Raw genomic sequence first — 144,179 nt, forward strand, 5'->3', positions numbered from 1 at the left:
TAGGACACTATTGCTGAGGTGGTAGCTTTGACAGGGGCTCTGGCTCCCCCCCCCCCCAGCAGTGCTGGGGACAGTCTATTGTTCAAGGACCTCCTTTCCAGATGACGCAATCTCATCTGCAGAGTATCCCTGTGGTTGGAGAGAATAAATTACTTCTACAGGGAAATTAACATTTTAGACTCTATTCCTTGGGCACTTTCCCATCCTTATAATCAGCATCTGGTTTTGGTGTCTAGACTCTGAACTCTGAAGTCAGAATTCTGAAGTTCAAATCCCATGTGCCCCTCTGTAGTACATTCTAGATAGAAAAGTAGAATGTTAGAGATATGAGCCCTTTCCTCCTAAAACACAAGGTGTACTTACTCATGTTGTATCCCACTTTTAAGGAATGTGAGTACGTGTTAAGGACACACCTCCTGGGGGAAACGTTCTCGTCCTGGCACTGTCCATCAGTCTGAGTTCTGGCCGGTGAGCTGACTTGCAGGTGAGCCTGTCCTGACACCTGCCAGGAAAGGAAAGCAGCAGAGGCATCGCACATGATCCCTGACCTAAAGCCTTTGTTCAGCACTTGAAGATACATACTGTATTAGCTCTTCGTCCTTCCAACTGCAATAGTAATGAACACTTATATAAGGTCTTTTATCCTAGGAGCTCTGAGGGATTTACTGACATTACAGTGCTTAGTTCCTTTCTGATTACCATGGGAAAATGTCAGTTCTTGTTCCTCAGGACAATTATTGCTCTTACCCAGACACCACACACTGGCTAAGTCATCATCCCCAGGACAGAGGAGGGGGGGTTTCTATGCCCTGAGGGCAAATCAAGACAGAGACAAGAAGGGACTTCTGCAGGCAGTAGGACACTATTGCTGAGGTGGTAGCTTTGACAGGGGCTCTGGCTCCCTACCCCCCCCAGCAGTGCTGGGGACAGTCTATTGTTCAAGGATCTCCTTTCGGGATGATGCAATCTCATTTGCAGAGTGTCCCTGTGGTTGGAGAGAATAAATTACTTCTACAGGGAAATTAACATTTTAGACTCTATTCCTTGGGCACTTTCCCATCCTTATAATCAGCATCTGGTTTTGGTGTCTAGACTGTGAACTCTAAAGTCAGAATTCTGAAGTTCAAATCCCATGTGCCCCTCTGTAGTACATTCTAGATAGAAAAGTAGAATGTTAGAGATATGAGCCCTTTCCTCCTAAAACACAAGGTGTACTTACTCATGTTGTATCCCACTTTTAAGGAATGTGAGTACGTGTTAAGGACACACCTCCTGGGGGAAACGTTCTCGTCCTGGCACTGTCCATCAGTCTGAGTTCTGGCCGGTGAGCTGACTTGCAGGTGAGCCTGTCCTGACACCTGCCAGGAAAGGAAAGCAGCAGAGGCATCGCACATGATCCCTGACCTAAAGCCTTTGTTCAGCACTTGAAGATACATACTGTATTAGCTCTTCGTCCTTCCAACTGCAATAGTAATGAACACTTATATAAGGTCTTTTATCCTAGGAGCTCTGAGGGATTTACTGACATTACAGTGCTTAGTTCCTTTCTGATTACCATGGGAAAATGTCAGTTCTTGTTCCTCAGGACAATTATTGCTCTTACCCAGACACCACACACTGGCTAAGTCATCATCCCCAGGACAGAGGAGGGGGGGTTTCTATGCCCTGAGGGCAAATCAAGACAGAGACAAGAAGGGACTTCTGCAGGCAGTAGGACACTATTGCTGAGGTGGTAGCTTTGACAGGGGCTCTGGCTCCCCCCCCCCCCAGCAGTGCTGGGGACAGTCTATTGTTCAAGGACCTCCTTTCCAGATGACGCAATCTCATCTGCAGAGTATCCCTGTGGTTGGAGAGAATAAATTACTTCTACAGGGAAATTAACATTTTAGACTCTATTCCTTGGGCACTTTCCCATCCTTATAATCAGCATCTGGTTTTGGTGTCTAGACTCTGAACTCTGAAGTCAGAATTCTGGAGTTCAAATCCCATGTACTCTACGACCTAGCTGTGTGACCTTGGGCAATTTCTTAGCTTCTTTCTGTGAGTCAGTTTTCTCACCTTCACAATGTGTACAATCCCTCTGTTATGAAGATTAAGTGTGATGATGAACATAAAGAGCTCAGCCCTGCATCCAGCACAGAATCACGTGGATGACAGCTTCCCTTCCATCCATACTGGTTGCTGCTGATATACTCACTCACAGAGTTAAGCCAAGTGCCCTTTGCTTCTATGAAAAGGAACAGGAAATTTTTTTTCTCTGTTATGATAATCAGGATTTTAAAAAAAAAAGATTTATGAACTGAGACCCAGCAAAAACAGTATTTACTTTCTCAGGTCCTTTGCTACTAATAGCTCTTGCTCCACATGCTAGCTTTCGGTCTTTTGTCTTTCTTTTTGTTTTCTTTTTATGCTGACATCTTTGAAGTAAGATATTTATATAATTATTGGATTGTTCCTAAAGGATTAAAGGTTAATGGAGAATTTTTATTAGCTTGGTATCAAAACCCAAATCTCCTGATACCCTGTAACATCATTATTCATCTCTTATCATGTACCTGACACATTTCCAGTGCTTTATATCTGCTGACTTATTTGATTCTCACACTAACTCTATGAGTTGCTTAAAACAATGGAAATTTATTATCTCACCATTCTAGAGGCTGGAAGTCTGAAATCAAGGTGTCATCAGAGCCATGCTGCCTTGAAGCCTCCAGGCAAGAATCTTTCCTTGCTTCTGCATCACTTCTGCTAGCTCCTGGCAATCCTTGCCATTCTTTGGCTTGGGATGCATCACTATAGTCTCTGTCTCCTTCTCCATATCACTCTCTTCTCTGTGTCTGTGTGTCCTCTCTTCTTATAGGGACACCAGTCATTGGCCCATGGGCTCACCCTAAATCCAAGATGATTTCATCTTGAGATTCTTAACTAATTACATCTGCAAAGATCTTTATCCCAAATAAGATCAAACTTTGAGGTTTTGGGTGGACAGAAATTTGTGGGGAGACACTATTTAACCCACTTCACCAAGCCTTAGGAAACCATCACTGCTGTTGGTTTGAATGAAATGAACAGAGTAAATATGCACCTGCCTAAGAGAGAACAAGGTCCATTTGGTGCTCTAGAAAGCACAGGGTCAAATGCTTAAAATCAAAATACCTCAGAATATATGGATAATTGGTCTACCAAGCTTACCAGAATAAACTACTTGATAGATGCTAGGAATTTTGAATTAAAGTGCATATTCTTTGGCATGCCCAACTGAAATGAGCTGTATGATCTAGCCACACAGTCACAAAAAAATGGACATCTTAATGTTGATCTAAGTGGGTTATGGACACATACTTATATACATACACAGACAGAGATAGAAAAAAAAGGGTTGATATAACATTACTCTCAGTATTATTATATATATCCAGACAAAAAGATCCAAAACTCTTTGCATTAATGTACAATTGGAGACTTTTCTTTTAGTTGATGCCATTAGTTACTTAGTTTTTACAAAGTATGAAATGGCAGGTTTGTCTCTTCATCCCACGAATTATATTTTATCCTGGATCCAACTCCTTTTGGAATTTGCCACAGGCTGTTCCTTTTATTGTTGATCATTTTCTCTGTAATGTCACTAGCCAGATGGCCACATGATGTTCAGTCTTGCTTCAGTTATTCCTAGAAGCATTTTTGAGGGAAGAGAAGAAATATGACTTGAGAAGGGAGGAGTGAAGAATGCCTTATTTCATTGCCATTGGCCTCTTTCACCTCATCCCTGCAAGAAAATGCTGATTCAGCACCCACATGGATGCAGCAGTCCCTGTGCTGGGCTCAGCACACACAAGCATGTCCCTGCTTTCAGCTGGCTAGTCATCCAGCTCACCAGAGAGCAGCTGCTTGGATATCCCCAGATAATGATAAGTCAGAAAAACCAGAGTTTCTGAGGTACGCCTTGATCTGAATTTGATGTCTTGGGAGACATAGGACAAAAAGAAGTCATCCCTTGCTCTTATAGGTATTTATAGGGTCAAAGGCTGAAAGGGACATTGGGGAGCACTTGATCCAGTCTCCTGATTTCAGTCAACAGACAGCTGATAAATATTTGTTGAATATCAGCAATGTACCAGGCACAGTATTATGCCCTGAAAAAACAACAGTGAGTAAACCCAGGCACAGAACTCACTCTACTGGAGGGTATATTGTCCAATGGGAGATGTCAGATCTTATCCAAAAATTACAAAAATAAATATGAACTTGTGAAGGTGATGAAGGCTGTGAAGAAGGTGCACACCGCATCATGGGAGTGAGATGGGAATCTTCTGAGTCTAGGTGCTCAAGAGATTTTCTCAGGAAGTAGACTCAAGTTGGGGTCTAACAGGAGAAGCTCTGCAGAAGCAAGCAGGAGGGAAGAGCATCCTGGGCAGTGGCAGCCAACAAGCTCACTGTGGACTCGCAGGCCAGTCCCTCTCCAGGCCTGCAGCAGTCAGTGAGAAGCAGCCAAGAATCTTGCAGTCTCTTTCTCTGTGATTCTGATACAATCCTGAGAGAGCCCTCATTTTGGAAGCACAAGCCCTGTCTTCAAACGGACTTGGGTGACCTCAGGCAAGTTCCCCTCTAAAACTGTGGTAAGAAGTCCCTGAAAGAGTATGAAGATGACATCCAGTATAGTAAGTATAAACATTCTGCACAGTCAGACATGCCCCTGTAAGTATGCAGGTCAGCCAGGTGTCATTTTCCTGGGCTCCGGAAGGTCATCAAGGAGAGACTGCCTAATGAGGAAGCCTGACACACACACACATAAGGACAAACCAAAGGAAGGGACAATGTGTTGTCAGGACAAGACTTATCTCTGACTTCCTGAAAGGAACAGGTTGCAAAGGTGGGCATTTGGATAAAGTGTTGTAAGAGTTGAGGATGGAAAGACCATGGGCGGAAGTCAGACTGGCTTCACACTGAAGAAGGAACCATACCAATGTTTCCTGACATCACCTAGCTGGTGAGAACATTCTCCTCCCTGTGAGTAGCTAACAACTACAGCAGCTGGAGACAGATGTCCAGTGCTGGGAACAGTAGTACTCTTGCAGGATTTTCCTTGTATTGAATCCAGCCCATTATCACTTACACCAGTCAGGTCTCAGCAGGAAGCAGCTGCACACTCCAGAGGGATCACTGGAGAGAATTTGTGAAAGGACTGTGTACAAAGATGGGAGAATGGTTCAGGTGGAACATCTTGGGTCCAGCAATGGCTAGAAACTGCTGAACACCACTCCAGGGTGAGGAGATGATGTTACTGGAACCTAGCCTTGGAAGAGGGACCAGCCAGTGGAAGCCAAGGCTTCATGGAGAGAAACCCAGGCATTGCTGACTAGGGCTTGGCAGGCAGGGAGCCAGGAGAGTTAATAATTTGACCTTCTCTCATCCTTTAACATTCCACTGTACCTCCCATTGGCCAAATCCCACCAGGAACCAGAGCACAAGAGGCACATCCATCCTGCACATAAATCTCCCCAAACACAGTGCAGAAAAGAGATCCAGAAAGTGAAATAGAAAATATGTAGCACATCTTGCAAAATGGTAAGTCTCTTTTTTTTTTGAGTACCTGACTCTGTTCAAGCACTTTCCATGTATTGTCTTATTTAATTTTCATGATAGATGAAAAGTAATGTGTGTGCCTTTCTGTATGACTGCATGTATGTACACACACACACACACACACACACACACACACACACACACACACTGCGGGGCTTTTGCAGCAGCAGGAATGCTGCAGCTCTATGTATGCTTCTGCTTAGGTGAAGCCAGCCCATGGTTGAAGAGAGTTGGGTTATTTGGGTAGGTGTTAAAACTGCAGCACTTAAAAAACTGGGATAGAAAATGAATGTCCTTAGCTCAGCTGCAGGCTGTTGCTGGGGATGGGAGGAGGGCGGAGCTGCAGGTCTCAGTTATGCCCTGTCACTGTCTGCCTGGTGCTGAGCAGGACACAGTCTGGGCTGTACAAAATCAGGTGCAGAGCCCTGCACTGATTACAGTGCAGAGTCCTCAACACTGCACATGTGCCCCAGGGCCAGCAGCACACGTGGACCTGGTCCAGTAGCTAGGTACTTGGCAGAGGAGACTTGCCCGGGTCTGCCTCATACTTGGGAAGAAAACAAAATCAGAAGCATTCTCAGGGAATGAAAATGCACCTTAGCCTATGGTTCCAGACTTTGGAATGCATAAAGGTCCCAGAGGAGAGCTCACACAGATTCCAGGGCCCAGCCTGCAGGGATTCTGCTTCAGCAGGGCTGGCTTTAGCACATCCCTCCGTGACTGTGATGCTTCAGGCTGTGGACCTCACTCAAAAATGCTGATTTGGGGTGGGTGTGTGTCCTTAGGCCTGGGAGTGGGCTTCCTCTGTGACCATGTCCAGCACTCAAAGCTAGAGGTGAAGTGCCAAATGGAAGTACAAGTGTCTAGTTGCCGCAATGGAGGCAAGAGCATGGATCTTAGAGGGTAGCCAGGCATGATCAGAGGAAGCCGCAGATGGGAGCAGTGCCTGGGGAAACACCTGGCAAAGAGTGGAAATACTGTCTCCTCTGGAGAGGAAGGGCACTTCAAGGAGGAGGCGACTCCTGCTGCTCAAACGCAGCCCCATAGCCTTCAGAATGGTCAGAGGGAAGGGCTTGGTAAATATGTCTAACTGGATCTTCCAAAGCACTCTAGAATGGGTCACCTTGCTTCCGTACAAGTCAGGTTCACGAGTCCCTGCCTAGTCCTCTAGAGCCCTGAGAAACCTGGCAGGGCTTCCTGGGATGGTCAGAGTGATGTAGGGTACTTCAGGATCCTCAGTTTGGAGCAGGGAGGCACGAGTTTATATCCACATGTTATCACCCAGTATGTCTGTAACTTTGGACATGATACTACCTCTCAAAGCCTCCCTTTCAAAATTGGTAAGAGAAGTAATGAAGCCAGCTTTACCACCTCCATCAATGCAGAGATGAACTGATTCATGTTGGAGCCCTGCAAGTAGAAGAGAATAAATATGTACCAGGTGCCTCCAACTTGCTAGATGGCATGGTTTATATACCCAGGTCTGAGCATTTATAAAGCCAATATGAAACTCGAGACTTTGGCTTGGAATATTACTTAAGATCTCCTTCTCCACCATGAAGGCTCCTCCTTCTGCCTGCCACTCCCAGGCCTCCTGAATTCTCCTTCCTCATGCCCTGCTTTTAGTGCCCAGTCCTGTCCTCCTGACATATGCAGACTCACTGTCTCCGTGACTTCTGCCATCTGCACTCATCTGTGTGGAGTAGTGGAGCCCCTGAGTGGTGAAACAGCACATTCCTAGCTTCACCATTCCCAAACAAATTCCTCCCGGCACTCATGTGCTCAGGAATATTCAGCTGCCTGCTGAGCTAGGTGCTCATTACACCTATTTGCATGATGAGCCCCTCTGCTCGGGTGTCTAGTGTTTCTCCGAGGTGATAATGACAACCTACATTTGCAGCAAGCTTTACAATTCATAAAGGCTTTACAAGTCCATTATTTGGTATGATTCTCACAGCAATCTCATGGCAGTGAGAGGGGCAGGTACTGTGATTTTCCTGCATCTTACAGATGATCAAACAGGTTTTGTCTAACTCAGTGGTTCTCAACCAGAGGTGATTTTGTCCCCCAGGAAATATTTGGCAATGTCTTCAGGCATTCTTGGTTGTCACGTCACAGGGAAGGGAGATGCTGCTGGCACGTAGTGAGTGGATAGAATGCTGTTCAGCATCCTACAGCTTTCAGGACAACAAAGAATTATCTGGCCCAAAGCATCAGGAGTGTCAAAGTCAGGAAACCCTGGTTTAATGTCATTTAGTTTACTTGTAGAACCAGGATTTGGACTCACATATTTGGATGCCAGGCATCTCCACTCATCTACCACTGCTCTGAAGTCCTGCTATAACCATTTGGTACTTGGGATAATAAAATCACCTCACTAAAAGAAACAGACTGATGAAGTCAAGCCCCCTTTGTGTCTTGTGTCAGCTCTAAAAATTGGGATGAGTTACCAATCCTTTCTCAACCTCATTTTCCTAAATCATAAAATGGCTATCCTAGAACTGTGGGAAGACTAACTCATCAATCACAAGTAAAGCACATAGCAGAGTAACTAGCACACAGTAGGTGCACTGTGCTCTACCCCTCCCAATCTTCCCTCTTCATTCCCCTTAACTTTGACTCTTACTCTTTCTCCTGCTGTCTCCAATACCAGCACTTTTTACCTCTCTGGTAGCTCTCAGGACCGACCTCAAATGGCATAATGGTGGGTCCCACAACAGATCTTAGGAAAACAATGGATCATGCAAACAGTGCCAAGCTTGAGGGACAAGAGGACAGCCTGGGTATGCAGAGGCTATTTAAGACCTTCCTCAGCTAAACTCTGAAGCTGAGAAATGTTCTTTTTAGGGGAGAGAACATGGTTGGTTTGGCAGACACATGGCATGGAAATCCTCACAGTATGTGTATGTATGAAGACCCTGTACATAGAGATGCAGTTAAATCCTGATTTTTAAAAAGATTTTATTTATTTATTCATGAGAGAAACAGAGAGAGAGGCAGAGACATAGGCAGAGGGAGAAGCAGGCTCCCTGTAAGGAGCCCAATGTGAGACTGGATCCTGGACCCTGGGATCATGCCCTCAGTCAAAAACAGATGCTCAACCACTAAGCCACCCAGGCATCCCTGCCCTAAATCCTGATTATAGACAGTAGGGAAAGGAGAAAAAAGAAAACGTGCAAAAATGGAATCTTCCTGTAATTTCCAGCCAATATTTCAGGCTAAGCATCTGCTCATCTGGGGCTACCAACTTCATCCAAGCACTGCAGTGAGCCATGCCTTCTGCCTTTCCCATAGCTTATCCATGGAGCCAAGAGGTCATATCCAGGATACTGCAGTGAATTCAGTCTGCTGGAGAGTGACACCATGAGTATAGATCATTTTTCCTGCCAACATGCGACAAGGTCTGTTTCAATTCAGAGAGCATAAAAATAACTCACTCACAGGGTTTAAGTTGATTCTATGGTCATTCTGGGGGCTCCCCATTGAGATCAGGCCAGATTGGAGTCAATCCAGACCCCAAAAGTGTCACCAGAGAGGCTGTGGCTTTCTATAGCTCTCAGAAGAATCTTCACCAATAAGAGTATTGGTGAAGATGTAAAGAAACTGGAACCCTCACACACCGCTGGTAAGGATATAAAATGGTTCAGCTGTTTGGGAAATCAGACTGACAGTTCCTTAAAAAGTTAAACATGAGTTACCACATACCCCCACAATTCCACCCCTGGGTATATATCCAAGAGAGATGAAAACCTATTGTCTCTCAAAAACTTGTATATGAATGTTCATAATAGCCAAAGGTGGGAACAACCCAAATGTCCATCAAGTTATGAATGGATAAATAACATGTGGTATATCCACACAATGGAATATTGTTTGGCAACAAAAAGAAACGAAGTCCTGATACATGTTACAACATGGATGAACATTGAAAACAGTTACACTAAGTGGCAGACCAGTCACAAAAGATCATATGCTTCTATTTATATAAAATGTCCAGATTAGACACATCGATAGAGACAGAATGTAGATTAGTGGTTACCCAGGGAGGGAAGAAATGGGGAGTCATTGCTAATGGGTACAAGATTTCTTGTTGGGTAACAAAAAGGTTCTAAAATTGATTGTGGTAACAGTGGTCCAATGTGAATACACTAAAAGCCATTTAATTAAATGCCTTAACTGATTAATCCTGTGGTATGTGAATTATATCTCAACAAAGCTGTTAGAAGGGGGAAGAAGAGGAAGAGAGGAAAAAGAAAAAGAATCATCCAGGCTTTGGAATGTTTATTGGCCGAGTCTCTCCAAAACATCTCAGGTTCATTACTACTAGGAAATTAGATAGTTCAGTGATTACTGTGTGGGATCTGGAATAAAATGAATGATTTGGAGTCAGATAGACCTTGTATCACTCAATTTCTCCTTACCAAGTGACTCCTAGAATCTGGGTAGAGTTTTCTGAGATATCTTCCATGTGATGGTTCTCATTTCATTGTGCATCAGATTACCCGGAGGGCTTGTTGAAATGGGATTGCCGGTACCCCCACCCTCCCACACATACACACCAGATTCATTAGGTCTGGGGTGGGGCCAGAAAATGCATTTCTAACAAGTTCCCAGGTGATACTGATGGTTCTAGAGGCACACTTTGCTGATTTAATATTTAGTTCTTGAAAGTCTTCAGATTATTGAGCACATGTAGTCAATAACAGCAGAAATCCATAGTGCAAATTAGTTGTGTGTGTGTTCATGTAAATAACCTCATAAATATTTTATGTGGCAATTCATTCCAAGTGTCGATTTATACCTAGTGACAGCAGTCTTTTTGAAATAAGGAAAGAACTCATGGAAGTGAATCAAAAATCCTGAAGGTCATAACCTCCCAGCTCTAGGAATCTAAGCCAAAACACTAGCTGGCCACAGTTTCCTCATCTGTGAAAAAGGAACCCCAATATGGCCTCACTAATATAAGTTATAAGATTGTGAGAAAGATAGCAAGATTCTCTAGTTGAATGAATGGTAAAGTGCACATGTGTTAAACAGGTTCCAAATGTCCACTCAGGAAAGCCATTCTCTGTGAGGCTTCCAGCAACTCTCTCAAACCCCTCAGCAGTTTCTGGAATTCCCTAAGACATTGCATAAGTTGGGATGCTTTTAGCTCTAAGTAACAGGAATCTACATCCAAACTGGCCTAAACTATCAAGATGTTTACTTCTGCACATTACAGAGTCCAGTCATGGCATCTTGAAGCTGTAAGACAAAAGAGGTCTGCCCAGAACAGGTAACAGGCAAGGCCTGGAAGGTTTGGAAAATGAATGTACAATAAAGATAAGTGCTTCAATGACTTGCATTGTCTCTGGAAGTTCTTTAAGGTTTAGGATTACTCATACACCATACCCAGAATACAGGATAGAACTCATGAGCATCATAATGCTATAATTTAAAGCCTACATGGGAAAGGGATGGAGAAAAATCAATCAACCAATCAGTCAATCAACCAATCCTCTATAGTAGTGGCTCTCAACATTGGCTGTATGTGAGAATCATACAAGAAGGTTTCACAACCTGCTCAAAATCTTCTGGTCTGAAAGGTCTGGGATGAGGCTCAGACATTTATGTTTCTCAAAAGCTCCCCAGGTAATCCTTAAATGGTAACTTTTGATGGTGGTGAGAATGATTGCTCCAGCATATTAAAAATCAAAGTTACCTGAAGCTTGAAGGACACTAGTTGCCAGCGGTGGGGAGTTACTTAGGGAAAAAGTGGAAGAAGATGATCCTAAAAGAAAAACTGAGTCTCATTTACCTTTTCAGTCCAGAGCCTCTTTCCCTCCCTTTGGTAACCATAATCTCAGAGCAAAATGCACACCCAAACACACATACACATGCATGCACATACACATTTGCTTTCTTCCCATGTGTGACTTTCTTTCTTCTTCAAGGTTACCTTGATTAATCTAGACTGAATGCCATCTGGTAAACATGCTATAGGTTGGACAAGGCATGAGATTTACAGTATGATTTCTTTTTCTCTAGCTTCACGTTCCTTTCGGAAAGTGGTTCTTAAACTTGGTTTGAATAAGAATCATCTAGAAAAAAATTTTTTCTAACTGTAGGTACATGGGCACCCACTGTGAAGTTATGATTCTGGAATAGAGCCGAAGAATCTGCATTTCAATAAGCTTTGCAGGGGTCTAAGAGATAATTGGTCTATAACCACAATTTAAAGAAACTTCTTTAAGGACAACCCTGATGAAAAATGAGAAATACCATGCACTTAGGAGACACTCAAAGGGCTCAAAAAATATGAACAGCTAAATCACCAAAGAAGACATATGATGGCCAATAAACACATGGAAAAATGCTCAAAATCATTAGTCATTTGGGAACTGCAAATCAAAACCTCACTGATATACCTCTAGAAGCCTAATAACCCATTAAAATGGTTAAAATAAGAAAGAAGAAAGAAAGAAAGAAAGAAAGAAAGAAAGAAAGAAAGAAAGAAAGAAAGAAAGAAAGGGCAATTTTCTGGTAGGGATGCACAGTGGTTTAACCATGTTAGAAATCAGGTAGTTTCTTATAAATTTAAGTGTATACTTAACCTTACGATCCAGCAATCCCATTTGGGTATTTGCCCAAGTGAAATAAAAATATATTCACACACAAAAAACCTGTACATGGGTGTTCGTGTCAGCTTTTTTCACAATTACCAAAAACTGGGGGAAAAATGTCTTTCAACTGGTAAATGTATAAAGAGCCTGTAGTATATAGTCATACCATAAATACCACTCAATAGTATGAGGAAACCAACTACTGACACACACAGCAATGTGGACTAGTCTTGAAAGCATTATTCTAAGGGAAAGGAGTCAGGCTCAATAGACTACTTGCGTATGATTCCATTTACTCGACATTCTGGAAATAGCAAAACTATAGCAATAGAAAATAGAACGGGGATTAGCAGGAACAAGGGATTGGAGAAGATTCGACTACCAAGGGGCATAAAGGGGATTTGAGGGGTTAATGGACCTGTTCTACATCTCAGTTATGTCACTGGTTAAATGACTATATGCTAAATATTTTAAAAGATGAATTGTGTTTTCTGTACATTATACTTAAATAAAAAGAAGACCCCAACATGGAGGGGAAAAACCACAAAGGATAAATTCAACTTATTCAGATTAAGCTCATTATATACGTGAGAGCAGAACACAGTTTGTAGACGTAGCTAGGTCCAATTTCAGCAGCTTAAGAGGATGCTCAAGTGCAGAGATAGTGCCTAACTTCTCTCCCTGTGGGCCAACAGCACTTCCATGTGTGGCAATAATTCACAGAGTAGCCTTGCAAACTGGCATGCCACGTGTACACTCAGAGTCAAAAGACATGAGGCTGAGAACTTAAAAGAAACCAGGCATCTAAACTTGCAGAAAGCTTAATGACTCTGTGCCTTCACCCTTTTATTTTGGTGTTTTGAAATCACTCTGGGCATCTGTGGGGTCCTGCCAGTCTAGTTTGGAGAACAAATGAAGGGGTTTACTGGGGGAAGGGAGCAGAGGGAGGGAAGGTCCTGAGTGATGAGGGGGCAAACACACTGTCCTCTCAGGTGAAGGCTTCTAAGGGGTGTGAAGCCATTTGCTTTAATAATCTATTCACAGGGTTGTTCTTTCTCCAGAGAGTTTCTTTCATTTGTATGTTCCTTACATTTTCCTAGAATTCCACCTTAAAACAAACTGGATGGACTTATGGCCAGGATCTCCACGCCGAAAAGTTTTGCTTAAACGATGACACACTGCAGTTGGAGCCTGCTCACCCACATCTGGAAGCCACATGTCAGCGGCAGCTGTATAAAACGGTCAGCCCAGCAAACCTAGGGTGACACTTTTTGCCAGAAGCCCAGGCAGCATGGACCTCACTCTGCTATGGGTGCTTCTGTCACTGGTCACCGTGGCCTGGGGCCAGTACGGAGACTATGGGTACCCATACCAGCAGTACCATGACTATAGCGATGACGGGTGGGTGAATCTGAACCGGCAGGGTTTCAGCTACCAGTGTCCCCACAGGCAGGTGGTGGTGGCCGTGAGGAGCATCTTCAACAAGAAAGAAGGCTCAGACAGACAGTGGAACTATGCCTGCATGCCCACGCCGCAGAACCTCGGGGAGCCCACGGAGTGCTGGTGGGAAGAAATCAACAGAGCTGGGATGGAGTGGTAAGGGCAGCCTGCACTCTGGGGGGGGGGGGGCAAAGGGGGAGGGGGCATCGCAGCATATCCCTCACCCTGGCGAGGGGTGGGGGCTGCTTGACCCCAGCCTCTAAAGACTAGACCAGGACCTCATTCTCTCGAGGGCAGGGCTGCTGCCCAGTAGCCCACATTACAGGACAGAAACCCAGGATCTGCAGTGCCCATGGCAGATGGGCTCCTCTGTGGTTCTGCTCCTTCCAGAAGCGGCCCTCCTCTCAATTTGGTCCAGGGACTACCATGGGTCTGTGAAATGTTTTCTAGGCTGCAAAATGATAGGTACAGAAATGAAAAGTTTTTAAGACACTTTATAGCAATTTTAAGGTCGTTGTAATGTCCAGAAGGCATTCTTGTTTTGTAGTAATTTATTTTTACTGTTTTACAAAAGTATTGGTCCACAATAGTTTGGGGACAATAAATGACTAGACCTACCTCACTACAGACAGTTTGAGAAGTGTGGTTTTTGAAAACAAGTGAATGGAGGAGAGCGGGCAAAGAAATTCAGGCAAAGAGAAGTGAAATTAAATACCTCTCTGCTGCGCTGGTAAAATGTGCTCTCTCAGTCATAAGCACCAAAGTCCTTCTCTCTGTCTGAATTTAAAGTGGGTTTCACTGCCAGAAAATAGTTTACTAAAGACTTTTAGGGAGAAGCGCTGTTCTCGCTCAACTGGGCTCTGCCGCAGTCAATGGCATGGAAATGATCCAAGCCTGTGCTTTGCTGTGGGGTGTGACAGTCTCAGCCCCAGTAGTTGGTCAGGAGCCCATCCCAGTACTACTGACTGCTAGGTTGGCTATTCATGCATCCTGGATGGGGAGCAGGACCCCCGGGGGTGTGGTGGGGTAAGGTGGACCCTGGGGGTGACAGGCCCTGGGGGAGCCAGGTCCAGGGAGGAAGAAGCCCAGCTAGCAAGGTAGGCCGCTGCAGTGCTATCTGTAGAGTAGGACTCTATGAGGATTCCTGCAGGCATGTGGTAGAAAGAGCTTTGGGGTGGTCAAACTCTGGGGGATCACACAATCAGCAGACAGAACCATGATGAGACACTGAGAGGAAAAGACACTGACACGTGTGTAGAGGAGCCAGGCAAGAGAGGGGACTTCGGAGTAGTCAAAACAGCCGCCATTTATTGAGTGCTTACCCTGAGCTAGCACTATGCTGATGCTTTATATGGATTACCTCATTAATGCTCAAAACAAATCTAAGTCATTTTATTGGTAGACAAACTATGGTCTAGAGACCCAAGTGTTTCCTCAGCCAGAAAGTGATAAAGCCAGGATTTGGATCTAGTGAATTTACTCCAAAGTGTGTGCTCTTGGCCACAGTGATGAGCTACTTGAGAGCCTGCTGCTCCCACCTAATGCGGGCCATCAGCCCATCCAGAGGCCAGGACTGGACCCATGGAAGTTCTTCATCCTGGGGGGATGGGATCTGCAAGGTCACAGTGGAAGCCCAGCCCTGGAGGACTAGGCCTCTGGTGAGCAGATTTAATTATCCAAAACTCCTTCTGATAGGTGGCCAGCTCAGAGTCCAGCCTTGTCTCAAAGATTCCCACTGCCAGACCCATTGCCTGGCATGGAGCACAGGGCCAACCTAGGCATACCGTCTACCCTGTCCTCTCATCTATGGGTCATTATATGGGTGGGGTCCCTTTCTAATGTCCCTTTTTAGAGCCATATAGTAAAGCAGCACTCAGAGTTGATTTCTTAACCGCAAAGGAAGAGCCCTGGGCTCTGAGTCAGAAGGACTGGATTCAGATCCAGTTTCCAAGACTATGTGATCTTGCATCAGGGCAACTCTCTAGGCTCCCATCTCATCTGGAAAATGAGTGATCATACTACATGATCTCAGAAGAATCCATAACTCCAATACCCCATGCTCTGTTTGGCCCTGAAAATGCACTTGGATTTTTCTTGCATTCTGTTGATCTTTGTGTTTATCCCTGCTAGGGAGAGAAGGCAAATGATGTTTAGTTTTAAACTTGCCAACTTGCATCTGGTTTGTCATTAACTCCCAGACTATTTGAAGAAAAGCAAAAAAGGAAGGGAGTGGACATAACATGATTTTGTTTGGCCAATGAGAGTCTAGTGAGAGGCTGACAAGCAAGATCACTCTTCTACCTCTGCCTCCACATTTTGGGCTATGCTGACTCAAACAATTTTCTTTCCCCCTTTCCACACTCTGTTGCCTCCTACTCTGCTAATCACAGAGTAAAAAAATGTACAAACATGAAAAACAGCTCCTTTACAGTAAAACTCAACTGCCCCAGGTCTGATACCAATTACCCCAGAAGCATTTATTTAGATGATTATTACTTTGAGTTTAGACTACAGTCTCAGTGAAAAATCTGGAAGGAAAGAATTTGCTCATAGGCTGAGGGGTAGTTACACTTCCCATGGGCTGCAAGTTTTCAATCTGCCCTGGGAGAAGAGTTGTTGATAGTTTTGTGAATTTGGCTGTTTCATATAAATGAATCAGCTTGCAGGTTTATTTTAAGAGGGAGGAGGAGTCTCAACACAGATTTGACAACAATACATAGGATCTACTAAAGACATTTGCTAACTGAAGCACGGATTTAAAAGGTGCTCCACAGGGCACCTGGGTGAAACTCAGACTCTTGGCTGCAACTCAGGACATGATCTCAGGGTCCTCGGATTGAGCCCCGCCTCAGGCTCTGTGTTCAGCATGGCGTCTGCTTCAGATTCTCCTCCCATTCACTCTCCTCCTCTCTCAAATAAATAAATAAATAAATAAATAAATAAATAATAATATCTTTGAAAATAAAGAAATGAAAGGTGGTGCTCCAAGCATAGCTGAGTGGCTCATAACACTATTGTTTGCTATAATTTCTCTGTAGAAAAGTACCTCTTCAGGTGCCAGATTTGAGTGTGCATGCTGGCTCCCCTACTAATGACCACCAAGAGGCTTTAACTGAGTCCTAAGAGTGGCACTTTGCCATTTCAGAGCATGCCTAGGCTGTTCTCAGGGAATCTCTTCTAACTTGGCATGGCACAGGCTATAGGACATGTAGATACTATGTGGAACAAAATGAAGCTGGAATTTTTTAGTGAGGATGAGCTGTCATGTGGTAGAAGGAACTCTGGTCTTAGAATCAGGAAATCTTGATTCATAGCTCCTGTTTCTATCATCTCTTAGCCCTGTGGTCCTGAGGATTTGATTTGTCATTCTGGAAAAAGGAAGGTGTGGCACCCACCTCACAGTAGGGGATGTCACTGTGTGCTTATGGGAAAAATGTATAAAGGAACTCTAAATCTCAATGTAAACAAATGCACGTCACAGGCAGTCAATACAAGTTTAGTGAATCTGGAATTTGATGAGGCTGGTTTTGAGCAAGGCAGATTTACATGGAGCCTGAATTCAAAGTAACGACATTCTGTTTATTGGTACTTGCTTTCTTACTGCCTCCCTTCTACCCTGGCCCTGGGCTTCAAAAGATCTCAGGAAGGTATTTTTAAATGGTAGCTTCTATTAGAGCTGACCATTTAAATTTATGAACCCTGGGAAATACTCTATGCAGCATCAAATAAGACAAAGTCCCTACATTTGTGAAGCTTGTTTTGAAGAAGACAAATAATATACAAATACAAATCAGCTAATGACAAGTGCGCTACAGCAAATATATATCAGGTTGGGAGTAGAGGGTGGGAAATGTGGGTTTAGACATGGTAAACTGAGAAAGACTCTCTGAGGAGGAGGATGCTGTATGTTCTGAGTGCTCAGAACCACAAATCAGGGTGAGGAGGATTGCTCTGTATTATACAGAGCCCTCGTCTCCAGTAGAGTCAGATTATGGAAAACTGAGCTCCTGCCCACTATTCTCAGTTTCAGATTGACCTTGATGCTAACACAGCTCTGTAGGACAGTTTTCCTTTCTTCTCTTCTCTGTCATGTGGCTTGTCTTTGGTGAGTTCTTTTGCTCACTCATTCACTACCAAATGCTTATTATCACAATTTTGCCAGACCCTAGGAACATGAAGGTGAATGACATATAGTCTATGCCCTTAGTTACTCCTAGTCTAATCTTAGCCTGTGCTTACTGGGACTGTCCTTTAGAGAGGATTCCAGACCAAGTATAGTACCAAGTATAGAGTAGGTTCCAATGAGTATTTGTTGGAAGATTTAATGAACATTCTAAAACCCCGTGGACTATGTCATAAATGCCTTAGAGCAACTCAAAGGATTACTCTGGGGAAAATAGAATTAATAGGAATCAAGCCTTACTCTAAAATAGTGAATCTCTCTTGGTGGAATTTAAGCCCTCATCAAACTGGATTGGGGGAGAAATTTGGGGGAGTAAAGAAGGCTGTGTCATACAGTCTCCCCAACACAGAGAGCTCTTTTCCTATCTCTGCGTGTGGTTGGAAACTGGCTAACAGGACTGGAGCACATTGCATGTCTGTGGAACTGGGAGGAAAGAAACCAGCACAACTCGCCCACCCATTTGATGTGATTATGAAAGCTTGACCAAGATGGCACTGCTTTACACTGTTCTACACTAAACTCATCACTGTACGAGTTTGAACTTTTTTTATAAATTTAGAGCCAAACCAGCAGAGATTGGAGGGAAAGATGAAATCTCCACAAAAGAGTTCACCAACAAAACCATACATGTGCAAACATTCCAGTCCCAGCCTCCATCATTTGGCCTGATGGCTCTTGACCCAATGAAGGATGTAGGAGACAGGAAAAAAGCCTGGCTAGAGGGTGGGCCAGAAGCAAAGGACATTCTTGGAGCAACTCCCTGATAGCTCATGTACAAAGCCTTCGCCTCAGAAAAATGCGTTTGGATCCTGCTCTTCCAGTTTCCACATCGGCCAAGAGTTTGGCGGGTGTTCTCTTTCATTCATTCCTCGCAGTGACTTAGATGAGGTTCCACACAGTGTGGTAAAGATAGGGTGGGGACAGAACTTGGGTCTGATGCTTTCTCAACAACAGCTCTTCCCCTATTCCCTGTTGTTTTCTTGTTTTGTTGCTGCAGACACAGGAAAAGGTTTTCTGTCTTTGCTTTCCAGGTGACGGCCTCGAGATAAGCCACTTGCAGAAGACTACCCTCTCAGAGAAGGTCCTTGAATATTGTCAGGGAAGAGATAACTAACTGCCTTGTAATTTGCCTTCTAGAAAGTTTCTTCTGGCAGGGGGAGCAGGGCCAACAATGATCCAGTTTATAAAACAAAATTGAGCCTTCAGCTTTCAAAAGGATGGATGGTGAGAAAGAAAACACACCTTCTGAAGTGAGGAATAGACAGCCTCTGAAGCAGGGCCCCCAAGAACTCAGACTCCAAGGGGATGTTCTTAGGGAGTCCATGCCCAAGGCTCCACTGGGGTCTGTCACAATCCACCCAGAAGCTGCAGTCTTGGGTCCATACTCTTGTGGGGTGGTTCAGGAGCATTGAGCAGGCGCTGAGAAGTGAAGCAGAGCCTTTGGTGTGTCTTTTCACCACTAACCACTTTTTAAAAATTGAGTTTGAACCACTTCAGCAGTTCCAGCCCTCTCCTTTTCCTCCATCCCCCTCGTGTTCACAGCAGCCCTCACCCCTGCTCCCATGCTTGTTATCCCAAAGCTGCAGCTTGTGGCCAAATGTCTAAGTGAGTCTTGTCAAATAAGGTGCTTTTACAAAAAGGAGATTGAAAAGGACAGGAAGTGAGAGGAGGAAAGCCCATAGCTCTGTTCATGTCTCACCCTTAGCCTAAGCAAGCTTTGCTTCTAAGGGAGAAGGTGGATGTGGGGGGATCATCACTCACTCTTGGGGAAGTCTCAGGGCCCTTTCTGGATCTGAATGATAGGCTTTTCAATGTCAACTCTGCCTCTGGTGATAAAAGACTTCTGACCAGTTATCCATTCATTCGTTCTTCTGTTAAACATCTGCTAGACCTGTCGTGTCAGGCACTGTGTAGAATTCAAACTGAATGATCTTTCCCCCTAAGGAATTTACTATACACTAAAGTATCTATGCTACAAAGTGGGTGTGCATCAGCAACAAAGACAGCCAACCTCCCTGAGCTTTGTTTTAGGGAAACAGTAGCTCAGGGACTGCATTGGAGTCCATTAGATTTCCTCTGACTGAAGGACTGGGGAGCCAAGGTAGCTTTGGCCAAGTATGCACAAAATTGTAGAGTGGATGAAATGAAATACGATGACAATAATAAATAGCTTATTAATCATCAAAAACATCAATAATAAATAATTTATTAAGCACCAGAATGTATATGCATTGTCTTATTTGGTCTTCATAAAAACTTTTAAAAGTATGTGCCCATTCTACAAGTGAGAAAACTGAGGCTAACAGAGGCTATGAAGCCTGCCCGAGGTGACACAGCCAGAAGTGACTAGAGCACCAGTCCTACAGCATAGCCCGTACTCTTAGCCCTTCTGCTTTACTAATCCCCACATGAGTGTACCCTCAACAAAAATCTAATTCTGGAAGAATTAATTTCATTGTGTTGGCCACATGCACTATGAAACTCCAATGCATGCTTACTCTACCAAAATGTGAAGACTGTGGGACAGGAGCTAGGTGAAGAGAGCTCTGCTTGGTTTTCTAACTTTCAGCAGATGTTCTCAGGTCCTGGGCCTGTAGTATCCAAATAATCTTCACAGGGCAGCATTATCTGAGGTGGTGTGTGAGGGAGTGACACACGCTACCCATACAGGATTGTGGGGCCAGCTGCCTGGCTGACAGCTGGCGGAGAATTCACGGAACTTGGATTGCCTTCAAACTGGTACACCATGAAACAGGTCAGCTTAAAATAAAAAACTTATTTTTACTTATGAGAACTTACCATCCTGGGAACACTGTCCCCTGTGGTGATGAGAGTGCACAGGACAGACCAAAACAATGAAACAACAGCCACCAGGAAACCACAGGCTCACTGAGTTTCTGAAAGGGCTATTTTAGAGGAAGCCAGAATTGTAGTGATGGTGAGAAGGAAGATCACAGAAGCATCATTTACAACTTTGAGTGCTTTCTATTGAAAAGCTCTCACACTGCTAGAATTAGGATATAATAGACTATCTTGGACTATCCACTATCCCAGACCCAAGCATTCCATTCCAATCATGTGGCTTCCAAAATATGGCAAATGTTTTCCAGAGTGGCACTACTCCAGATGAGATGTGAGTAATGGTAGAGAAGGAAAGCTAGCACGTCAGGGCCGTAGGTCTCAATGCACACTTTAATCTTAATTTTAATCTGAATTCCTGATCTCCTATATCTGAGGTCTCTGGGGTCCATTAGAACCTCTTCCAAGTCCCAGGGACAGGCAACTCAGGCTAATCTGCAAGGCTGGCCAAGCACCAAACCCATCCCTCAGTTCCTTCAACACAGAAGCACTGTGATTGATACAGAAGAGTAGCCAGGCACAAGTTTGTTGAGTGGATGAACAAATAAATGCATGCATATTTGAATGTAGGTATGCATGAATGAATAAATGAATAATAAATGAGCAAAAAGGACAGATGTTTTCTGATCAGAGTCATGAAATGTATTTAATATCTAGTTTCATCAGATCCACAAGATCATTTCTACCTATTACAAAGAATAACACAAAACCAGTCACCACCAATGGCTTTATAGTTTGTGTGTCAGCAAGGTCCCTCTCACCTACCAGCACAGAGTACTTATTCTTACTTTATATGTTATATTTTCTGGAAACTTATCTGTACTTGGAAAACGGGGTTGTGTTCCAGTAGCTATCAAGCTACACGTAGACAATCTCCTGCTCTGCTCACTTATGAGAGGGAAAATGATCAGTGTCTGGGTGGATAGGAAATGCAGAGAACCTGATGGACTAAAGACTTATTTTGGAAGGATTTGTGAAAGACCCCACCTTATGTAGGAGCCCACTGTGGTAGAGTGGAGAACAGCATCCTCATCATCCAACAGAAAGTGGCAGCCTTCAGGCACCAGTGGGATATGGGGTATGGGTGGGAGAAAGCAATGCTTAGTTAGGAAGGTGCTGTGAAGATAAAAGGGGCCAATTCCTAGAGGCAGCTGCAGCCCAGCTAGAAAGAAAGAATGATAATGCATGTGGTCTCAGGGAGGGTCTGTGGACTAGAGAGGAAGAGTTACCTTCTTGGGAAAATTAGAAAGATCATCTAAGAAAGGTGAAAAACCCCCGGAGGGAGTTTGATAAGGTCAGTTGGCCTCTCACTATCCTGTAAGGAATGCCTCCATACGCAAGGACCCACTGTGGGCACGGGGGATAAATCCAAGTAAAACCTGCCCTAACCACAGAGATCTTACAGTCATGAGAACCTGAGGATGTGGTCCCAGTCTCCCTCTGCATGGCCCTGGACAATGTGTTGCACCCATCTAGGCTTTGTAGCTATGTGGGGCTAGAGTGAACAAGTGCCCTGTGCTAAGTCCCAAGGGTCTATTTGCTCTTTTTTTTTCTTTTAAGATTTTATTTATTTATTCATGAGAGACAGAGAAAGAGAGAGAGAGAGAGGCAGAGACACAGGCAGAGGAAGAAGCAGACTCCATGCAGGGAGCCCGATGTGGGACTCAATCCCAAGACCCCAGGATCACACCCTGGGCCGAAGGCAGGCGCTAAACTGCTGAGCCATCCAGGGATCCCCCCTCTATTTGCTCCTGAGCAAAAGAAATGTTGTTTGAAGTTCATCCATTCATTGTGTGTATCTTTGTCTTCTTTTTATTTTAAATGCAAGTAAAATAAATTGTGTTCTCTTTTAAGTGGCATAAATAATACAATCTTGTATTTGTGCAAATCTAGATGCTTCTATACCCATCCATTTATGCTTTCTTCTATCAATTCATAGAAGTCTATCAGGAGCAGTGCTCCCCAATTTCCTTCAGCTCAAATATTCTGAATCATTTGAATTTTAATGATCAGCATATATTATTTCTACAAATATGACAAAGTCTTTATTATTTGCATTAAAATAGGATAAATTGGGGTGCCTGCCTGGCCCAGTCAGTTAAGCGTCCGACTCTTGATTGCAGCACAGGTCATGATCTCAGGGTCCTGAGATCGAGCCCCGTGTCATGCTGTGCACTAGGAGTAAAACCTGCTTAAGTTCTCTCTCTCTCTCTCCCTCTATCGCTCCCTCCCACCTCTCTCTTTCCCTTCCTCTTGAAAAAAAAAAAGTAATAAATTGTCAAGGATCTAGGTCAGTTGAAGCATGGCCTGGCTCAGTAGCTGTGGGAGCTGGAGTTTTCGGCATCCTTGTCGTTAGTTTACTTGGAATGGTTCTCTTCTCTTCAGGTACCAGACATGCTCCAACAACGGGCTGGTGGCAGGGTTCCAGAGCCGCTACTTCGAATCTGTGCTGGATCGGGAGTGGCAGTTTTACTGCTGTCGCTACAGCAAGAGATGTCCATATTCCTGCTGGTGAGCATGGTAGCCAAATACAACCCCTAAAGACTCCTGGGGCTGAGGGAGAGTTTGGGGGGGTTCTCTGGTCCATGTTTCTGACTTCAGATAAGCCTGGGTTGTCGTGAACAAGCTTGGAAAGCAGCATGCAGCTGATAGAAGGAAATGAGTGTATAAAATTAATGAAAAGGCTAGAATAATAATCATACTGGGATAGACCTCTCAGCTCATCAACCCAATACATCTATATCCCTCTTTTGGCAGGAAAGAAACAAACAGAACAGTAGAACAAGGAAGTCACTTATCCAAAGATATCCAGCTATTTTATGGGGTTTCACCTCTAGAGCTGAGATCTATTGACTCCTATTACAGTGCTCTTTCTCTCATCACATCCAAGGCTGCGGGGGACCTGTTTGGGAATCTATTTTTTTCTTGTCACAGGTCAGAGTGGCAAATGTAGTATATAATTATACACCAAAGAAGCTAGTGTTTTCTAGATCAATTGGTAATTCCAGTTGGTATAATTTTGTTCCTTTCCTGCTCCCTGGGCTGATGCCAAATATTCCCTGATCTAGCTTTCAAACTGACTAGGAGAATATGTGTATATTTATTTACCCTGATAACTTCCACTGGGTGCTGACAACACAACTTATCCAAAGTTCTTCAGTCTAAAAACAAGCCAGGCATTTCTGCCTTGGACAAAGGGATCTAAAAGTGTCAACATTTGAAGCTTGGCTCACTCAAGTGATTTATCTCTCTGCAGTGTGATGCTTGAAAGGGGAGCTTTGCGGGTTATGTTTTCTTCTGCCACCAGACAGTGTTACTCCACAGATACCCACACAGGGCACAAAGGCTCTAGGCATAGGCAACTCCAAAAGCTAACATTTTTCTGTCTAAAGTAATGATGAATAATAAATTCAGAGCTCAAAGCCAGTCAATATCAGTAGCCATATGATGGAGCAGGGGCTTGCTCCAGCTCTCCAAAGCTGCCCCCATAAAGCAGTTCTCATCCTACCATGGCAGGTGAGCAGGAGTGGCTAGGATGTTAGGATAGAACTATGATAGATACTGAAGCAAAGACCTAAAGCCTGCACGTGGTGGGGTGGAGTGGAAGAAGCACCAATGGGACAACAATAAACTTGAGCTCCTGCCTCTGTATTGACAGGTCCCCTCTCCTTAAGTCCACCACTTAAAATGATGGCCAACCTCTTTTGGGTCTCTGAGATTTTTAAGAATCTGATGAATGCTGTAGATCTTGTCTTCAGAAAAAAGAAAATGCACCTCAGCATATTCAAACAAAAGTTTACACAGCATTTCCAGGAGCCTTCAAACTCCCTGAAGGCCACCAAAAGATCTTTGAGGTTCTTTTGAGCCCTAAAAATTCCTTGACTCCAAAGGTGCCTTTGCAAAAGGCAATACAGATGCCCATAACTGTTTTCAAAGAGAAGATGAAGGTCTTAAAGATGACTGGGCCCCACAGAGTGGGAAGAGAAGGTACGAGCCTGCCCCCTGGGACATAAGAGGCATGGCTTTCCCCAATCTTCCCATCCCCACGCTGCTAACAGAAAGTGCCGCCCCCCCCATCTGCCTCCCTTGTTGCAAGGCATTAAAAACCAGTTAAAATGTAAATAAATTATTTGAAAGAGTAAGCAGTTAATCCATTACTACATTAGCAAGACTTCCCCTCGGGCTCCAAAGGAATACATCAGGGTTGCGGTACACTGTGTGATCCAGAGGAGCATGTTCAGGAGAGAAGGGATAAAGAGAAGTCAGCCCCGAGCTACTGTGGTAGGGAGGATGGACAGCCTAAGGACAGTAGGGAATTCAAGTGTGTGTGGGGGGGCCTGTTTTCTGCCCCTCATGGATGCCCACTATCGCACTTAGTAGATTACATTTGAACTGGAAGATACATATATCCCCAGGGCCCAGTGTAATGCTTGGAACATAGAATCTGCTTGATAATTATTGAGTGCATATTTGAATAAATGATTCCGAATGGCATGCAGAATAAGGTGAAGAGGCCCAGAAAATATAATTTACTTACTTAACTCTAAAAGTTTTTTTTTTAAAATCTGGTTTTAAATCCCACTTTCCCATCCTTACCTAAGAATGTAAACTCTTTACAAGCAAAGATCTTTGTATTAATATATTCCAAGCCCTTAACTAATGCCAAGCACTTATTAGGCACTCGACATTTGTTGAATGAATGAATAACTTTGGCCTACTTTCTAATTCTGTGAAGATAAAATGAGATAATATATGTCTGCTTTTGCCACTGGCTTTGATCATACAGAATGGACCTGTGCCCTTCAACCTTCTCAGCTGCAGTGTAGACCCAGCCTCCTCACTAACTGAAGGGTCTTTCAAAGGCTGACTCTACCCAAGGTCATGACAGTCGGGGGTAGGATCACCCATCAGGAAGCAGAACTAGTGACTGGAGTTGGTTGTGTAGAGAAACAAGAGACATCCACTTAGACAGTGTAACCGGGGGTGATGGGCTCTTTGCTCTCCAGGCAAGAGAGAAAGGACCTGGGACACCTGCACGTCACATCACTGTAAGGACCGACTTCTCTGCCAAAATAGGTGGGAGATTCTGCCCCTCTAGTGGTCACACAGTCACTGGCTGGCCACCTAGCTTCTGGCCAAACAGAGCAGCAACAAGAAGTGGACGTAGGACCTGAGGCTTTTGATGATAAGGCAGGCAAGAAACTGAGGCTCACTCATTTTGGAAAAATTGTCAAACAGCAGTGGTGGGGGTGAATGGAGGTAAGGGTGGGATAAAGGAGAAATATCCAATCTTCCCAGGGTCCCCATACTCTATGCAGTCTGTGATCTGCATCACTATCCTGAGCATTGTTGCTTGAAGTTTACCCTGTTTCTTTGAATGCTGAGACCCAAAGACATCCAGGTCTCTATGTCTCAAAATCCCACTAATTTTCTAATGATGCTCCAGATTTCCATTGGTCATTTGGGAGCTGGTTCAAGGCTCCTCCTGCTCCCCACAAGTATTGGATGTCCTTCCTCTCACACACTTTAGAAATGACTTCTCAATTTCTCTTAGATGCAGCTCACCAATTAATTGCTAAGATGTTAAGAATTTCATGAACATAGCGATGCACATGTATGAACAAAGTCCTGAGGTTAAAAATGAAAAAAAAGGAAGATGAGCAACATGTCTTCAGTTGCCCAAGACATTCAGGGCCCTATGGCAAAACTGACCCTTAGCCTTGGTCTACAATAGCCTGCCCCCTCCCTCACCCGACTCTACCACCCAGACATGTCACTGATGGTCAGCAGAATCCATGGGGGAAAAGAGGAGAGAATTACTCCGAAAGATACAGCAAGTCAACTTGGAAGTATGTCCCTCTGAGCAAGGTTTTGTTTAGCTGCATCTATTTCTGACTTCATGGTGTTAGAGCTGAGAGCCACTGCGGTTGTCCAAGGAAATGGTACTTTTTCAAAGGGAAGCTTGGAGAAGCAGCAGAATGAGATTGCAGTATGCACCGTGGTATGCAGTTCATGACTCACTATCCCACTGGGGTATCTAGACATTTTAGTGGCATCCTTAAATTGCCTGAGTCATGACGTTATATTATATGTCCTTCTAAACTACATGAAGCGTCTAGAGCAGAAATTAGGTCTTATTTCTTCAGCATCTCGGCATATTGCCTGGCACAATATAGGCCCTTAATAAATTTCTTGAGTGAATGTTGCAGACCCATAGGAACAGTAACAGTGGTGAAACCTGACGTTGGTACGATGATGTTTTATAGTTGGAAAGGATTCTCTCAGAAGCATTATTTTATTTGGTCTTTCTAACAGCCCGTCAGAGTGAGAAGTGTTTTCCCACACCTTCCCACAGCGAAAACTGCTGATAACTTTCCTATTTGAAGCCTCCCCTCACATCACTTAAACTGGCTAGAATTACCTCCCAGGGAACTGGACGCATGTGGGTGGGAACATTTTTCTCTCCTACTTTGAAAGCCATTTTGCAGCACTGAGCCTGACCCTGTTTTGAACTAGCTAAATGAGCAACTATCATTTTGCATTTGCAAACATTTAAGGATTTAGAAATAGCACCACTCTTGTAGGAAAAGAAAAGAAAACAAATCATCCAACCAACTCCCAAATGAGTGCAAGATTTATTTGTTCCCTGGGGACCAAGGTGCTGCTCTCATTTCAGACTGTGAGGTTTCTCGTTGGATTGTATGGCCTCACTGAACTTTGGCAAAAGAGTGAATTAAGGATAGATTCAGACATGCTGTCATTAAACAGTCCCCACAGGATTGGATACATATATAAATTTTACACATATTTATTTACATATGAGAATTCAAATTCTTAGTCCAGTCTTCTGCAAACCACAAACACATGTCACTGAAGAAGCCACAACCCTTCAGAGCCTGTTTATAATAATTCCCCAGTCTCCAGGCAGCTGCAGCCCCTGCCTGCCACGCACCAGTCTCTCCCCCATCAGCATGCAAGGGAGGCTGGCCAGGCACAGGCTAAGGGTTCCAGGAACCGATGGTTTTGAATTGAGCATCGATTTCCAGTTCATCTCCAGACCTGTGGCCCTTCACTAGATTCGTTGCATATTATGTTTTGACGGAAAAAAATGTCATTCCTCAGAATCAACATAGATGACATTTCAGTTTTCCTCCAACCTTGAGCTCCTGTGACTCTCAAATGTCACTTTCTCCGCTGCTTATCTCCCCAGAAGCTCAGATCCTACACCAGAGAATATTTTTCTTAATTCCTAGGTAGTTCTAGTTAACAACAACAAAACCAGCCAACTGGAACATTCTCCTCCCCTGTCCCCACCCCAAAGCCTCAATCAAAGCTAATCTTTAACTCCTCATCTCGTGGTTCAGATTTTAATACAAGATGGGTGTTGTTTAATACAAGACTGGTCAACAAGACCAGTCCCCATGAAATCATGGCAGGGACAAGAATGATGTCATAGGCACCTCCACTGCTGTTTCTGTAACCTCCCACCCCCATTCAGGTGCCTGCTCAGCACTGTGCCCAGAGGCTGGTAAGAAGGGCAGCTTCTATGCTGGTTCCTCAAGCAAGTTAGAAGCTGTTATGACAGAGATGAAGACACTCACACTCCATTTTAGCTAGTCTAATTGCCTTTCCTGGAGTCTAGAGACAATCATTCATTCCTCCATTTATTAATTTATTTAATTGGCCAGTCAATGTGAATGGATATAAAATAAGTACAATTTATACACTTTGATTCTGTTCCCTATGATAATGATGATGATACTTTTATTTATTGAGCACCTAGCCCGTGCTCATGTGTTAGCTCTTTGCCTTCTCACACACAGAAAATATGATAGTTTCACACAGATGAGCGAACCGAGGGGCAGAAGTTATAACTCTTTCAAATTTCCAAAGTCTGTTCATGCAAGTCTATCTGCCTCCCAACCACATGCCCTCTGCCCCATCCTGGTTCTCTCAATCCAGGGGAGAAAGTAAGACCCACAGGGGTGAAGTATCAGGTAGCAACACAGTTGATATCTGGAAGAAAACAGGAAAGAGAGGGTTATTTTAGCTGGAGTAGAGATGTTGGAGATGGAGTTGTCCCCATCAGTGTTTAGGACCAAGATGACCATGATGTAATGTGGCTGATGAAAGCCAGCAGGAGTGGAGACAAATGTGTTTGCTGAGCAACCCCAGGCATAGACGGTGAGCTAGAAATTCAGTTCCAAGAGAGAAATTTGGAAAATTGTCAGAGGTTTTCCTCCTTCTAATTTAAGTCAGAGATATCTCTGGAACTGGTTTCCCTGTTGTGATACATATTTGAATCATTTGAAATATAAATCTCCAAAAGGCTGAAAAAAGACAGACATGAACATGCAAGGTTCTTTCTCATCCTCCCGGGGTCTAGGATCTTTCCACAGAGGAGGGCACTTTGGTGGCTACAGAGACCTGGTCATTCAATTCCACGGGGCCAGTTCCCCAGCTCTCTGGAGGAGAAGCCAAGTGGCTGCTCCTTTGCACATGCTTTCCTTTGTACATAACTGCATTTGGGCTGTATTTTTTTTTCATCTTTGTAAAAATAATTCAAACAAGTTCTGTTGCAGCTCCTATTCAGGATGCCACACCATTAACAAATTAGTCTAACCTAAAATATGCCCATTCCTGCTAGTTTACCTGGAAAAGCAGTATGCAAGAGCATTGCTCATGAACAGATTCTGTTTATTAAAAAAAAAAAAAATCCTCACTGATTTGCCTGTCAGAGAAGGACATACTCCTTGTAGCTGAATGTAGAGTGTAGGCCAACCTCAAAATATCAATTCTACAAATGCTGAATTTCTCCTCCATGCCACTGTGAACTAGCTCATTAAGGCTTATATGCTGCCAAGTACCACTGACCTTTAAAGGAGCACACCTTACTGGTCATCATCATGAAAAAAATGCTTTTATGGGATCCTGTTTTTTTTTTGTTGTTTTTTTTTTTTTAGATTTTTTTAAAATTTATTCATGAGAGACACAGAGAAAGAGAGGTAGAGACAAAGGCAGAAAGAGAAGCAGGCTCCATACAGGGAGGCTGACGTGGGACTTGATCTCGGGTCTCCAGGATCACACCCTGGGCTGAAGGCAGCGCTAAACTGCTGAGTCACCCAGGCTGCCCGGGATCCTGTTTTTTTTTTTTTTTAAACCAAATGCTAGATATGTAGTGCTGAGAAGTAACAGGATATTAAAACAGGATATTTAAAACAAGGTGCTAATTGGGAAATGGAGAAAATATGGGCAAAAACAGAATTAGAGGTTGGACTGAACAGAAAAAGCTTCTCTCAAATGTTGTTTGAACATTTGTTGGCAGAAAATGTATTATGGGGTAAGGAAGTGTACCCCAGTAGCCACTCATGGAGAAATGAGAGGAGGTGGGATGCCTGGGTGGCTCAGTGGTTAAGCATCTGCCTTTGGCTCAGGGAGTGATCCCAGGACCAGGGATTGAGTCCCACATCAGGTTCCCTGTAAGGAGCCTGCTTCTCCCTCTCCCTACATCTCTGCCTCTCTGTCTGTGTCTCCCATGAATAAATAAATAAAATCTTTTAAAAAAGGAAGTGAGAGAAGGAACACACACACACACACACACACACACACACACAGTTCTTTGTAAAGGGGTAGATACAGATCCTGATAGAAGAGCTTCAGTTATATACCCATCTCAGTCCATTGAATAAAGGCATCTTACTGATTGGCCCTTTCCTTCATCTTGCCAAGCTAAACCCTTGCTTGACTGTTGTAATTGGTCTAGGAATATATGGCGATGCTCTGCACGAAGTATGCTTTGCCAAACAGCTGCCTGGAGTGACCTAGTAATTCACAAGGAAGCTGGAACCTCACAGAACTCTTCCCCACCCGCCCTCAGGAAGCTCAATGCCACTGCTTATGAAACCCTGATCTGTTGTTTCCTTGTAGCGTCTTTTAATTTCCTGACAAGTCTCTATGCCTCTGTTTCAGTGTCTAGCTTTAAAAGTTTAAATTCTGTGTTTTCTCAGAGGAGCTATTACTGGGGCTTTCATTTATTAAGGCATTTTGTGTGTGCGTGATGTCATCAGGAACTAAATGGAGACACACCTATCTGGTTCTAAAACTCATATTGAAACAGCAGTTCCCTCTATGGATGGTTTTTGGGAGGTTCACTTTCTACTAATGATTTGGGCCATTTCTCCCTATTTTCAATTGCATTAAGCAGGCATAATTTACATCAATGTCCAATTTCCTTCCCTGGCCCTCTTAATCCAGGGTTCTATAAAATAGTCTAAACTTATCTCACAGTTTTGTAACAGAACAACAACCACCACCAAAAATCAAGTAAAACAAAACCCTAACTGGGACCAAGATGGAAATTTACCAATGAACATGCACCATGCCTTCTCCAGGGCAATCTAGAAATGTACTGATAGCAGTCTCCCACAGAGAGGCTTCCAGACAGACTGTCCAGTTGATCTGGGGGCCTATCTCTGATCACTATAAAAAATGAAGCAATAGAGAGTGCCAGATAAAATACTGGATAAACTTTTCCCTTCTGAAGTTTAAAACTTCACTATTTTTTATATGCAAGCCTTTCTTTTCCACTTTATTCCAAATTTGTTTAACTAAGCAAGTAATCTGACATCAAATCAGCAAAGACTTAAAAAATAAATATCTAGGGGCAGCCCTGGTGGCTCAGCGGTTTAGCGCTGCCTTCAGCCCAGGGCCTGAGCCTGGAGACCTGGGATCGAGTTCCACATTGGGCTCCCTGCATGGAGCCTGCTTCTTTTTCTGCCTGTGTCTCTGCCTCTCTGTTTCTTGAATAAATAAATAAAATCTTTAAAAATAAATAAATAAATAAATATCTAGACTGATTGTTTCCAAATAATTTTGCCATTGGATTTAGTTTAGTGTAGTATTGCCATATATAGATTTTTGGCTTTGAACATAAAAAATGTTTGGCAATTAGATTTTGTACATTGAATCTCAAGAGTGCCTCAAAGTTCTAGAAAATATTTTATGTTCCCTGAAGTAGGGAAAACACCTCTTACCCCATTTTTTTTAAATTCTAATTTGTATTATGTACAGTCTCAACCAATGCCTCATTTTGGGGTAAACTTTAGCACTTGTCAGCATCCTCATGGATCACAAATCTATGGGATCCAAGTAAGGGCCTATTAAGTCCACTTATGAGTCATTTAGCACTTTCATTAGAAAGAGGAAGTCCTTGTTTGGGTCTCTTTAGAAGCACAAAATAGATTTCTGAATTAGCAGAGCCTTATTTCCCTTCATGAGCACATTAAGTGAAAACACATGTAACGCATTCTGGGTTGGGCTTGGCATCCTAATGAAGCATAATTATGTCTTTTGTTTTTTAGATTTTTATTTTTATTTATTCATGAGAGACATAGAGAGAGGCAGAGACATAGACAGAGGGAGAAGCAGGCTCCCTGAAGAGAGCCTAATGCAGGGCTTGATCCCAGGACCCCAGATCACAACCTGAGCCAAAGGCAGAAGCTCAACCACTGAGCCACCCAGGTGCTCCAGAGCAATTATGTCTTGAGAAAAGTCCCAAAACAAGGATAATTACATCATGTGAAGAAGGAACAATTGTAACGGTAGAGAATGGGCATTCAGGGCTCTAGCTAACTCCACATTATCTTGAGCTAACCATTGATCTTGCTGCATCCAAACACTGAGATTCTCCTTGGAGAGCTTACAGTTTATAAATCGGTCTTTTTAAGATTTCATGATAATCCTTGCAATATTAAGTTTACACAGTGGAACATCTACCATCAACATATATACAACATATATACAATGACACAGTGAACCCAAATCAGATGAAATTACTGCCACTTACAACTGCCTTGGAGAAACAGACAACTTTGGCAGATCCATTTCACAATGAAAGGACTATTTTGGTCCCAAAGATCCCATAATGAAAATCATGAGATTCTAGATTTATTCCAGGTGGGCCATGGCAAACTTACTCATGTAGAGGCCTTGGATTAACTTAATCTTGGAGGGGGAAAGAAGGAAAAGGAGAAGGGGAAGAAGAAACAAAATTGCTCCTATGATCCACACATATCTTTTCTAGATCCAGTGGCAAACCTATAATGTAGCTTTCATTCTTCTATAGACCAGGAAACTGAGATTAAGTGACTCTCCCAAGGCCATTATTTATTAAGCAAATACTTACTATGTAGTAGGAACTGTTTTAGGTGCCACAAAACAATGGTGGACAAGGAAAAGACTACCTTTGTGCGGATTAAATACAACTTCATTTTTCATACACTTTAATCATAACTCACAGTAAAAAAACATGTTAAACTAGCACACCATACATACGTCATAAATACATGTATATAGTATATTTGAAATGAAATTTTTACACAGATACACAAGAACTTATCTTTAGCATATGCCCTGATATTTTCTATTCTACTTTTTCTTTTTTAAAGCTCATTTGGTAATAACCAATTAAATTGATTTCATGATCCACTAATAATCATAATCCACAGTTTGGAAACATGATTCCAGCAGGCTTAAATGGCATGGACTACTATCGACAGTAATTAATATTTCCTCAAGGACTGGGGAGTTATCAACATCTTGTGTAGTTTAACAACAAGAATAAGAAAGATGAGAAGCAGAAGGAAAGCACCCATCTTTTCACAGCCTGGAATGGTTTGGTGGGGGCCATCTAACTCTGGCTTGGGTATCCTGTCATATTCAAATGCCATCTCTTCTTTGTAATAATAGTGTATTTATCTTTTTCCTGTAAACTTTTATTCTTCCTGCATAGGCTGACCACAGAATATCCAGGCCACTATGGGGAGGAAATGGACATGATTTCCTACAATTATGACTACTATATGCGAGGAGCAACCACCACTTTCTCTGCAGTAGAAAGGTGAGCCTTCTTAGGGGCTAGGAGCTAAAGGAGGAGCCAGGGACCAGCTCCCAGCAAGGACCACATTGGCAGGAATTTCCATCCACTTTTTCCCCTAGTTTATTTCCTACTTGGTTTAGAATTAACTGAGAGTTGCCTGGGTGATGGAAGGCCATGGGAATGGAGCTATTTTCATAAACCCATTTCATGGAGCAGCTCACCCTTAGAGAGGAGGATGGGCTCCAGGCCACTCAGAGCACGAAAGCCTCAGCTTGGTCTCCTGCGATGTTCTAGGCTCTGCTCCCTTCACTCGATTTCAAAGAGCACTTTTTCTGATCCAGTGCCAGGAAGAGAGGGCAAAAATAGTCAAAGGAGTACCCACTGTCAAATTGGACCCCCAGGTGCCCATGCTGGTCTCTAGATAACCCCTACCCTGGGTTGCAGGGAGGGAGAAAAGAGAAGGGGAAGGGACTCCGCTTCCTTAGAAAGGAAAGGGGAGGATTTATATAACCTGAAGGCAAAACAAAATTCTTCCTTTCCTAAGCAGCTCCCCAATCCTATTCCAAATGCTCAGAACAATAGGAAGAACATGAGAACTTTCCTCCCTACTCAATAAATTCAGGTACTTTTGGTCAGGTGATAATCACTTTTACACAGTGCATGAAATCCTGAAAAGTCATAGTAAATGTTTTGCAAACAGAACAAAACTTATATTAACTCATTAAATAATGGACTGTGATGAATGTGAGTGTGACTTATTTTTCAGGGATATTTATGTTTTTAAATGAAATGATATCTCCCCTAACAGAAGTTAACATGGCCCAGAATTTAAAAAACAAGAACAAAACAATAGAACAAACATTAAACAGCTCTGAAAGGCACACTGCATGGTGTAGACTCCTTTATGTTTATTCCTAAGACAACCCTTCATTTCTCACACATTAATCATTTTTACTTTAGATCCATTTTTAAGCAGCTTAGTTACCTATTTTCTAGAGGCAGAAAATTTAAAAATAAACAGGATAAATAGTACATGGTATGAAAATTTCTTCACCAGCAGGAATAGTTAAATGATGTGGCACACATGCAAAATATATTTAAGAAAAGTAAAGATTAAAAAGAAAAAAAAAAAGGAAAGGAAAGGAAAGACTTTAGAACTCAAAACCGTGGGGGGCAGCCCAGGTGGCTCAGCGGTTTAGCGCCGCCTTCGGCCCAGTGCATGATCCTGGGGACCCGGGCTCGAGTCCCACATCAGGCTCCCTGCATGGAGCCTGCTTCTCCCTCTGCCTGTGTCTCTGCCTCTGTGTGTGTGTGTGTGTCTCTCATTAATAAATAAATAAAAATCTTTAAAAAAAAAAAAAACATGTGGGAGCCTGGTGACAATTAACAGGTGTGTCACCCCTGAGGACAGACTGTATAACAGTGCAGCAGGGTGCTCAGTATTCTTAATAATGTCTCCAAGTCAATAAGAAAATAAGTTCTGCATTGGCTGGTTAAGAAGGCAGGAAATAGGGCAGCCCGGGTGGCTGTGGCTCAGTGGTTTAGCCCTGCCTTCAGCCCAGGGCGAGATCCTGGAGACCCAGGATTGAGTCCCATGTCAGGCTCCCTGCAGAGAGCCTGCTTCTCCCTCTGCCTGTATCTCTGTCTCTCTCTGTGTCTCTCATGAATAAATAAATAAAATCTTTAGAAAAAAAAAAAGAAGGCAGGAAATAATATAATAAAGACTACTATCCAAAATTACTACTACATATATATAGTTAAAATACTGAATTCCCTTTGGCTTGAAATTTTTCATTTATGTGGATTAACCCCAAATCTTGGAAAACAGGTATCATGCCATGCATTTTTTAAAAAAATGAACATAGCCATGTGAATTTTGTTGCTGTCACTAACAATCAATGGCTTAAAGATCCACAGCATGTGTTCCTTCAGCTCTGCTGAAAGATACTAAGGCCATCAGCTTGGAGAAATATCCTCAGTCCAGGACCTACTGGTCAGGGACCTTCCTTCCATATGCAAATCATAGTGGGTTCCTCCTGGAATGGAGTTGCTCAGCCTGAGTACTATTGACATCTCAGGCCAGATAATTCTGTTGCCAGAGCCTGTCCTTCATTGCAGATGTTTAGTGGCATCCCTGATCCCTATCACTAGATGGCAGTAGAATCTCCCCTCCCCCATAATTGTGACAACTAAAAAATCCCCCAGGGGAGCAAAAATGTCCCTGCTTGAAAGATACTGTTCTGGAAAGAAATCAAAGACTGAGCTTGATTGAGTCCCTTGGTTCTCTTAGGACCAAGTCTAAAATTGGCTCAGCATCAATTAACAGCCTCTTAAAAGAGTAGTGTGAATGCCTGGCTGAAGAGCCTATTTATCTGTCTGTTGGTATACAGATAAATAAGACTCATTACAGTAATGAAATTCATTTGATAAACATGCATGCCACCAATATGCTAATCTCCATCTAAAAGAAGCCATGTCCTCTGTTGACAACTGCAGGAATAAATACTAATAAATAGTTGGGCACCAAGGCTCTCAGGACTCGTACCAGGAGAAGCTCTTCCAAATAATTTTAAATAAATCACTTGGAGCAGCAGACTCAGAACTACAAACCCTGATTTAGGCTGACCAATATGTCCCATAGCTGCTGGCAAGAGGTATCTCCCAGAACTAAATGTGGTCAATCTCATGTTCCAGATCAAAGGCTGGATGGAGACCTCTCAGTATTACCTGTTGGTTAGGATAAACTCAACTGGGAAGAAGCCTCCAGGTTGAAAGGGAGAAGGATAATTCGAAAATTAAATGACCCAGCTGTGCTTTGGAAGGATTTGCATGATCATATCTGGAGTGACTCTTGATTTTTGCCCTTTGTTGGGACTTTGCAGAGGATTTCACAGCCATGTCCTCTGATAGGGTTATGGGCATATAATTATGGAGATATTGTTGTGTAAGAGAAAGAATAAGATTTCAGGTCGACACTTGGAACCTGAAATTGTCACTTCCTTGTCTTAAAGAATGTCACATGTTGCTCTAAGTCTACTTCTCCACCTAAATTATGAATCATGGTGAAGAGTAAATGAGCAAACCTGGACACCAGTGCAATGTTTTTGATATACTGAATGCACTCACAGAATAATGATTACAATTGATATATCACTGTTAAATGATACTACACCAGAATAGCGCCATGCAGAGTAGGCACTCAATAAATTTTTGTTCAATAGGTGAACAAAGAACATAGGCTTGCCCTTAGCAAAGAACATTCATTGAAGTGTATCCACACCACATTTTCCAAAACTGAGCAATTGTATGTACTTTCATACCCATGCCTGACATCTAGAACTAATACGCAATTCAATTTCTGTTATTCATGAATGGCAGGCATTTTCTTTTCGACTTTATGAGGTTTTAGAGTTATTTCCCTTCACTTAGTTTCCCTACAGTAGTGTTTTCTGAAGGGAAACACATTGCATATAATATGGAGCCTAGAATGTAGTAAGTATTCAGTAAAAAAATAAGTGAGCAAATGGGTGGCCTGTTTAAGAGAAGATTCTTTACAATGGAATGGAGACAATGTTAAATAAATGCTTTTATTTCAAGCTGTTAACCTATTTGTCCTTGAGGTACCCGTGGGACAGAGCAGTGCCAGCTGACCCTGAATGACAAATAGGACCTCCACATAGCCAGTAACCTACAATGTGCCACCTGCACAGAGGAGGGAGGTGTCTAGGACTCCAGACCTCACAGATGATTACCTGATGGTTTTCTAGAGACTTCCTACAGTACAAAGTGAGATAAGGTGTTCCTTCAGTTCCTAAATTCTCCAAAGGTTGTTCACTGCTTTTCCCTCAGCAGTGATTTTTCTCACTGGCATTGGTTTTCTGACTCTCTCCCCACAGGGATCGCCAGTGGAAGTTCATAATGTGCCGGATGACTGACTATGACTGTGAATTTGCAAATGTTTAGCTCTGCCACTTACCAAATCTGGGTGAGGGGAAGGGGGCCAGGAGACCTGAGGATGTCCACATACATCAACATCAGCTGGAGCTCCGAAGCGGTTTCTGCTGCTCTTTTCTTCTCCCTGAGTTGGTTAGTGGCTGCAGTGCCAGCTTCCTGGGCCTTTCTGACTAGTATCACACTTACAATTAAATCCACAATTAAATCATGTTCCCACTTTCAACATATTCCATAGCAACCGTTTTATATGACTGACAATGGCTTTCTTGCACACTGCATATACAGTGTGCATGCTCACAGCCAGAAAAAAGCCTGGTTCCTGGGCCACCTCTCACAGCTTCACTACTGCTTTTACTACCAAATGAGCTGCAGGCAGGCCTGGGGCTGAACAGTATCTATTAAGAAGTTCAGTGTAGTGGAGTGAATGGCAGAAATTAAAGAAGGTGGCAATGAAGGTTCTTTGCAGGTCAGTCTATTTGAATGAAACCCAGGGTCCTCATCAAGCCTTAATGGGACATGCTTCTACTCTTCCCCTCCACATAAGCCATGCTTGCTTGGAAGTCCAAAGTGCAGAGTTCTGTGCTCCAGGAGGAAGGGGGCAGGAGGTAAAATGGAAAGATGAAAGAGTCTGGGCAGAGCTGAAAGCCTTAGCATTGGAAGAATTTCCTGAATTGAAGGAAGACTGTAGCCATCCCCAGTTATGCCAGTGATGCAGAAACCAGAGAAACCTATGCAAACCTGGCTCGAGTCAGACAAGAATAAGGAAGAAGACAGAGAGAATGAGACTCCAGTTAGGAACTTGAGGGGAAAGAAAGAATGCCCAGGTTGCTTTGGGAATAGAAAAGGATGTTTGAGTTACTGGCACCAGGAGATGTGTTCAGGACTCCTGGGAATACTGGCATATGCCCTGGTAGCCGTAGAAGTTATCAGCAAACTCACCAGCATAGGTCCCAATTTTCTAGCTGGGAAAGGCTGCCCTGAGACTCTATTTCCCTTCTATGTATAATTTAGGGATATATTTTGCAGAGTTGACACTATCTTTCCTCCACCTGTGATGTCTCTGTCCCCAGCCCTTTGTACTCTCTTCATCATAAAAGGAATAAAAATGGTAATATTCACTGTGCTGCAAATGTTAAGGGTCAATTTTTGGTCTCTACCCCTCCCCTTTCCAATTATTCATCCCATCCATTAGGAAAATGTAGCTTATCATTGTGACTTGTGCCAAGCATGTTGCAAGGCATCAGGACAACAACGATGACAAGAAAAGAGTATAGTTAGCGAATCTAATAATTAAAACATAAAGTGCTAAGTGGTTTCACTAAAGACTGAACGAAGGGTAAAACCACACTTTTTGGCTTTGGATGTAACCTAATTTGCCATCAGCATACTTCGGCCCTCCTCCCACCAACATGTCACATGCATTTTTGACACTGGAAGCCCCAGTTCTCTTTATCCACACAGTTTACCTTTTGTTCCCAAATCTGTGCTGCCCTTCCCACCTCCTCTCCTCCAGTGGATCCAGGACAGCAGGTAGCCAGGCAAGACCACAGGGGCTATCTTCTTTGTCATAAACCTCATCCACATAGCCAAGAGGGTGAATCCAGGCCAGTACAGATGCATTGCCCACAGTGACATCCTTGTACTGTGAAGGAGAAGGCAGAGCTAAGGTGTCCTCTTTTGCCCTATAAGGCCATTTTTCACATTATGGCTTTGCTTTACTTCCTCCATTTCATCGTTTTCCATCTCCTTGGTAATTTTAATTTACAGCAAGCCTTACTGTGTTATTTTTCACAAAATGAGCCATTAATATTTTAGCAGCTACAGCACTGGTGCAGGATGGCAGCCAGGAAATGGCCTTAGCTGGGTGTGTGGAGCACAGTTGGAAGGCAGCCATGAGGAAAACAAAAGGCTGGTGAGAGGGGCAACAGGGAGGGGGGATGCTGGATGGAGGGCTGCAGCTGGGTGGGGCAGTCCGGGGATGGCAAGAGAGCAATGCCAAAAAAAAAAAAACAAAAAACAAAAACAAAAAACAAAACAACAAAAAAAACCTGATAAAGCAATTCAGTAAGTGCACCAAGTAGAATAAATAGTTAAAAATAAAAAACCTATCCTTTGCATATAGGTCAAGGACAATGATTGTAAAGACATTATCGCCTTGGTTCAAATCTGAATCATTTATATCATATATCAATGAGGAAGAACCATAAGCCTGGGACTAAGTGTGTTCTCATGACTCCGATCTTTCTACTCACTTGCTCCATAGCCTTGGGTAAGCCACCTCCCCATTCCATGAGGACATTTATTCAGGTAACTGTTGTGGTTTCTTGCAATTCTAGAATTCTGTGAACTCTATTGGTGAACAGAACTCTATTCTGTGAACTCAAAATTGTTTAGCAGGAGACTGGCTAAGGCATTTTCTTCCAGATCCAAAGCCTGGGATTAGAAATGACAGAGGATGGCTTTGTCAGATTAGACAAATTCCCAGACCACTATTTCCTCATCTGCTTGGTATGGACAGGAACCCCTCTCTTGACAACTTCACAAGATGGTGGCCACACAAAATGGAAAGAAGAGAGACAGGATTCCTGCCTCCCAGGGCCTATAGTCCTAATGGGAAGAGATGAGAAAATGGAAAATGAAGACACAGGTGTAAGAAAATTTTCTGAGGAAGCCAAGTCTCTACCTGGCCCGGAGGGACAAGGAGAACTGCTGAAGTAAGTAGACGAGCATGTGGGATCTCGTTCAGACAGTCCTGGTGAAAATCCTGGCTCTGTCACTTACTAGCTTCATGACCTTGGCCCAGTGACCTCCCTTTCCCAATTGATTTTCTTACCAGTAGAGATAATCATTGGACCTGCAGCATGTTGTAAGGATTACATAAGATTTCATAGTGTCTTGCACGTAATAAGTACCCAGTAAATATATTAAGAGGAATAGAAATAGTATTGTATATATTAGAAATAACATTCCTCAGGCAAGTGGACATTAGTAAGGGTCAACAATAGAAATGGTTTACCAGGGATCCCTGGGTGGTACAGCGGTTTAGCGCCTGCCTTTGGCCCAGGACGCAATCCTGGAGACCCGGGATCGAATTCCACGTCGGGCTCCCGGTGCATGGAGCCTGCTTCTCCCTCTGCCTGTGTCTCTGCCTCTCTCTCTCTCTCTCTGTGTGTGTGACTATCATAAATAAATTAAAAAAAAAAAAAAGAAATGGTTTACCAAAGAGGTAGAGCTTCTGTTTTGCTCTCATTCATTTAGTCACTGAATCTATAAATTATTAAGGGATTATCATATACCAACCACTGTTCCAGGCACTGTTCCTGCATTCCAGGGGATTATACACTAAGGAAGCCAGATAAACAAACAAACCATTCCAGTCCAGTTTGAGAAGTTAAGGATAGGCAGCATTTCAGTAGACAGTGGTGATGGTTTGGAGTAGAGAGGGGATTGTGTCATTTCAGGCCATGGAAACAATATGAAAGTAGGCACAAAAAGTTGGATGGACTTGGGAAATCTTCCCCAGCACACACTGGCATCACCAATGGAGTCTAGGAGGCCCACCATGCAGTCACAATGACCAAAGGAGAGATTGGTAGCTCACATGAGCACCGTAAGGCATTCCACTATTTAGGCATATGAATTGCAATTTATTGTCTCTATCTGGAACTCAGATTTCAGTTGGGGCCTCCCAGAAATCTAGGGAGTGGGAATTCAATCTAGGGAGTGTTCCCTCCTTGCCCCTCATTCCTTCCTCATACAGTGTGCCATGGCCTAGGAAGTCCTTTCTCTAAGTGGGGTCTTCATCAACACATACCGTCTTTATGATCAACTGTTTTGACACAGCCATGAAATTCGACATTTTTTTAGTTGCTTCAGAAGAATGTATTCTTACAAAAACATTAGTTTTTGCACAAACTCAAAAAGATAACCTAAGCATTCCCATCTTCCGTGTTTTTTTCTTACATAATGCAAACCCTTGCTATGCAGGGGTTTTCCTATCTTTAGCTGGTCTTCCATCTAGCCTCCTGCCTGCTAGACTCTCTCCTAAACCTACAATCTTTCCCCCCCTATTAATAAGGGAATATGTTGCTTCATTCAGCCCATGCCCAAACAGGTATGCCAACATAACCAAGGTCATATTGTAGGCAATAGCATCTACTCTCCTTACAAAACCTAATCAATTTCAATTAAACCACTTCTGTTTATTCCTGTTAAATTAAAATGCTCTGTTAAGAAGTGATAGCTGAACCTGGTTACCATTCTGGGATCCAGAGTCAGTGAGGTAAGTGAAACCTTTACAAAGCGGTGCCTAAGTCTACCTGGGTGTATTACCCTTTACTTATTGAATTACCCTTTACTACCGCTGAATTTCTTTTATCAGTTTATTCCTTTTGGTAAAGCAAGAATAAGAAACACACTTACTTCAAAAGTCTTTTAATGGCTAATAATGATACAGTCACACATAGCTCAGATTTCAGGGAACTTACAACTTTTCAACAGAATGGAATGTCCATTGTCTTCTTAAAACTAAAAACCAACCAAAACTCCCCATGTACTTTAAACCGTTGTATTAGATTCTGCTGTGCCTTGCTGATGCTGGATCTACAATTGTGTGACCTTCTTCCCTCGCTGATGCATCCACGAGTTAGTTATCAGCGTAAATGACTGCATGTCTGTATCAGTGAAAAAACTAGACTAGAAATAGTTGAAAATGCAAATTATTACATTGTCTGCACTGTGGCATCACTCTTTTTTTTTTAAAGATTTTATTTATTTATTCATGATAGACATAGAGAGAGAGGCAGAGACACAGGCAGATGGAGAAGCAGGCTCTGTTCAGGGAGCCCAACGTGGGACTCGATCCCAGGTCTCCAGGATCATGCCCTGGGCCGAAGGCAGGTGCTGAACCGCTGAGCCACCCAGGGATCCCCATGTGGCATCATTCTTTATTTCTTTTCTCTTCTTTCTTTTTCTGCCTTTCTCAACTTTAAAAAACATTGCCTTTGACTATGTTCATAATCAGAAAAGAAAAGTAATTTTAATCTCATAGAATAAAAACAGTCACCAACTGCCAAACAACTCAGCCCTAGGACCTCGTTCCAGCCGAAAGGTGAGCATATGGTGACTTCATAGAAAGAGATTATAAAAACCAAACCCTTTCATCTAACCAGCCGCCTGGTGGCTTATAATTTAATATTCAGAAGTACCTACTCTTTCCAATGCTGCTCACCATCCCCAGAGACAATGGAACAGATGTTCACTATGTCAGATGGCCAAAGGGAAACTATCATTTAAAAGTCTTCTACTCACCAAAGTCTTCAGTGTCCTTCAGGGCCAAGCAAACAGCTTCCTCAGAAAATTTACTGCACCTTCTATGATCTGCTCAGGATCCTTTCCTTGCTCTTTCAATACTGTCTTCCTTCTCTCTCCTGTCTCTCTTGTTCACTGGTAGCTTTCTAATGCTAGGTGTTTTATATATAGTGGACATCTAAGACCTATATTTTAAAATTAATCTGGATTTCTGATTCATTTTCAGTTTTTACTGGGAAGACCTCTATCAAAGCTCTAAGTAATCAATAACTGAAAATATGTATAAAAGAACTTCAAAAATTATGAATTTCTGTTAAGAAGCAAAAATGATAATGATGCTGTGGTTTTGATGAAGGTTAATGCCATCTCCTGCTTTCTTTCTCCAGCATCATTAGGTGACCATTAATTTTATCCTTTAAAGAGCTACATGCTAATGATGAGTGAGTTGGAAAACACACCAATCAGTCACAATTGTCACTGACATATTGAGAAAGTATATGACATCAAACTAGGTACCTGAATGCCAATTTTGTTGTTGTTATAACCTCTGAACTGTACTGAAATCAACATCTGAGCAGTCAGCCCCTGACTCGGCATTTGGTGAGTATGACACAGAGCTTTGCTCATACCCATGAGGTGACCGGGGGACTGAGGGGCAAAGGGGTTCAGGCTGGTAAAATAGATGAGCCCTGTATGAATTTAGATGCTATTTTTAAGTCTAATAACAGCCTATGAATCCAGGGGAGGTAGAGTGATGATTTTTGTTTGATGCACCCCCTGCACAACAAATATTTAATGAATAAATAAAAATAGAGCCCTAAGACAAACCCTAACATAGACTATGACTTCACGAATGTAGGCTTTATGCCCCTTGCTTTTAGTTATTTCTCCTACTAAGAGTTGTGGAATTAGCTGTTGATTAGCTGTACTCAAGCAGTAAAACTGGTTTCTCAGAGCTGGGTGGTTTCCTGTTTATATGGTTGCCTGGCAGACATTCATAGACCGTGCTGGCGTCCTGTATCTTCCCTGTCCATGACTGGTGGATTTCCACTGATCTGGATGTCTCTGTAGGCCTCTTTTGTTGGCAGACTCAAAGGTGAGCTCATTAGCCATACCCCCAGGAAAGAAGTTCTTGGAAATCAAACTCACTCTGAGTCACATCTGCCTGTCCCCTACAGAGACTGTACAATATCATGCAGATTGGTTCTGCCCACAGGCTTCCAGGGGTAAGGAACTGAAAGTCTGTCATAGCATAAAATAGCACAGCTCCCATTGGAGAAGGACTTTACAGAAATTCAGAGTGAAGGAATTTTTAGTTTGCTACATGTGTAGGTTAGCCTTGTTAAAATTTGCAGGTCTCTGTGGGGTCAGTGGGGTGGGGGTGGGGGTGTCAGGGGGAGGAGGAAAGAAGTGAACAAGTAGATTATTGGTGCAGAGGGACCAGACTCAGCTCTTCCCAGAATGGTACCACTCCTTGTTCTAAATTCAAAACCTCACACGTCCACTGTTTTGTATACATAATGCTAACTGTTCAACGAGGTGTCATTAATCACCTATGTTGTTCCGGCACACACCGAAAGAGGCCAAGGGTATAAAGCACTCCTTTACTCAGGGAGATTTGTGTTCTAGATAGAACTAAAATCTGGAAAGTTTACTAAATAAAATAAACCTGCTTATAATCAAGTGCACAATGAGTGACACAGGAAATCTTATACTATTACAGAGATAGGAGATCACCATGGGCCGATGAAACAGAAGACTATAGGACAGGTATAAGAATACCAAGGTTCAAGCCAGTAGTGAGCAAATCTATGCAGGGGGCATGTTTACCCAGGACCTGAGGGGAACCTTGGGGATTGTGAGACCAATTCTTACATCTTACCAATAGAGGGTTGGAGCCCACTGAGGTACATGACCTGTCAAGGACACGCCATGTGTTAGTGGCAAAGCCAAGTCTAGAATTACAGGCTCTTGGTGAAATTTCTTCCAGGTCTCTTCACAGTGCATTAGTCAGGCAAGAGGGAGGGAGATTTAAGCCTTGCACTGTGCTTGAACAGGCTTTCCTATTTACTGCCTGCAGCTATTCTAGACAGGCTTGTTTACTGACATTTTATAGATGGCTTCAGAGGTTTCTGAAATAGAAGGTAACTTGCCCAAGCTCACCCAGTTGGTAGAAGTGGATTATGAACCCAAGTCTGGCTATTTTCAAAGCCCTGTTTCTCTCTGCTATGTCAAACTGGAGTCAAGGGTTTCCACTGAGAGCAAAGAGAGATAAAGCTTTTACACTCAACTTTTTATAGCTCCATAGTTGAATATTCTACATATGAAGAAATGATTCACATACTTCAATAGTTTACACATGTCCTTGAGGGGAGAGGTAACAATGGGCAACATTGTTGAAGGTCCAAAATCAGACGTGTGGTCTGAAAATCTTAACATTGCTACTCTACTTTTTCTTATTATTGTAGGCCTTACCCATCATAATAATATCAGGAACAGATTCAACATCTCCCACAGTTACAATAACACTTGTTGTCTACCTTTGAAAAATGATTCCTACTAACAAACCCTCAATTCCATAAACTCCTTCTAACCCAAGAATGCAGAACTGCTCTGACAACTGAGACAATAATGCATTTGCATGGCCCCCCCAGCCTCCACTAGGGTTTTGGTTCTCCACACAGAGTCACAGCCTTGTTTCTCTAGTTGTGTGTGCTCTGGGAAGCTTTTTGCCTAGAGAATCTGCAAGCTCAATAAGCACCACTGTCCTCCCCAGTTGATTAAATCCCCAAATACCCTGTTTGTTAGCAGAAATGTTTGGCTGACCTCAAAGCCTTAACCCACCTCATCCCATGAGGCTTTTTTCCAGTGTTATTTTAGAGGGTCCAGGTTATCTGCCTCATAAACCAAACTGATCACTGGTATTTGGTAGCTACAGCAATTCAAAAAACACATACATTATTTTTCACTAGCTGTGATTCCCAGTGAGGAAATATGGATGCCTAATCTAAGAAAGGAGAATATTGTGTTCCAGTTTTATTAGACATTGTAAAGATCTCACTTGCTGAAAGTGGAAAAGTAAGCAAATTTCCAGTAGCGACAACTTTGAGGTCCTTCCACATGAAACCCATCTCCGTCGCCTTTAAGGAAGCTGCTTCTTACATTATATGCACCTTTGGCCCACACTAGCCTCAGAAAATTCAGAGCCGGTCTCCATTTCCTGAGGTAGCAAGGTCTTTGATTTACCTGTGGCTATAAATATATGAACTAGATAATGATGCAGATAACAAAAATTAATTATTTTTTATGCATACTCTGAGCTGGGTACCTTGCTCAGCCCTTAAATGCACCTCATTTAAATACTCAGAGGTGTATTTAATGTTGCAAGGTGGGTGTCATCATCCTAATTTTACAAATGAAAAAAACTGAGACTCAGGTTGAATTATTTTCTCAAGGCAACACACCCCACACATCAGAGCAGACTCAGGCTTGGCTGAGTCCAGAAATGAATATTCCAATTAGACATTGCTATACTGCCTTTCATAGGCAATGCCATGGACACTAATGGCATCCTATCTCTTTCTCTCCTAAGCCAGTATGGGCACCAGATCAACTTAACACCAAGCTCATCTGAAACCACCAGATCAGTCAGTCCCTCTCAGTATAAATGATTCATTATGTATTCCTTTCACCTAGCAGTGTACCTAGTACATTGTTGGAGATTATATTTCTCAAGTGAATGAATGACTGATTTGGTTACCATGGCTAATGCTCTAAGTGGCAGCCACTTTACTCATCTATTGTCTCCCATACTCTTTATTCATATTCTTCCAATCATATCCCTTCACTGTTATTTTCATCCATACATCTCCAAACATTCATACCATCCAGGCTCCTAGAATCTTTATCCCATGGCTCAGAATCATCCTAAATCTAATCACCCATCTTCCTCCTTTTCAGACTCATGCCTCACCTCTTGTTTTTTTTTTTTTTAAGGTTTTATTTATTCATTCATGAGAGACACACAGAGAGAGGCAGAGACATAGGTAGAGGGAAAAGCAGGCTCCCGGGGGAGCCCAATGCAGGACTCCATCCTGGAACTCCAAGATCACACCCTGAGCCAAAGGCAGATGTCCAACCACTGAGCCACCCAGGCATCACTCCCCTCCTGGTTTCATGTGAATCTTGTTCTTGCCCACAGCCCTCTCAGATGAGGCCATGTGCTCACATATGCTCTGAGTACTGTGGACTCATCAATATAATTTTTACCTCCTAAGCAATTCATGAATTTGACTTCTTTTATTTATTCTCCAACTACCACATTTTTTCAGATCCTTATCACTGCTTCTCTATCTCATTAGCTATATTCTTTTCTTTAGGAACTCCACCCATTTTTCTGAACATAAATGCAATACATTGCATCCCTACTTAAAACTCTTTTGTAATCCACAACAATATGATCAATTAGTCTTGGACAAAGCATGAAAGAATACATAATGGGAAAAAAATCTTTCCAACAAATGGTGTTGGGAAAACTGGACAGCGTCATACAAAAGAAAGAAACTGGACCACTTTATTTCCCCATACACAAAAATAAATTCAAAGTGGATTAAAGATCTAATGTGAGACAGGAAACCATAAAAATCCTAGAGGACAACACAGGCAGTAACTTCTTTGACTTCAACCATTGCAACTTCTTCTTAAGATATGTCTCCTGAGACAAGGGAAATGAAAGCAAAAATGAACTCTTAGGACTTCATCAGAATAAAAGTCTTCTACACATTGAAGGAAACAACTAACAAAACTAAAAGGCAACCTATGGGAAAAGATATTTGCCAATACATATCTGATAAAGGGTTATTATCCAAAATATATAAGAAATTTATACAACTCAATACCCCAAAAACAAATAATCCAAATAAAATATGGGCAGAAGACATGAATAGACATTTTTTTTCAAAGAAGACATCCAGATGGCCAACAGACATGAAAAGATGCTCAATGTCACTCATCATCAGAGAAATACAAATCAAAACTACAATGAGATATTTATTTTTTCACACCTCTCAGAATGGGTAAAATCAATAATGCAAGAAACAACAGGTTTTGGCAAGGATGCAAAGGAAGAGGAACCCTCTTGCACTGTTGGTAGGGATCCAAACTGGTGCAGCTACTATAGAACACAGTATGGAGATTCTTCAAAAAGCTAAAAATAAGACTACTCTACAATCCAACAATTGCACTACTAGGTATTTAGCCAAAGAACAACAACCAAAAAAATTCTAATTTACTAAATCAAAAAGATACATGCAGTCTGATATATAAGGCAACATTATCTATAATACTCAAATTACAGAAATAGCACATGTCCATTGACTAATGAATGAGTAAAAAAGAAGTTGTGTATATGTGTATATATAATGGAATACTACTAATCCATGAAAAAGAATGAAATATTACCAGTTGCAAGGACATGGATGGAATCAGACTATTTTGCTAAGCAAAATGAGTCAATCAGAAAAAGATAAATACCATATAATTTTACTCATATGTAGAATTTAAAAATCAAAACAAATGAACAAAGGGGAAAAAAGACAGAGAGGCAAACCAAGAAATAGACTCTTAACTATAGAGAACAAACTGATGGTTACCAGAGGGAAGGTAAGAGGAGGGATGGGTTAAATAAGTGATGGAGATTAAGGAATGCATTTGTTTTTTAAATATTTTATTTGCATATTTGACAGAGACAGAGAGTGAGAGGGGAGCAAGGGGAGCAGCAGAGGGAGAGAGAGTAGCAGGCTCCCCACTGAGCAGGGATCTCCATGCGGGGCTCTATTCTAGGACCCTGAGATTATGACCTGACCCAAAGGCAGACACTTAATGGACTAAGCCACCCAGGCACTCCAAGGAGTGTACTTGTGGTGAGCACCCAGTGTTGTATGGAATTTTTGAATCACTATACTGTACACCTGAAACCAATATTACACTGTTAACTAACTGGAATTTAAATAAAAACTGAAAAAAAATTCGTAATTCCTAAACACATACTAAGCAAAACATGCATTTATTTCTATGACATAGTATCCTTCACACTCGCTGCCCAAGCGCCTATACTCCAGCCATACAGAATTACTCACATTCACCTAAAGAAACCATGTCAATCATTTATTATTTCCGGCACCCAGATGGCTCTGTACCTGAGCCTTCTTTCCCAAGCTAACTTACAGTACTATATTTCCTGATTCCCAGGGTGAGTTAGAAGTTCTTGGCTGGTACTGTCCTGACACCTAATTATACCTACTTCATAGCACACGTCATACTTGTGCATTTTCCTGTTTTGACAGAGACTAAGTGTTCTCTTTGTCCCTTTGTACCCAGTGACCAACACCAGTGCATATTACCTATTTATATATAAATATTCAAAGAATGAAAGAAGTGCTTTCCAATATCTGAGAGTCTACAGTTCCATGAAAAATAACTATATTAAGAACTCACCATCTCTTTCCCAAACTAGTGCACCAGTTTCTTACCTTGACTCCTTATCTCCATTCTTCCTTGTCTCCTTCAAATCCCACACAGTCATGGCCACCAGAAAGAGCTGACAGTGATCTTTCCCTCTTATCTTGCATTCTCCATAATCCCCATAGGGTGTGGATTTATATAGTTCCACTTCTTCATAAAGCATCAATGCCCTCCATGGGAGTGTCTTCTGCTTCTTTTTGCCCCATTCCCGACCTTCCTTGATTCCCACCCCCAGGCTGGGTTAGGAAGCTTTCATGGGGGAGCCCACAATACTGTGTGCAGAGCACCAACACTGCCTTGGCCACAATGCTTTATGGTAACTATTTAAATGATGTTCCCATCTCCAGACAGTATTCCTTGAAGACAGGGACTGTGTCATATTTATGTTTGAATCCCTGGCAGCTAGCACAGTTATTGGCCAATAGCTGGTGCTCAATAATGGGTATGGAATAAATAGTATTTGGGCAAAAAAAAAAAAGTGTTGCAAAGAAAAGCAAACTTTGGGACAAAGAACAGGTCTTTCAGAAAACTTTAAATTTAATGTATCCTAGAATGTTAAGGGACTTACATTTTTCATCAAACATTTTCAACTGAGATCAATATTTCATAAATACTCTTTGGTACAAGTCAAAAGTCAAGTATATCATAAAAGATAAGTAGAAAATAAAAATGCAGATAATCTATGTAAAATGCAGTGAATTTCATAAAGCAAGGAAGTTTTTAATACACATTTTCATACTAATGATACATAGCATTCACAGCATTGCACTTATAGGTAACATACAGAGCAGCTTGATTGCATTCTAATATGTTCTGTCTCACTGTTTGCCAATGCCTGATAATCTCCCCCATCAACAATCAGTTGGTCAACAAGTATTTATTAAGGACTTTTTCTGAGGATAGCACCACAGTGGTTGCGGGGGGGGGGGCATAATGGAATAGCAGATTTCTAACACTTAAGCATCCCACAATGTATTTGGGTGGGCTTGTATTGTTTACCCAAGAGCAATACAAGATAATCTGTAAACACAAAACTCAAAAACGAGGACACACAAGAACAATACAAGACAATCTATGAGGGATACAAGACAATCAATGAGGGACACCTCGGTGGTTCAATGGTTGAACATCTGTCTTTGGCTCAGGTCATGATCCTGGGATCCTGGGATCGAGTCCCACATTAGGTAACCCACAAGGAGGCTGCTTCTCCCTCAGCCTATGTCTCTGCTTCTTTTTGTCTCTCATGAATGAATAAATAAAATCTTAAAAAAAAATCAACAAGGCTGTCTATGAACATAAAACTAAAAGCTGACCACTGCTGATTTGATGAGGGGACACTGGCTGATGGCTGAATGGAGGAAGTGCAAAGGCTTTAGACAGCTGCAATAGAAAGAAGGCTCTAGCAAGATTAGAGATTAGATCTGTTTTAGATCTGTTTTATTTATTTGTCTCCACTCATTTACTAGACATGCATTAAAACTGAAGTTCCAATGCCAAGTCATCTCCATCTTTGAGCACAGGTTTAGTCCTAGTCATACATGTTCTGTACTCTTAAAGGAGACTTCAAGATGGAGCAAGCAAGCCTAGCTAGGAAAGTCTCTTTTAAAAGAACAGGGTCGGGGGATCCCTGGGTGGTGCAGCGGTTTGGCGCCTGCCTTTGGCCCAGGGCGCGATCCTAGAGACCCGGGATCGAATCCCACGTCAGGCTCCCGGTGCATGGAGCCTGCTTCTCCCTCTGCCTGTGTCTCTGCCTCTCTCTCTCTCTCTCTCTCTCTCTCTCTGTGACTATCATAAATAAAAATAAAAAAAAAATTAAAAGAACAGGGTCATGGGCACCAGGGTGGGTCAGTCAGTTAAGCATCTGACTCTTGATTTTGGCTCATTTCATGATCTCAAGGTCATGGGATTGAGCCCTGTGTCCTGTTTCAGGCTCTGCCTAAGTGGGGAGCTTGCTGGAGATTGTTTCTCTCCTTCTCCCTTTGCTCTTCCCCCCTGAGACCCCACCTCCTGCTTGCACATGATCTCTTTCTCAGAAAAATAAAGTAAAATAATCAAATAAAATAAGATCATGAGGCCATAAGAAAGGAGGAATGCATGCAGGCCCTCATCAGGGGTAGTATGAGCTTTTTGCCAGCTGCAAGCCCTCGGCCTGGCCTTACCTTCCTCCTTACCCTGACATGGAAATCTTTCGAATTCTTCACTTGGAAAAGAACCAAGATAATTTGACAAGTTTCAACCCTTGTTTGTATATTAAGCCAACCAATCCCAGTTAACCCAGTTTCATAGAAGACCTAAATGAGAACTGTATTCATGACCTTTTGCCTTATAACTCTGCGCCTTCCTTGTCTTCCTCAGAATATCACTCAGGTTTCTACCTGATTCTGTGTCTCCTGAATTGCAATCCTAATTGCCCAAATAAATATCTGATAACTTTAATTTTTAGGGAATTCTTTCTCCATCAACAATACAAACATAACAAATAACCATATAGCTCTTCTACACACCTGTGTGGTGGGTATTATTGCCCCTATCTTGCAATCTAGCAGGTGAGAACCCGGGGACTGTGACTTGCTCAAGTTTGCTTAGCTATGTGACAAGACTAAAACTTGAACTCACACCTTCTGACCCCAGAGTCCAAGGTCTTCCCAATAGGGTTCAAGAGACAAATGTCATGGACACCTGAGTGGCTCAGTGGTTGAGCATCTGCCTTCGGCTCAGGACGTGATCCCAGGGTCCTGGGGTCGAGTCCTGCATCATGCTCCCTGCCAGGAGTCTGCTTCTCCCTCGGCCTATGCCTCTGCCTCTCTCATGAATAAATAAATAAAATCTTAAAAAAAAAAAAAAAGAAGCAAATTTCAAATATCACCAAAAAGTATCATTAGTACTTCCAAATTCCTTACAGCATGAGATTTTATACAGAAGATCTGTTAGAGCAGATTTGGTTATATATGCTAGACTAAGAAATCTATAATGTATCTTCTCTTCCAAAAAGGACACAATTCCCTCTGGACATATTTATAGACACCATCAATGCTGCCATAATTCAGCCATTACAATTGAATTGTTCCATCAAGTAACCAACCAATCAGGGCAATGAATAAACAAACAATACATCTGATTTATTTAACCAAGTGATTTAAGCACAATGGTTAAACTGCTTAAGAATGAAACAAAGCCATAGTCTTGGCCAAGATTAATATTACTTCATTCCTCCTGTGTTATAACATATAATATAATGGATGCCTGTCTATAAACAGCACTATATCTACATTAAATTGCATTTTAGGCATTAGAGTCTATTAAAATTCATTTTGGCCATCCAGAAATATTCATAGTAGTCCTCTCTGCCTTCCTTCATATTCTATACTCTTCTACAATACCAAATTGTTTATTTTTAATATAAAACTTCTGAATGTATTATTGCTATGATTGAGCAATACACACTTATTAAATGTTCACAGACCTCCACTTTTATATGACACTCAGGTATGTCTTTTTTTTTTTAAGATTTATTTATTTATTTATTCATGAGAAATGGAGAGAGGCAGAGACATAGACAGAGGGAGAAGTAGGCTCCCTGCAGGGAGCCTGAGGCAGGACTCCATCCCAGGACTCCAGGATCATTAACCACTCAACCACTGAGCCACCCAGGCAGCCCCACACTCAGGTATGTCTTAAACTATGAATCTGAATCACTAAAAAGAGAATCTTTTGGAACTTCTAATTTTACTTTTTTTTTCCTTGACTAGAGGACAGTGGAATATTTGAGGCAAATTTTCAGCTTTCATCCAACTCTTATATGGTAAGTCTTTGTCCCCAGGGTAAATCTCTAAAAAGCCAGGGACTATGGCTTACTTCCTCAAAATGCCAACATTAATGAGAACAGTTCTGAAGTATCAAACGAGAGAGAGCTCCTAAGTGTAGCCCAGGGGCAATAGCCTCTTTGCCTTCAATAACTGTTGTTGATCTGCCAGCTGCATTCTCCCAAGCCTGGGCACCTGGGATAATTGCTAAATTCCAGGACAAATATCCTCTCTGAAGGACCACATTTTATCTTAAAATGCAAAGAATCTGCCCCTAAACAGGACCACAAGTCTTATGTATATTTAGTTCAGATAAGAAAAGCAGGAAAGGAATTTCTTTACAATGAGAGTTCTTCAAAGGTAAAGTGTGATTATCTCCTACAGAGGAAGTTTGGTAGGGAAATATTTCATCAGCTGGGTTGGGAAGGCAGCAGTGCAACACCATTGGGAGAGTATGGATACAGAGTCAGGAAACCTGGTTTTCAGTACGTCTCTAAAATGTTCAGTCTGTACAATTTTGAGCAAGTAACTCAATTCTCATAAGTCAGAGCCCTTCTCTATAAAATAAAGATAGCTATCATAATTCCTCCTTTCCTTATTGTGTCATTGTGAGGATCAATGTATGGCAAAACATACTATAAATACCATATGCTGATTCATTATTAGCATTAATTTCACTTTCATACCTGCCCTTTGGGATTACATGAGTAAATCCTTTTCAGATTCCCTAAATGCCTTCAGTTTTGAAAGAGGAAAGAGTTTGTAAAGCAAGTATTCATTGAACACCAAGTATGGGTCCCTGACTCCATCAGGAGCTAAAAAGTTAGCAATCAACAAAGAAAAAAATATATATGGTAATCCTAACCGTAAGGACTTCATAATCTAGTCACGGAGAAGATATGGATACAAAAGAAATAAATACTGAAAAAAAAATCAAGATGACATAGATTCACAGCCACTAAAATGTGACCTAAGGGATGGATTCATACATAACAGAGGTGAAGGGTAGGCGGTGCTGAGGCAAGGTTTTGTGGAAAAAGATTCACAAACTGAGTAAAGATGTGGGCATCTGGAGAAATTAAACTAAGGAAAAGCTTATCCCTTAATTCAGCCACTGTTAAATTGAGATTGGTGTTAAAAGAAACTGAGGCATATTAAAATTTTTTAACGATTTTGGCAAAAATTGATTTGAATTGCCAAATATCTAACATAGAAAGAAGCTCCAAAGCATTGTAGAAAAGGAAGGACTTTCATAGGCACAAGGGAACAGGAGCAAGGAAGTAATGCTAGGCAAAAAAAGGTGGGTTGGTTATGACAAGGATACTTTCCTTTAGGAGATGGCAGGGATATATCAGACAGATTACCAAACTAGTTCTGATCAAGTGACTCCTGATTGACTAGTTTAAAATTCCAATTCTGGGAGAGCTGAAACTGTAATCAAGTTAAATTTTGGTTTGGTAATACCTGGCGTAGCATACAGAACTCCATTTTGGACCTGTGGTCTTGTTTTTAATACCAAAAAAGAATAACAGAGTAGTTGAAGGGACACAAGATGACAGACTCCAAAATTCAGATCTTAGCACAAGGATTCCTATCCTCTTAGACAAAGGTGGAAATGTTAGCAAATGTATAAGGAAACAGAGTGAAGTTTACTACAAGACAGAATAGAAAATTCTAAGCATTGGGGCACCTGGGTGGCTCAGTGATTGTGGTTGAGCATTTGCCTTTGGCTCAGGTCATGATCCCAGGGTCCTGGGATCAAGTCCCACATCAGGCTCCTCGTGGGGAGCCTGCTTCTCCCTCTGCCTATGTCTACCTCTTTCTCTGTGTCTCTCATGAATAAAGAAAATTAAAAAAAAAAAAAAGAAAAGAAAGAAAATCATAAGCATTTTGGTTGACAACATTGGTCAAAAGGAGGAGCCCTCAAAAAAAATAAATAAATAAAAAGGAGGAGCCCTCGAAATGGAACCAAACACAGTGAAATACTCATGCATGTAATTCTATCACATTTCATGTTTCCAAGTATCCATATCTTTTTTAAAATGAAATTTTTGAGTCTGTAACATGTACAAAATAAGTATATTTGCAAAGATATAAAATCTTTACAAAAATCTCCTAATTTGATAAACCTCCCCAGTGAGCTAACATTTTATATCTCCATTTTACAGATGATAAAATTAGAGAATTAGAGCAACAGATTCACCTGCCCACATAAGTGGCAGTTGGGATTCCAAGAGACATACATTTAATCATTTTTTTCTTTTTTCTTTTCATGAGCTACTTGTTCATTCAAGTGTTGATGGGTTGCAAAACTTTTATGGCAAAAATGGCTAAAATTGGAGACCTATTCTGTAATTTTGTTTCCTCTATGAATTGGAATGTAATCATCATTGTTCTATTTTACCGACAGGACACTTAGCACTGAACATGTTAATCATGGAATGTGGAATGTTTGCCATAGGATCTTGGTTTGAAAACCACTGCTAAGCAAGTTAAAAACTTTGAGAAAGGCAAGAGCAGGGATCCTTGTTTGGCACCAAGAACAATCCTGGCAGCGAATTAATTGGCTTTCTCTAGCAATTTTGCAATGCTCAGGGTTGGGATCCCAACTAACACCAAGAAAACAGCTGTTAGGCTCTTTGGGAGATTCAGTCACCATGAAAAATGATTGGATAAAATATGGTTTTAGCAACCCCAACTTTTTTTTTAAACATTGCCCTGAGTTCCAGCTGGCAGCTCTGAATATTTCTGCCTCTGTTTTCAGCACCAAATTGAAAATCTTCCAATGTCAAAGGTAAACCATTAGACCCTCCCCCAGCAACCCTTCCTCTGCCTGTGTACCAGGCTGCATGAGCCTGGGCAGCCCATATAATGGAGATGAGAGAGGTCACGGCCTCTGAGGCTTGCCAGACAACATCTTTTCTTTCCATTTGACCCAGACTCTGTTTCTCATCCCTGGAGGTAGTTTTGGGTTCCAGAAATGTGCTCATAGGTCATGGTGCAATTCACTATGGGTGAAATATTATTCAGGAAATAGATGAGCTTTTTTGTTGTTGTTTTGATTGCTTAGTTTTGTTTTTGTAGAAATGTTGAGAGTTTTGCAGAGATTTTTTTATTTTACTAGGGAGCACCTTAAAAATGAACTACATTGAAAAATGAGGAAATTCAGACAGCAGGTTGTTATGGCAAAGTCTACTTCCCCCAACACAAGACCAGTGGAGATATTAAATTTTTAAAATCCTGAAATAAAGTTTACCTATAATTCCCAGAAGTCCTCATTCAGCCTTTCTGTTTGTTTTCTGCGGTGTAAGCCTCTCAGTCATAGACAGCTCTAGGAAATATTAGGCAAATATAAGCTCTAGGACCTATTAGGAAAAATTTAGCCCCTTATTCAATTGGCTTAAAAAATTCTAGGGCTCTAAATGTCTGCTTAGATTGCACACCTGCAGAAAGGGAGGAGGCTGAGCAGTGAAGAGTGAGTCATCACCACAAGTAAAAATAAGCAAAAAGTAGAGTAGGAAAATGATTTAGAAGAGACAGTGAACTTCATACAACAGTAGCATAAGCCATATGCACTTCAAATTCAAATAACCCACCAGGTGGTTACATACCACACTCCATTTTGATTCTAGGAGTGGAGGAGAGGATTTGGAACTCATCAGTGATGAAATAAGGGGAAGTTCATTTCTGGAGATTAGTCCGGAGGACCACTGTTGTAGGCAGGTTCTTCAGAAATAATGGATTCCTTAAAAGATTCAAGAAGCGAAGAACAAAAATTATTCCTAGAGATCTAGCCAGAGCTCCTTACACTCAACAACACCTCTGAGGGAGGAAAGCTGATGTTTCAGAGACTTCCTGTTCTTTGTTGGCCTCAGTTGGAGCATTTCAGAGGCAGCTGTGGCTCAGAAGCACAGGCTCCTTCCTTTGCATATATTCAAATGTATGGAAAGGAGCAATAATCAGATTACCCATTTCCCATGCCCATCACTCCCTAGTTTCAAATTACCAACAATAATAAGTCTCTTTGTCTGGATTGTGCAGATAATCACCTCAATTCTCCATTTCCACGGTGAAGCTCATTGTCACACTTTACTTTTGCCTCGAAAATAAATGGCCAACCAAAAGTGTGCTGAGGAGAGAGAAGAACAGAATGGAGAGGGAAGTGTATTTATTCCTTGGGAAAGCCACTGCAGAATCTTGGTGAGCAGAGACAGTTACAGCAAATTTAGAAGAGGGGCCTCACAACCTGTATTATCTACTGGCTAAGGGCATTGATTGACTCTTTAAAGTATAGGGACCAATTTATAATGTAGGGCGCCAACCATCCCAGTTTGCCCAGGTTTACCCTAGTTTTAGTACTGAAAGTCTCTTATCTCTCCCTGGTATGCAGGTTGTCCCAATGGCCAGGGATATGGAAAATTAGAGGGAAAAGCACAAAACCCATACAGTAGGGGCATCTGGGTGACTCAGGGATTGAGTCTGCCTCTGGCTCAGGTTGTGATCCCAGGACTCTGGGATCGAGTCCTCCATCAGGCTCCCTACAGGGAGCCTGCTTCTCCCTCTGCCTATGTCTCTGCCTCTTTCTGTGTCTCTCATGAATAAATAAATAAAATCTTAAAAACAAAAGCAAAAAAATAAACAAAACACCAAAACCTATACAGCAGTACAATAAAAAGGTTGAAACAACACTGTTTCTGATGTCAAATGACTGCAAAGCAGATTACCCACCTTCCAGGGAGGTTATTGCTACTTTTTTTCTGTCTTAGTCCGGCTATTGTAACAGAATGCCACAGACCAAATAGCTTATAAGCAACAGAAAGTTGGGATCCCTGGGTGGCGCAGCGGTTTAGCGCCTGCCTTTGGCCCAGGGCGCGATCCTGGAGACCCGGGATCGAATCCCATGTCGGGCTCCCGGTGCATGGAGCCTGCTTCTCCCTATGCCTGTGTCTCTGCCTCTCTCTCTCTCTCTCTCTGTAACTATCATAAATAAATAAAAATTAAAAACAACAACAACAACAATAGAAAGTTATTTCTTACACATCTAGAGGCTAGGAGTCCAAGATCATGGCATTTAGTAGATTCTGTGTTTGGTGAAAGCCCACTTCCCAGTTCATAGATGGCGTCTTTTCTGTCCTCACATGGCAGAAGAGGCAAGGGAGCTCTCTTGGGCCTCTTTTAGGAAATTGTGAACCCCTTTCAGGAAGGGGTTCCACCCTCATATCCTAACACCCTCCCAATGACCTCACCTCCTAACACCACTACCTTGGGAATTAGGTTTCAATATATAAATTTCAGAGAAACACAAACATTCAGACTACTGCTGATGTTGGCAACCATTATTTGGAGTTCACTATAATGGATCATTCACGGTTGCATTACTCTGATTAGTGTGCAATTTAAGTGCCTGGTACTCATGAGCCTTAACAGTCCACTTTTTACTTTGCCCCTAGATCAATTATTGTTTTGTATCAAAACAAACCTAGTTTAATTTTTTCACATTGTGACCCTTGTGACTATATTTTCTAAGAGCTCAGATGATGAAAATGAAGTGATTACAATACGTACTGCAGCAAGACATGGACATTGCTGTAAGAGAAGGCTAAATGTCTCTACTATTTTAATGACAGATGGAAGGAAAGGTACAATGGAATTGGGGGGCTAAGTACAGAGCACAGTACACAATCTGAAGAAAGAATTTGGAGTTGGACACAGCAAAGTGACATTCATGCTAAAAGGCTGACTTGGAGACCTAATCTCATAAGTTCAAGATGAGACAGGCATGCATTTCTTTCAACAAAGGGCCTTTTTTTTTTTGGCCCCTAAAAAGACACCAATGCTTAGTTGATAGAGCAATTAGTGAATTAGCTTAAGGGCACCACACAAATGAATAGACATTGTCATATATTTCTCTTGGTGTCTCTATGAAACTGAGTAGGTAGGTGTTCTAACTCATGTTATAACTGAAGTGTCTGTTGTCGTCTAAAAGAGAAAATTTTGATAATAGATGTTCTGGCCTCTTATAGTTTAGAGTTGATTCTATCAGATGGTACCAATGACTATGCTTTCTACAGTTAATGAAGTATTGAGTTGAGTTGAGGTAATGAAAAATGTTCTCACTTTTTAAAACTTTGGTTTGAAAAATGTATTTTCCAATCATTGTCTTAAATTCTGTGAAGATTTTAAAGAAACCACAGAAAACATAAAACAAGATTCCTGATATCTAAACACAAACTAGGCTTAGTAAATCTGCATATTTGTCAGACACTGAAAATGTAGATCTTGATAAATTCCATTCCACTTTTTAGAGAAGAAAATGAAAGATTTAGTTGCTAATGGCCTGCACACCTGGTACACAATGCTGCTAAGAGCAGATGTGATTTACTAATCTGTGAAATTGAAGCTCCCATAATGCAAGTTTCTCCTCTGAGGAATTTTCCATTTTCCTCAAAATGTGCAGAAGCCCTTAATGAGGTATTTTACATAAATGAAAGGAGGTAGCCTCCTCACACATGTGTCTAAGAGGTGACTATCATTGTTACAAGCCCTCAAAAAATACTTCATGGCAGCCCAATATTTAGCACCTTTTGTATGATCTCTTTCAACAGATGATGTAGAGGTGGGAGTTTAAAAAACATGCCCAGAAAATTTTTTATATACTTCCCTTTAAGAAGTGGAGGTTCATTGCCCTCCCTTGAAAGATGGCTTTGCCAGGTAAAGTATTCTAGGTTGGCATTTTTTTTTCTTTTAGTGCTATGTCTTAGAGAGGCTCTCTTTAAGTTTATTTTCTTTGGTGACCTATGAGCCTTATGAACCTGAATATTCAAATCTCTCCCCAGATTTGGGACAATCCCAACCATTTTTAATTTGTATATCAACAAGCATGTGATCCTTGGCAAGCACAGTGGTGAATTTGCAGTAGTAAAAAGGCTGTTGGGGTACTCGGTATGCTTCCAGGTCCAGTGGCCAGAGACTACTGCAGGAAATAGTGATGGCCAGAGCTGGTGGTGTGCGTAAATGTGGCTGCAAGTGCCAACTGGTGTCTCTATAGTAGCAGAGGTCATATACAGACACATATAGTAATGGGGCCAGGGAAGGCAGCAAGGGCCAGGGCCAACTGCAAGCACGCTGGTAGCTCAGAGCCCTGCATCTAGTGTGTACTGCCATGACTGCTGGGTTTTTGTCATGGGTACACAGCAGTTGAGGCTATAGACATAGGTCAAGCTAGGAGCATGGGGATGCATGGCTGGAAAGGCTAATTACAGATGAGTGAAGTCATGCAGGTCAGTGACAGAAGACAAACCCCACTAGCAGCTATGGGTGCCCTGGCTATCCCCAAGTGCCTATGAGATGAAAGCTGGTGAAATCTGGAGGGATTTGCTGCAGCCATACTAGTCCTTGGTTTTTTTAGAAATGAATCTATTGAGTTTGTCTACAAAGCAGGTCACTGGGGACTGTGGTAGCTGCTATTGGCAATCCCTGGCTTTCTTCCTTTTTCCTAGCTATTTGTTTAAGTCTCAGCTTTGCCAGCCCGAGTAGAGTGAAATCAAATGAGGACTTTTCTCTGATGCTCAGAAAGGCTGGGAAAGCTAGCTGCTCACCTCAGTCTTCCTTGCCTGGTAGAAGGGATGTCTTTGTAGTTCAGAGGTTCCCTTTTGGTGCTGAGCAGGGCTGGCTTGGGGAGGAGATAATGCAGGCCAAATGAAGTGAACTCTTCTCTCTTTTTGGATGGTTATTTCAGGTTTTTTTTTTTGTTCCACAGTATTGTTAAAGTTTCTTAGGTGGACTTTAAAGCTCTCCCAGAGTTGTTTTTGTTTAGACTGCTCTCTAATTATTGATCTTTGTAGGGATGAAGAGGTTGGGGGCCTCTTACATCACTATTTCTCCCCCAAGTTGAGCGCTCTAAGATGATTGATATTCTGACTGAGCTTGATGACAATCCCATGAAAGACCATGAGCCAAAGGCACTGAGCTAGGCTGTGCTGACCCACAAAATCTGTAAGACAAAAATATTCATCCTTTTAAGTTGCCAAGTTTGAAGTTTATTACATGGCAATAAACAACGAATACAATGTGGTTGTCTTCCTACCATTCAAGCCCTGTAGCTCATCCTTTCCCTCTTTCCTCTTGTCACAGACAGAGAGATATTCCACTGGTCAGTTCAAACCACCCGCCCGTGCTCTGAGCCCATCTCCTTCTGCCTCCTCAGGACCTCAACCCATTAGTCCCTACCCATTAATCTTTGCCTCTTTCCTGACTCTGTAGCATCTCCCTCTCCACTTCTATCGTCACAATATTTCAGTGTTCAAAACTTTCCCATAATAAACCCATCCTTGACTGGCATTTCCCTCTAATGACTTCTCTAGCCTGTTTCTCTTCCTTTAGAATTGACCTTTTAAAACAATTCTCATCATTGCTTCAGGTTCAATTTACAAACATCACACCACCTCCATTAGAGAGATTTTAGTTCAGATCTCATTCTTGAACTCCATAAACTTAACTCTGGGGGCTTATTATGCATCTTCCAATGAATGTTCTACATTTACCTCAGACATGGTATGCTCAAAACTGAAATCATCTTCCTTCACAAACCTGGTATTCCTCTTGTTTCTATTTCAGGAATGATCTCAACATTTACAATATCTAAAGCCTTGTTGTCATTCTCTCTCTCTCCCTCACTCTTTGCTATCCTATGTCCGTCCTAACGATCACCAAGCTAAGCCCCATCCACCTCCATCATACCCAGGACTCCAGGCTTATATAACCATTCACAATCTTGAATAAACTTTCTATATTCTCTTGCTTCTGGGATTTTGTACATGCTCCTTTTTTTCACCACAACCTCTTCCTCAATTAACTCCTAACATTCTCAAAGGTTTTCCCTAAGTACCCTAGACTGGGTTGGGTACCCCCACTCTATATTCCTGTAGCTTCTTGGGCTTATCCTTTATCATAAAACTTATCATAACATATAATAATGACTTTATTTTGTTTGTCTGGTGTATTTTACAAATGTATTTTTCTCACTGTTATATCCCCAGTATGTAGGTCAGTGCCTTTCACAAAGAGTAGTCACATAATAAATGCTAATTTGGGTTTATAAGTAAGTGATATAAGGCTATGTATTGGTTTTTTAAAGTTATATTAGCAAATTACTACAAATTACCAGTCAACTAATTGTAGATGCTAACCACATCTACAAAATACCTTCACAACAACACCTAAATTAGTGTTAAATTTAAAAACTTGAAACTATAGCCAAGCGAAGCTGACACATAAAACAAGTATGTCATTAGTGAGGTAGGAAGTTGCATGAACGATTTAGTTCTCTCTGGTTTGTGTTGTCATTTATATGACAACCTAAAGATATTGACTCACAAAATGAATATGTTAGACTGCAAACTTGATACATACTAAGAGAGCCACATATTAAAATGCATCCTTTATGATTTCCTTCAGAAAAAAATAGAGAGAACCCCACAGAATCATCACTTATACTTATTGTTATCACTTTGCACTGTTTCCCCTGACTGGTAAATTAAAGAAGCAAGACTCACAGGGTGAAATGAGGGGTGAGCTGCCATTCTGTCCCTAAGTTACTTGAAATGATGCCCAAGTCAAAATGTAACATCCTGTTCATTACTGCCCAGAATACTGCTACTGAAGCATTCCTTTAAATTCAAACATATTACTAGAGAGCATTTCCATTTTCCATGTGTCTCAAATTATGGTTGGAAGTATTAAATAATAATAGTACTTGTAGTTACTAGAATATTATCTTAGGACATTTCCCATGCTGCCCTGAGAGAAGACAAAGAAATGTATTCTATTAAGGTAGTTTTGCCTAAGTTTTCTTACAAACTCTCTGATTTTCGCTTGGTTATCATCAATTTCAAATATGGGCTACATTTGTGTTCCTGATATATTTAAATAATTATTGTCAAAGACAACACAGAAAGAGATTTTGACAATGTTAGGGGAGGCCACTTGTCATACAGGGTAAACCAGCCAAATTCCCTGACAAAACACCAAACCACAAAAACACAACAAAATTAAAAAAAAAACAAAAAACAAAAAAAAAACTCTTCCTTTGGTGAATTGTCTATGGTTCAGCTGCATGGGCTCAGGGACTCTGTCTCTTCAGTGTCCTGGAGTTAATTTAACTTAAGAGGTTGATTCAAGGGACGCCTGGGTGGCTCAGCGGTTGACCATGTGCCTTAGGCTCAGGATGTGATCCTGGAGTACTGGATCAAGTCCCACATGGGGTTCCCTGCAGAAAGTCTGCTTCTCCTGCTGCCTGTGTCACTGCCTCTCTCTCTCTGTCTCTCTTGAATAAATAAATAAAGTCTTAAAAAAAAAGAAGTTGATTCAAGCTAATGAAGCCCACAAGAAAACAATTTATAAAGCCATAATATTAAAGTGTTAATTTAAAATAAAACCGCACCAAACTAGATGTGTGCATCCACCTGGCTACTCCTTTCTTTGTAGGAAAACTTCACGAATCTCATAAAATGAGATCAAAGGAAAGTGAAAGAATCAAATACTGAATGGCCTTAAGGCTTTACTAAACTAATGCTTCCATTTCTACAGCAGGGAAGAAATGCTGTGTCAGAAATGCTTTCTGAAGCATTCCAGAAATGGTAGAAATGCTTTCTACCTGTCAGAAGAACCAAATGCTTGTGTCTGTCTATGTAAACCCCTCTTTTCCAGAAAGAGCTTGGATAGCCCATTGCCAGTATTGAAATCCAGGACTCTGCTTCTATGTTACTAAGGCAGCTGACTTTCACATACAATCTAAATGACATGTTCAGATATTAACTTTTTCAATGTGGTTACAGTCAATAGTCATGTTGGCCTGTGAGCCAATCATTTTCTTGAAGATGGGCTAGTAGTCATTATAATGACTCCTTCTGGGATGCCTGGATGGCTCAGCGGTTGAGGGTCTGCCTTCAGCTCAGGGCATGATCCCAGAGTCCCAAATCGAGTCCCACATCGTGCTACCTGCAAGGAGCCTGCTTCTCCCTCTGCCTGTGTCTCTACATCTCTCTCTGTGTCTCTCATGAATAAGTAAATAAAATCTCTTTAAAATAATAATAATGATTCCTTCTGAGCACAAGCACCTTGAATAGCCTCCTTGAATGTGGGGGAGATCATGTGACCAGTTCTGACCAGGAAGTATCAAATATAAGAGTCATGTGTCACTTGTAGACTGGAACATTTAAATGCCAGTGTAAAACTCTCCTGAGTTCCCTGTATCTCCTCAGATTATCCAACAATAGACAATGCTCCAGATAAGGTCTTCTCTAGGTCCCAAGAAGAAAAAAATATGGAACACAGGTTTTCAGATAACTTATGAAGAACGTATATCATGAACAGGAAACCAACCTTGATGTTTCACTGTGGAGATCTTTGAGCTATTTTTCACAATAGTGAAATCTGGCCTAGTCTAACCAGTAAACTGACATTGCATGTTTTATCTGTGATAGTAAGTTATCTCTGATGACAATTTCATTTTCCCCTTTCATAATTTTTGGCAAACACCTGTTTATCTCCATGAATCACCTATGACATCATAAATAAATGAGTTCCATGTACTTAGTGTTTATGAAGAAGAATACTTACCTATCCAATCACAGTTCTGCATGTATACCCTGAACTGCCACAGAAGACCCATTATGTCAAATATTTTCACCCAATCATGATTGTTAAATGATCTGAAATTTTCAAATCAAGCTTCATTACCATGTTCTTCTACTGAAAGAGGTAAATGTCTGGGACGATGCCCAATTAGTATTTTATTTTTCTGGCTTTTGATTAGACAAAGTAGATTAGGTGTTCCTATCTTATATGTGACATAGTTCCCTTATCCTCCAGCCACTAGACTTGGCCATCAACCTTGATCCTCAAACACTAGGAAGGGTGTCTCAAATCCTGATCATATCAAGATTTATTCTCCAATGAAAACTCTGTGCATGAAGATAATTAAGAAAGGACACATGAGAATCCCTCTCCCTTCTCCTTCCCCTGATAGCAGCTCAGTACTACCATCTTCTTCTATTTGTGAAAGAAAAAAAAAAAATGGGGAAGACACTTCGGAAGTAGGATCTTCCAGATCAGAGACTCTAATTTGCTATAGTTAAATCAAGATATTGCTCTGACCATTTTTTTCTCAAGAAAACTTTAGCTGTCTGGATAGACAAAAAAAAAAAAGATATGAAGACATTTTGGATAAAGCACTTAAGACCTGTGAGTACTATAGAAACATTATTTCTTATTTTTAGGGACTGTAAATTTATAAGTCAGAAATGTAATCAAGATATATTTCAGTGGGTAATTTTTACTGTGATTGTATTTGAAGTCATAATTATATAAGGGAAATTAGCATCTCCTTGTAGCTTCTTTTCCTAAGTTCCTCTGAGGTGACTTTCTTACGTGCTCCAGAAATTAAGGCTATAAATAATAATCACTGCAGAAGAGAGGACTGCTGGACGTAAGGCCTTGGGAACATTGCCACCAAGTCACCAAGTCCTTCATCTGTGTCTCTGGTCAGCGTCCTACTGACATTGGCAGCATGCAAAGGCTCATCCCTTGTCTCATTACTATGCTGTGGCCTTTAAGAGATGAGTCAAGGGTTATTTTAGTCAATTCCTATGGATTTATAGACTAAATACTATTCTTTCATGACTATACTACAAATTTAAGGATAGAGAGGGCCAAAGATCCAGAAAATCTTGAATTATAAGGGAAATTAAAAATCATCCAGATAGGGTGTGTGGGTGGCTCAGTTGGTTAAGCTTTAGACTCTTGGTTTTGGCTGAGGTCACGATTTCGAGGTCATGAGATGAGCCCTATTTAGGCTCTACGCTCAGTGAGGAATCTGCTTGAGATTTTTTTCTTCCTCCCCTCCCGTTCTACCCCTACATCTCCCTGCCACTTGCATGTGTGGGCACATGGGCTCTCTCTAAAATAAATAAAATATATTTTTAAGTCATCCAGACTAGTTTGAGCCAGTGAGAAATTTCCTCCACAATATCCTTGATAAAGTAATGTGTTAAAGGAATTGTGCCTTATAAGGAATAGTTAATAACTATAATAGCTATCATTTAGTGTGTTATTATAAACTAGGGGATGTGTCCTCACAAAAATCCTATGAGAAAAATAATTTTAGTGCCTTCTTTTTACAAATTAAGGCCTTGAGGATTAGAAGGGCTGAAGAATTTATCTGAGAGCTCATATTACTCAAAGCCAACTCTGGCACTTTCTAAATTTCATGATTATAACCCCTAATTTATATTGCTCCTAACAGGTAACTATTAAAGACTTTGAAGTTGAAAGTAATATAATTAGGCTTTTGTTTTAAGAGATGATTTTAATAGTATAGAAAGAAGAGGGTTTATATAAAAAGCCAGAGAAAGCCCCACCATCAAAAAGGGAGAGAAAACCAAATTAATGCATCATATCAAAGTCTAGATGAGAAGCCAAATGGAAAATAAAATTTGCACAAAATCTTAAGATGAAAACTTGACAATGGGTAAAAAGAGACCTACCTGAAACATATATAATTGATTTTTGTAATTCATATGCTTGTGTATTTTCTTTCCACTAACTTCATTTGCTTATGCAATATCATTCTTGTTCATCATTATAAACTCAATGTCTGGCCTCAATCCAAGTGAGACAGACACAAAAAGTTGCTAGGTGACAAATAATTCTGCATGGCCTCTAATTCTCTATTGTTCTTTGGTTGGTTGATTTTTTTTTTTTAACCAGAATTCTGTTCGTTTCAAGGAACCCAATACTGAAGCCTTACTCTGAGTAAGTGCTAACCTCACTTATATTTTTAAATAATCTTTATTATATTTTAATCTCATTAAAATTGCTACCTTGAATATAGATAATTTTTAACAATTCCGCTTCATGTCCTTCTTGTTGAGAATTGGAAACAACAAATAAATTAGGAACATTGATAGATATGAGGAGACACCAAAAATTCTCCATCCAGGCCATTGGGCACTCTCAGATTGCTCCAAAGGCCCAGATCCTCCAAGAATTTTATTTACTTTAGTCTGTTCCTCTAAAGCAGTTGTTATGCCTCAAAGAGTTGAACAAGTCAGATTCTGCAGGGTTGTTATACATCTTTCTCAACTGTATATGCCAAAAGAAAATAAGCAATAGTAAATAGCTCTGATCAGAGAAACCACTCAGAAACAAATAATAAAATTCAAGGCATATATCCTTTTCACATGAGGTCAGTATTACCACCTCCATTTTAGGAAAGGAAACGCAGTAGGCATACCTTTCTCCATGATGCACAATGTATGCACTATAGCTAGGGAGTCAGCAGGGTTAACTTTACTAATGAAGTTTGGCAATGCTTTTTCATGGTATTGGCATCTACTATTTGGAATAAATGCGCACTCTCAAGAGAGAAGCTAACCAAAGCTTCTAGAATCACTATTAAGTTGTGAGTCACTCATCTCACACCTAAGTAATAATTTTGATGTTGCAGGCTGCTATAATATCTTATAAACCCAGAAAGAAGAGCAGAAAATTGTTTTTTGGCTGAGACACAAAATATTTAGAGACAGCAGGATTCAATATGGTAACTGATGCCTTTTGAGACCCACAGTACCCTACAAAATAAATAAAGGCCTCTCCAACTCTCTTTCCACTGACAGGTTAAATGTATAAAAGACTTTCTGAAACTATGTTAGTTCAGCTAGGAAACATTTGGCCTTGTCTTCATGAATTGCTTGTCCTGTTATCCTCGTGTTTTAAAGGAAATGTTTGCTTTTCCTAAATGAGTCCAAAATGAATGATTGATTTGATCTGTTTAACTAGCAAACTTAGTGAGGAAACATTAAAAAAAAATTAACAAGTAGTGAAGATACCTATGCAAGAATTACTCATTCAAAGCCCCTCCCCATTCACATGAGTATAAAGGAAGTCACCATACAAGAACAAGAAATCACACTCCCACATAAGCACAGGGTCCTCACACTTACACATGAGCACATGGTCCTTATCCTCCCCTTAGGAGCACAGGGTCCTCACACTCCCCCATGTGAGCACAGGGTTCTCACATTCACCTAGTGAGCACAAGGTCCTCACACTCCCCACGTGAGCACAGGGTCCTCAACCTCCCCACATAAGCACAGGGTTGTCACACTGTTACACATGAACACAAGGTCATCACACTCCTCACAATCACCCAGTCCTCATATTTTCACCAATAAGTTGTGGTTGCAAGTCCTACTACATTGCACCACAGCTAATTGATTCAAGGGTAGATAAATGCCTCATACCAGTGATTCTATTTCTTGGATTTCCTCATGTATTTGGGAAAAATTAACCCAGTCTCTTCCAGGTGAACAACACTATAATGCATAAAACTAAAAAACTGTCCATAGCCATATTTTCTCATCTGTGGAAAGACTGACCTATGGTGAAAGAGGAGAAAAAAGCTGACATGTGAAAAAAAGCAGAACTGAAAGAAAGAGCACTGAGCATATTCAGTCTTCAATTCAATTGCTCCTAAAGTCTGATGCCTTCAAGTCCTTTAATAGTTTTTTGCTGTTGTTCAACTTTCCCTTGTGACCTGTTAGATAATGAAGCATGTTTGCAATACTCTCTACTTTTAATTTAACACATTTGCAAGTTGGTTTTTCCAGCCTCCAATAATAGTTTCAATTTCTGTATCAATAAGTACAAATCTTGTTGAACTAACAGAGAAACTTCAAATGGCTTTGAAATACAAAGTTCAATTTTTTTCTCATCTCTACTGCAGAACCCAGGTTGGTTGAACAGACATCATCTCAAATATTGCTGGTCAGGGTTGCAAGAAAAAAAAAAGAAAATTTTTGAAGGTGTTACTTTGTTTAGCACTTATGGGTTAGAAAGAGTCCCAGACCTATACAACCACCAAGGGGTCTGGAAGTACAGAGGGAAAACTGAAAATATTTGAGAAATAACTCTAATCACCATCACACCCACAACTCAATGTTATCAGAATGGATGCTGAGATAATTTGCATCAAATATATTAAGTATTAAAGCAAGGAGAAATCGTTTGTGGTACTCTTAATTTGTGGGCCACAAATGTTCAGCTTCTCAGCCATCAGATCAATTTTGCTCACTAACTCAGAACTAAGGTTTGCTAATTTAAAAAATAAGATAGTTTCAACTTCTCCAAGAAAATACCAAATGGTGGATAACATAAGTGATGAAGCAGGCCCCTAGAAAGGGAGGCCCCTGGAATGGAAGGCCAAGTGGCTTCCACAGAGACTTCCCTAAAGCATCCAGGCTGGGGTCTGGGAAGGATCATGGTGAGTCTGGGTGAGGCAAAGGCTGGGAAACCATGGAGATAATATTGAGGACAAGGGGGTGGATCCCTGTCACCAAGCTGGACCATCTGGTCAAGGATATGAAAATCAAATCCCTGAAGGAGATCTATCACTTTTCCTCACACATTAGGGAATCTAAGATCATTTACTGTTTCCTGGGGGCATTCCTCAAGGATAAGGTTTTGAAGATACTGCATATGCAAAAGTAGACCCATGCTGCCCAACAGATGAGGTTCTAGGCATTTGTTGCCATTGGAGATTGCAGTGGACATGTTGGTTTGGCTGTTAAGTGCTCTAAGGAGGTAGCCACTGCCATCCATGGGGCTATGATCCTAAACAAGCTCTCTGTAATCCCCATGTGGCAAGATCAGCAAGCCCCAAACTGTCCCTCACAAGGTGACCAGCCACTGTGGCTCTGTGCACCTCATTGATGCCCCCAGAGATATGATCTCAGCCCCTGTACCCAAGAAGCTACTGATGATGGCCAGGATTGATAACTTCTACACCTCACTGGGCCAGGGGCTTCACTGCCACCCTGGGCAACTTGGCCATAGCCACTTCTGATGCTACAGGTATCTCACCCCTGACCTCTAGAAAGAGACTGTGTTCATTAAGTCTCCTTATCAGGAATTCACTGACTGTCTTGTAAATACCCACACCAGACTCCAGCTGTGGCCACCGTATAGTTTTATACAAGAAAAATAAAGTGAATCAAAGTCTGTTAAAATAAATAAAATAAAAAAAAATTGTTTCAGCTATGAGTTTTCTATTTATTTGAATGAAGCTAATGATAAAGCTAAAAGTGAAAAGAATTGTTTAATTTTTGTGTTTTGATGACAAAGTGCTTAACATGTAGACCACAAAACTGATATTATGGTTGAAAATTACAAGACACACAATAACCATTATTTTGGATTGCAGAAGACAAGAAGCAACCCTCTACCCACCCAGCCAATCTACATTAGACATACAGTGTGAACAAAAAATAAAACTTTGTAGTTAAAAGCCTTTTGAAGTCTTTTCTTACTTCAACAAAATCTATACCTTCTAGCTGAATCAGAAACTGGAACTATTATTAGAGGCTGGAAGAATGCTAACAATGACAAAATATTTAATAAAAATGCTGCCAATAATAATTTGGAAGGCAAATGAAGTCCCTAATGAACATTCATATATCAGAGAAAATTCTATAAAAAGGATGTTATTAGGTGCACCTGGGTGGCTCAATCTATTAAGCATCCTACTCTTACTTTCTGCCAGGGTCATGATCTCAGGGTAGTGGGACCCACATTGGGCCCTGGACTGGATATAGAGCTTGTTTGCAACTCTCTCTCTCTCTCTCTCTCTCTCTCCTTTTGCCCCTCCACTCTCCCCTTCCATGCTCTCTCTCACTCTAAAAAAAAAAAAGAAAGAAAAAGAAAGAAAAGAGAAGAAAAAAAGGGAAGAGAAGAGAAAAGAAAAGAAAAAGAAAGCTAGTAGCTTGTTTTCTTTAGTTGGCTGAATTTGGTAAGACACAAGAAAAAGATAAGCTCAGAGAAAGAAATAGAGAATATCCAGGAATTTGAGTATGTGTACGGGTAGAAAAGGCTACATTTTATTGTGCTAAGCAGTAAAAGATAAAACTGTGAGGACATTTGAACCATTAAAATTCAGCCTTGAGTAAAGGATAGACTCAAGGGCATGTCCATAACACCCATTTGTCAAACCTCCTAATGAAATAAGGTGTCTCAGAGCAGAGATCCATTTAATTTTATAGTACCCAGTGTATATCTGCAATTGAGCGAACAGTTCACAGTATAGAGATAGACATGTGGTTCTCCCACTGAAGACTGATACACTGAGAAACTCACAAATAATTTGAAAGAAAGGCATGAGATAAAGAAAGCATGAAAATATAGTGAATATAAGAAATGTCTGGGAAAGAACTGTAGGTGTGGCTATTGGCACAGAGAACTGAGTAGGAGCAAACAGATAAGGATCTCAGTGAGTTTTTAAAGAGTTATATTGCCAAAGAAACTGTGATCCTGGACTAAAAACGTTTACGGTATTCAAAATTCAAAATGGCACTTGGATCCCACAGTTTATGACTATGAAAGCTATTCAGATCTCAAGAAGGGCATGTTCTAAAATACCATTTCAGGATTATGGAAAAAGAAGAATCTCCCCAGGAGGTGGACATGGGGAAGTTACATGGAGAACACCAGGCTGGGGAACTACTCCAAGAGTACGGGTTAATCAAGAAGCACTTCCCATTCCCCAAATAGAGGAACATCACAACATCTGCCAGGTAAGAGTTCAGAATTGCTACAGACCAGTGACTGGAGATTCTCACATTCTTTTCACTCAGGAACCAAAGTGTTTCTTTCAGTTATCCTGTTGTATTCCACTACTATATATTGAGCATGGGGATGGGAGCATGTAGTGGGTTGAATGGTGGCCCCCAAAAAGATAGGTCCACATTCTAATCACTAGAAACTGTGAACATGATCTTATTTGTGAAAAAGAGGTCTTTGTAGTTGTATCACAAGTTGACAGCTTGTACTGAAAGGGACAGAGATAGGAAAAAATGAAAGAAGGCCATGGGTCTTCCAAAATTCCACAGTAAGGAAATTGGTTGATAGAGCTACTCAGCTGCAAACACAGGTTACCCTGCAAGAAAGGAAAGATGGCTGCCAGGGGCTTGGAGATCAGTCAAGTCATCATGTGACCAAGGGGTGGAATCTTGCCACAAATGATTACTCTCTCGCTTTGGAACCTAAAAGAATTTCCCCTGCTGGACTTAGACCTTGCTTGGGACCAGTGACCCTTTAATTTTCTCTAATTCCTCCCTTTTAGAATTGGAATTTGTATCCTAGGCCTATTACACCATTGTGTTTGGGGAGCATGTATCTTGATTTCTAGTTTCATGAGTTCTTAAACAGAAAGGAATTTTTCCCCAGGATCAAGTATACTCAGAGTCTTATCCATAAACAGATTTAAATAGTTCAGGTAATGACAATGGGGAGTTTTTGAATTGATGACATTTGTATAAGATTGAGACTTAGAGTTGATGTTGTTATTATGGACTAAAAATTTGGAGAGTATTGGGATGAGTGGGTGCATTTTGCTTGTGGATGGATGTGAGTTTTGGCCAGAGGAAGGACTAGAGAGAGCCACAATGATATATCCTAAAAGGATATGTCCATATCCTAAACCCCTTAACCTATGAATGTGACCTTATTCCAGAAAGAGTCTCTGTAGATAGAATTAAATTAAGACTCTTGAAATAAGATCATCCTGGATTATCTGAGTGGGCCCCAAGTCCAATGATGAGTGTCACACATGGATACACACACAGACAGCAGAAGGGAAGCCATGTGAAGACAGAGGCAGAGAATGGAGTAGTGCAGCCACATGCTACACCTACAGATGCCAGACACTGGAAGAGGTAAGGAGGCTTTAGAGGGAGCATAGCCCTCCTAACACCTTGATTTTGAAGTTCTGGTCTCCAGAATTGTGAGAGAATAAATTTCTATTGTTTTAAGCCACCAGTCATTGTTAATTACTTATGACAATTATAGGAAACTAATAAATAACATAAGACTTGTCTTTTAATTTAGTTCATAGACCTGTACATCAAGATGAGTCACATCCAGATCTGATGTGGACACCACTGAGCATTACCATCCAATATAGAGACATTCTTGCATCACCCACAGCCCCTAGATTTTCAGCTGGTGACTAAGTGTCTACATAGAATTTTTGGTTTGTCTCCCATGGGATGGCATGAGAGTACTTTGCCTGTGTATGGGGGAGAATGACTTAATCTGTTTTGTTCACTATTATATTCCCAGGCCCTGTAAGATCAGAAGGAGTGTTCAGTAAATGTTCATTAAATAAAATGAATGTCGCCTGCCAAGTGTCATTTACCTTTAGTGGCATGCCTTCCACCACTAGAAGCTGGAAGAGGGGAGAAAAGGTTCTCCCTAGTATCTCTGAAGGAAGCATGGCCTTACCAACATCTTTATTTCAGCATAGCAATACAGATTTCAGACTTCAGATTGGCCATAAGAACTGCAAAAGAATAAATTTCCATGTTTGTTTCAAGCTACTAGGTATGTGGTCATTTGTTACAGCAGTACCAGGAAACTGATACAAAGCCCAAGGAGGTTAAGTGACTTGGCTGAGGACTCACAGCTAAAGAAGAGTAGACAGCGATCAAAAGCCTTAGGTCTTTGTAGTGCTCTTTCCACTACAGCATTTAGACTGAGGGGATTTTTATTAGAAATTCAAGGGCTGGAGGTGGAAGTGGGGGCAAGAGGGAATAGGGATGAACATATTAGAAATGATCATTCCAGCACTTCTCAGCTCTCTGGCATAACATTTGGTGGCTTTTAGCACCCCAATTCCACAGTGGAAGAGCAGGTTTCTAGGACACCAAACTGGCATCCACTTCTCTAGCCAAGAACATGAGTCAGCCCACAATGGTGAACATCCCTGGCCAAGACTTGATGAGCCAGCTGTTTGTCTTTTCTTTTTCTCTGCTCCAAGTTTGCAAGTGGAACAGCATATTTTTCAACAGAAGAGATTCTGGAGCTTGGCACACAAAATCTATAGAGATTAATGGCCCTTTTAGGCCGGAACCTAATTAATTGACTAAAATGATGAGTGTGGCAGAGAGCTGCGGTTTGCTGTTGCAGGGCTCACTGGGCACACCCACGTCAAGACAATCTTCATCAAGTCATTGACTCTCCAGCCAGTGGAAAGCATGTTGCCTTTGCTCTTTCCAAATTCACAAGGATAGTAGGACACGTTCCATTAAAAAGCTCAGAATCTAAGAGCGTCTGATTGGAATTCCAAGCTTCTTATCCCCAGGGGAGTCTGAGGAAATGGGAAATCATCAGCCTGGCTCAGGAGTAACATGGTGCATATCAATGAGAGAACCACTAGAATCTTCAAGCTCCCAAACCCATGTGTTCCTACACACAGGACTTGGTTTACATCAAGTGATTCAGTGTGAAAGACTACTGTTAAGAGAGTCAGAGGAGGGCAGCCCAGGTGGCTCAGCGGTTTAGTGCCACCTTCAGCCCAGGGCGTGATCCAATCCCAAGTTGGGCTCCCTGCATGGAGCCTGCTTCTCTCTCTCTTTCTCTCTGTCTCTCTCTCTCTCTCTCTTTCTCTCTCTCTCTCTCTCTGTCTCTCATGAATAAATAAATAAAACCTTAAAAAAAAAAAGAGTCAGGGGAACTGGGATTAGTCTCAACTCCAAAACCTGGTTAGTCAATTCACTTGATAAATCTGAACCCCAACTTTCTTACCTGTGAAATGGTAAATTAGGGTCTTTAAAGTTCTTCCTAGGGAACCCTTATGCACTATTGATAGGAATGTAAATTGATTCAACCTTTGTGATGAACAGTAAAGAGATTCTTCAAAAAATTAAAAATAGTACTACCCTATGATCCAGCAATCCCACTTCTAAGTATATATCCAAAGGAAACGAAAGCAGGTTATTGAAAAGATTTCTGTATGCCCATGTTTAATGCAGCATCATTCACAATAGCCAAAATATGGAAAGAACCTACGTGCCCATCAGTGGAAAAAATGCATAAAAGATGTGAGATACACACACACACACACACACACACACACACACACAGGAATATTATTCAACCATGAGAAAGAAGGAAATCCTGCCATTTGGGACAACATGATTGGACCCTGAGGACATTATGCTAAGTGAAATAAGTCAGACACAGAAAGGCAAATACTGCAGTGCATCACTTACACGTGGAATCTAAAAAAAAAAAAAACAAAGTTCAAACTCATAGAAACAGAGTAGAAAAGTGGTTGCCAGGGACCAGGGATAGAGGAAAAATGAGGTGTTAGTACAAACTTTCAACTCTAAAATGAATAAAGCCTGTACACCCAAAACTAATAAAATATTGTATGTCAGCAATACTTCAATAATAAATTTTTAAAAGATGAATAAGGACTGAGGGTTTCAGGTAAAACATGGAACTATAGTTGATAACACTGATCATTGAAATCTGTTAAGGGAGTAGAACTTAAATATTCTCACCAAAAATAAAATACATATGTGAGGTGGTAGATGTATTAATAAACCACATGTGGGGGGGGTCCCTTCACAATGTATATGTATATCAAATTATCATGATGCACACTTTAAATATCTTACCATTTTATTTGTCAATTTTACCTCAATTAAGCTGAATTAAAAAAAAATGGAAAAAAAAGTTCTTCCTGGCTCCAGCAACTAGAGTTCTACATCAAGGTAATTAATATAACCTAGACCAAGACATCTGAACAGATGCACGCAGCCATGCCCCTTGACTACATCCTTCAGGCCCAATGGGCATGAGGTAGACAGGGACTGGGGACTCTCATGTGTGTGACTGGAGCATACTGACACAGTGTTCTCTGCTTTGCAGTTATTTCTGAATCTTATGAATGCATATATATTTGTTACTTCCCAGAAGAGCTTGGCTGCAGTGTGCATCACCAGTCTATCCATTTTAGAAGTATCTATCTGCTCTCCTGGAAGACAGAAGAGACATCAGTATTAAGTGAAAGCCTGAGGGTTTATGCAGATATAAAGTATTACCATCAAGAATGCCTTGCTTTCCTAAAGTGATAAAATTTTAAATTCTATACTCCTGTCCCTAAACAGTAAAGGAATTTTCTCCAAGGCCATTCAACTAAGAAATGGCAGAAGCAGGATTTAGAGCCAGGCCTATCCTCAGAACTTGTGCTTTTTATAAAATCCTCCTCCCCTGCCTTTATTTGGTGGTAACTAAAATTCCCAGCATTTCATTTATTCTTTTTTAGTCCCCCCCCACCCCCGTTAATTGAAAGCTCATGTTAAAATGTGAATGTGTCCCAGATCAGTAACACCTTAAAAATCCACAAAGAGGGCAGCCCGGGTGGCTCAGCGGTTTAGTGCCACCTCGAGCCCAGGGCCTGATCCTGGAGACCTGGGATGGAGCCCCATGTCAGGCTCCCTGCATGGAACCTGCTTCTTCCTCTGCCTGTGTCTCTCTCTTTCTGTGTGTGTCTCATGAATAAATAAATAAAATAAAATGAATAAATAAATAAAATCTTTTAAAAAATCCACAAAGATCTTGTGTTCTGAAGACAAAATAAGTCTTGTGTGGGGTCTGCATGGCACAGACCATCTGAGCAAAGGCGGCATACTTTTAAAAACAACTGAGATTTGATAGCAGTTCTGAGTTTATAAAGCCCTTTTGCAGACAGAACTGGACTAGCCCTTACAATGCACCTATGGTGTCATCTTACCATTAGTCCAGGTTATCAATGATGAAAGGGAGTGTGAGACAGTTTTGATACTTTGTCTATGGTCCCACATTCAGTAAGTGGCAGGCCAGGGCTTAGCTGAGGTCTCCTGACTCAGTCCTGGCATCAACAATCTCTGTTGATTTTGAATAACCCTCAAAGACCCATAGCTACCCTCTCACTCTCACCCCTGAAAAAAACAAGCCCTTATTTACATTTGCCCCAATGTTTGACCTTGTCCAAGTTACATTCATTCCTTGATTGAGTTAGTATATGACAATGATGACCCTGGGAAGGGAGGCATTCATTAGATAGCAAAGTTATTAGCATGGAATCATTTTCCTGATTAAGATTTCACAGTGTCTAGTGTAGCTCCACAATTTTTTAAAAGGTTTTCAAGTACTTGTTGGCAGTGGGAGAAAAGCAGTGAGAGACTGGACAGAGGCCTTCAGCTTCGAATGTCATCCTCAAGCCATGGAACATTGATCATTCATGTTCTTCCTTTCATTCAACAAGTATTTTTTGAGTGCTTGCTATCTGCCAGGACTATTACAGAGATGGAGGAGACTTTGGTATGTAAATAAATAAGTACACAAATGGAATGAGCTCATATTGTTGAGCTAGAAGAAGCTAAGTAGGCTAAGGGGGCACAGAGTGGTTGGGACAGGTGGGTGTGCACAGGCAGACAGGTGGGTCTGCCAGGTGGACCAGGAAAGACTCATCTGAGGAGGTGATACTAGTATAAATGAGAAAGAAGAATCAGCCCAGAAAAGTGCATTTCTAGCAGAGGAAATGGCGTGGGCTAAGACTTAAGTTCAGAAGAGGCTGGAGATGTCAAAGGACAGACAGATGGACAGGGTAAGCAGAGCAGGGTAAGTGGAAGGGAGGACTTGAGCTATGGCCTGATGCCCATGACGGGAGCATCCAGCTTCCTCAGGGGAATCCCCCAGGAGGATGTGCAGTCTGAGGAAGAGAGAGGAAATGCACATGTCTATTTCTCAGATGTCCCCACAATTGTGGTTTCACAACCAATGTGTCCACCTAAACCAGAGCAAGTTGAGAGAGCTCCTGCCCTCCATCACCACCACCACCAATCCGACATTTACTGACACACCTATCTGTGGAACCAGAGACATTTTCATTCAGGCACAAATTCTACACAAATGTGTGGGACGGGAAAGTGCCAAGCAAGACCATACACACTGCAAGGTAAGTTATGGGATGTACCAGACTTGATGCTCCAAATTTGCACACAGGATTGCTTTAGTTACACTGGAATCTGCTTATGAGTAGTAGAATTAATTTCTTTTTTTTTGTATATTTATTTATTGGAGTTTGATTTGCCAACATCTAATAAAACACCCCATGCTCATAACATCAAGTGCTCCCCTCAGTGCCCATCACCCAGTCACCCTAACCCCCTACCTACCTCCCCTTCCACTACCCCTTGTTTGTTTCCCAGAGTTAAGAGTCTCTCGTGTTCTGTCACCCTCTCTGATATTTCCCACTCATTTTCTCTCCTTCCCGCTATAATCCCTTTCACTAGTTTTTATATTCCCCATATGAACGAGACCATATAATGTTTGTCCTTCGATTGACTTACTTCACTCAGCATAATACCCTACAGTTCTATCCACGTAAAAGCAAATGGTGGGTATTTGTCATTTCTAATGGCTGAGTAATATTCCATTGTATCATAAACCACATCTTCTTTATCCATTCATCCTTCAAAGGACACCGAGGCTCCTTCCACAGTTTGGTTATTGTGGACGTTGCTGCTATAAACATCGGGGGGCAGGTGTCTCAGTGTTTCACTGCATCTATATCTTTGGGGTAAATCCCAAGCAATGCAGTTGCTGGGTCTTAGGGTAGCTCTATTTTTAACTCTTTGAGGAACCTGCACACAGTTTTCCAGAGTGGCTGTACCAGTTCACATTCCCACCAACAGTGCAAGAGGGATCCCTTTCTCCATATCCTCTCCAACATTTGTTGTTTCCTGTCTTGTTAATTTTCCCCATTCTCACTGGGGTGAGGTGGTATCTCATTGTGGTTTTGATTTGTATTTCCCTGATGGCAAGTGATGCGGAGCATTTTCTCATGTGCTTGTTGGCCATGTCTGTGTCCTCTTTGGTGAAATTTCTGTTCATGTCTTTTGCCCATTTCATGATTGAATTGTTCGTTTCTTTGCTGTTGAGTTTAATAAGTTCTTTATAGATCTTGGATATTACATTTATCTGATATGTCATTTGCAAATATCTTCTCCCATTCTGTAGGTTGTCCTTTAGTTTTGTTGACTGTTTCTTTTGCTGTGCAGAAGCTTTTTGTCTTGATGAAGTCCCAATAGTTCATTTTTGCTTTTGTTTCCCTTGCCTTCATAGATGGATCTTGCAAGAAGTTGCTGTGGCCAAATTCAAAAAGGGTGTTGCCTGTCTTCTCCTCTAGGATTTTGATGGATTCTTGTCTCACATTTAGATCTTTCATCCATTTTGAGTTTATCTCTGTGTATGGTGTAAGAGAATGATCTAGTTTCATTCTTCTGCACGTGGCTGTCCAATTTTCCAAGCACCATTTATTGAAGAAATTGTCCTTTTTCCAGTGAATAGTCTTTCCTGCTTTGTCGAATATTAGTTGACCATAGAGTTGAGGGCCCATCTCTGGATTCTCTATTCTGTTCCATTCATCTATGTGTTTGTTTTTGGGCCAGTACTGCACTGTCTTGATGATCACAACTTTGTAATACAACTTGAACTCTGGCATTGTGATGCCCCCAGCTCTGGTTTTCTTTTTCAATATTCCCCTGGTTATTCAGGGTCTTTTCTGATTCCACCCAAATCTTAAGATTATTTGTTCCAACTCTCAGAAGAAAGTCCATGGTATTTTCATAGGGATTGCATTGAACGTGTAAATTGTCCTGGGTAGCATTGACATTTTCACAATATTAATTCTTCCAATCCTTGAGCATCTCTTTATGTCTTCCTCAATTGCTTTCAGAAGTGCTCTGTAGTTTTTAGGGTATAGATCCTTTATCTCTTTGGTTATATTTATTCCTAGGTATCTTATGCTTTTGGGTGCAATTGTAAATGGGATGGACTCCTTAATTTCTCTCTCTTCAGTCTCATTATTAGTGTATAGAAATGCCACTGATTTCTGGGCATTGATTTTGTATCCTGCCACATTGCCAAATTGCTGTATGAGTTCTAGCAATCTTGGGGTGGAGTCTTTTGGGTTTTCTATGTACAGTATCATGTCATCAGCAAAGAGGGAGAGTTTGACTTCTTTGCCTGTTTGAATGCCTTTTATTTCTTTTTGTTGTCTGATTGCTGAGGCTAGGACTTCTAGGACTATGTTGAATAGCAGTGGTGAAAGTGGACATCCCTGTCGTGTTCCTGATCTTAGGGGAAAGGCTCCCAGTGTTTCCCCATTGAGAATGATATTTGCTGTGGGCTTTTCATAGATGGCTTTTAAGAGCTGAGGAATGTTCCCTCTATCCTTACACTCTGAAGAGTTTTGATCAGGAATGGATGCTGTATTTTGTCAAATGCTTTCTCTGCATCTATTGAGAGGATCCTATGGTTCTTGTTTTTTTTTCTCTTGTTGGTATGATCTATCCCATTGATTGCTTTACCAGTGTTGAACCAACCTTGCATTCCGGGGATAAATCCCACTTGGTCATGGTGAATAATCTTCTTAATGTACTGTTGGATCCTATTGACTAGTATCTTGTTGGGAATTTTTGCATCTGTGTTCATCAGGGATATTGGTCTATAATTCTCTTTTTTTTTGGTGGGGTCTTCGTCTGGTTTTGGAATTAAGGTGATGCTGGCCTCATAAAATGGGTTTGGAAGTATTCTGTCCCTTTCTATCTTTTGGAACAGCTTTTGTAGAATAGGTATTGTTTCTTCTTTAAATGTTTGATAGATTTCCCCTGGGAAGCCACCTGCCCTGCACTTTTGTGTCTTGGAAGGTTTTTGATGACTGCTTCAATTTTCTTCCTGGTTATTGGCCTGTTCAGATTCTCTATTTCTTCCAGTTCCAGTTTTGGTAGTTTGTGGTTTTCCAGAAATGTGTCCATTTCTTCTAGATTGCCTAATATTTTGGTGTGTAGCTGCTCATAACACGTTTTTTAAATCGTTTGTATTTCCTTGATATTGGTTGTGCTCTCTCCTTTTTCATTTGTGATTTTGTTAATTTGAGTCTTTTCTCTTTTGTTTTTAATAAGGCTGGCTAATGGTTTATCTATCTTATTAGTTCTTTCAAAAATCAACCCTTGGTTTTGTTGATCTGTTCTACAGTTCTTCTGGACTCTATTTCATTGAGTTCTGCTCGAATCTATTAACTCTCTTCTGCTTGGTGTAGGTTTTATTTGCTGTTCTTTCTCCAGTTACTTTAGGTGCGAGGTTAGCTTCTGTATTTGAGTTTTTTCCAATTTTTTGAGGGATGCTTGTATTGCGATGTATTTCCCTCTCAGGACTACTTTTGCTGTATCCAAAGATTTCGAACAGTTGTATCTTCATTTTCATAAGTTTCCATGAATCTTTTTAATTCTTCTCTAATTTCCTGGTTGACCCATTCATCTTTTAGCAGGATGCTCTTTAACCTCCATGTGTTTGAGTTTCTTCCAAATTTCTTCTTGTGATTGAGTTCTAGTTTCAAAGCATTATGATATGAAAAATATTCAGGGGACAATCCCAATCTTTTGGCATCAGTTGAGACCTGATTTGTGACCCAGTATGTGGTGTATTCTGGAGAAAGTTCCATGTGCACCTGAGAAGAATGTGTATTCAATTGCATTCAGGTACAAAATTCTGTATATATCTGTGAAATCCATCTGGCCCAGTGTATCATTTAAAGCTTTTTTCTTTAGAGATGTGCTTAGAATATCTGTCACTTGCAGAAAGCACTGTGTTGAAGTATACATTTCTCCTCATATAAATTAGGGATCTCTTGTCTCTTGCTGCTTTAAGGATTTTCTCTTTATCTTTTGAATTTGCAAGTTTCACTACTAAATGTCAAGGTGTTGAATGGATTTTATTGATTTGGGGGAGGGGGGAATCTCTCTATCTCCTGGATCTGAATGCCTGGTTCCCTCCCCAAATTAGGGAAGTTCTCAGCTATGATTTGTTCCAATATGCTTTCCGTCCTCTGTCCCTTTCAGCATCCTCTGGTACCCCAATTAAACATAGATTTTTCCTCCTGAGGCTATCATTTATTTCCCTTAACCTTTCCTCATGGTCTTTTAATTGTTTTTCTCTTTTTTTCCTCAGTTTCCTTCCTTGCCATCAACTTGTCTTCTATTTCGCTCACTCTTTCTTCCACCTCATTAACCTTCATTGTTAGGACCTCCAGTTTGGATTGCATCTCATTTCATTGATTTTTAATTTCAGCCTGATTAGATCTAAATTCTGCAGTCATGAAGTCTCTTGAATCCTTTATGTTTTTTCCAGAGCCACCAGTAGCTTTATAATTGTGCTTCTGAATTGGCTTTCTGACATAGAATTGTAATCCAAATTCTGTAACTCTGTGGCAGAGAGTACTGTTTCTGATTCTTTCTTTTATGGTGAGTTCTTCCTTCTAGTCATTTGCTCAGTGCAGAGTGGCTGTATGAATGGGCTGAGTCAAGAATATCAACCATGACCTAAGTAAATTTCACCCTAGATGATTTTGACAAGGTCAGAGATCAGAAATTGAAAACCAAGATCCGAACGAAATAAAACAAAAGGACCACTAAAGTGAAAAACAAATTTTAAAACAAAGTAGTAAAAATAAAAGTCCAAGAGTCCCAAAGAAGAAGAAAAAAAAAGAGAAAAAAAGGAGAGAAAAAAGCAAAAGTAAAGAAAAAAAGAAAAAAAGGAGAAGAAAAAAGGGAGGACTGGGAGATGGGGGTGGTGGTGAAGTTGTAGTGGAGGGAGAATGCAATCTACCTGAGGGGCCTAGAGGGTGATCCTCTTGGTTCTGAGTATATTAAGTTCTATATGTTAGAAGGTGCTCAGTCCCAAATTTATATAAACCAGAAATACTTGTAGAGAGCCCCACTACTGACCACCAAAACATAAATGAGATAAAAGGGGGGGGCAGAATGGGAATAAAGAGAGAACATAATCACACAGAATGAACTAGTATGGTATACCACTTGGTTCTGGATGCATGCTGGTCATGTTTTAGAAGGTATTAACTTCCACCATTGTAGAACAAAATGAGGCAAAGAAAACAAAAAACACAAAACAACAACAACAAAAAAAACAGATCTTGTATATCTCCCAAAATTAAGTTGAGTATGTTGAAGGGAATCTAGAAGTGGAAATTGTAGAAATATGAAAGTCAAAAAGGAAGAGACTCAAAAATGAAGAGGTGGTAAAATATTGTAGTTAAGGTGGGAAAAGAGAAAAAAATGGAAATTTATAGTCTGATATAAAAACGAGTTGGACTGGAAAAAGGGGAGGGAGGGGGGTACCCTCTAGTTCTATATACTGTAAATCCCTCAACTTCCCCTGGAGCATTCCAGAACTGCTTGGTCAAAAACTTGCTCTTCCCCTGTCCTTCCAGCTGGTCTTCTGGGGGAGGGGCCTGCTGTGCTGATTCTCAGGTGTGGTGCACCTGGGGGAGCTCCCCACCCCCTGCCGGGTGCCAGGCTCAGTGGGAGCTGTTTACCCCCTGAGGCCCCTGTTCCCTGGCAGCCTGCTCTGTCCCAGGCACAGGGTGACACCAGGAGGAACAACAACACTGGAGGCAGCCAGGTCTCCAGCTCTGGAGTCAGTTCCCACAGTAACTACCACAGACTCTCCACCCCCCACCCCCTTGCAGATTTTTAAAGTTCCCACTTCTCTGGGGCTAGGCTTTTCTGTCCTGGAGGCTTTTGCCACGGGGCCTTAGCCCAGGTCCATGTGGGACCCCTCCCCCACTGGATTCTTTTTTATTTTATTTTTTTCCAACTTCCTACCTTGTTAGAAGTGAAAACCTTTCTCTCTGTAGCATTCCTGCTGTTCTCTCTTTAAATCTCAGGTCAAATTTGTAAGCATTCAGGATGGTTTGGAAGTTATCTAGGTAAGTTGCTAGGGTCAGATGAGTTAACGACCCTACTCCTCTGCCAACTTGTCCCACCCCAGTAGAATTAAATTCTGGTTGGTAGAATGTTCTCTTTATTTCTCTATGCTCTTTCTTCCAAAAAGGGTCTAATCAATCCTTCTGATTGATTTCTAGCCATATATACTCAGTAGAATTAAAAACAGGCAGATGTGCCATATAAGGAGGCATCAAATGAGCTACATCATAAAATAATATTCTTCTTTTCAAAGGCAGAGTATGACTGCTTACATAGACATCATCTGAGTCTGTAAGGACAAAAAAAGTAAAATCTGGACTGGCCTCAAAGGTCCATAAAGTGTTGTCATTCATGGTGACAGGTAGTGGGGCCCTCACCATACTGAGGGGACATCCTTGCTCAATCTGCCTTACTAGGGAACCTAGCATGGTCAAGCAACAGCTTTTCATTAAGAACCAAGGACAAAGATCGTGGGCTAGAGGTAAGGAATGTCTGGTCTGAGACAAGTGAACAATGCACTCAGGGCTTTGGGTTTTCCATTTCAGAGGTATGCTACAGGTTGCTTCAAGCCATGAGAAAAATTGTTCCTGAAAGGACACTTGGGTATTTAGGGTCAGCAAACAAAAGTGAGTTTCTTGCAACAGATATCTCCCCAAAATACCTCCACCAGGTTATCTCCTCTCGTTACGTCTGCAAAGAGCTAAGAAAAAAAGCTTGTTGCATGAAGCATCCCAACTAGCTACTTGGAAAGAGGGACCAGAGTAAGGTTTCTTAAATATATGGTTTTGTAACTGCTTTGATGAGGAAATGAGAAAAGAATTGCCTAGGAAAAAAATGGTCTTTCCTTCATCAGAGAAAACTCACTATTTTCCTTCACCAGAGACAATCCCTATTTTCATGCTGGAGTAACACCCTAAATTTGGGAGGCACAAAACTGCTTTGGGGGGTGTCTATAAAACAGAACTGGTATCCTTCAAAGACCTCTGAGCTCTAGGCTGGCAGCCTCAATGTTATGACCCTGTCCTCTCCTCTGCGAAGATCAGAGTTGGCTAAAGCATTCTACTACTTATCTTAAAGGCATTGACCTCTCAACCATTCACAGATATCTAAATCTTATTTTCTCTTAAATCTTTAAACCACTGTTTCTGATATTCTTCAAAGGTGAAAGTACATAGGCAAGAAAAAACAATAAATTTATTTATTCTATTCATGTACTTCAATTGGATAATGATTCGTACTCATCATGATAAAATTCAAACAATGCAAAAATAAGTTCCCCTCACACTACAACCTCCCAATTGTCCATATTTTTCCTCTGAGAAATCCAATATTGCCAGTTCCTTCTTTTTGTGCCTCCTTAAAGAGAGAGCTTATACATACAAAAACACCCTTTTAAAATGCAAGTAGGCTGGGGCATCTGGGTGGATCAGTCAGACAAGTGTCAGACTCTTGATTTCAGCTCAGGTCATGATCACAGGGGCCTGAGAGCCCTGCATCTGACTCCTTGCTTGGCAAGGAGTTTGCTTAGGATCCTTTCCTCTCCCTCTGCCCTCCCTCCCCAGGGTCTCTCTCTATTTCTGTCAAATAAATAAATAAATTTTTAAAAATGCAAATGGTAGTGTAATATATACACTGTCCTGCATTTTGCACATTTTTTTCATTTGCTAATCTATCTCGAAGATAATTTTATGTCAATAGGAGATCTACTTATTCTTTTTGATGATGGATTGTTATATTAAGCATATCTGTTTTAAGGATGTACCATAATTTAACCTGTCCAGTACTGATGAACATTTAAGTTGTTTCTAGTATTTTGTTATTATAAACAGTGTTGCCACTTGTATGTTGAAGCAGGTGTAATTTTGAGTAAGGATTAATTTGTTCAGGATCTCAGCCCTTAAATCATTGGTCAGTGGCCTGTCTCCACAGTGTGTGCCAGAAAGAGCATCAGAAGCATAAAAGACTAAGCTGTTCTTACCCACTCCCTACACACACACACACACACACACACACACACACACTAATTAATAATAATAATAATAATAATTAATAATAATATTAAAGGAATGAAAGGAAACTTTGGGACCTGATGGGCATGACAGTGGTGATGGTTTCATGGGTGTATACTTATCTCCAAACTCATCTTTCAATATGCAAAACTCTTTACATGTCAATCCTACTTCAACAAATGGTTTTAAAAAGGAAGTGCTAAAGACACTCTGACCAAATGCATATGCTCCATCACTAGGATAACAAAGTGCTTATAAGGACAGCTGTAATAATTCTACCCATCCCTGTTTGCACACTTCTTTGCAATGGCCTTCACCATTCTTCCCATCCTGAGGGACCGTCCATTTCTCTCTCTTCTATCTGACCTTGTGATTGTTTTCTGCAATAGAATGTAGCAAACCTGATGTTGGGAAGGTTCCACATCCCAGTCTATTGCCAGTGTTATTCTGGGCTAGGAATGCCTGAGGCCATCACTTGAGCCATATTGACTCCTATTGGGCCCCACACACATTTCTCCCAACCACCATTGGGGCTGATACTTTGGCTGCACCTGCCCTTGTGGTACTTGTTATGATTGCAGTGTGCACCTCAGCAAAGCCATCTGAGGCCTTTGAAGAACAAGATTTGTACTCCTAGACAATACATGGAACAAGATTTGTATTCCCAGACAATACATGGCATGCCCAAGGGCCACACAAATAAGGTCTCAGGTAAAGAGCAGGGGTGGAGGTGGGAGAAGGGTGGACCTGGGTCTCTGCCTCTATTAGGGGCCAAGGGTAGGGTAGAGTTTCACAGGCTGTCTCTTCTTTATGAATTTAAAACATAAGAGCAGGAATTAGGGCAAGGGGAGAGAGAAGCTGGGTCACTCCTGAGTTAGCTAGGTTCCCCAGGGCTTTCTAAAAGTGGAACTTTATGCAGAGGCATGGGAGGTCCTGCCTCCTTATCTAGTGGTTTTGCTAGTAGCTGTGTCCCATAGCTGGCCCTATTTTGGATATGGTCATCTTTGAAATGGGTGCCTCTGCAATGCAGAATTTAAAGTCAGGCCATGACACTATAACCAAAACGCTTGATGCCAGGACTCATACTGCTGACACCTTACAGCTGCCCCGGCTTCTCTTGTTCTCTGACACCATGGGGAAATCCCAGTGATGTCTGCTGAAGGTGAGAGGCCACTTGAGGGCCATCCAGTGGCAGCTTCAACTCCCAACTGTGAAAATGATTGCTAGTTGAGCCATTAAGTTAAGGTTGTTAAGTAGCAATAGACCATTGATACTAGTGGGTAAGAATCTGCCCCACCTTCTATCTCAGGGATGTTCATATTGTAGGCTCTGGACTCCTTTTGACAACCACCTGGACTTGTCTTTTAAAATGCACATTCCCAAGGGGCGCCTGGGTGGCTCAGTCAGTTAAGCATCTGCCTTCAGCTCAGGTCATGATCCCAGGGCCCTGGGATAGAGCCCCACATCAGACTCCCTGCTCAGTGGGAAGTCACTTCTCCCTCTCTCCTTCTGACCCTCCTCCCCACTTGTGCTCTCTCTCTCTGTTTCAAATAACTAAAAAAATATATTTTTTAAAAATGCATATTCCTGGCCCTGAATTAAAATTCTCAAGTTGGGCCTATGAATTTACATTTCAGCAGATTCCCCAGGTGGTTCCTTTTTTAATGTAATAATGTTGGATGCATGACTTACATGCTACATTTATGTATTATATGGTTGTGAAGCAGAAGAGGCCACAAAACACCCACTATCATCTCAAGAACTAGAAATTACCAATACCTTATCTATCTATACTCTCCTTCCCTGTCCCCTTCCACTGTCTCTCCACTAAAAAGACAACACTGAATTAGGAGTTCATTATTCCCTGTATCATATTTATATATAATATTCATATAATAATATATAATATTCACATACTATATATAGTATGTGTGAGAGAAATTATGTAATATATTTACAGACAAACACATTGATACACAATATATATTTAGTTTTGCCTATTTTTAAACTTCATTTAAGAATTGAACCATAGTACCTGGCAAAGGTTAGAGTGCTAAGAGGATGATCTCTGGTGTTAAGCAGCCTGTGTTCAAATTCTAGCTCTGTCATTTAGTATCTGTGGGACCTTCGGTAATTTACTTAATGTCTGCATGATTTGGTTTCCACTTCTATAAAAAAGGGTGACAATAATACCTAACCTTTTAGGGGCTTGGTAGAAGTAAATGAATTAACATATGTAAAGTACTTAGAATAGTGTCCTACACAGAATAAGTGCTCTGTCCATCTCACTATTTTTATTTTGAAATTTGCTTATTTCAACTGCCCTTATGTATGTAGGATTCACATGCTTTGCCTATCACTGTGATTCATTCATGTAGAGTTGCTCTAAGTGTCACTGTGCTAGTAACTAGACCACAACTTACTTACCCATTCTCTCCTTAATGGATTATTGTCACTGTCTCCAGTTCTTTACTTTTACAATACTACTATGAACATCCTTCTACACATCACCTAGGAGGCATGCAGACTCTTCTCTGGGGTGTGTGTCTAGTGGTGCAGTTGCTGGGTCATAGGTGATGAGGCTGTTCAATTTTACAAGGTGGAGTCACAGCAGTGGTACCAGGGCCCGGCCATAGACTTCTGTTGTTTCACATCTGCACCACTATTGGTTTTATCAGACTCTAGAATTTTAATGCATTCATTTTTGAGGCTTAGAGAAACTCTCTGGTTCAGTATATATATATATATATTTTTTAGGATTTTATTTATTTATTCATGAGAGAGACAGAGACACCAGCAGAGGGAGAAGCAGGCTCCATGCAGGGAGCCTGATGTGGGACTCCATCCCAGGTCTCCAGGATCACGCCCTGGGCTGAAGGTGGTGCTAAACCACTGGGCCCCTGGGGCTGCCCCTGGTTCAAGATTTTGATAAAAGTAAGGTATACCTTTTGTAAAAAAAGAAAGTTTAATAATTTGACTTCACTAGCTCTACATATGAGGAAATCTAAAGGCCTCCGCTTAATCCTTCTCAGACCCTCCCTCCATTACCCTTTCCTACTGCGTTTTTTTTTCTGCTCCCCCCGCCAATGTTGTACCATGTGTCCCCCGTACTTCTCTAACTGTTCTCTCCTTTCTCCTCCCTCTCTGCTGATATTGCTTATCCTTTGCTGCCCTTCCAGGCTGCCTGGATTTGAATCCTGACACTTCCACTCCCCATTGTGTAACTACAGACAAATTTCTTAATCTTATTATGTCTCCATTTCCTGAGCTCTAGCTCAGCTGGTATAGTGAGTGTTTCATGTAAAGTACTCAGAACAGGATCTGGCATGTGTTAAGAACTCACTAACATTTGCTATCATTATTCCCTTCATCTCAAGTTTGATGAACAGCAATTTACTGGGGAGTGTTCTCTGCATCAGTATCCTTGAGGGCTGTCAGAAACAGGGGACAGAGAACCATGACATGGTAACAACAAAAGTCCCCGCCAATGCTACGGGAGCTCTGGAGTTGGGTGGCCTTTCAGAGCTCCCTCAAACTAGGGCCAGAGGTCAAAATTTCATCTCCCATATCCACCAGTCACTGAGTGCCTGGAAAAGGGACAGTTGGACAAGGAAGCTCCCTTCAGCTTTTTGAAGAAAACCATCGGAGATAGCTCCATCTGAGGGTGGTTAGCTACGAACCCTCCCAGGAGCCAAAAGACAAGGGCTTCAGTCCTAAAGGGGATGAGGAGGGGTTAATTTGGGTGTATACTACGATATTCATTATATTTCTTCTGTATTTTCTCCCAATGGAAACCACTTAGGTTATTTCTTGCTTTTAAATTGTATTCAACTTTTTTCTCCTTTGGCATAGGTTGAAAACATACACGTCTCCAGCAAAGTCGTTGTCTATTGATGTCGAGCTACACCAATCTATTGTGTATTATTCCGATCAAATTCAGAGGTACCATAGCAAAGAAAAATTAATACTGCTGAGTCCTGCTGAAAGTCCATGTTCTTCAGCTGTAAAATGGTTAAAATTTACACATTTAAAGGATCCTGTGGGGAAAAATGTGCAAAAAAGAAGGTCCAGTAAAGAAATGACCGCCATCAGTGTAAGGTGTTAAATCATCAAAGCATGTAACAACACTGTCTTAATTGCACATTCGTAAAAAATAACTTAAAAATCCTAAGCATATCTCGCCAGCATAGATAGTGACCTCAGTGGCCACTCAGTGTTGAAAACTTTCAACAGACTCATTTACTCATCCTCATTCATGAAAGGAAAATCCATATGAATACTCTCTTTAAGAAAAGAATGGTTCATATAAATGTCAGGTGGCTAGCAATAATGAAAAGCTCATTAAATATTGAATGTCGGGAAGATGGGTGGCTCAGAGGTTGAGCGTCTGCCTTTGGCGCAAAACGTGATGCCGGGCTCCCTGCATAGAGCCTGCTTCTCCCTCTGTCTATGTCTCTGCCTCTCTCTCTGTGTGTGTCTCTCATGAATAAATAAATTTTTAAAAATCTTAAAAAAAATAAATATCGAATGCCCGTAATCCAATTTAGAGTGTTTGTTCACATTCTTTCCTTTCTAAAAGCTGATCAGTAAAAGTAGATTTGGGTTTTCATGTGTGATCAATCAGGAGATATTGGGACATGCATTGATCATAGGTATTCCAGGCACTCTCTGGCTTTCACTAATCTACATTGTACTGAATGCCTAGCCTGAAAATAGCAGTAGGCAAAGATTAAGTCCTTACAAAAGAAAAGGCCAAGGACATTTTAGAACCATCTATACTTGAAGGAGAAGAGGGGAGCAAGTAAGATGAAGCTTTGGTCTTTCAAAGGCTTTCTTTCTGCAAATCTATGTATGAATAATGACAATGATGGGACATTTTTTCCTCCTCTGTCTATATTAACATGATTTCTGTACATAATTTTCTCCCTCCCTCCTTCCCTCTTTTCTCTTAAATAGAGAACAAAAATCAATTCTTTTTTTCAACAAAACACAAGAGATTAACTGAAAAGAATTCTCTACCCAAGAGCCTGGAAGACCCCTTTATCCACCTGAGGAGATTATACTTGCCTCTTGGACCACTGCCCCTACCCCTGCTTCTCATCATAGTCATTGCATTTGATCCTCCTCTTTCCTGTTGTTCTTTTTCTTGGCACATTGAGCCAGGTAGGCATTTCTTTGCTAAATCACTAGAGGATATAACCAAAGTAAATGGAATCAATACAGGCAAGTTGCTGAAGTACAGGTTCCTTTAATGAGTAGTAAAGAAGTTGCTGACTTGCCGTATTCCAGCAATACAACCACCATAACCACATTTCAAGAACTCTCCTGATTTATTTTCTATTTCCTGCTTGTTGCCCTTGTGACCACTAGAATCCATTTGTTTTCCTTCAACCATGCAGTAATATACTTGGACAACTTCTACTTACAAGGGCCATCAAACTATTTTAAATGAAACCTGTCCTAGTTTCAAACATCAGTTACCTGTTAGGCTCTCCCATTCAGCTTCTGTTTCTGCTCCAAGAAACACACCTATTTAACAGCTCACAGTGAGGATCAACATTCTCCAGTGACAAAGTGATGAGAACTTCCCTGGAATAGTGTGTTGTCTCTGCGAAACAATATGTCTAGACTAAGGGAGTTTTTCTTAAAATAAATAAATAAATCATTAGCCTGATGAATGTCTACCCATTACCATTTCACAGCATAATCATAATAACCACTCATTGGATACTTGTGTTCCAGGCCCTGCCTTACAAGCTTGCCCAAGTTGTTCCACTTTGTAAAATGTTGAGCTGAGGTTTGAACCTCAATCTCTGACTTTAAAGGCCATGCTTTTAACCACCATATACGTTCTCTATTTATTTACTAACAATACATGAGAGATTGTAAATGAAGGGCCTTGCACAATACAAAGCTCATGAATACTTCTATTTTCTGCTCACCTGCTCACCATAAATACTTGGATTCCCTTTCAGTCTTACAATAATGATAATATATGTGAGCCAGATGTAAGAAGAGAAACATGAAGCCACAAATGCTATATGAAGATAAATAAAGTGGTCACTTAGTTTAGGGAAGGGACACTCATATGTTGTTTTTTTCCATCCTTAAGTCAAGAATATATTTAGCTTAGCTTGATGTCGGAGATTAATTAAGGAATACAATAAACAGGTGTTCCTAATTATTTGTTAAGTTTTACTTGTTCTCAATGAGTAAATAAGTAGCTTATCTTAATGTCCAGGCTTAGTCAGATTACTAGTGATAATAATTATAATAATTAACTTTATTAAGCATACATGTATGTGCTAGTTTCAGTTTGAAATGTTTTGCATACTGTATCCTATTTAACCTTTAAGAAAAACCCTATGAGATCAGTTGTATTATCCCTATTTTACATAAGTAAACATAGGACTCTATACAGGTAAGTATCTTGGCCAAAATCACAGGAGAAGCAGATAGTGAAGGTAGAATCAGAACCCAGATGTGCCTGAGTCCAAAGCCTTTGCTCTTTATATATTCTTCACTTGATATTTATTTGTACATATCTCTGTGAGCACCTACTGAGTGTCACACATTAGGACAGGCTACAGAGATACCATACTGAACAATACCAATTAGATGCCAGCCTTCATCATTTCTTCAATCAGGTACAAAACCAATATAACAAATATTAATGTATGCTAAACGATGCAAAAGAGGCATATGCAAAGAAATACCTAAACTACTTTAGAGAGTCTATGAAAAATGTACTGTGGGGTAGCCCAGGTGGCTCAGCGGTTTAGTGCCACCTTCACCCCAGCGCGTGATCCTGGAGACCTGGGATCGAGTCCCACGTGGGGCTTCCTGCATGGAGCCTGCTTCTCCCTCTGCCTGTGTCTGTGCCTCTCTCTCTCTCTCTCTCTCTCTCTCTCTATCTCTCAAATAAATAAATAAATAAATAAATAAATAAATAAATAAATAAAATATTTAGAAAAAAAAGACAACTGTGAAAGAAACATTTAGTTTGAAGCTTGAAGAATGAGTATGAGACAGCCAGAGAAAGGAGAATGAAAGAATATTGGGGCAAAAGTAATAAGCATGTTTGAAGGCCTGGAAGCAAAATGATAGCTCATTGGAGGAACCATGAGGTCCAGTAAAACTGGAGCACAGAACTGCTCTATTACAGATACTGGCTAGGGACAAATTGCTATCAGGGAGCCAAGGATGAAGAGTAAGTAGACAAGGGCCAAATCATGATGTACATGTCAACCACCATAAGGATACAGGACTTTGGGATGCCTGAGTGACTTAGCAGTTGAGCGTCTGCCTTTGGCTCAGGGCATGATCCCTGGATCCCAGATCGAGTCCCACATCAGGCTCCTTGCAGTGAGCCTGTTTCTCCCTCTGCCTGTGTCTCTGCCTCTCTCTCTCTCTCTGTATCTCTCATGAATAAATAAAATCTTAAAAAAGAAGGATACTGGACTTCATGCTACGGACATAAGGAAGTATGTAAAGGGTTTAGGGAAAGAGCAAATATATGCTTGGAGGAAGGGCAAGAGTGGACTCAGGGAGCTATGGTCTGCCTTAGATATTGTACAAAGTTATAGAAAAGAGGCTTTTTTTCTCAGGAACTTGAACTCTAAAGAAGAATATAACAATAAGTAGTACTTAATGTGAACCTCATGCCATACATTCATTGGCAGATATTTACTGATCACCTACTTTGGTGTCTGGCACTATTCTAGGCACTGAGGAGGCAGCAGTGAACAAAAATGCACACCCCAAAAAAAATGCCTGTAGCCATGGAACTTACACTTGAAATTTGAATGCCAGATACTAAGTACTTTACAGGTATTAACTAGTTGAGCCTCACCCCAGCCCTATGATATGTGCTATCAGATTATCTAATCTCACAAAGACACAGGTGCTGGGTGATCAAAGACTGCCCAAGATTTGTCTGCAGGTCTACCTGCTTCCAGAGCTGTGGGATAAATGCAAGTGAAAGACAAGAACACAGGGAGGAAAGCATAAAGGGAGGAAAGCATGGCACCTAAAGGGATCATGGCAGTGGGAGCAACTCAGAGTCCCATAAACACTGAATCCACATGCTTTAATTTCAGTCTTGCAAAAGGTGATTTTAAAGTTTCCCATGATTGGGATGCCTGGGTGGTTCAGTAGGTTAAGCCTTAAACTCTTGGTTTTGGATCAGGTTGTAACCTCAGGATTCTGATCCCAAGGTTGTATGATCAAGCCCTGCATCTGGCTCTGTGCTCAGTTCAGAGTTTGCTCATCCCTCTCCCTCAGCTCCTCCCCCGACTTGTTCTCTCTCTCAAATAAATAACTAACTAAATAAAATCCTTCTAAAAAAAAGTTTTGGGGGCACCCGAGTGGCTCAGTCAATTAAGCAGCTGCCTTCAGCTCAGGTCATGATTCTGGGGTCCTGAGATTAAGCCCCAAATCAGGCTCCTTGCTCAGTGGGGAGTCTTCTTCTCCCTCTCCCTATGCCCCTCCCCCCTCATGTTCTCTCTCTCTTTCTCTCTCTCTCTCCCTCCCTCTCAAATAAATAAATAAATAATCTTTAAAATAAAAAGCTTCCCACGATCTTTTGATTTGCTTTGCAACAAAACCATCATTGCCCTTTACTTAAAGTATTTCCTTCCATCAATAAATTCTGTCCTCTGCTAGACACAGAAATTACCTGTGCCCTCAGGAGAGTCAGCATACTCACTGGGCTGGTTCCACAGGGCATGGCATTGTGATGGATCAGTTGGGTGGACAATAGGGAGTTAGCATCCACAGCTGCCCATCGATTTCCCTCTCATCTTGTTCTCCTTCTCTTCACTAAGTCTTTATTGAAGGAAACTTTGTTTTGCTTTAAAATCAGAACTAGTCTCACATTTACATGTTTCATCCATTTTGAGTTTATTTCTGTGTATGGTGCAAGATAATGGTCTAGTTTCATTCTTCTGCACGTGGCTGTCCAATTTTCACAACACCATTTGTTGAAGAGACTGTCTGTTTTCCATTGGATGTTACTAGGCATTTACCCCCAAGATACAAATGTAGTAATTCTAAGGGGCATCTGCACCCCAATGTTTATACCAGCAAAATCCACAATAACCAAACTATGAAAACAGCCCAAATATCCATCGACACATGAATGGATAAATAATGGTATATATATACAATGGAATACTACTCAGCCGTCAAAAAAATGGAATCTTGCCATTTGCAACGACATGGATGGAACTAGAGGATATTATGCTAAGTGAAATAAGTTAATCAGAGAAAGAATTATCATATGATCTCACTCATATGTGGAATTTTAGAAACAAAACAGAGGATTATAGGGAAAGAGAGGAAAAAAATAAAACAAGATGAAATCAGAGAGGGAGACAAACCATAAGAGACTCTTAATCATAGGGAACAAACTGAGGGTCACCGGAGGAGAAGGGGGTAGGGCAATGGGGTAACTGGGTGATGGACATTAAGGAATGCATGTAATGTAATGAGCACTGGGTGTTATATAAAACTGATGAATCACTGACCTCTACCTCTGAAACCGGTAATACATTATATGTTAATTAATTGAATTTAAATAAAAATTTTTTTTAAAACTCAGGAACCAGATCCCCTGTTTGCTCTCCCTACGTCATTATACTCCTGAGCTTCTTAGTAATCAGTACCTCTAAGGAACTAGGATCAAGAAGCCATCTTAACTTTGGTTTCTGGAAGAATGTGTTTTGGGACACTTCCCTCAAATTCCTAGTGAAGACAGTGGCAATGAATGTTGGAATCAGATGACTGTTTAGTCCATTAACAGGCACAATCTGGCCTGGAAGATATTTCCCCTCCATTCTTCTGGTCCCTTCTTCCCCTCCTCTTTTGGCCCACTGAATTGGTGTGGATTCCCTGACTTTGTTCAGGCCCTTTAACTATGTCACGGGGTACCTGTGAGAGGTTTTCAAAATCAGGTGAGTAAAAAATATTTCCTGGTTTGTATCTGAGGAAATGGAGAGGAGAGATAAAAGAACAGGCATTTTTCCCATTATAGTCAAATCAGGAAAGAGTTCATTCTAATTTATACCTAAACTGCCTTAAAAACTCCCCCAAAGATGCCGCTCCTACCACAGGATGGTTGAACACACCTTAGGAACACAACTGTCCCCAAATCTCATTCAAGTTCCCACCCCCCTTACCAATTCTCTCCCATTCATCCATCAGCTCTCAGCCCCAGACTTTCTGGAGCCCATGTGTGTAGTGCTTTTCTGATCTTCACTCTCATGGTATCAGATTCCTTTCTTCCATAACACATGACCCTCCTGTTTTTATGCACCTATATGAGATCCTGTCATTAATTCAGTGTCCTCCCTTTACCAGACCATGACAGCAGTAGGGTTTTGCCCTTGGCACAGTGCTTGATGGTAGGAGAAGTGCAAAAATATTTGTTGAATAAATGAATGAAACCAGATTGCCAAATGGGAGTTTATTTTCCAAAGAAAGAGGTTTTAATTGGTCATAGGAAATGGACAGAACTCTGTAGGTCAGGGACAAATGGAGGTCTGCCTGAGAGTCTGAGGACAAAGAGTAAGGGTTGGCCTTGAACATGGTCAAACTTTCTCACATTCCCATGGTGTCCCTTGTGGTATCCACTCAGTTAATGGGGATCAGGCTCTCCACTGTTCCACTTCTATAAGCCAGCAGAGGTAAAACTTATTCTGCAAACCTCTAGGAAGAAAACGATTTGAACAATTAATTCATGCATCAATAGGTGTTTAGCACTGATTAGGTATTCAATAGCAATCTAAGTCCTGTAAGGGATTATAGAGAAAGTGTTAATATAAACATGGCCCTGTTCTCAAGGAGCTCAGGTTACAGTGTATGAGCTTTAAGCCCAAATTTGGTTAATTTGTAACTGGTTGGTTGCAGAGTGTCAATCCATTGGGAATACAAACCTGAAACTTCTATTAAATCTTCCTATCTGATTGAATAGTGGATCCCTGGACAGCATCATGGCTTAATCCCCTAACTTCTTGAATTCTGTGATTATTAGGACAGCTTCAGTTTAGCATTTAAGGTTTAAGTCATTTTATTTATGAGTCTTTTACATCAAATTAAAAACTCATCTCCTCCTCCCATAAACTTCAGTGCTTTCTAGAGCTGTCTTTGTTTCACCAAACATTGCCTTAAGAAGTTGAAGCTGCTCCCCACTCATGGGTTAGTTGCTCTAGCTCGTTATTGACAGGACACATTACAGTTTGTAAGAGCTCCAGTGGGCCCCACTGGCAAGGCTTGCTCCTGTACAGACCTTCTACATGCAGTAGTGATCCCCTACTAAACCTGGCTTCTTTATCAGTTCGACCCCCAGCTTTATACCACTGCCCACTAATGTATGTACACCTTTGCCTAACTCTAGCACCTGAAACCTATTGGCAGGTTTAGATACCCCAATATAATCTTTCTGCCAGAGTCAATTCTAGGGCTTGTGGGCATGTACAGGATGTGTCTCCATATTCTCTGGAAACTGGGCACTTGAAGGGAGCATGTTGGCTCCTTGGGAAAACCATTCCACATACCATTTCTTTTGCAATTCTGTCTTTGCTATTCAGGTGCTACAGGGCATGTTAAGAGTCAGCTGGATATGCAGAAACCAGCTGAAGAATGAAATATCAATAACTTCCTTTCATTGCAGAAACTACCAATCTTTACAATTCTTGGATAGTCTTCATTTACCTTCACTTCAGGGGGGGATGCACCTCCCATAGGCGGGAAGGGCAAACCTAAGGTGCACCCTAAGGTGACTCTTCTTCACTTTCTCTGACCCTATTATACTGGCAAAGGAGGGAACAGAGGCTGGTAGGAGAGCTGGGATCTGAACTGGTCCCTAGAAAATGATCTGAGAGATCCTTAAATTTAGAATATCGGGCACTTAGAATCTTTTTCTTCACTTTTGGGCTTTAGTACCAATTCACAACTACAGAAAAGCTCACTCAGTGTCTGCTCACATATAAAGCATGTGGACTTGAGTGAATCAGGTAGTCAGTGCATTTGTCCATTTTCATGTTTCTGTGTCCCTATGTCCATCCTTTCTGCATTCCCCCTTAAGCTAAAGATAGATTTCCTCTTTCCATGGCTAATCTCTCCTGCCAATCTGACTCCTCCTTCAGTTAGAAAATAAATCTCTTTTCTCAGGATCCTTGACTTCATCCTACAGCTACACCTACATATTCCCTACATCAGTAAACTTTCATGAAAATCTTCCTGCTAAAGTAATCAGTGACCTTCCTATATCTCTCTTCATTTCACCCCCAAATTCTCACATTTATCACTCACTTCCTTCATTTCTGATTCCACTCAACACTCAATCCTTTTCAGAATCACTTCAGATTCTGCTACTATTCAAAAACCCACCTTGAAGGTCCAGTGACCTAACTATGAAATTCCTTTTTTCCCCCTTCAGTCTGTAGAAAAAAAGCGAGAAAAATGGATATAAATATAAAGGCTAAATGGGTCAATGATGAGGCTGAAGTTTAGGATATTTTTTTTAAAAAACTCCTAGCTAAGTGGAAATGAGAATTATAACAAAAGCAGGTCAGGAAGAAACAAGGACAGGTCTAGGGAGGTGGCTGCATGACCAGCTGGTGACAGACCCAAACTTAGGCCAACAAATATGAGTGTGCAGGTGGGTCAGATTGGATTGCAGAATGAGAAGAAAAGCATCCTTCCAAGTCCTCAAATTCTATGGTTCTCATAACTCTTCTATTTCTGGAGAATATTCTAGAAGTCAAAACATGATGGGATCCCATTACTCTCGTGACTAGTCATCATTCTGCATACTTACAAATCTAAGAACTATTTATCTGTGAATTTTCCCTCCTTAAGAAAAGTAGACAGAAGAACTCTTTTTTTTTTTTGACAGAAGAACTCTTTAGCCAGTGTTTCCCGAAATGTTCCATGAAATACCCATATTTAGCAAGCTTCATAAGGACTGCTGTAATGCCCAGTGCCTAGAACAGTGCCTGGCTCAAGTACTCAAAACTATCTGTCACATGAATAAATGAATGAATGTTACATGGACACACATATACCTACCAGTGTTTTTTGGTAAAAAGTTTGAAAAAAATGGATTAAATAAAATTTTTGTTGCAGGACAGCTTAGAGCCTTTACTTATGTAATTATGATACAATAAAAGACACCTCCCAAATGTTTTCAAACAAAGGACTATTTCTCTCCACAAAGCTTCCTAATGTATACACTTTGAGAAATCATCCCCTAGATATTGCTGGTAGCACAGCACCAGGGCCAATACCCTTTCAATTTCACTTCACCTCCTCTTCTCCCTTTGTAAGTGTATAAGAGGTCTTCCAGCCTCTGGAGATGCCCCATTCTTCAGAAGTACATGAAACATAACTATACAAAAGCTAAAGCAGATGAATTCATACAGATATTAAGCACTATAAGAACAAGAGGATTTAAATTAACAGCCAAATTGAATGAACCAGATCTCCTTGTTTCACTCCAAATGTCTATGTAAAAATGCAGCCTTGGACAAGAGTACACCTATCATTTAGAAAGAAGTACAGCACTTACATTATTAGCATTTAAAGTCAGTGTTTTGGAGATATTAAACATTTCACAAGGTTGTTGTGAGAACTAAATTAGATTATATATGTTCTAGCATGTACTAGTCCTCAAAAACCAGATGTTAAAACCAGGTAGATCTAAAGAAGGGAAGATGGTGGTAGAGTTGGAGGACCATAGGCTCACCACCTCCCATGAATACAGCTAGATAACTATCAAATCATCCTATATAACCCAGAGATTAGGCTGAAGATTGGCAGAACAAACTTCACAACTAAAGGTAAAAAAAGAGGCCACATTTAAAAAAAAAAAAAGGAACTCAGTGATTCTATCAAATGTAATAACATTTGCATTATAGGAATCCAGAAGAAGAAGAGAGGGAAAAAGGGACATAAAATTTATTTGAAGAGATAATAACCGAAAACTTCCCTAATCTGGGGAAGGAAACAGATATCCAGATCCAGGAGACAAAGAGAACCACCAACAAAATCAACAAAAGCAGATCCACACCAAGACAATTTGTAAGTAAAATGGCAGAAAGGGTGATAGAGAAAAAAATTTAAAAGCAGCAATATAAAAGAAGACAGTTACATACAAGAGGAAACCTATAAGGACAACAGGGGATTTCTCAGCAGAAACTTTTAAGCCAGAAGAATGTGGCATGATATATTCAAAATGCTGAAGGAGAAAAATCTGCAGTCAAGAATATTCTATCCAAGAATATTCTATCAAGACTATCATTCAGAATATAAGGAGAGATAGTTTCCCAAACAAAAACTAAAGGAGTTCATGAACACTAAACCAGCCCTGCATGAAATATGGAGGTGGAAAGAAAGGAACTCACAACATAAAAGGATGCAAAATATGACACTATATGCCAAAATGTTGGGAGGAGCAGGGAAAGGAGTAAAGAATGGGTTCAAACATAAATGATCATCTTAATATAGACTACTATATGCAGAAGAGGTTATATGAAAGCTAATGGTAACCACAAATCAAAAACCACTAATATGTAAAGACAAGAGTGAAATAAACCCAAGTAAAGGAAACCAGCAAACCATGAAAAAGAGAAAGACAAAAAAGGATCAGAAAAATTTTCAGAAACAACCACGAAACAGGTAATAAAATGGTAATAAATATATATCTATCAATAATTACTTTAAAATAATGGGCTAAATGTTCCAATCAAAAAACATATGGTGAAATAATAGATTAAAAAGCAAGACCCAACTGCCTACAAGAGATCATTTTAAACCTGAAGACACCTGCAGATTAAAAGTGAGGAGATAGAGAAACATCTGTCATGCAAATGGACATCAAAATAAAACTGGACTAGTAATACTTATGTCAGACAAGCTAGACTTTAAAACAAAGACTGTAACACATAACATTATTATATAGTTATAATAATAAAAGGGACAATCCAACAAGAAGATATAACAATTGTAAATATGTATGTACTCAATATGGGAGTGCCTAAATACATAAAACCATTAATGACAAATATAAAGGAAGTAATTGATAATAATAAAATAACAGTAGGAGACTTTAACACCCCACGTACATGAAAGAACAGATCATCTAATAGAAAATCAATAAGTAAACAATGGCTTTGAGTGACATGCTGGACCAGATGGACTTAACATATATAATCAGAACACGCCTTCCAAAAAAACAAAACAAAACAAAACAAAACAAACAAAACAAAAGAAGATGCCTTCCTAAAACAGCAGAACACACATTCTTTTTAAGTGCACATGAAACATTCTCCAGAAAAGATCACATATTACCTCACAAAACAAGCCTCAAGAGATTCAAGAAGATTGAAATAACACTGTGCATCTGCTCTCACCACAAAACTATGAAATTAGAAGTCAACCAAAAGAAAAAAAATCTGGACAGACAATAAATACATGAAGGTTAAATAACATGCTACTAAATAATGAATAGGTCGACCAGGAAATAAAAGAAGAAATAAAAAGTACATGGAAACAAATGAAAATGAAAACACTATGGTCCAAAGCTTTTGGGTTGCAGCAAAAGCAATTCTAAGAGGGAAATCTATAACAATACAGGCCTACCTCAGGATGCAAGAAAAATCTCAAATAAATAACGTTATACCTTAAGGAGCTAGAAAAAGAACAAATAACAAAACCTAAAACCAGCAGAAGAAAGGAAATAATAAAGATTAGAGCAAAAATAAATGATACAGAAACTAAAACAAAGAAACAAACAACAGCAAAACAAAAAACACCGAAACCCAATAAAAGAGATGAAACCAGGAGCTAGTTCTTTGAAAAAAAAAAATCAATAAAATTGATAAACCTCTAGCCAGACTTACCAAGAAAAAAGAAGGGACTCAAATAAAATCACTAATGATAGAGAAATAACAACCAACACCACACAAATACAAAAAAAAATTATAAGAAAATACTGTGAAAACTATATGCCAACAAATTAGACAATCTAGAAGAAATAAATTCCAGAAACAAATATATTTATATACACTACCAAAACTGAAAGAGGAATAAATAGAAAATTTGAGCAGACTAATAAACAGAGAGAGATGGAGGTAATATGAAAGAGATTTGAGAGGGGAGGTGATAGGGTGATGGGTGAAATAGATGATGGAGATTCAGGAGGGCACTTGTGATGAGCACTGGGTGATATATGGAAGTGCTGGATCACTATATCCTACACCTGAAACTAATATAATACTGTATGTTACCTAACTGGAATTAAAATAAAAACTTAAAAAAAAACAGATAGATCCAAAGGGCATATTTGGAGATCATAAAGAATGTAAAAGAAAGGAGTTCTAAAAATATGGTGAATTATGAAAAATTATATATCACTGTTTGTCAAGACTCAATTCCATTGATATGAGAAATCATGCTTTGATGGAAGTCAAAGGAATTTCACTAAACTATTATTTAGCCAACTGTCAGTGTGATAGAACACTTAATTTGTCTTTATCAAAAGTTAGAGATGGAACACTTAATTTATTTAAAGTGTTGGTTAGAAAGGCCAATATACAGATAGTTATTAATTATAACTTTTATTTGAAAAAGCTTTTTATCATAAATATTTTTGCCTTTGATTCTTTTCTCAGTTACATTACTTTAGTCAGAAGATCTAGGCTTTTTTTTTAAGGTTTTATTTATTTATTCATGAGAGACACACAGAGAGAGAGGCAGAGACACAGGCAGAGGGAGAAGCAGGCTCCATGCAGGGAGCTCTATGTGGGACTCAATTCCGGGACTCCAAGATCACGCCCTGGGCTGAAGGCAGGCCCTAAACCACTGGACCACCCAGGGATCCCGGATCTAGGCATTTGAAGCAAATGTAGTATGGTTTTCAAGGGTTATTTGGCTCATTTACCCAAAAATATTTAATTCATTAAGCAAATACTTATTTTGAGCCCTTACGATAGATTAGACAACGTGCTAGTTATTCTGAGGATGGGTCTGATATGGGATTATTAACTCCTTCAGAGTCTCATAAACTAGAAGAACAGAAAAAGTCTGTGCAAGTAGAAGCAGAAATTTATATATGTCATAACTAATGTGCCAATAAAAAGTTATTAGAACTCTGAGTAGGAAACATTTCATTGTATTTTAGGTTCTCATTTATATTTTGGATTTCCCTTGAGGGAACAGTGGGTTTTATCCATTTACAGATCTACAAGAACAGGCATGTAATAAGTGTTCAACAAATATTTAGTGAAGGGATGAAATGAAGGAATGAGCGAAACCAAGGATTCTGGCATGTTTCCTCTTCAAGTAATGCTATTCTAGAATCATCCTTTATTTGTATATTTCATATGAAATAAATGAATACTTCCTTGAGGTAAAAGGTCATACATACCATGGTTCATTTTATACTCTTCACAGAATCTGGCTGGTACAGTTAATGCATAATAGAATTTTCTGAATAAAATGAGTTAATCAGAAAGCATACTTTAACAATGCACAGTAGATAAATAACTCTAATACATTTATCAAAACTCATAGAATTCTCCCCCACCATTATCCATATTCCATTGTACACATAGACCACATCTTCTTTATCCATTCATCTTTCGATGGACACCGAGGCTCCCTCCACAGTTTGGCTATTGTGGACATGGCTGCTAGAAACATCGGGGTGCAGGTGTCCCAGCGTTTCACCTCATCTGTATCTTTGGGGTAAATCCCCAACAGCGCAATTTCTGGGTCATAGGGCAGGTCTATTTTTAACTCTTTGAGGAACCTCCACACAGTTTTCCAGAGTGGCTGCACCAGTTCACATTCCCACCAACAGTGTAAGATTAGTGTAAGAGGTTCCCTTTTCTCCGCATCCTCTCCAACATTTGTTGTTTCCTGCCTTGTTAATTTCCCCATTCTCACTGGTGTGAGGTGGTATCTCATTGTGGTTTTGATTTGTATTTCCCTGATGGCAAATGATGCAGAGCATTTTCTCATGTGCATGTTGGCCATGTCTATGTCTTCCTCTGTGAGATTTCTGTTCATGTCTTTTGCCCATTTCATGATTGGATTGCTTGTTTCTTTGCTGTTGAGTGTAATAAGTTCTTTATAGATCTTGGAAACTAGCCCTTTATCTGATACATCATTTGCAAATATCTTCTCCCATTCTGTAGGTTGTCTTTGAGTTTTGTTGACTGTATCCTTTGTTGTGCAAAAGCTTCTTATCTTGATGAAGTCCCAATAGTTCATTTTTGCTATTGTTTCTTTTGCCTTCGGTGGGGGGGAATATAGCGGAAGGGAGAGGAAGTGTGTGGCGGGTGTCAGAAAGGGAGACAGAACATAAAGACTCCTAACTCTGGGAAATGAACTGGGGGTGGTGGAAGGGGAGGAAGGTGGGGGGTGGGGGTGAATGGGTGCCAGGCACTGAGGGGGGCACTTGATGGGATGAGCACTGGGTGTTGTTCTGTATGTTGGCGAATTGAACACCTATAAAAAATAAATTTATTATAAAAAACTTATACAATCCTATGCAAAAAAGGATACTTTTTAATGTATGTAAATTTACTTCAATAAGCATTAAGAACAAAATCTTGAAGAGGTTTAAAAAATAAGATAGTTTGTTATGCCACAAAGCAAGAGCTCTAGAGGTGAGAGATTGCAAGTTCAGTTGATTTAATTACTCAGCATTAAGGATCCAAGTTCTTTCTCTCTGTTCTGCCATTTTGGGTTTTGCATTTTGTCCTCAAAGTGATTCCTCTCGTTGTTAGAAAATTCTACAGTAGTTGCTCATGTGACATCATCCAAACATTAAAACATTCAGAGGAAGAGAAAACCATCTCCTGTGTATCTTTTAAAAAATAAGTTAACTCCTCTTAGTGGCCCCCCACAGATGTTTCTTCATGTTTCAGTGGCCAGGTTTGTCTTTTGTCTGTGTCCAAACCAAAGACTCCTAGAGGAGGGAACTGCTTTGATTGTCTTTTTTTTTTATGAACCCCCTCATCCTTCACCCTGGAAAAGCCCTGGGACCAGACTTCCCTAGACACATGGCTCTCCCAAGAAGCTTGCATATAACAAAATCAAGTCTGTTGGGAAGTAAGGGTGGGAAGAAAAAAAGGATGCTAAATCCAGCAGTGTGGTACATGGAATGTTTCCTAAGTACTGAAAAGTTAAATTTCCATTTAGAGAATTTCAAGTATCAAGACAAAATCTCAGGAGAATGTGAATCCAAGTAAATTGAGTTTTTTATTTGCTCCCCCTTCACTGCTGTCGCAGATGACCCTCATTCCAGCTCCAGATGTTCTGCCCTGAGCTAATTGCCAGTTGTGGGGATCCCCCAAGATACCTCCTTCAGACCTCTATGCCTAGAGCCAGGCTTCATCTACATCTTAAAGCCACTATTTCTCCTTCTATCAAAAGTAACCTAGACACCCACCTATTTTTTAGGGGTTTATTCTAAGCAATCTTATCACTTGTTTTGTTTTTTGTTTTTTTTCCCACCTCCTTTTAAGCTATTTTCAGGAATCCGGGACACACTACCTCACCAAAGAAGTACAGTTTTGCAAGTTCCTGTGGAGTAAAAGTGGCCTCAATTCAGAAATAAATCTCATCTCTGAGATGAGTGTGTGACTCTGAGGCAGGCTGAAAGGAAAAATCAGGGAAGGAAAAGATTTCCTTCCTCGGTATCATCCAGAGGCCAGCAAGCATGTACACATCATGTTCTCCATCACTGTCTTTCTCCTTCTCGTGCTCTGTGGAGTGTGTTCTTCTTGTATCAAGAGAGGGTGATATATCATATCAGACGTATGACATTTATGACAATTGGAAAGCTGTAGAGAGACGGGTAAAGAAAAATGACTTATGGGAAACAAAGTCTAAGGACCTTAAATGCAGCTGCTGAAGCTGTTGAATGACTAAGCTACCCCTACAGGATGCCATGTGGCATGTCAGCACACACTTGGGGAGTACCATTTTGTTCATCTGTCCCTCCTGCACTATCATGTAAGAGCACCCGGTCACGGGCACCATCTCCAGTCTTCCTACACCAGAAACTTTCTCCTGGTGCTCCTTAACTTTTGCTATTTGCTAATAGTCTCTGTCAGTAAAATAGCTTTCAAAATTAAAAAATGAATTCCAAACATTCCCAAATGAGAAGTTGAACTGAAAAACATCCAGTGTCTCCTTCAACCCTAGGATACCATTGTCCTTCCTGCCAGATTACAAGCTGTTCATGCAGCAGACTCTGGCCTTAGCTCACGTATGACCTGTAAAAACTTTAGCACCTCTGTCCACAGAAAAGCAACTGCGGAATCTAGGACATAGAGGAGGTGTGTGTGTCACTCTGGAAATCTCCAGAGAGCCCAAGACTAGTGATTCCCAAATGTTTATCCTAAGGAAAATTTCAACAAGGTTGTGTACATGTGTGCACAGCCTCCTACGTATGGGTGTAGAAGAAAGCAAGCCAGGACAAACATTAGAGAGGAAGAGAGAAGAGAATGTTCTCTGTTTTGTGTCGCATTATGTTGCACTTAGAGAAAATACAAGCAGCCAGCACTGACTTTCTTATTCTAGAAACCTCTTTCTTCATAGTCAGATGACTGTTAATAATTGGGTAGCTGGCAGAGTTACACTAGTGCCATCTAGCTCTCACTACCACAGCCTGGCATCCTACTCCCAGCATGCTTAGAAGTTTAGAGTTTGTCACAGCCCATGAAACTCAGCTGATTGCCCTTACATGATGATGAAAGCAAGCAAAACCCTCCAAAGAGATTTATGTTTAATAAAACATATCTAAATTATTTGTCTGCATTTCATATCAAGTTTGCACTAAAGATATCAAGACAGATCCTTATTGAACATAAGTTAAATGTTGCTCTCAGTTTTATTAACCAAACTTCCACCAACTTTATATTGATCACCTATATTCCTTGGAAAGCTGTCAGCAAACAGTGTTACAGATTATAGATCTAAAATCAACAAATCACTGGTTTTGCAAATTCTCAGTGCATTTATGAAAATCCCTAAAGGACAATGGTAAGTTTCATTTTAATTCACCCACATTAAATAATAGAGTTTTTCCACACAGTATTTGTGAGAAAGAAATATGGGGCATCACATATAATAGCAAAATAATAAATGAGTGTCATTCTTGAGATCTAAAATCCTTGCTAAAGGTATCATCTAGAAAATGCCTAAGAACCAAGTTTTATGATGCTTCCAAATAATACTTTTTTTAAAAAAAAATATTTATTTAGGGGATCCCTGGGTGGCTCAGCAGTTGAGTGCCTGCCTTCGGCCCAGGGTGTGATTCTGGAGTCCCGGGATCAAGTCCCACGTCGAGCTCCCTGCATGGAGCCTGCTTCTCCCTCTGCCTGTGTCTCTACCTCTCTCTCTCTCTCTCTCTCTCTCTCTCTCTCTCTGTGTGTGTGTCTCATGAATAAATAAAATCTTTTAAAAAAAAGACAACTTTAAAATTTAAAAAATATATATTTATTTATTTTAGAGTGACAGAGCTCAAGCATTGAGGGTGGGGTGCACAGAGGGGGAGAGAGAAGAGAAGCAGACTCTCTGCTGAGCTCAAGCCTGATGTGGGGCTCAATCCCAGGACCCTGAGACCATGATCTGAGCTAAAACCAAGAGTCAGACACTTAACCAATTGAGCCACCCAGCACCCAAGGAAAATAAATTCTTTACTAAAGTAACCAATTGTGGGGAATTGTGCCTGCTTCCCATCACCAGTACTGACTAGTTGGAAGGGGGGAAGCAGGAAGGTGACACTAAAGGTCAAGGGGGCAAGACCAAGCAGCATTGGATTTCTTCCCTCTAATATGTAGTATCATGGTGAAAGGAACATGACCTTTGTTTGGCTTTACAGACTTGGAATCAAATATTCAAAAAGGCACTTTCTAGATGTTTGAGGAGATTAACCTCCCTGAGCCTTCCAGGGTTATTGTAAAAGGTAGTGGAGATAATGTCTGTAAAATATCTAAAACTGGGTTTCCGATAGTCTTTATTATTCTATGTAAATACTATTAAAACATCAAAGGGAACATAACTATGTACTGGCATCTCTATGGCTGTCATCAAACAGTCATTAGGATATTTGTATCCCTCATAATCTGGTTATGATTTGAGTCAGTGACTTATAAGGGGCAAAACGTTCCCTATCACATTACCTTTCTTGTGCGTCATCTGACTTCCAAAAATAGAGACAGTGCATCTTTTAGCAGACATGGATGCCTGAAATAGCTGTTCAACTGTCTGAGTGTCAAAGTTGTAAGTACAAGGTAAATTAACCTGAAATAGAGTTGTCGCAGAAAAGAGTCAAGTGATGGTGCTGAGGAGCAAGATTCCTTCTGGCTCCAAGGGAGTCAATTCCGTAGGGAAACAGGCCACAGATCTCCTGCCCCAAGATACCCAAGTTTGCCACACAGCCTTTCCATTTATCAACTGTGTGGATAGAAACAAATCTATTCTCTCAGAAGCTTAACTACCTTATTTGTAAAATAGGAATTATATTTTACTCTCTCACAAGGATTGTTATAAAAAGGAAAGAAATAACATACCTAAAAGTCTTTTGCCGATCTTGTTTTCCATCTCAGTGATCAAGCCACCCCGCATAGCATGGCTGTAGCCAGAATCCATCAACTTCTCTGACTCGTCTTTCTTTCCTATCACCCACTACCTCCAACTCACTCACAAGGTTCATTCACCTCTACTCCCTAAATATAATCTGCATCTGTCCACTCCTTTCCATCTCTACTGGTATCATCCCCCAGGAAGGCACCAATATGTCTCATCCCAACTACCACCACAGCCTCCTAACTGAACTGTCCCTTTGCACTTTGACCTCACTGAAAAGTACTCTCCAAAAGCATTCAGAATGACCTTTTTAAAATGTAAATCCAGGGACAACCAAATGTTTCATGCCTTCTTCTGGAAATAGTCAACAACTTTATAAAATATTCCTGACAAGTAAGTTAGACTTCAACACCCCTGCCCACTTCAATAGTATCCATTTCCTCACCACCCTCCCCTACTCGGTTCTAGCATCCTCAGCCAGATATAAGGGCACTAAGATTTTCTTCTTTTTTTTCTTCTAACAGTTTTACAGTTTTAGCTCTTACATTTAGCCTATGATGATCCATATCAAGTATATTTTTATATTTGGTATGAGGTAAGATTTCAATCTTTTTTTGCATATGGATACTGTTTTCATACCACTTATTATAAGAGTATCCTGTTCCCATTGAATTCCTTTGCCACCTTTATCAAAAAATAAATTGACCATACATATGTGGGTCTGTTCCTGAACTCTGTTGTGTTCCTATTGTGCTATGTGGTTTTTTTTTTAATATATATGCTGACATCAACTGTCTTGATTATTGCACCTTTATAAGTAAATCTTGAAATCTGGTAATGTTAAGTCTTTAAACATTATTCTTTTTCAAAAATGGTTTTGGCTTTTATAGGTCCTTTGTATTTCCATTTAAATCAACTTGTCAATTTCTACCAAAAAAAATCTGTCACCTAAGTCACTTTCTATCTCATTGACTGATTTTAATTCTCTGTATAACACTTAACTTTTTTGTTTATCATCTATCTCTTCCCACTAGAATATAAGCTTTATGAGAGGAGGAAAATATGTATCATTTTCTTTTTTCTCCACTGTATCTCCAGCTCCTTAAATGAGACCTTATACAGAATAGGTTTGCAGTAAGTACTTGCTGAATAAATGAACTCATTAGTCTAAGGACTTATTTTTCTCATGACAAACCATATTGTTTATGAATATGTCCCTTACCATTGAAGGACTTGGGGGCTGATCCTCCTTTCATGGTGTCTCCTTGAATGAGAGGAGTTTTCAAGACTATCACTATCCCCTCTGTACCTAAAAAGATTGAGAACAGCCAAAATGTAATGGAAGGAGCTTTGGTCTAAAATTTAGAAGATTAAAATGACTAATTCTGCTCTGCCACTTTGGGAAAGTTACTTAACCTTTCCAGACATCTTTTTTTTTTTTAATTTGTAATATGGAGATAACAATTGCCTATACTCTATATGAACATTTTGAAAATTCAATGTGGTAATTACATAAATCATTTGATATATTTCCTGTCATATAACAAATAACTACTAAGTATTATTGTATTAGTATTTAGATGATTACAACTTTTAGAAGACTCTTTGGTGTTGTTTCAGGACACAGAAACAAAGAAAAAAATAACAGAAGCTCTTCTGGAGGTAGGAATTGGGGAATTAGTAGTAACTCCAGGCCTGGCTGCCTTGGGTGCAACTTTGTACCATTTTCTGGCCTGAAATGAAGCTGGTTAGCTGACCCAGGCCTTGTTACAACCAGCATTCCTTCAAACAAGCCTCCTTTCCAGAAAGTAGGATTTAGATCTTCACCAAAACATTTTTTTTTATTCTTGAAGTCTTCATTTTACCCAAATTGCTCTTCATAGGGCACAAAACCCTATGAAGAAACTTTCAGAACTGTTCCCATGAACCAGGACTCTCAGTGTAAGCACTGGTAAACTGTGCAGGGCAGGAGAGTGGTCAAACCCAAACCACAGAGGAGAGCAGGCAGTATGTGAGAAGAGATGGGTTCCGGTCCATGGCACACACCAGCCCCACCAACTGCCTATGCTCAGCCTCCCAGGAAGACCACTGAGCAGAGCAAGGGCACATGTCACTCCCCACCCAGCACACAGAGGACTCAGGAAATCACTGAGAATAGCCTCAGTTTCCTCCACAATGGATCACACATTAAAATAAACAGAGACCAGAAAAATGTTTCTTTCTGACAGGGAGGCAGAGTTTATCTCTAATCTGCCCTGTTTCCTTGACTCCCACTTGCCAAGCACTTGTCCAGCCCATTCTCAGCTTGCTTTCTCTTACAAAGCAATTGTGCTGGGCAAACCAGAAAGTGGCACCCAAGAGGAGGAGGCACGAGAAATTGACAAAACTTGTCACCATAGGCCACTTTCAGGATGGCTGGAAAGTACATTGCCCTTGGAGAAAGGGTGCTAAATAAGAGGACATGATGCTGCAGAGACTATACTTTTCAAAATTGAAGACAGTGAGGCCTGGAGGAGCACCACTCAGAGTGCTCTGAATTTGCAACACAGTGTAAACCATCAGAGCTCAAGAAAGGTAGAAAGCCTTACCTGGTTCCTCCCTTGTTCCAACAAAGTAGAAGAGAGCAATTATCCCTGAGACACCTGAGAGAAAACAAGGACAAAAAGAAGGAAACTTAGAATCCTGGAGGCCTCCAACAAAAAAGGCCCAGGACCACAGGCTTCACAGGTGAATTCTGTAAAACCTCTAAAGAAGAATTAATACCTTTTCTTCTCAAACTATTCCAAAAAATAAAAAAGGAAGGAAAACTTCCAAATTCATTCTAAGAGGCCAACATTATCCCGATACCAAAAATCATATAAAAACACCACTAAAAAAAGAGAATGACAGGCCAATATCCCTGATGGACATAGACACAAAAATCCTGACAGAATACTTGCAAACTGAATCTGACAAAACATTTAAAAAATCATTTACCACACTTCAGTGGGATTTATTAGTTCAATATTTGCAAATCAATCAATATGATACATCACATCAGTAAGAGAATAGATAAGGACCGCATGATCATTTCAACAGACACAGAAAAAGCATTTCACAAAGTACAACATCCATTCATGAAAACATAGTAGGTTTACAGGGAATATATCTCAATATAATAAAGGCCATTTATGAAAAACCCACTGCTAACATCATCCCTCATGGGGAAAAACCAAGATCCTTTCTCCTAAGACTGAGAATAAGACAAGGATGTCTGCTTTCACCACTTTTATTCAACATAGTACTGGAAGTCCTAGTCACAGCAATCAGACAACAACAACAACAACAACAACAACAACAAAAAGACATCCAAATCAGTGAAGAAGAAGAAAAACTTTCACTTTTTGCAGATGACCTAATATTATATATAGAAAACCCAAAGAGGCTCCACCAAAAAACTGCCAAAACCAATACACTGATTCAGTAAAGTCACAGGATACAAAATCAACCTATAGAAATCTGTTGCATATCTATGAAGCAATAATGAAGCAGCAAAAAGAGAAATTAAGAAAATAATCCATTTATAATTACACCAAAAATATTAAGATACCTAGGAGTAAACCTAACCAAAGGGGTAAGAGAACTTTACTCTGAAAACTATAAAACACTAATGAAAGAAATTGAAGAAGTCACTGTTGTGCCCAAGATTATATATACAGGAAACCACCAAGGAGCCGACACCAATGCAAACAAATGAGGGTTTATTTACAAACTCAAGCTTGGGTCCAAGTATACCCGATACAGCAGAGCAGAGACTTGGACCCTGAGGTGGCTTCCAGCTTAATTTTATGGGCTGGTCTAGGAGACCTCCAGAAGGGGTGGAGGAATTTCTCAAGTTCTGTTTACATTCTGATATGGGGCTTTCAAGGGCATTAAGCTCTGTTCTCATTCTGATATGGGACTTTCTGCCACTGGCTTGAGCTTTGTTCTCATTCTAATATGGGGCTTTCTAGGGCATTAAGGTGTAAGCTGTTTTTTCCTGTAACTGAAACAAGGTAAATTTCAGCTCTTATTCACAGGGGCCTGAGATGGCTGTACTTGTGCTAACGCTGAACTTAAGGTGGAATGGCCTTAATTTTCTCAGCCTCCACAGTCACAAAGAAATGGAAAGATATACCATGCTCATGGATTGGAAGAACAAATATTGTTAAAATGTCCATTCTATTCAAAGCAATCTACAAATTCAATGCAATCCCTATTAAAATACCAACAGCATTTTTCACAGAGCTGGAACAAATAATCCTAAAATCTGTATGGAACCACAAAAGACCTTGCATAGCCAAAGCAATCTTGAAAAAGCAAAGCAAAGCTGGAGGTATCACAATTCTGGACTTCAAGTTATATTGCAAAACTGTAGTCATCAAAAAAGTATGGTACTGGAATAAAAATAGATACATAGATCAATTGACTAGAATAGAAAATCCAGAAATAAACCCATAACTATATGGTCAATTTGTTTTCCCGGACAAAGCAGAAAATACTATCCAATGGGAAAGACAGTGTTCAACATGCGTGTTAGGAAGACACCAACATGCAAAAGAATGAAACTGGACCACTTTCTTACACCATACACAAAAGCAAATTCAAAATGGATTAAAGAATATAGAACCCAGAAGTGGACCCTGAACTTTATGGTCAACTAATATTCGATAAAGGAGGAAAGACGATCCACTGGAAGAAAGACAGTCTCTTCAATAAATGGTGCTGGGAAAATTGGACATCCACATGCAGAAGAATGAAACTAGACCACTCTCTTGCACCATACACAAAGATAAACTCAAAATGGATGAAAGATCTAAATGTGAGACAAGATTCCATCAAAATCCTAGAGGAGAACACAGGCAACACCCTTTTTGAACTTGGCCACAGTAACTTCTTGCAAGATACATCCACGAAAGCAAAAGAAACAAAAGCAAAAATGAACTATTGGGACTTCATCAAGATAAGAAGCTTTTGCACAGCAAAGGATACAGTCAACCAAAACTCAAAGACAACCTACAGAATGGGAGAAGATATTTGCAAATAACATATCAGATAAAGGGCTAGTTTCCAAGATCTATAAAGAACTTATTAAACTCAACAGCAAAGAAACAAACAATCCAATCATGAAATGGGCAAAAGACATGAAGAGAAATCTCACAGAGGAAGACATAGACATGGCCAACATGCACATGATAAAATGCTCTGCATCACTTGCCATCAGGGAAATACAAGTCCAAACCACAATGAGATACCACCTCACACCAGTGAGAATGGGGAAATTAACAAGGCAGGAAACAACAAATGTTGGAGAGGATGCGGAGAAAAGGGAACCCTCTTACACTGTTGGTGGGAATGTGAACTGGTGCAGCCACTCTGGAAAACTGTGTGGAGGTTCCTCAAAGAGTTAAAAATAGACCTGCCCTACGACCCAGCAATTGCACTGTTAGGGATTTACCCCAAAGATTCAGATGCAATGAAACGCCGGGACACCTGCACCCCGATGTTTCTAGCAGCAATGTCCACAATAGCCAAACTGTGGAAGGAGCCTCGGTGCCCATCGAAAGATGAATGGATAAAGAAGATGTGGTTTATGTATACACTGGAATATTACTCAGCCATTAGAAACGACAAATACCCACCATTTGCTTCAACATGGATGGAACTGGAGGGTATTATGCTGAGTGAAGTAAGTCAATCGGAGAAGGACAAACAGTGTATGTTCTCATTCATTTGGGGAATATGAATAATAGTGAAAGGGAATATAAGGGAAGGGAGAGGAAATGTGTGGGAAATATCAGAAAGGGAGACAGAACATAAAGACTTCTAACTCTGGGAAATGAACTAGGGGTGGTGGAGGGGGAGGAGGACGGGGGTGGGGGTGAATGGGTGAGGGCACTGAGGGGGACACTTGTCGGGATGAGCACTGGGTGTTATTCTGTATGTTGGTAAATTGAACACCAATAAAAATTAATTTATTAAAAAAAAGAATAATTGATAAAAAAAAAACAAAATGGATTAAAGATCTAGATGTGAAACCTGAAACCATAAAAATCCTAGAAGAGAACATAGGCAGTAGCTTCTTTGCATGAGCCATAGTAACTTTTTTTCTAGTTATGTCTCCTGAGGTAAAGGAAACAAAGGCAAATATAAACTATTGGGACTACTATCAAAATAAAAAGAGAAGAGAAGAAAACAAACAACAAAACTAAAAGGTACGCTTTGGAATAGGAGAAGATATTTGCAAATGACAGATATCTGATAAAGGGTTAGTATACAATACATAAAGAACTTATACAACTCAACACCAAGAAAGCAAATAATAAAAAATGCCAGAAAATATGAATAGATACTTTTACAAAGAAAACATATGGATAGCTAACAGACACATGAAAAGATGTTCATCATCACTTACCATCAGGGAAATGCAAATCAAAACTACAATGAGATATCACTTCATACCTGTCAGAATGACTAAAATCAACTATAGAAGAAACAACAGGTGTTGGTGAGGGTGTAGAGAAAAAGGAACCCTCTTGCACTGTTGATGAGAATGCAAACCTGTGCAGCCACTGTGGAAAACAGTATGGATGTTCTTCAAAATATTAGAAATAGAACTACCTTATGCTCCAGCAATCCTACTACTGGATATTTACTGAAAGAATACAAAAACACTAATTGAAAGGGATACATGCCCCTCTATGCTTATAGCACCATTATTTACAATCAACAAGATATGAAAACAGCCCGTGTCAACAAATACACATATATTTGTGTGTGTGTGTGTGTGTGTGTGTGTGTGTGTTGGAGAAAGACAAATACCGTAAGATTTCACTGATATGTGTAATTTAAAAAACAAAACAAATGAGCAAAAGGAAAAAGAGAGAGAGATCAAGAAACAGACTCTTACTTGTAGAGAACAAACTGATGCTTACCAGAGGGGAGGTTGAGGGGCGGGGGGAATGGGTGAAATAGATTATGGAGATTAAGGAATGCACTTGTTGTTATGAGCACTGGGTGGTATATGGAACTGTTAAATCACTATATTGTACACTGAAACCAATATAACCCTGTATATTAACTAACTGGAATTAAAATAAAATTGTTTTTAATTAAAAAAAAAAAAACTTAAGAATTCCCCACCCCTAAAAAAAAAAAAAAAAAAAAGAATTCCCCACCCCTTTATCATAGGATAAGCTAGAGACCAACAAAAACATCACTGAAACAGATGGTTCCTCCTACAGTGGGTTGGAGTCTAAATTTTTTAATTGAGAAAATTGAGGTACAGCAGGTGGTGCTGACATTTCCAGCAGTAAGCATCCTGATTCTTTGTAAATGCACTTAATAGGTAGGAAATTAAAAGAGAAGTGGATCTAAAAGAACTTCCTTCAGCAGATGTTCAGCAAAACCTTTCCAATACGAGGGACTCTAATGTTAACTTTTTAATTTGGTTTAATTGCTTCTCAGGGATTTATATTAATAACATTTATGTGATGCCAAATGATGGAATACTGTCAGGATAAAATTATATTTTTGACCAGTGGTTTCCTGGTTTGATGTGCTTTCTTCTGCAGAAAAAAAGGTCTATAGAGTCTACCCACCTGTATCCCTATTCCGGGTTCTTTGATGTCATACACCTCTAAGATTGCATTAGAAACTTGGCTAAAATTGCTTGATTTTTTTCTCTGGAATATCTAGGAAGATGCTGTCTGAAGTATGTATGTAATTTCTCTTTCCTGGGTATAATTCAAGAATCAGTGACTTCTGCTCTGTGTCTCAAAGGGTTAGGTCTTCAAGGTGCTTAGATAAGTCTTATCATTGACACGATTGGCATTACTACCAAAGATTGGATTCTCTACCTGCCATCATCTATCATTGTCTCCATGGGGGTCAAATGCATACAAGTATATTCTTCTACCATTGCCTCAGCTAAGGGCACCTTGAGAACTTAGCTAATGCTCTTACTGGGATGTGACTATGTACAACCTTTCACCCCACATCTGATCCATAAGATGATGAGACTTGGTATAAACCAGAATGAGAATTCATTAGATAGAATGCTGGCTAAGGACATTGACAAATAAGGTTGGGATGAATGGAAATCATTTATAATTATTAGGTCATACTCAAAGTAAGGTGTAGTTGGAGACACACAAAAAAATAAGACTTAAGTTGCTTCTGAAAAGAAAAAAAGCATCACAGTTCACATAAAAATATAAGAACACAAAGTAGGATTTGATGTTCTAAAAACTAACATCATGTTCTTACTATATGCCAAGGCCCACATGTCAAAAGCTCTCCATGCTGTTCATCCAATCTCTTCTTTAGCCCAGAGACTTATGGCCAAACTTGGTTCTTCAGTCCTGTGTGGCTCATACTAACAACTAGGAACTGAGGATTGTAGATGACTAAATTTAACTTACTCCATACCAGATACTATGCTAAGAATTATGGCAGGAATATGGACATATGGTCACTGCACTCAAGAAATTTACAGTCTAATGAAGTAAATCCCATTATTCTACTTAGTAAAAAGCAAACTGAGACCCAGTTAAACTGCAGTGTTTCTCTTGAATAACCCAAACATCATTTGCATCAATGTATCCTGAAATGCTTAATTAAAATGCATCTCTTGGGCAGCCCGGGTGGCTCAGCGGTTTAGTGCCACCTTCAGCCCAGGGCATGATTCTGGGGTCCTGGGATCGAGTCCCATGTCAGACTTCCTGCATGGAGCCTGCTTCTCTCCCTCTCCCCGCCCCCTCTCTCTCTCTGTCTCTCTGTCTCTCATGAATAAATAAATAAAATATTTTAAATAAATAAATAAAATGCATCTCTTCCTGAGCCTCATCTGAAACTTCTGATTAAGAATCTGACCAATGAGACCAGGAGATCCATAATTTAATAAGTTCCCTGAGTGCCTCTTATACCTATTAAACTTGGCAAACCACTAAGAAATGAGCTCATGAGAATAAGCACCATAGAAGTCCCACACTGTCCCTCCTTTGATGAGAAGAGTGGAGGTTAATGTAGAATGTTCCATTCTCAGTATCTGAGTCAGTGTTTCATAAATTTACAGAAGAAAGGAAGGACTTAGGGAAGGACACATACAGCATTCTAAGCCCTCCAAATGGCCATGAAGAATTCAGGATATCTAATGCATTTCTGGAGCAACAGTGACTGTTAGCTTGCACAGCCACATTCCCGAGGGTCACTGGAGAGAAGGCAGGCTTGGAAGCACAGGGGATCCCATACATGTTGTTGCTGAGGCCTTTACTCTCTTCCTCTGCTGTCACTGATCCATCTCTAGGACTGACCATGTGCTGGTGAAAGAGCACATGCCCTGGCACCTATCGCCTGTATCTGGAGGACTTGATGCACCTGCTTCCTCTTTTACCCTTCCCCAGGGGCAGCCCCCAGGACTGGCCCCAAGCAGCATTATGAAGCCTACAGCAAATGTTGTTTTTATCTGTTTATGATAAGTTCAGGGTCCTTTACTACTCTTTATGGCTGTTATAGTTTCTCTAATTGAGAAGTAATTTGGTACATGATTTGATGTAAGATATTAGGAATTTATGTTCTGCCCTTTCTCAAGAATATTAAATTTCAAGGAGATTGATTTAAATAGCTATCAAGGCATTTGACCCCTGAAATGTCAGGCTGAAAGGGAAATTTGGGAAATTTGCCAACTCTGCTCTTCAAGGGATGGCTACATAGGGTGGTTTAGGAAGAAGTGGGAAAAGACAGAAACCCATCTCTGGCCACCTTTTGGCCCTTTGGAATTTTGAGATCTGATGTGGGTGTTTAAGCTTGACATCGAGCAAAGGCATTCATTTTCAGGTTTTGCCAGTGCCTCTCCCATTGCTGTTTTCATCCCCTTAAACAGTGATTTCCTTTCCTCATCAGCTCTTCTCATAGTGCCCCTGCCTCATCTCCAGCTTCTCATCCCCAGAATGGTGTCTGGGGTCAGAAGAGCTGGACTTGAATGTGCTCCACCATTTGCTAGGTGAGAGACCTGGGGTTTTTCCCTCCACCGGGAAAGGTCCAGTTAGTCTCTTTTAGATCAGGGAGGTTGGACGATGTGGTGGACGGGAGGCGATAGCTTTCTAGACCTATAAAGCCTAATTGATACAGCGCCAGACAAGAAACCATTCTGCTTTAAGTTGCTGACTACATGATAGCGACATCTGGGCACAGACACTGGACCTGGGTGGACACATGCCTCCCAGCAGCCAATGTAGAATGACCACAAAGGGGTCTGTCAGAGATGACAGTGACTGCAGATGCACTAGTGATTCTCTTGGGCAGTCTGGCGCATAAAGAGATCAGCACTTAAAAATGGGAAGAAGAAAACAAAAGGCATGGCGAGAGGAAACAGCAAGCAAGGCAAGCAGAATCTACTGAAGAACAAGAGGGTGGAAACAGGGAGAACAGCAAAGACAAGCAGAGCGGCCACCACAGGAAGACACTAGAGTAGAGTCAGCCTATGAGGAGCAGAGGAGACCACCAGAGAGTTCAAGCACACCACACCCTACAGGGCCCAGTTTCTGAGCAACAGTCTGTGTGGTCTGGCATTCTGATGCTTCCTTTCCCTTATGAGGCTCAACCACCTTCTGTTTTCCTTAACTCCCTGTGTATGCTTAAACCCAACCACTGAAAGAAACCCTCAAAAGACCACTTTCTTCCAGCCTAGGAGAGACTAGCACCCTGTTTTGTGTGGGTCTCAGCCTATCAAGAACCAGTATTGTAGCTGGACTTGCCCTTGTGCTTCTTACTATGATTGCGAGTCAGCCTTCAGCAACAGCCATCAGGAAAACTTTGAAAAAAATAGACGTTTATTACTTACAAGACCTGGAAATGACATCGCACACCTGGGGCCACACAGCAAGGTTGCCTGTAGAGAGAGAGAACATGAAAAAGAGCACACGGGGGGCAGGATTTCTGCTTTTATAGGTGTCGAGGGTTTTGCAGGTTTACTTTTTAATTTTTTTTTAAAGATGTTTGTTTGTTTGTTTGTTTGTTTGTTTGTTTGTGACACAGTGAGAGAGGCAGAGACATAGGCAGAGGGAGAAGCAGGTTCCTTTCAGGGAGCCCAATGCGGGACTCGATCCCAGGACCCCAGGACCATGCCCTGAGCCAAAGGCAGACAGACGCTCAACCGCTGAGTCACCCAGGTGTCCCCAAGATAGGGTCTCTGAAGTAGACAATTCTTTGAAATGGATGTCTCAGAAATCAAAGCTTAATTCAAACATTTGCATTACAGAAAAGAAAACTTTCAGGGCTTACACTACACTCCCAAATGATAAATTTCATTTGAGGTCTCAATCCTCTTTTGTTTAACCCAAAACTTTTGGACCATTTACTAATAGTCATTTTAAAAAATCTAGCAATACTTCCTGAAATAAGAGAAAAACAATGTACTAGCTAAATAAATATAGCATAGCTAGATTTGAAACAGTGACATTCTTGAAATTGAAAAGACACCAAGAAGATAAAATTAAGGAACTCTTTGACTTTCAGATCTTCCTGAGAAAGCTCCAGACCTGTCACTGTCTCAATATAATGTACGTGAATATAGAAAGCAGAATATCCTAAGTGGGGAGTCCCTGGATGGGCTTTAGGGAATCTACAAACTCCTGAGACTGTGCACAATTGAAATACACATGCTCTGTTTTCATACATTTATTTCATCTAATTCTCAAAAACCTCTGACCTAGATGCTCCTAAACATCTTCCTTCTGGGACCTCTTTGACTCGTGGGTATGTTTTACTAATTTAATCTTTATTGGTCATAATGCAGCTTGAGTTTCAGTCCTAAACAATGATGCTCCTTTCCAATCCTCTCCTAAGCCCCCTTTTTTCCTTTCTCTTTTCTGCTCCTCTCCTTCTCCATTCATCGCTTCCCTTGTCCTTTCCTGGCTCCCTTCCCAGTTTCCCTGTTTCTCCTACCTTTAGTTTTGCCCCACCAGTGACTTCCATATTCCTCATCTTTCAGAGCCAAAGGGTGCCATTTCCTCATTTAAAATATCCCACCTAAATCTTGTCCTTCTCCTCCTCCCTCTGTATCCTTGTCGATCTATTCCCACTCCTCCCCTCCAGCAAGTGCCTGTTTCTGAATCTTTTTGCAGACCATGAAGAAAATATTATTTAAACAAACAACAAAAATTAAGAGGTTGATTAATCTGGCCATATACAAAGATGACATCCATATCTATAAAACACAATACAAATGTGATGTGAAGGTAATATTGGGCAGTGAGAAAACATGGGATTGCCAGCCAGAGACTCCTTAGCCACTTAGGCACTTTGCCAAACCACGTAACTTTAAGAATCTCACTTTTCTGATATGTGAACTCACCGTAATAGTGACATTAATAATGTCCTTCATGTAAGAAGATGACGTCACTAATCATCCATCAGTGGGCCCTGTGCCCCTGAGTAATTTTCTCTGTGGTAGGAACAAGTGGGCATTGATATCTTCCCACATCCCAGCTCAATGATCCTAAGAACAATTTCAAGAATTTTCTAAGCTAAGATTTGGGGTACAAGAACTGGACCCAGAACAGAAAGAAGACAATTTACTATCTCTTGAGGTTTTGATCCAGGGCAAGAAGAGTCTTTAGAGACTCACGGCCAAAACCAGAAGCAGTCAGAACAACTGAAACTAATGTTGTTCATGGTTAGCTAGTCTTGATTTTCTTCTCAATTTGGAAAAAGATCAGTTTGTGACTATTAGAGTCCTCAGTGATGAAGCTGCCATTTAGTGAGCATGGGAAAGTTACATCATCTGTAATCCCCAGCCATCCTCAGGAAACAAAAATTCCTTGAAATTAAGTAACTTGCAAAAGCTATAGAACTAGTGATAAATTTAGGACTGAATCTCCTTGACTTTCCATTACACCATACTACTGTGTGTTAGAGCTGCAGTTCCCCTCCTCTTAGAAGTTTGATAACTTGAGCCCAGTTGTGGCAAAGAGGAGCCCAGTGGCAGCTTAGTGACCATAAGTTCCTCCCCTGACCTTGCCTTTAAAGTCACTTGTCCACATCAAATCTGAGACTCTCTCAGTCCCTGGAGATCTGGTGACTAACGCCTGTCTGTAGAGCTTTAGGTGTACATCTTCATAACATGTTACCTTATCCCTGGCACGGAAGAGGGATCCATATTCTGCCTGCCTTTAGCTGCTCTAATTACTTTGATCAGCTGGTGCAGGAAGCAACTGGAGCTACCTACAAACAGTTTGCTTCCTTTCTGTCGTGCTTGGAGAGTGATCTTTTCTTGGCTGGAGCCAGCTGTTCCAAGATCGAATGAGGGCTAGTAAATAGCATTCTTGCACTATGCTCCAGTTGCATTATGCATGTGTCCTCTTTCCCTACCAAGATTACAAATGGGAAATATATAATCGTGTGTCAGTGATGATGATGGTAGCTGGAACGACAATAACCATAATAAATAGAAAGCATAGGGGATCTCTGTGTGGCTCAGCAGTTTAGCGCCTGCCTTTGGCCCAGGGCGTGATCCTGGAGTCTTGGGATTGAGTCCCACGTCAGGCTCCCTGCATGGAGCCTGCTTCTCCCTCTGCCTGTGTCTTGCCTCTCTGTGTCTCTCATGAATAATAATAAATCTATAAATACTAATAAATAAATAAATAAATAAATAAATAGCATAATATTAGCTCCTTATGACATGCCAGGCAATACGCTATGTAATTGCTGAAATAGGATTCCAGAAGAGACTACGGACTTCAGAGATCATACAATTAATCACTACTCTATATTGTTCTTAAAATTCTACTGGGGGATTTTGGAAAAGAGAGAATGTAGATCAGTTTCCTGGCTTTGAAGATTAATGTGAATGCTCAATTAATTCTATAAACATCTGTTAGATGCCTACTACATCCTGGCCTTTCAGCTAAATGGTAAGAAAATTCAGAGATGGAGTAAAAAAAAATTCTTAAAAATATCTCAAGAGATAGAAATGTGAGAAAAAAAAAGACTTCCAAGATTATTTGAGGGGAGGGGAAATGATGCAAAGTGTAACAGGAGCACAGAAAAAAAAAAAAAAAGATTGTCTAACCTGGAGAATCTGAAAAGGATTCTTTTTTTTTTTTTTAAGATTTTGTTTATTTATTCATGAGAGACACACAGAGAGAGAGGCAGAGACACAGGCAGAGGGAGAAGCAGGCTCCACGCAGGGAGCCCGACGTGGGGCTCGATCCCAGGACTCCAGGATCATGCCATGGGCCGAAGGCAGGCGCTAAACCACTGAGCCACTCAGGGATCCCCCTGAAAAGGATTCTTATAGAGGCTGGTATCAAGTTGGTTCTTAAAGGTAATGATTTCTGCACATGGAGAAGAAGAGGAAGATTTTCTCACTTAGGGAATCCACCAAAATTACTAGTAATCACAGTTACCATTGTTGGATATATAGTATGTACCCAACGCTATTCACATTACATTATATATCTTGATTTATTGAGCATTGATAACAATCTCAAGGATGATGGGTATTCTTTTCTTTAGTTCACACATCAGACAAATGAGATTCTTAAAGTTAAGTGGTTTGGCTAAGTACTTAGGTGGCTAAGGAGTCTCTGGCTGGCAACCCCATGTCTTCTCACTGCCCAACATTACCTTGACATCACATTTGTGTTGTGTTTTATAGATATGGATGTTATCTTTGTATATGGCCAGATTAATCAATCTCTTAATTTTTGTTGTTTATTTAAATAATATTTTCTTCATGGTCTGCAAAAAGACACAGAAACAACAAGCAGCTCAGCCTTAGACAAGGCATAATAATAAAATAATAATTTATCAGCATTATTATTACATTTTCTAACCTGTATTGAGCTTTACTAACTGCCAGATATTGTTTTGAGTACTTTACGGATATGATTGCCGAACTCCTTTATGAAACAATTATTCCCAGCCTACAGAGATGAGAACACCAATACATATCTACATACCTAGGTTATAGGCTAACCTCGTATCTCATTTACTTTGTGCAGTTCTTTGGGGGGAAGGGACGTTTTCTCTGAACCCTATTTTATTTAAATCATATTCAAACTCTACTCCTTTCTTAGCTGCCTCCTTCCCTGACATTTTTCTTCTCTTTAACAAAGCTCCAAATTTATCTACCTCTGAATTCAGTCTATTAGAGTCCCTGGGCAAAAGGATTCCATAATGATACAGACCAAGCTGTGCTGACCGAAGGTTCCAAAGGTCCCTTAGTCCCCTCTAGTGTAAAAGGAAGTCTCATGGATTGCATAGAAAGGCTGCCAGTCTGACTTAGAACACATTTGGATGCTTAAAATACCAGTGCAGCAGAAGGCTGGCCTACCAGATGAATGCTGACTGGCAGGAAGAACAGACATTCCAAAGAAAGGGCTGTTTCTCTTTAACCCCCAGTGCTCATCTGGGATTCACCTGGGTGTTTGAAATAAATTGCCAAGAGCTTCAAGAGTTTTGTTTGCTGCAAGAAAAAAATGGGAAAAGAAAGAGAGCTGGTAGTCTATCCTTTCCTCCCTGAACCTGAGCCCAGCTGGAGAAAACACAATTCCACTAACTAGTGTCACTTTCAATGGATAGCCACTCACATCCCTGAAGTCCTCGTGGACTAATAGGAATAGGTGCCCTCCCATCCTATTACATACCTCTAGTTAATTCAGTCTCCCTCTCTCCTGGACCAGAAATTCACACCACCTCTTCCCACCTTAAATCTCTAACTACTTCTCTCATTCTTGCCTGATGCCATTGCTTCTTATTTCCTATAGAAATTAGAAACAATCAAAAAAGAACTTCCATATGCTCCCACCTACCAATCTACCAGCAGCTCTACCTATATGAGCTATCATCTGTCACAATGTATGAACTAACCACTATACTGTGTTCTAGGATCCATCCCCTTGTGTTCTCTCAAAGATTTTACTCCCTCCAATGTTTCATCTCTTTCCTACATAATAAGTTCTCCTATCTGTATACAAACATACTGTTGTTTATCTCATTTTAAATCTCTCAACCCCATTTCTGCGTTCAGCTACTATCCTATTTCTCTGTTCCCCTTTATAGCAACAGTCATCATGAGCTGTTGGCACACCACATCTTCCCTTCCATTCTTGGACTCACTCCAATCAGACTTTCCTTCACCACATGCTCTTGTGAAAACCCCACCCACAACACACACGTGGCCCAAATCCAGGGCTTGATTTTCACACTTCATCTTGCCTGACCTACAACAGCACTTGACTATGAGGATCAAGATTTCCTTCCTGAAATATTTATTTTCTGGAATATCATTCTTGGTTCCATATCTACTTAATTGGCTGCTCATTCTAAATACTCTTTGTTGGTTCCTACTTGTATCTCTGCCATCCAAGTGTACACAGGTCCAGAGCTTACCCTTCAGATATCTTCACCTTCGATGCCCACTCCCTTGGAGATCTCATCCAGTTTCAGACTTAAATACTACATCTATGCTGATAATCCCCTGGTATATACCTCAAACTTAATCTGTTCTCTAAACACCAGCCTAATAAGTATAATTTCCAGGTAATATTCCACTGATTTTTAATAAGCCTTGCACATTTATCATGCCCCAAAATTAAACTCTTAGTTTCTCATTCTATCCTCAAATGTGCTCATCTTGTAGTCTTCCTCATTTCAATAACTGGTAACTACATTTTTCTATTTTCTTGGACCAAAAACCTTACAGTAATCCCTGACTCTTCTTCACTTATCCCTCATATCAACAAATCATGACAATTCCTGTCTCAGTTTATATTCAGAATCTGACCACATCTTACCACTTCCACTGTTCCCACCTTAGTTCCATCTACCATCACCTCTTACCTGCATTACTATAAAACTATCTCACTAATTACCTTTCTTCAATCTTTGCTCACATATAGTCTCTTCTCTATCAGCAGAGTGATCTTCTAAAATGTAAATCAGATTGTGTCACTTCCCTGCTCTAAAATCTTCTCATAACATTCAGAGTAAAATACAAAGTCCTTACCACCAGCATTGGAAAGGCAGGATGGTCTGAGTGGCCCAACTTGAAAGAATAGCATTCACCAGTATTCTCTCATTTGTTCAGGTTAAAGCCTAGGGATCATCCTTGACTCCAATCCTTCTCTCACATTCAATCTCCATTCCATCAGCAAATCCTGTCAATTCTGCCTTTAAAACATCACAGAATCTAATCATTTTTTATCATCTACATTGCTACCATAGTACTTCAAGCCACCATTATATCTCATAAATAATATTTTCATAGCATTCTAATTGGTCTTCCTGCATTAACATTTGCACCTTTCAGAGTGATCTTGATAAAGCACAAGTTGCATTATGTCACTCTTTCCACTGCCAACCTCAGAGAAAAATCCCGGTTCTTTACTATAGATTAAGTGACCTATAAATTTGATGAGAGAGAGATAACCATCATAAGAGTAGTTTCAAGGAACAAGAATCTTAGGAGTTAAAAGTTAATTAAAGATGATAAAATGGTAACAGCCAGTTTAAATAACTACTTCAAGAAATGTGGCTGTGAACAGAAGGGAAAAAACAGGATAATAGGTACAGGTGGCTTAGGATTGAGTGGGAATTCTTCCATAAAATAGCATAAATGTTAGCATATTTTCACATTTAGAATAGTTACTGGAAAGGGTAAGGATGAAGATACAGTAGAGAGAGATCGTGTGTGGCCCCAGAGGAAGCAGAAGGGAACGAGAACTTGGAGGCTTAGTTGACAACGACAGCTTCAGACAGGAAATAAGACACACATTCTAATGAGGCAGAAAAGGAAGAGAGGATTGGTGTGATGCAGACACGCTTGTAGGTGGTAGGAGTAAAAGTCAAAAATAATAAAGAGATCCATGTGATTGGAAAGTTTCACCAATATTGATCATGCTCATTGAGTAAGTTAATATATTTTAAAATCAATATCAAATTCATAGCAAATAGATAATATGTACATTAAAATTGAATCTCATTCTGGGTGGATTTCTTTTTAAAAATAATTGTTATCAATATTACATTTCTGGAACACATATGCTAATTTGATGCCAAGCTTCTATTACAATGAAGAATATCAATGTTTTTATAATGGTGGTTTATAGAAGCCCAAGGGTTCAAAAATGGGTTCCAGTGAGTTAATTGTATTAAAAACAATAGTTTTGTTTCCATTGCTATTTTAAAAGACCAACCAATAAATAATTATTTAAAGTTTTTTCATCACAAAATGGAAGCTTAAGTGACATTAAAAGAGATTATAAGACAGTCAGTAGAATTCATATGACCACACTGATGACTCAGTCAGATTTTTCATCACTCAGCTGAGCAAGATTAGCTATTGTGGAGGTTTTTGCTAGTATATAGATTCACATTTGTCTATTCTCAGTCACATATTATTTGATTTATACACATGATTATACCCATAGTTAACCATCATGACGACAGGCCACTTAAGTCATGTTACAGCTGAAATATATAGCAAGTAACTAGGAGCATGAGGAATTATAAAAAATTTGTGAGTTTCCCCAAGATGCTTTTCACCAGATACATGTTGAATGAAATTGTTCAAAATTCTCTTGTATTCCCTATCTTAGCAAATGGTACACAATCTATTCAGTCTTTAGACACAGAAACCTTTGAATCTTTTTACTCTTTCATCTCTGTCAATCCCTGTACCCAACCAATCAATCAATCACATCACCAAGACAGCAGACATTCCTCCCTTAACACCTTTAGAATGGAATCCTCAACCTTCCTGCCAATGCAGAGCTTCCTCACTTGGATCACTACCATCCCACCCCAATGCTTAGCCCTCTGTGTAATCCTCTTCCAACCTTGAACCATGCTTCTTCTCCTGCTCTGATTCCCATACTTGGAGAGTTCCCTAGAGCTTTTAGGGCAAAGCTCAAACTCCCAAGTAAGATAAACCATAAGGCTCCAAACAGTACAACTATTTACTTGTCTGAATCTGACCTTATTCCTCCTTATTGTTTCCCACTTCTCATTTTATCTCAAGCCTATTTATGTTTCAGTTACAATAATAATGAATGTCTTAAAGTGCAATGGGATGACCAAATGTAATTCCCTTCACTGGAATTCCTTCCATCTCCTATGTTTTTAGCTATCTCCTATTTATCCTTCTAAATTGAGTACTGAATGAGTGGGAAATATCAGAAAGGGAGACAGACATGAGAGACTCCTAACTCTGGGAAACAAACAAGGGGTGGTGGAAAGGGAGGTGGGTGGGGGGTGGGGGTGACTGGGTGACAGACACTGAGGGGGGCACTTGATGGGATGAGCACTGGGTGTTATGCTATATGTTGACAAATTGAACTCCAATAAAAAATAATAAAAAATAAAAATAATAAAATAAAAAAAAACAAAGTTGAGTACAGAACTTGATACATACTTTGAGGGGTCTGTTTCAATTTTTGTTTCCATAGCAGGAATACGTTTATCCTGATATAATCCTATTCTTCTCTCTTATCACTCTTGAGTTAGCATTTTATGCATTTAAAAAAATTAGGAACAATTACATGCTTCTTATAAGAGAGAACTATGATTCATACTCTTGAAACTAACGTAACACTGTATGTTAACCATACAGGAATTAAAAAATTTTTAAATAATAATTAAAAAAAGAACTGTGAAATAAGGTAAAGGTGTGATAAGGCTAATGGTTGGACCATATAGCCATCTTGAAAAGGGAAATGCATCAGAAGCATGGAATATCCTATTCTGATATGATATAACATGGGTTTTTCTTCACACCTCTACTAAACTATGCTGTTGGCTATATCTGAAAAATGCAGGATATCAACTTTCTCATTAAAAAGGAGGTAGATATAATTGTACACACTTTCAAAAAGTAATAACACCACAAAATATACAAGTTAAACAATAAAGAACATAAAGTAATCTTGCTTTGACAATTCAAAAGGATCCCTGAGTGGCGCAGCGGTTTGGCGCCTGCCTTTGGCCCAGGGCACGATCCTGGAGACCCGGGATCGAATCCCACGTCGGGCTCCCGGTGCATGGAGCCTGCTTCTCCCTCTGCCTGTGTCTCTGCCTCTCTCTCTCTCTGTGACTATCATAAATAAATAAAAAAAAAATTAAATAAAAAAGTTCTAGTCTCATTTCAAAAAAAAAAAAAAAACAAAAACAAAAGGCACTACAGATCTCATAATATAATCACCAAATTGTAGACGCTCAGAAAATGTCTATTGAACAGAATTCTCTGGGTGCTGGAATGGCACACAAGTACTGTATCTACATGTCACAAATTTCCACGAGACAATTCCTGCAACCCATTTCAAAATAAAGACTAAAATTCTTGTCCAGACCATATGGCACTTAAAACAATGCTTAATTTATTTCTATGTCAACACTGGGCCCTTCATTTTGGAGTTCAAGGATTGTGCCCTCTCTTTTCTTGCACTAACTTGGGAAGAAGAGATATGACTGCTTCTTTTCCCAACTCTTAAGGTCCATTTCAAATTTTGCCTCCTCCACAGGGCCTTCTGGGCAGTGGGCTGCTGATAAATGTGTAAGCTCTGTAGATGAGTGGGCAGAAGAGGAACACTGATTTACAGTGTTTGCCAATTTTCATGGTATAAATACTCCCACCATGGCCAATTTCAACCTACCGATGGTTGAGCAACCAGCTGTATGTTTAACAATGAGCTCTCCACTGCAGGTTCCAGCCAGCTCCACAATACCACTGCTTCCAGGTAATGCTGGTGCATAGACATCTCTTGCTTATCTGAGTTTTGAGGCATGCATGGGTTGCTCTTGCCCCCACAGCAACCCCCACTCCACACTTCACTGTCACCACCTTATACTCTGACCGAATATAACTCACCTGTGTCCTATGTTCCTGGAAAAGAACAAAGGTCCAGAAATTCTCCCACTTATTTGTTCTCAGATCCCCAACCCCATTTTAACTAACTGTGAAGACCACCATGTTCTGATACTCTAAATATTCTCAGATAAGACCATTCTCATGATTCTCATTTATTTGTCTCCATGATGCCAGGTCACTTTCCTTTTCTTTGAAACATGGCTCATGAACAAACTCTCTCCTTATTGCAATAGCCTGAATGAAATTTTCTCAGTTGTCTGGTGTATTTTATCTTTCACCATTCTTTGTTGTCAATTTACTTGTGTACTGAAACCTCTTCCTACCTCCCCATTGGGCTATACCATTAGGGATGCCCCTCAGCAGTGGAGGAACTCTCAGGCCCCTCCACACCAGCCCCGGCTGTGGTTGCAGCTCTTATTTAGGTACCTATGCAGTATTGCTTGCTCTGACAAAAGAAAGGTCTCCAGGGGGGACAATGGAAGAGTTCAGAGCCTGAATTGAAATTCATGAACATAAACCTTCTTTCCCATGTACTGAGCTCTCTCCTTCACTTGGGTACAGTCCTGCTTGTCTGCAGTCATGGTGGTGGTAGTAGGTTGAGGGAGCGGGGGTAGGAATAGTAAATGAAAACCAGTCACTTTCCTCTTTCCCCAACACCCCTCTTATAATACCTTCACCCTTGAACTTACAAGCTCAGACCTTGAGGCAATGTCTGAATTTGCAACCAGCTGTTGAAGCTGGTATAACTTCTGCCCTACCAATTTTACCCCCAAAGATCTTTAGAAATGCAAGATCTGAGGCCCAGATAAACAGAATGAGAACTTTCATTTTAATAATGTCCCAGGTGATTTATTTGCACATTACAATGTGAGGGGATAGTTTCCATACAGTGTGCCAGAGGAAATACTGTGTACAGGCAGGGTCCAAAGGTTGGGGGGGCGGGGGGACTCCTAATCCACTTTGAGTGGTCTCAAGGCAATTTCCATGAAGAAGTGACATCTAAGCTAGAGACTTAAGATCCACACCCAGTTGCCTGCAATTTCAACGGGGACAGTATAAATGCAGCAGGGCCTGCAGGCTTTCTCTGAGTCCTACTTCCTTCATTCATCTTCCCTCTGCCCTCTGGCTCTCTGGAGACATGCTCTGCTTGTTGGCAGTGTGCCTGGCAATCTCAGGCACTCCTGACACCACCGGGTACAGAGAAAACCCCTTTGGCCCTGTGAATTCCCTGTTCTTAGAATGGCTTCCACCCTAGTGGAGAGCAAGCTAGTCTTTGGAAGGATTTTTCTCTACATGTCGCTTGGATAGAGAGATGACTGATGGCTTGATGAATTGTATGCTGAGCTCTGACTCTTAGGCACTAAATATAGACTGTGCACATGTTGGAAGAGCTAAATTTAGCAGCACTGGCCAGGAGGGAGGGGAGGGGCTCTGGGGCTCTCCCAGGACTGGATGGAAGGAAACAGCCCTAAGTGATGCCCAGCAGCTGCTCAGCCTAGGACTAATTTATTATTCCTGGCAGGGAAGGAGGGGCACTGGAAATTTCATCCTAGGTTGATCTGTCTGTTGGAAGGGTTTGTTGAAAGTCATTTTTCTGTTTAAAAAAAAAAAAAAAAAAGCAGATCCGGAGGCATCTCGGCCTCCATTTGATTAGTTTTCTCCCATTTGGGTTATAGCACGGTGCTGTCCTCCTCAGGCTGAGTTCTGATCTCCTGGTGGGTTATTTCTAATTCTGTCCCATGCTGCCCCAGATCTTCTTTGTTTAGTTAGATGAGAAGGCTCTAATTATTTAGATTGAAGGTCAAAATGAGAGTGGATCTCTAGTGCTGCCAAATTGCAAAGCTCCGAATTGCCCCTTCTGGTTAGAAAAATCCCAATGGCCTGGTGTACTTTGGGGAAAGCCGCTTAGCTGGCAAAAGGAGGAAAAAACAGGATCTTTGTTCAGGTTGAGGCAAATAAAGGAAGAAACAAGATCCCTTGGCCTCTTGCCCCTCTTCCAGCAGTGTGAAAAGACAGCATTAGTGCAGCACTTAGCCTCTCCGAGCAGACAGCAGGCAGTCAATACAGGGTGGCATCAGTTCAGGACACGGAGCGTGTCTGCTGGCCCTCCATCCCCCATGACCACACCAGTGACCATCTGCGGACAGAGAAGCCACAGTAAACATCCATTTGCCATTTTCCCCTTCATTATCAAGAGTCTGTGTCCCTTTCCTATGGTAAGATAGAGAAAGCTCATCTGCCTCATCTGCATTTTGATTGCTGTCTTTGGGCAAGGACACCTGAAAACAGCCTCTGAACTCCCACTACAATCACTTCCCATTAGACTCAATTACATGGTCCTGGTAAGGAAGAGAGGAAAGGAAACTGTCTCCTTGCCTGCCCGTGAATAAATCATATTTGATTGATTCCACCATGTTTTCCTCCACTTCTCCTCATTCCCCCAAATCAGGAGGAATTAGAGAACCCTGTAGTAGATATGCCATATCACCCAGCATCACAAACAGAGGACCATACCATCTGCCATTTCTCTCTCACTTGCTTCCTCCCAAGGATGCCTCTGAGAAACTGTCTGTTCTCATCCCCAAATAAAAGAGGCAAGAAAGAGTTTGACTTACTGATTATTTAAATGTTCTCACATTCAGCAGTCTGAGGGCAGATGTGATTGTTATTTAGGGGCTCCCAAACCATGCTTTGGACAATACAGCTAGCTCCCCTTTAAGAACTAAGAAAACTCAGCCTGTGTTCTTAGGAACTTTCCAAGAAGTCTTAATCATGCTAATTCTCAGTGTTTCTGCTAGCCCATGCTTATATGCCAAGGAGTTGGAAAAAAGAGTCTCTTGCTTCATGGAGGCTGAATATGGTGCCTAATATGGTTCATGGACTTAATGATAGATGGTACTAGGGAAGTCAAGAAGCCATGGGGAGCTTGTGGCCCAGTGGCTTTTTGTGGATCAGTTCACAGGAGTCTAGGTCCTCCATACCCTACCTGCCTCCCCACCAACGTCAGGTTTCTATCTCACTGCCTTGAAGACTTGTGGCATGACTCCTCTCTCAAGGCTTCGGTGCCTCTAGAAGAAGAGTCAGCAGGCCATAAAATCTCTCTGACAAGTCTATCAGCAACATGTAACTAGCGGCTGGTATCAGCTATCCTGGTGTCACCTGCCACCTCAAAACAGTTTCACATCTTAAAGAAGGTAGTCTTGATGCTGGGGACCCAAAGTGGTAGGTAAAGTAACTTCACAAATGTACGTTCACCTCATTTGACACAATCAACTGACAAATGTCCCCTCTTTCCAATGTAGAATGTACTTTATCATTTGGTTCATCTTTAATTATTAAGGACCTTACTGGGTGCTCTTTCAGTGATGACCTGACATAGGCGCATAGACTCTCTGAGAATTATTGGATTCTACAGAATGGTGCATCTTCAACTGTTTCCACTCACTAGACAACTTTACAGTTCTGTAGGAACACAAGTTAAGCCTTGGAAAACTGATAGTAAAGCAACTGATCCTTATCTACAGAAATGCAAATGAATTTTGTGGGTAGAGATTTGATTTACTTCCATCCTGTAAAAAAGTTAACTCCAAACATTATATTTGACTGCCACTCTAGACCGAACCAGTGCTATATCTATTAACAAATTCAGTTCTGCGATCCTGACTGCACGTGTCTTTGTGTTCTTCAGATTATCCTTGGAACAGAGGTTACCATCTTACTCATTCCCTAACCAATGGGTTAAATAAAATGTTTGAAATTTTTCATTTTTGTATTTGTATGTGAGTCATAATTATTACATTTTTGAAAATTGTACTTTAGCATAACTTTAAATCATAATGCTAAGAGCTATTATATATTAATAATCATTCCCTATATCAATTCTACTTTCCATTTTCTTAAAGGAAAAGTGGCAGAAGAGGAAATATTATCAGTTCATGCTACATTTAATTCTGTGGTACAGAATACTAGCACAGAAGGGCTCTTTTGTTGTTTCCTTACTCATTATAAGTAATAGGAGGAGATAGTCACACATATTCATATTTATTTTCCTGGTACTTTGATGTGCTGTCTAATTTTATACATCATAGCAATCTTGTGATGAAATTTATTTGTAATTATAATATTGTAATTACAATATATTGTAATTACTGTCATTATTAGAAAACACTTGTTCTCAACTAGCCACTATTTTAAGTTCTAAGCATATGTTAACATATTTAGGGACACCTGGGTGGCTCAGAGGTTGAGCATCTGTCTTTGGCTCAGGGTGTGATCCAGGAGTCCTGGGATCAAGTCCCACAATCAGGCTCCCTGCATGGAGCCTGCGTCTCCCTCTGCTTGTGTCTCAGCCTCTCTCTCTCTCTCTCTGTCTCTGTCTCTCACGAATAAATAAATGAAATCTTAAAAAAAAAAAAAACACAAAACCTATTTAATCATTAAAGCAACACTAGGAGGTAGGAGGAATTAATATGTCCACTTTCTAAACTAAGATACCAAGAGGTTCAGCAACTTACCCAAGGTCATGCAGCTAATGAGTGGTAGATTCCCATTTAAACCCAGACAGTCTAACTTCAGAGCTCTCCCTTAAGGTTTGCAGGGACAATGTTTGGCTATGTGCTTTATTTATCTGGGACCTTGCCCTATTTCTTACCATTATCCCGCAATACCGAGAGGGCAGTAATATGCCCTGATGGGCCTAACCTCATTCCTTGGGCAGAATAAAGTCAAATAAATATTGTGGAATTGCAACCATCTGATTGTCGCAACATGGAGGTGCCTACTCAGCTGAGACGCTGACTGTCCCCAAACATGATGACTCCAGCAGAGCTTCTGGTAATTACTGGGTGCTGGGATGGGGAGCTGTGGGCTGTGGCTTAGGAGAGTAAAGATGGGGAGGAGTGTGGCTGTGGTTGTAAGGAAGAAAGAATTTGGGGAAGAGGCCCCTGGAGAGCAATCGTGCTGCTAATCAGTTAGGAAGGCTTGCTGCCTTAATCCCTTACTCTCCAACAGAACAGCTCCAAGGCCTCTGATTTGTTCCTCTCCTTTGTCTCCTGAGCTCCCTCCCACACAGCATGCCTCCACCTATTGTCAAAAATGGACAAGAAGGGAGGCTTCCCCACTCCCCCAGCCCCACCCCCTGGCCTTGCCAAATTAGAGCTTGGAGCCCCAGCACCACCGCCAGGGGCTCCTGGACTCCCTCCTCCATCACTGCTGCTGGCTCTGCATTGCGGTAATACAGTCACTGAACCTCCAAGCATGCTCTCCCAGCTGGGATCTGCAGTGCGGTGCCTGTCGGCAGGCTCCCTACCCCCTCGTGGCTGCCCCTGCGCTTGCACTGAGCTGCTGCCTGCAGGTTACATAAGCCCCATACAGGCATGCAGTGAATTCATCTTCTCTGATATCCAAACTTCTGGCCAGACAGTGAAATCTGAAATGCTGCTTGCTAGGTTGTCTTCCCCTCTGGAGATGTCAAATAGCCATGCTCCAAAACAACAAATCTAGCAGCAGCAAGTACCCTGTGACGGGTCAGAAAGGCAGCCTTACCTAATCAGGAACAGGGAACTCTTCTTCCCAAGAAAACAGGAACACTTGGGAAGGGGATCCCCTGCAAGCACGTTAACCTCTCTTCCAGCACAGAGCCTCACCTGACCTGCAGGTGCAGCCTGCCTGTGACCCTACTGTGGGCCCAGGAAAGCCAGCCAAGAGAAATGAAGAACAAACTGGTTTGTAGTAAGTCTTCTCAATTGCCCCTTGGCTAACTGATATTGTAGGTAATTGCTCCCTTTCTGACTTTTCTAGAATGTTCTACCCTGGAAACAAGAATTTTCCTTGGGGTAATGGAATAATTCTAATTTCCTGCAGGCAAGGGTGAATGGCACCTACTTTCTTCCCTCACCTCTGACCGGCTACAGCCACTCTCTTCCACCCAGTGGAGCTTCTCAAATCATACCAGGAAGCCCAGGCCCAGGAAAATCTACCCTTCATCTTCATGGGGACTCTCTTTGTCCCACAGAGCACAGGCTATCCTGCCCAGTCCACCAACCCTTCTGCCTTTGTTAGATGTAGGTAAATGTCTTTCTAGTGAGGACAAAGCATTTTGCAGGGTCTGCTTCATTACCTCGAGGCAGCAAGAGGAGCCAATGCAGAAAATTGTGTCATAGAAGGATGATCGACAAACTCAGTTTGCCCTGGCTTAAAGGGATGACCTGGGGCTTTCAGCTGAGGAAGTCCCAGGCAGACAAAGATAAGTTGGTCACCCAAGGCAGGGGAAGGGGATGGCAATACAATTTTTTCTTGGTGACTTGACTTCTGGACAGAAAAGAGGTTTTTTTTTTTTTTTTCCTTTCCAAAGTATACGAGAGAATATATGCTCCTTGAAGAAAGGCAGTGAAAGGGACATCACTTCACGAGCATGCGAGAAATTTAATAAACAAAACTTGATTCAGAATGTAAAATACCAGAGAATTCTGGGAGAAAGTATCGAGAGATCTAATGGACTAATAATGTTCAGGACATTTAATCTTCAGCTATGCCTTGTTTATGCCAATTGGAATGACATAAGGCATAAAAAAAATAAAAAAAAATAAAAAGACTCCATATCCAGTATGTCAGGATGGCATCCCCACAGTCCTCTCCTGGCTCAACTCATCATACACCACACCCCTCCTCTGACTTAAACTTAGAATAGTCACAGTAGTCTTCTGCATGGCATTTTCTGGGCATCAGATGTGGGTCTCTTGGAAGCAGACAACTGCAGCATAATGGAAAGAGTGCGGGCCTAGAAGTCGGGACACCTGAGTTCTATTTTCCTCCCAGTCCCCCCTCACTGTATGACCTTGGGCAGGCTCTCAACTGTAACATAAAGAAAACAGTCCCTACCCCGTCCTCCTCCCTGCCTGCATCTCCTCAGGCAAAAGTGGAGGGAGCCTCTCCGGACCCTCCTCATAGGTTGTTTCTTCATCCACGAACCAAACCCAAATTTGCTTCGGTGCCAGAAAAACAGAGCTCTGTCTGAACAAAGGGTATCAATGCAAACTACTGTAAACTGGTTTTTAAAAAATGTCGGGGCAAGGAGGAGGATGCATCTCAAAAAGGCTGATGACTCCTGTTGTGAGAAGTCACTGTTGTGAATGAGCATCTACTAACTCCAAAGACTTACACCCTCACCAGCAATTCCCAGACTGTCTTAAGTCCTCAGATCCCATGCTAACCCCCTTCTGCCCAAACGTCAGGACTCATCAGATCCACTCATTGGATTTTTCTGTGCATCCTCTTCTTATTCACTTGTATATTCTTAAATAGACCTCCTCAAATGCTGAGGGTATAAATTAAATCTCTTTCCGGACAACTTTTGACTGAATTTGTACACCTTTAATAATAATTCACCCAAAGCTAGGGGTGGGGTGGAAGCCACTCTTAACCAGTGGCTAAAAGCCTACAACCACAACTCAGATTGGGCCGACCTGAATCCCCTGACCCTGGAAGAATTTTCAGGGTTTGAATCCCTAGAAGATCAGCATTTGAACCTTGAGCAGGAAGTCTGAGGGCTTGGGTTCAAGTGCTCTCTCTGCAACTTCCTACAATGGATACTCTAAACTTCAATTTCATCATCATTGTATCAACTATACACAAACTGCTTCATTTCGAGAGTATTCTTGAACAAAGCACACTGCATGAATATATGGTTTTGGAGAGGGATGAGAACACTGAAAATAAAGATGGACAAATAATTAAATAGAGAACTCTGGCCCCACCAATTGGCCAACAGAAAGACTATTCACCAAGTGGTCTGAGATGATAAGCAGACTCAAGACTTCCGGGATCCATTGCTCAAGCTAATGACTGTTCTTTGCTTAAGCTCACTAATCCATAAAACTTATAGCACAGTCTTATTTGGCCAGTACTTTATGAAACTATATTGTCTTAATTTCGAGCTGCTGTTTATTTAAGGAGATGCACAAGATAGATATAATACCATGATGGGATCCTGTCTGTAAATTGCCAAGTCTACTGATGTATCTTTCCATCAAAGCTCCTTGACCTGTCCAAATTGGGCTTTTTAATTTGGATAATGGAGGTTATATTCATTGCTCATCACAGAGACCTGCTGTCTCTTTCTTCTCAGTTTCTTTCTCTACTTCCTGATATTTTATAGTACATTTTCATCTTTCTTTTGTCAAGGAAAAATATGAAGCAAACTTCCAGGCTCACACCTCACCTGCTCCATCTGAGTGTTTATTCTCAGACCAGTTAATGGTGAGACAGGAAAGCCAGTCTAGGAAAGGGAGCAAAGCATGAGAAATTACAGCCTTTTGAAGTCCAAAATAAATTTGAAATACCTCTGAAACTATAATCTATGTCAAAGGAAAAGCAGACTGTAATTAAAAGAAAGAAAAACGATGGGCTCTAACCCACAGGACTGTATTTTCTGTGTTAAAAGAGGAGTACAGGCTTTCCAGGAAATAAGCAAATTGTCTCATTTAAGTGCAAACATTATATATTGTACTTTTGTGCTTTTGGGACAGGGACGACTATGTGTTCCTTGGTGCCTGTTCTCTATAGAACTCATCTGATGTTTAGCTGGAAAATGATCACTTGGACAGAAGATTGTACTTCCCACCCTCTTTGCAGCTGAGCTTGCCTCTATGACTACTTCTGGGCACCGAGCTCTAAGAGGAAGGGTTCTTGTACAACTTCTGTCAAATATCTTCTAGAAAACAGAAGCATGCCTCCCCTTTCTCCTTCCTGCTGGATGGAATGTGGATGCAAACTTGGGAACGAAAGGTGGAATAAACCTGTTCAGTGGATCTCGTAGCACGTAAGACCCTGCTTAACTGCTGGCTGTTGCTATGACAAAGAGAAAAAAAAAATGTATATGGTTTAAACCACTGGGATTTTGGTCACTCGCAGCTCAACCTACTCCTTAGTGACACACCCCTACAACTTGTGGAAGAACACTTTGCATTCAGTCAACAATTACAATTGCCACGATTATGGTAATTGACTAAACAAATATGCTGGGGATGTTACTTTCCTCACATTTTTAGAAAACGTTTGGTCTTTGGAGCTGCAAGGATATATGCGAGAGACAGGATTGGGGCATGATTCATTTTAGCATGGAGAATGAAGCAGCTTGTGGGAAACATATATTCTGATATATGTTATATAATAGGATATTTATAGTATATAATTTTATATATATCACATATATGTATATATATGTATATATATGGGCAATACTACATAGATGGTAAGTAGATAAATAGATGCAGATCAAATGATAAATAGATGCAGATCAAATGCCACCCAGCAGAAGTTGCAGTGAGCCAGGGCTCAAGGAGAAGCACTGTTACTAGCTGCTGGGTGTATTATCAGTTGGTAAAACTTTTTGAAACCAAATTGCCAATAAGAATCACAACCTTAAAAATGTTTCCTCTCCTTTATACAGTAATTCCATTATTTAGGAATCTCTGGGAAGGACGTGGACAAAGAGCGATGCCCAAAATTTCCCTTGTGGCCCTGGGTATGGAGAACCTGAGGGCTCAGACCATAAATCCACGTGTCATGAAAGGTCAGTTGGCAGTTAATTGTGTCCCTTTGCATGAGCCGATTTTCACGGAAGGAGCTTCCCGTGTTTGGGGCGCGGGGGGCGGGGGGGTGTCTGGCCTGGACTCGAGAGCCGGAGGTGGGGCATCGGGGCGGCAGAGAGGCGTCTGCCTCCCGCCCACGCCCACCGGTCAGTCCACCCTCAAGGCGGAGCCACCCACACAGGCTGCAGAAGCTTTTCCAGAAAGGAGCCCCGCCTGCAGGGAAGCTCCGTCGGGTGCTCAGCAAGGACGCGGGGGAAGGCGCGGAGCACCCTTCCCTCTGCGGAGAGGCGGAGGGGCCTGGGGGCGCGCCTGGGCGGCGGAAGGGTCCGCAGACGTGGGCCGGGCCCTAACCCGGGGCGCCCGCTGCACGGTCGGCGGGCAGGTGCTGCCCTCCAGCGGCGGTGCGGCTCGTCACAAGGCAGGAGCCGGAGGGAAGGCGGGGAGGCCCCCGGAGCGCTGCCCTGACTCCAGGCGCGCAGGTGCGGACGGGAGCGGTGCGGTCTGAGCTACCGCTGTCTCCTTTGTCGCCCAAGGTCGGAGAAATAACCGAAATGTACAACTATCGAGAAAATTAAGTGGAGTATGATTTGTCTCGTAACGGGGGCCCTGATCTTACCTCTGCCTCTCCTTAGCTGCCCTGTCTGGCTACGCATTGCCTGGCACCCCAGGCGCCGAGAGCCTAGAAACTGTATTTCTCAGATTTCCTTGGCAGCAGGTGTCGGATATCATCAGTGGGTGGCACTTTTTGAGGTTTGCAAGTCAGAAGAAAAGGATAGGCCACCGTTTGTGGCGGAGGCTCTAGGTGTGAGTGTGAGCATCAGCAAATGGCTGGTATGGGGGTTTGCCAGCAGCTCTCGGGTGCCACAGGGAGCCGAGCCTAGCAGTAGTGGCATCTCTGAAATACTTGTGTTTCTAGATCTGGGGCTTTCCTGATTGATTATTGCTCTCTTCCAATGGGAGGTGTATACAGGTCGTAGAAACCTTACATTTCCTGTATTTAAAGTCCTTCGTATTGAAAATACCTAAGTGCTTCTGTTTGCAAAACCAAGACCTGATAGGGCCCAGCCTGTTGTTTAGCACCTGGGCTCTAGGATTGCTCAGACTTGGTTCAACCCCGATTCTGCACTTAATTCTAGTGAAACCTTGAGCAAGTTTCCTAACCCATATTTGCCCAATTTCTTCATCTGCAAATTGCGTTAATAAAATCACCTACCTCGTAGGACTGTCACGTGGATGAATTATATGATATATATTAGCATCTACAAACATTAGATGTCAAAACTACTGAATATTGAATGACCATTAACGTTGTATAATAATAGGTATCAATTATGGTATAATAGTAAGTAGAAAAAGAAGAAAGTACATATGCGGTATAATCCCAACTATCTGAAATACACAATAGAAATATCCAACATGTTTTCTCTCTAGGTGATGGGTTTACAGGTGATTCCATTTTTTCTGTATATCTTTATTGTTTTTAAAATTATCTACAATAAGTATGTATGTCCTGCTTTATCAAAGGAATTGATGTATAGTGTTACTAAAATAGCCTATAGGGAAATTACTTATGTATATATTCAATACTCAGCAGTGCTCACAAATTCAACGTCCCGTGCAAACATACGGAAATAATACTGTCTTCTTGGCATCTAATATTCACCATTTTTTAAAGTTATTTTCTCACCAGCCCAAAGACAAGTAAACATCGTGATGAGTCCAGATCTGGGAACAGTAAAGCCCCATTTCAGAAAATTTGCAAAAGATAAGCTATGCAAGTGGCAGAAAAGTTTGTGAAATTATTCTGAGGAAACTGTTTGCCGCTGACTACAAAGGGGCTGAAATCTGCTTCTGGGTCTACTGTGGTTTGCTATTTCGTTGCAAAGAGATCTCAGGGGTCTGAGGTGGCTTTATGTTTTGGTTTGCCAAACCAAATTCTTTTCCTTCACTTTGACAGCATTGCAGGAGTAGGGTGGCCATACTCCAGCTTTAGGTCTGCTGTTGTCACAGAGTAATTACTAATAATAGTGCTTCCTTTTACTGCCAAAAGTGTCTCGGTTAACACAAGAGTGTATATGTGTACTCTGTGCAAGACCTATCCAAATAGCAGTGACTCAGGTTTTGATAAAGGTCTGCATACAACAACAAACATAGAATTCTTCTTAGTTAACTATCCAAAAATGGCATCTGTTTTGTTTTTGGTTTTCCTCTTTGAAAATTTTGCCTCTTTTTTATTTATTTATTTTTATTTTTTTTTTACTGAGGTAAAATTGAGTTTGAGTGTTTGATGAGCTTCCTGGCTTCAGAGATTGAGCTCACTTCTGGCCTACCTGAAAGCACCATACCTAATATGTTTCCCTTCTCTAGCTAGGGGTAAGTTGGGGCCTTAGGGTACCTCTTGAAATGAGTATTTCATTTTAAGAAAAGAGTAGTTTGTTGTGTATTTGTGTTCCAGTTTATAACTATGTAACAGCGCTACCCACTAGGAATTTCCAAGCATCATATCAAATGTAACTTTATGACCAGGCCTAGTGCAGGAGCATTTTGCAGAAATGAAACAACCCCAACTGAACTAAATTGAACTTGCTGTGTTACAGATAGAAATGATAGAGGAGCCCATTATTCAAGCTTATCTATTCATCATTTCTGTCTATGTGGTTTTCCAATTAGCTTCTTGAAAAGAAATATTGTTTTGGTCAGAATTTTTATTTACTTTTTAATTTCCTTTTTATTTCTTCATGGTACTTGGAATAGATCGGCATAGAGCAGACGCATCAATCAACTGAGTCACCAGGCTGGATGCTGGTAAAGATAAAAAAAAAAAATCATTAACACAGAGAACTGCCTTTGAGTTTATAGTGTAGTGTGGAAGACAAAATATATACACACGATGTTTTTGGTTTGTTGGTGCATAATCTTGATAACCTGGAACATGTGTCTGCATTTTCTCTCTGTTACCGGAATCTCCTGTCTTTGATCCTCTATGCGAGCTTGTGGACATCTTAGCTGGAAGACGGAGTACTAATTTAATTGAGGAAAGCATATTAATGAGGAACTGAAGGTAAAGGTGATGGAGCCCTGTCCTAGAAAGACCTACGGATACTCATGGAAAGCTTAAGGACAAGACAATCCTTGCATGACAAATGCCAGATGAATGCTGTAGAATCCGAGAGGGAAAAGAGATGAGATGGGCTTTGGAGGGACAAGGAGAAGTCTCCTGCAGGAAGTGAGTGAACTAGGTTTTGAGATGAGCAAGAAGACCACACTGTGCAGACAGAGCTTGGACCCTAGCAGAAGTTCTGGGACCCCAAGTGGGGCACAAAATCAGCAGTATAATTGTTGGGGAGTTGAGGGAACAGTCACATGGACACAGTGAGGGAGGTCCCAATGGTGGCTGCATGGAACAGTGGATGCCGATGTGAACCAAGGACTAGATGGACCCTTGCTCCAGTGTGATGGCTTTATTCATATCTCTTCAAACCAGCCTAAACCCCAGGATGATGATGGCAGTGAGGAGAGGAGACTCCAGGTTAACTGAAAAGACACTGCCCTATTCTAGTGAAATGGGGCTCGAAATTAACATTGAATAGAGGTTTGGAAAGCAAAGAAAGCCAGTTTTCTTGTACACTTATATTTGCAGACTGAGATGTACTATTTGTGTCTCTATGACAATCTTACTAAACGTCCATGCTGCTGGCTTGGGAAGGGAGCCCAGGGAGGCCCTTGTCTCCAGGGCCCATCATCAGTCCTATGGCACCTATGACTTAACAGAGATTGACTTACTTGCAAGGTGGTTGTGCAACCGAGCAACAGGGGTCTGGATGCTTTCCTACGGCTAAAGTGACTCAGTACAAAGTGACTGAGTCCATCCAGCTGAAGCTACAAAATTAGACTATAAATCTCAGCAGAGCACAGAGCATTACCTGTCAACTGGTTAACTTACCATTTGCCTCAGTTCCTCCTGAACGGAATGGACAGTTTTCCCTGTAGTACTTCATTTGACATTTCTGTTCCCCTCATAAGCATACAAGGGGAGATGTTAGAGCAAACAAAAACATTTCCTTTAATAGTGGGACAATGTATATTCCAGAAATCAGCACACATGTTCCTTAATCATACATTTTCAAAAATATATAGCCTTTATTTTTTTTAAGATTTTATTTAATTATTCATGAGAGACACACACACAGAGAGGCAGAGACACAGGCAGAGGGAGAAGCAGGCTCCATGCAGGGAACCCGATGTGGGACTCCATCCCTCGTCGCCAGGATCACACCCTGGGCTGAAGGCAGTACTAAACCATGGAGCCACCCAGTCTACCCTATAGCCTTTATTTTTAAGAAAAGTTTGCATTACTGTATTCTTTGCTACATCAGATTTAATATGCCTGTCTTTCTTGCCAACATCAAGCTGATTAGCTAATTTCCTACACGAAGTGGTCCTGCCTCATGAAAGGCAAGCTTGTTAGTGGAATGAAATAGAGCAGGATCAATGTGCTTTCACACAGCATATTGTGAACATCAGCATGGAAAAATAGGCAATGTCATCATAAATCCCCATTTCTCAATTCTCTTGAAATAAGAGTTGGCCAACCCACTTCAAATTATCCATGGGTTATTTTGCAGAAATCTCTTGGGTAGAGACAAAAATTGAGCCAAAATCGGAATTACTGAGTGGCATTTATGATTTGTCCTTCTTCCCAACATCTTGAGGTCCTAATGAAACCTACCAATCATAGCGCCTGGCCGTGCACTCCCTAGAAGTGAAGGCAAAGTATTTCCAATACACTGGGGCAGGACACAAATTGAAAATGTCAGCTTGCATTTTTTTTTTTGTCTTATTGTTTTCTTTTTCTTGTAGCTATAGATGAGACTATAGAGTAGGAAGGGGTTAGTCTCTGAAAGAGGCTTCCTGGGTTGGTTGGCTTAAAGAAAAAAATAGCAGTAGTGGATGCTTTGTATTACCTGTACTAAAATTTCACTTTATTTTATCTTATTCATCTCTTTAATCAAATTAATCAATAGTAAAACCTTAAATCTTGGTTTATAACATTTACCTTTTTTAGAATAAGGCAAAAAATTAAATAGAATCACAATTCAATTTTTAAAAAATCACAGGGGAAGAGGGAAAGCAAAATAGAAATAGTAGCAAGATGCCTGGGTGATTCAGTCTATTAAGCATCGGCCTTCGGGTCAGGTCACAGTCCCAGGGCCTTGGGAACGAGTCCCATGTCCATCTCCCTGCTCAGAAGAGAGCCTACTTCTCATTCACCCCCTGTTGCTTGTGC

The 144,179-nt window shown here is 40.9% G+C and overlaps 1 protein-coding gene and 1 long non-coding RNA gene across 2 annotated transcripts; both read left to right on the top strand.

Annotated features, from left to right (window-relative positions):
* Positions 1-13,328: 13,328 nt before the first annotated feature.
* On the top strand, positions 13,329-38,621 carry DPT (dermatopontin). Its single transcript, XM_055324592.1, has 4 exons — positions 13,329-13,781; positions 23,053-23,178; positions 33,458-33,565; positions 37,441-38,621. The coding sequence occupies exons 1-4, from the start codon at positions 13,477-13,479 to the stop codon at positions 37,505-37,507; spliced, it is 606 nt and encodes a 201-aa protein (XP_055180567.1). The 5' UTR covers positions 13,329-13,476; the 3' UTR covers positions 37,508-38,621.
* A 1,007-nt stretch (positions 38,622-39,628) lies between these two features.
* LOC129509145 (uncharacterized) lies at positions 39,629-73,511 on the top strand. The gene is made up of 5 exons (XR_008664277.1): positions 39,629-39,767; positions 40,017-40,212; positions 43,195-43,408; positions 71,613-71,759; positions 73,072-73,511. It is a non-coding gene; the product is annotated as an uncharacterized LOC129509145 (long non-coding RNA).
* The last annotated feature ends 70,668 nt before the right edge of the window (positions 73,512-144,179 follow it).

Source organism: Nyctereutes procyonoides, unplaced genomic scaffold (genome assembly GCF_905146905.1).
Source record: "Nyctereutes procyonoides isolate TBG_1078 unplaced genomic scaffold, NYPRO_anot_genome, whole genome shotgun sequence".
NCBI lineage: Eukaryota > Metazoa > Chordata > Mammalia > Carnivora > Canidae > Nyctereutes > Nyctereutes procyonoides.

Coding starts and splice junctions, on each gene's coding strand:
- DPT (XM_055324592.1), top strand. CDS start 13,477: ATGGACCTCACTCTGCTATGGGTGCTTCTGTCACTGGTCACCGTGGCC. Junction 13,782..23,052: donor AACAGAGCTGGGATGGAGTG/GTAAGGGCAGCC, acceptor TCTTCTCTTCAG/GTACCAGACATGCTCCAACA. Junction 23,179..33,457: donor AGATGTCCATATTCCTGCTG/GTGAGCATGGTA, acceptor CTTCCTGCATAG/GCTGACCACAGAATATCCAG.